The sequence below is a fragment of the Leptosomus discolor genome, chromosome Z (assembly GCF_034619465.1).
Source record: "Leptosomus discolor isolate bLepDis1 chromosome Z, bLepDis1.hap2, whole genome shotgun sequence".
In the NCBI taxonomy this organism is placed as follows: Eukaryota; Metazoa; Chordata; class Aves; order Leptosomiformes; family Leptosomidae; genus Leptosomus; species Leptosomus discolor.
Window position 1 is genome coordinate 17,346,038 of NC_141419.1, and position 144,179 is coordinate 17,490,216.

General features: G+C 41.8%; 4 protein-coding genes across 4 annotated transcripts; 3 read left to right on the forward strand and 1 right to left on the reverse strand.

Moving 5' to 3' along the window:
• Nucleotides 1–15,625: 15,625 nt before the first annotated feature.
• On the forward strand, nucleotides 15,626–17,060 carry PGAP4 (post-GPI attachment to proteins GalNAc transferase 4). The gene has a single exon (XM_009951533.2). The coding sequence runs from the start codon at nucleotides 15,710–15,712 to the stop codon at nucleotides 16,895–16,897; it is 1,188 nt and encodes a 395-aa protein (XP_009949835.1). The 5' UTR covers nucleotides 15,626–15,709; the 3' UTR covers nucleotides 16,898–17,060.
• Nucleotides 17,061–32,869: 15,809 nt separating this feature from the next.
• ALDOB (aldolase, fructose-bisphosphate B) lies at nucleotides 32,870–35,986 on the forward strand. Its single transcript, XM_009951534.2, has 8 exons — nucleotides 32,870–32,981; nucleotides 33,250–33,461; nucleotides 33,997–34,051; nucleotides 34,207–34,367; nucleotides 34,592–34,675; nucleotides 35,149–35,323; nucleotides 35,469–35,668; nucleotides 35,891–35,986. The coding sequence occupies exons 1-8, from the start codon at nucleotides 32,870–32,872 to the stop codon at nucleotides 35,984–35,986; spliced, it is 1,095 nt and encodes a 364-aa protein (XP_009949836.2).
• A 2,236-nt stretch (nucleotides 35,987–38,222) lies between these two features.
• Nucleotides 38,223–39,786, forward strand: MRPL50 (mitochondrial ribosomal protein L50). The gene is made up of 2 exons (XM_086479912.1): nucleotides 38,223–38,314; nucleotides 39,266–39,786. The coding sequence occupies exons 1-2, from the start codon at nucleotides 38,223–38,225 to the stop codon at nucleotides 39,654–39,656; spliced, it is 483 nt and encodes a 160-aa protein (XP_086336038.1). The 3' UTR covers nucleotides 39,657–39,786.
• Nucleotides 39,787–44,349: 4,563 nt separating this feature from the next.
• On the reverse strand, nucleotides 44,350–117,985 carry PLPPR1 (phospholipid phosphatase related 1). The gene is made up of 7 exons (XM_086479690.1): nucleotides 117,923–117,985; nucleotides 79,735–79,923; nucleotides 67,094–67,226; nucleotides 55,892–56,142; nucleotides 48,597–48,773; nucleotides 46,453–46,584; nucleotides 44,350–44,382 (listed from the first exon to the last, which is right to left on the reverse strand). Exons 1-7 carry the CDS (start codon nucleotides 117,983–117,985, stop codon nucleotides 44,350–44,352), a joined length of 978 nt encoding a protein of 325 aa, XP_086335816.1.
• Nucleotides 117,986–144,179: the final 26,194 nt, after the last annotated feature.

A 144,179-nucleotide genomic window follows, 5' to 3' on the forward strand; every position in this document is an offset into this window, starting at 1 on the left:
CTGAATGAATTAAAAATATGAACTAAAAGTGAACTATTTTAGTCTCTGTACATCCTGTACAGACTCTATCATGTAGCATGAAACAAGGTTAACATTTATTTTGCTTCTTTCATTTCCAAAGACCATTCAGGTAAACTGAATTAAAACCTCTTAAATTTCAAATAATGCTGTCCCTTAGAGATTTGAAGCAGTTTTGAAATAGCCATAATTTGATACAATTCTCCTGAGAGTTTTTGTATAGTTAAAACTATATATAAAACTGTAAAAATACCCAAACTTTCCAGCCAGACAGACCTTTTCTCTCATGCCAGTAGCAGACCTTCAGTTCCAGAAGTGTACACCTAAAATTTGCAGTGAAGGGCAGCAGAGAAATGCTTTGTGCTTCTCACACAGGCACAGAATTTGTTAGTGAACAACCCCAGCAGCCATATAAAATAACTGCAAGGGAAATTTAAAAGCTTTCCAGCAGTCCCTGGGGGATAATTCCTGTCTGACCCTCAGTTTGGAAATCCTGTTTTGCCTCTTTACCCCATTCTCTTTTGCATCTGCAAAAAGTACACTGTTCCAGACTATTCTTCTGTGTTGCAACACAGAGAAAGTAACTGAGAGACAATGTATTTTAACAGTTTGAAGAGCCACTTGACTCTGTTTCTAAATTAAAACATTCATCCTTACCTTTGAAATACTCAGTTTGTGGTCTCCAAGAGCTTTGCATGTGTGTCCGTGTGCAATACTCTCTAAAAACAACTAGACTATAACAAGTGTGTTTCCGTCACATTCAGATGTGTGCAGCTTAGGTAGGAGAGATTACAGGAACAGTATTTAATAATGTACCTGCAAGATGAATTAGTTATTGGTATAAGCCTGAAAAGTCTGGAATGTGGTTGTATATAAGAGGCTGTATAGAGTGAAGGCATGGGAAATATATTAAGAGTGCTTAGTCCTGACTAGATAACCAAATGCACAGACCAGGATGAAAAGGAGATAAAAATATTTCAGCCTTTTCTGAGAACATTAATGTACCCTAGACAGCTAAGCTGGCATGAATTCATCCCCCTTGGAGCTGTATTTCATCTCACTACTGTTGTCTAAAGTCAAACACAGTAGCCCTGACATCTGAACTCACTGTGTCTCCAGTAGACAACAAAGGACTCTGAACACGTTTTGTCCCCAGTAATCAATACCGAGTCTAAAAGAAAAAAAGAGAATGACACTTCATGTAATTTGATTATCATCAATACTGTATTCCTATTCAAAACAGTCATCAGGAATGTCTGCTGCTTCTTAAAAAACAGAATGTAAGCAGGAAATATTTATTGGTTTACTCTGTGGATTTTCTTCCTATAAATATATAGCAAGGGAAGAAAAATATTTTAAAAGTTACCTTGTGATGTGAACAGCAGATACCTGCGAGGAGAAGGTACCTATTGTGCAGCTCACAGTACAGGAATAACTGGATAATTACTATCATCTGGTAGCTGAATATAAAGTATTAATACTGTCACTGCACTGGAAAACTTCTTGTTTGTAGAATAGCCCTTACAACTGACCAGGTTGTACACATACTGGTACCACATGTCATGTAAACATACTATTCATTCCTGCTGCTAGAATGCAATCACTTTGGATTTTTTCCTAAAGACACCAAGCTTACAAAATCTTTTTTTTTTTTCCCTTCTTATTTTTAATCTTTTTTTTCTTCTTTTTTATATTTTTCCCCCTGGATTTTCACAACTTCCTTCCTGTCCCTAACAAATTTTGAACACACTTGTCACATTTCATTGCAACTGGCTGAAGGAGGTAAGTCTCAGATATGTTTGCTGCTATGTACTTCATGTAATCTCTTGTAGAACAGAGACACCCATGTCTCCATCCCACTGAGCAAAAGCCTTCAACATACACTGAACAGGAATCTGTACATTTGATTTGTTGTTGGCTGGGTAATCAGCACATGTAGCTCAATATCAACCAGAGTGTGCACACCCTCACGCCCTTGTCTTCTGGTAAAAACATGAAGCAGTAGGACTACTGTGTGGGAGGAAAGCTAAGGAATCAGGAGGGGGCAAGGAACATCAGACAGGAGCTAAGGCTATTTTGACAGTGATGCATAGAGCACAAATGTCACAACTCCATAAGAAACCAGGCTTCTCAGTTCAGCAGCCCCCAAGACCATGAATTTCTGCTCTGCTGCTTTCCATGTTATGCAAGCATCTAAACATCACCGGTGTAGCTTGTCCTGCTTCTAACACTCATGTTTATGAAAAGCAGGAGCTGTACCTGGTGTCAAGCAAAGCAAAAGAAAATATTAGCTCCATTCCTTTGCACAAATGCTCGGTGCCTGAGAGCTGTTACAGTGGATGGCAGAGCGGAAGGCTGCTTTGGCAACAGAAAATAGTCAGATCTGAATGGCTGGGATGAACCTCTCCTACTTGTATACAATTTTCGCCAGAGGATTTTCCTGATTATAATTTTAAAGTATTGTCCTTCTTTTGTACAGGCTGAATAATTTCAGAAATAACTATTTATTCAGAGCATTTCAGGTTGCAGTTAGGTTATTGCATGAGCAGTCGTGTCCCCAAATGTTCATCTCTGCTCTCCAGACATCTCCCTGCTGTGCTGACATAGTAATTTGATGTGGGAAACTGAAGAGATGAAGTGATCCAGAGAAGAAATAATCCATCATAAGAGAAGGTTTATTTTCCAGCCAGACCAGTCTCCCTTACACTAGCGCACAGCAGGAGACAGCACTATGGTTAAGAATGAGTTTCAGGCTGTTTAAACTGTGCCACTGCCCCAAAATCACTTGTGACTTTTCTCCCTCAGTCTTTCAGGTCTAACAGAAGCTGTTTGAAGTAAGTGTTTAAGGACAAAAGTCAAGTGTTCCCTGACAAGGGCAAGTGAGTGAAGTGGGAGCAGAGAAGACTCTACAGAAAGGCTCCTCACAAAATTACAATTACCTAAATATTTCTTTTTGAAGAAAAGGCCTTCTGTCCCACTCCCTTTAATTCATTACCACCAAATTGTTCTGCTGGCTGAAACGCCAACTGAAATGTAATACTAGGTGCAATGTGACATGTGTTTCTGCTGATGTCACTCAATAGTCACTCTCCCACACACATACTGACACAGAAATGGAGAAAAAAAATTTGTTAAATTCTGCAAATTTAATCCTGGAAGGATCCTAATGTACCTCCAAGGAATGTATAATCTCTTTCCCACCTCCAGTACTCTCCTACACCCTTTTGCCTCTGTTCTGTTCCAGGATCTATTGTGTTTCCAGTGCACCAATACTGGCAGGTGTGAGAACAGTTAAGTGGAAGGTAGAGGATGAATCACTGTCATTAAAAACGGGTAGAAAAAGAGGCAGAGGTGGTCAGCCAAGAAGGATTTTGGAAAGCAAACTGCCTAAGAAATTACTTCTTCTGCTGTTTTTCCTCACTATTTTCAGAATGTAACATGCATCTAGGTAAACTTTTGGCCCTTCCAGCATGCTTCACCTTTTCCTAGGAGAGCAGGTCACTGTAAGAACCCAAATGTGATGCTTGATTGTATTATTATTGAGCATTACTGGCTTTTTCCTCCTTCACCCACATTGGCTCCACAATTAAGAAGCCTTAGCTGAGGGACAGCTCTTGCCAAGTGTAAGAGGCAAGGATAACAGGCATGCATAACTGAGTTCCTTTGTTCATAATGCTTGTTAGAGGGAATAATATAAATTGGTATGTTAACATTAAAAAACAAAAACATGCATCATGCTAGATGCTTCTGATCACAGGACTGGGCTCTAACAAAATTCTAGCTGTGCTTAACAGAATACAGTGTTTTACTGAAACAAAAGGGATTTCTTTTTTCTTTTTGTTGGGTTTTTTTCATATTTTTCCTAGAAGGGATGATGACAAATGGCCAAAGGAGGACAGAGAAAGAATGTCAGAAAATGATAAGGGCAGGGTAAAAGCTAACACAACCACCCTGAAGAAATAACACTATAGATAAGAGAAACATGTGCTGACATACAAGTTGCCCCAAAGGTAACATATCCTCGTTATAAAACAATTAGCATAGTAAAAGAAAAAAAAACACCCACAGGCAGGGAAAGCCCCCTACCCCACTCAAGTCCCTTCCCCACAGAACATGCATAGAAAAAGAGTACCACGAATTTAAGTAAAGATGAGACCTCGGAAGAACGAGTAAGAACAAAGATGTGTAAACTAGTTGTGAAAGTAATTGCAAAATTACTGGTAACTGTTGCTCAAAATGTATAAATGCTTACTGTGTGATAACTGAGGTGTGCTAGTTCTATGGAGTTACCACCTAGCACCCATCTCTGCACACACATGAATTAAACACATACCTCAATTGTGTGTTTTTCAGCTTGTTGCACAGTGGGTAGAAGAACGATTTTTGGGACAGCAGTAAGAGAGGTCAGAGCCTGAAAATAATTTAGCCAAAACTTATGCCTTCATTTTTTCTGAAGCTGCAGGCACAAAACTAAGGCATTCTTACAATGAAAGACAGAAAACTTTCTCTGAGGCGTATTTCAGACAACCATAGTTAGAAACAATTTGTATAATTATTTATTATGTTCACAGGCCTGAAAGGTATGGGTGTAGAAGAACATGGAAATGGAACATTGAGAAAAGGGGGAGGGAAAATGAACAAGTCAGAGGCATTCTTGAGTCAGTTTGATATGATTTTTGGATCTTGAACAGCCTGATACAAATTTTGGTGTGGCTGATGAGCCTCCCCACTTCAATGAATATATGAATTCATTACAGATTATTACAGTGAAAGCTAAGCATTTCTACATGTGATGGTTGACATGCACATCAAGCAATCTGCTGGTAACTCTGAAGCACTGACTTTCCACTTGAGCATGCGGGGAGTGATCTTTCTCTCCATGAAGTCAGGCATCGTGACTGGGGCAGCTGGCAAAGGGCTCGGCATGGGTGCAGAACTTGGGTCTAGAAAAAAAAAACAGCTACCACCTAGGGAGGGATGGGAGCATGAAGAAGGAGCAAGACCAGGCAGTGCCACAAAGGCGTGGCCCCAATTTCACCAAAACTGGGAATAAAACTTCTTAAACCAATGTAGTATTAAGAAGCAGGCACTCTTTATTGACGTCTGGGTACACAGGGGAGTTCTCTCACCAACAATGCATACCTAACCTGTAACAGTTACTGATTATATTGGATAAATAATACATAATAAACAGGTTCTCATACATAAACATATTAATTCCCTTAACTCATTATCATCTCTCCACCTTCACCCAGTTATGCACAGTAAATCCTCGAATTGAGTCGAAGGGCTGCTCTGCGACCACCTGCAGACCCTAGACTCAAAAGGTGCCACCCTCCAATGTCCTTGAGTCAAGGACTTTGGCTCAAACTATACTTTGGGCACAATTCCAATACTGTTAACAAAAAGTCAGAATAATAAATCCTATCTAGCAGACAACCTTAAACAATAATATATTATCTTTGCTCTTAACCATGAACAGACCATCAGTTCATGAACGCCTCTGGTCTACATAGCTCGGGACTGTACAGGGTATCTCAACAGAATATGTAAAATTGATTTTTATACACACAATTTGGTTTTGTACATGTTTGCTATCACAAGGAGCCGATAAACACACCCCACACATGCCTCTCCTGACATTTACGTTTGAAAGCCTGGCTAAGGATGGGCGGTGGGGAGCTTTGTGCAGCCGTAGAGGACCGCAGGGTTCCGCAGCACTGCCCGGGCTGGCGTTTCGCTGCTCCCGATGGAGCATTCGGGGACCACAGAGCAGGAATCGGGGACTCGGGCTGCTCTGCGGTCTCTGCCCCGGGAGTCCTTCTGAGGCTCAGGCAACTCGTCTTTTGCTTCTTAACCTGCCTCCATAGACTTCCCCCTCTCTGGTTTTCCGTTTCTCACTTTTGTCAGCTCCCCTTCCCCTCCTTCCGAGCATCTCTGTACTGGCGTGGTCACATGTTAGGCTTTGATGCCTTTAATCCCACCCTCACCGCCCGAGAGGGAGGAGAAAAATTTGCGGGAGAGAAGTGAGCAACAAGCAGAGCGGCAAGATAAAACAGAAAGCGGAGCCGCATGGGCCCCCCGCCCCGCCCCGGCAGGGGCGGAGAGCCCGCAGGGAGCAGGGGAGCGGCGGCGCGGGCTCTGCGGAGAGCCCGGCTCTGCCGCAGGCTACGGGACGAGGCTGCCGGGCAGGAAAGGGTAAATCTCTCCGTGTGCCTCGGGCTGTCCCGGGGGGGGCTGGTTCTCGCTTCTCCCGCGGGCGCTGCCGAGAGAGGGGGCCGTCCTCACCCGGCGGGGCTGCGGGGACCGCCCGCGGGAGGCGCTCCCCCGGCGGCGCGGAGCGGGGGGCGACGGCGGGCGTTCGCCGTCCTGCCGGCGACACCGGGCGCTGGGGTAGCGGGGCGAGGGGAGGCAGGGGGTACCTGGCTCGTTCGTAGCGGAGGGCCTGCTCTCCGGGAGCCGGCTGGCTTAGCTGCACTGCACGGCTGAGGTACCTGAGCGAAGGGGGAAGTGGGAAGCCTCTGGGGAACGAGGAAATGTTTTGCGCTTGCTCCGAGGATGTGACTATACATGGTGACAAGCAGAAGGGAGGGTGGCCGGAGCCTGGTTGGGACTAAGGGAACAGCCCTTCCGTTAGGGAAGGTGAATGGAACTCTTCCAAGGAAACAGGAAAAAACAAACCAAAATAGAGCCAGCTTATGCCCTGTGCTTGGCGCCACCCAGATGAGCCCTCGGCCGAGGTAAAAGCATTGGCCAGAGTTTCTCTTTCCAAAAGTCCGGGCAAGGGGGTTGAGGACTGGGCACACTGAAATACCATCCGTGTCCTGCTGTTTTACAAGGAGGGCAGAGAGTGGAGGGGGGATCAGCTTTTCTTATCTAACGCCCTCTCCTCTTTGGCCATCATCACTAAGGTAACTGCTATTAATCCCAGTGCTTTAAGGGTCACCTTGTGCTACCTGGCAGCTCTCCCAAAGGGAAAGAGGAGCACCTAAGAAACCTATGGGCTGAAGGCACCGACATTTAAAATCATAGGCTGCGGAGGAAATTTGCAGCTGTGCTGACGGTGCAGCAAAACATGAAACTGTACCACTGTGTGCTGCAGGTCTGTGGGCTGGCTTGCTCTCATTATAGACACTGAAAAAATAATTTTATGTATAACCAATGGGCTGCCATAAAGGCGCACTAGGTTCAGCAAGCACAAAACCCAGGAGATAAACCCTCCTGCACATGTGAAATCTGCCGCTTTCTTATCTGTCCAACAGGGGCAATACTAGTTACATAACAGACTGTTTCAGCTACTGTATTTACCCCATTTTCTTCACCTGGGGCTCAAACAGATCACCAGAACCCCCTAGAACCAGGGTATTCCATTTACCATGCATTTCTATGCAGGACAAATAGTCTGTTTCATACACTGGGGGGGTCAGGGAGGGGAGGAAGGCTGTCCACTCCTCAGAGACAAGCGGTGAATACAGAGAAAAAGTCAGAGGTACTGTTTAACATTAGTAGACACTGCCTCTTAAAAGACAAATGCTGTCTATCAGTATGACTAAACATTTTTTCTTTCGAACAGAGGTTATTATCACGATATTCTGGTTGTTGCCTGGTACAGTTTTGCATTTTTATTGTTACATAGACCTATCCCAACTGGAAACTTACAGCCTTAGCATCAAAAGCCTTTGCTTACAAAAATAATATCCTATTTCCTTATTACAGTGTTTCATTCTTTACAGTCATAAAGAATGTGAACAACAGTAAAGCTGCAACATGTGAAAGTGAACAACAGTAAAGCTGCAACATTTTCTGCATTAGCAGCCATCACCCCATCTATTTCTTTCCCTCTCCCCCCATTCTTATACACACACCCCCAGCCCTACTGTTGCAGCTGAATTATTAAGAGACGTAATCATTGTGGGGTTAACAAAAAGGTTTTATTAATGATTAAACGATGATCAAATGATAATTAATCAGTGATTGAGAATTAAATTATAATTGATGATGAATTACAATTAAACAGTGATTTAACAATAATCAGTTAAACTGGAATGAAATCATAATTGAACCATGATCTAATTGATGATTTCAACAATGATTTAAACAATGGTTAGACAGCAGTCACTCTTCTACTTACTATGCTTCTAATACTTACGCTATAGCTGGATATATAAATGTCACTAGCATACAATATACTTTTAGGCCTAATATAAGATGTCTCTTATCTTGTTATCGATACCAGATGCCGGGTAAGGGGGTCTCTCGACCTCACGGAGTAACCTTGAGAGGTGTCCCTGCTCAAAGGAGATAGGCACCATGCAGCCCGCAGCTGTATGGGAGAGCTCAGTGGACTTGCAGGGGGCTACAGATGTCTGTAGCCTAAAGTGACTGGCTCGTAGTCAACCCCTCTTTGGTGTATGTGCAGGAGTGCAGCTGTAGCAGTCGTAGTTTTGTCTAGTTCCAGCTCAGGCTGGTACTGTTAGCTCCTGGTCAGATGTGGCCCAAACTCCTTGATTCCTGAGAAGATAAGGACTAGCACAGTTCTCAAGGTTTGCACAGCAGGGCTGGTTTCTCAGTGATGCCTGAACCAAAGTGCTGCTCCCTCAGTCAGAGTGAGTGCACCCGTCACACCTACCCAAATCATAGATACTTGGCGAGCTAATTTAATCTGCACATTGCTCTTTCATGGCTGGTTTCCTAGCAAGTCCCGGGGGCACCACTGAGTGTAGAAATTGAAGAGCTACGGCAGAAGTAGCTATTCAGCGATAGCTGTGCTGGGATACCTCATTACCGGTATGGTTAAATTATAAAATGCCAGTTGTTCATGACAACAAAACCAGGCTGATAGGTAACGTATCTGGGAAAAACGGATTCCGTCCTATCTTTTATATTAAGCTGAAGATTCACCATGGTAGAAATTGTCTCTTGCTGTATTTGTGTACAGTATCTTGCATGCAGGGGCCATGGTCTTACTGTAGCAAAAGACTGTGGCACAAAGAGTTAAATACAAATTATTCATAGCATCTCTGAGTCAATGCACGTTGAGCTCTAAGATTCCAAGAGCAGACAGCAAAAGGTAATAGGTGGCACCATTATTAGCAGCAGCTTTGTCTAACATAATTTTTTTTTTTTTAACAAATAGGAATGTAAATTTTGTACTAAAGCAGAAGTGGGCTCAAGCCAAAAGCCATATTTGCAATTTTTGAGGGCTCTAGACAGATCTCTGTGAAAATATGCAGCAGTTTTTATACAGATTGTTATCAAATTCTCTAACAACATATCATTTTTTTTTTCACCTCTGGCACTAAAGAAAGGCACATAAAGCCTTTGCTGTCATCTTCTAAAAGGCAGCTCCTCCCAAAACTCCTTGACTTAATTATCTGTGTTAAGGTGCTATCCTGAGAACTCTCTTCTCCAGCCTGCTATCCACTCCCACTTAATCTGAATACTAACCTTACTGCTTGATAGCAGCAGGGAAGAGCATTGCTTTACCATGACATTGCATAGCAGGGAGGGAGCCAGGTCAAAGTCAGCAGGTGTTAAGAATGGGGTCCCTTCAGATTGTATCCCATTCAGATGGCAGAGGAAAACTAATATGCATAAGAAGCAAGACAGAAGTTGGGGAAATAGCTATAATTAATACATATATTCAGCTCATAGCCTGTTTCACTGATGGCATAGTTTTACCTTCTTAGTTCAAGGGAAATGGAGAAAATACCTTCCAGCTGTGATGCCTCTTAGTTCAGTAGCTTTCAAACTGTGCTGCCTGGATTTCTAGGGATTTGTGAAAAACCTGTACAAGTTAACTACAGTCAAATTAGAAAAACAGGTCAGCTTATCAGTAAATTTACATTCATGGTGCAATTCGGCAGTTTCTGGGGTTTCCAGCATTAGTCCCTGTGTATCTGTGCATTTTCACTTTTCTAGTAGTGATTAAATTCCATCTCCTTGGACAGAAAAGGTTTACGTGTTTATTGACAGGCTCTGGAAGAATGGCAGATCAAAACAGATGGCTGTGCCATTGATTCCTACCTTTCACACCACGTAGGTCCTGCAAAGGGCCAAGTCCAAACCTTCTTCACCTCCAGCTATCATTAACCTGTTAGACCATAGCAGTGTTATGCCTTTAGTACATAGACCATAAGAAACAAAGAGTAAAGTTCTAAGGGGCTTGAGAGATCAAGTGCATCACCAGCAGCCCTGATCTTTGCCATAGCAGGAAGCACTTTAGGGGAAAGTTAAATGAAACAGCCTGACTTATTTGACATTCATTATCTAGCAATGACATAATGACAGCTGCTTCAAGCAGTGCTTGAAATAGAAGAGGTAAGAGAGATATTTGCCACCGGCTAGTAAAACACAGTAAACAACGGCTGAGCTCTTACCAGTGAGATTCTGCTGAATGTTTTTAGAAGCACAGCCCTTGCCAGGATAGTTTGTATTTTCTAGGGAGCCCAACTCCCAGTTTGGCAGTGAAGTGTAATGATCAGATCTGTGAATGCTTGTCTTCTACTGGACACTGCTGTATTCAAGGCGAGCCTGAACACATTGCAGAAATATCATCTGGCACCTGACCTACTAAAAGCTGTCAGAAAACTAGAGGAATTGCAGATGAGAAAAGCTGGCCATCTGGTCCAGTAACAGGGATCAGCTTGTGGTAGGCACCTCAGGTTTCAGAAGCTGAGAATATCTGTACACAACAGTCAGCTGTCAGCATTCATATATGAAACGGAAGGAGATCTATATGGCTCTTTATGACTTTGTGAAGCTCGCATCAGTTTCCTTAGATTCAAGGACTGTTTGCTGGTGCACTAACAATATCTCAGCCAAGACAAAGCTCTTGTCTTTGCCAGAGAGGGTTAATTAGTAGAGGAGCTTCGTTCTGAGGTTGCAGCTTGTCTGCACAATGTTAGGTTGGGGCATAGAAGTGTTTTTTGCACAAAGGTTTCAGCTTGGGGTGCCACTGTATGATCAACACACAAGTCAAAACTACAGCCTGTGTGAACACTGTTACAACTACCACCATTATGGCTGAGGTGGGGACTGTAACAGCTGGCCTTTCCGTGATGTTTTCCAAGAGCCTACCTTTGTTTCCTACAGAGATGACTCTGGCTTCTGACCAAGTGACTTCATCCAGCTGTTTTCATGTTAGTAAAGGAATGGCTTTTCCTATTGACACTGAAAAGAAGTGTAGTTAGGCAAAAGGGAATCATTTAATATTGTAATCATAAAGGAATAATTACGACCTTGTCTCACAGAGCAGGCAGTAGAAGACAGATGCCCCCTCTTACATTAGCTATCCAGGAGCCTCCTAGAATTTCACATCTTTGAAACACATAGGAAGCTTTGTTCCAGGAATGTCTGCCTGCAGGAATACCTCTATGGAGAGGAGTTTGGAGCAGACAGAAGATCAACTTTCTCTTTTAAAGCTCTAGCACAGCAGACAGTATTCTGCACCCCAAAGAGGACGCTACTTATTTTTCTACTCTTCCTCAGTGTATGCAGAGGTAAGTTTTTCCTGAACAGTATAATTCAGCCAACTAATTAGAGGACTAATGAAGATGGGAACACAGATTTGGAAGCATGTGTTTCTGGAAGGGCTTCTCATCATGAGGATCTAAGAAAAGAAACAAGCTGAATATATAGTTTTATATCGCCACAGCTTCTAAATGTGTTTAATCAATGGCTTGATTCTACACAGAACATACATAAAAGCGACCTCTACTGCAAGTATTTACATGGTTGCAAAGTAGTTGCTGTTCAGGATTCGTACAGGTTTTTTTAAAGTGCTATAAAATCCAATTCCAATTCTTGATTTTCTCCTCAAACTTCATTTTTCTGTCAGAAATGCCACTTAAAGAACAATTTTGTTTTTTCCCTAAAAAGGGAAAAAAGTGAAAGTGATAGTACCAACAGCTTCTGAAAACAGAATAGCTTCTGTGAAGTCAGAACCATCCTCATGGCTAGAAAACAGCCTGACCAGAAAATGCAGATTCAAGTCCTGCAGATAGGATAAAAGTTCATCTTTGTAAAAGACATTTCTATCTAGATTTGGAAATCCCAGATTCCCCCTGTTACAGTGTCCTGGTTTTGTCTGGGATAGAGTTATGGCTGATGTTTTAGTTGTTACTAAGTAGTGCTTATCCTAAAATACGGATTTTTTTTCCCCATGTTTTGCTAGTGTGCAGGTGTATAAGAAGCTGGGAGGGAGCATGGCCAGGACAGCTGACCTGAACTAGCCAAAGGGATATTCCATACCATGGAACATCGTCGTCGGTATATAAACTGGGGGCAGTTGGGGCAGGGGGGGGCAAATCACTGCTTGGGGACTGGCTGGGCATCGGTCAGTGGGTGATGAGCAACTGCATTGTGCATTGCTTTTCTTTTCTTGTGTTTTAGTTCTCTCTATCTTCATTACTTTTTTTTTTTTTTTGTTCAGTTATTAGAGTGTTCTTATGTCAGCCCACAAGGTTTACTTTTTTTTCTTTCTGATCCTCCTCTCTGTCCCACCGGGGGGCGCTGGGACGAGCGAGTGAGCGGCTGCTTAGTTGCCAGTTGGGGTTAAACCACGACATACAGCCAAAAAGTGGGGAGAGGTCAGTGTCTCCCCTTTTTCTAGACCCTTCAGCTTGTTTTTGGCATGAACTGAAGTATTTGACCCACTTTAATATCCTTCTGATAATTTTTAGCCTCCCTGGTTATTTCACTACCCATTGCACACAGCCTTTTCCTCTGCAAATAAACTGATATAGAGCATGTCAATGTGAGCGTTAACAGCCCAGGCAGCAGAGGAAAATTTGGAGAGAAGCAAAAGTGCCTGTTTGATGGTTGTTTTCCTTGAGGCATTCTGAGTTGCAAAACCAGAGTAAGAGCTCTAAGATCTTGAGTTTTGTTACTGATGAGGTGAAGCCAGGGTACGTCAGAAACGCTTGTGAATATGACGCTGCGACCTGCATGGCTGGCTCCCAGTCTTACGTGCTTTTGCAGAGTTAGCTACTTCCTTGCGTGAAGGGAGGAGATGCTTCCTGAGAGGGTGTTGCTTGCCTGCACCACCTTACCTACCCTACCTTGTGCCAAGAGCTGGGACACCAGCAGGTGGAGTCCCAGCACAACTTTCCCAGCAGGCAGGGCCGGCGGAGAACTGCCGGGCAGGCTGCAGACTCAAAAGGAGTCCACCTGCAGGGACCTGGGAAGTACCTTCTCGTGAGGCAGGTGAGCCTGACCTTTGAACAACACGGGCTGCAGAAGAGCAAGACCTCAGGCAGGCTTCCCTTTGATTCATCTCATGAGGCCACAGCCCCCACAGCTCAGCTGGCCACCAGCCAGCTGTTCCTTCTGCTGCCAGGAAGGCACGATGACCATTTGTCCCTTTTCAGTAGAAGACGGTATGAGGGAGGAGGCTTCTTGCTTGGGTGGGTATTACCAATGCTTCAATGTATATCCCGAGAGCTACAGAGCTCACTGCAGGCTCACTGTTTTTGTAGCTCAGATCTGCAGCATAGCTGGCAGATGAAAACTTAAGTTTCTTTACTTCCTGAGAACCAAACTACCTTCTAGATTTTCTTCATCTCCTTTTCCCACTGTGGTCCTCACTTTCAAGTTTGGAGGCTGGCTCAGTGAGAGTCCCAACAGTGCTGCTTGCATCAAGAGGAGGCTTAAAAGTATGCCAGTGTGAGTTGTAGAACATGGTTCTGCATTTGTGTGTTCCCTTAATGTTTGTGACTGGTTAGTAGAAAATGAGAATAACAAAAGCCTTGGATTTTAGATTAATAAATGCATTTAAATGCCAGGTCTTTGCATCTAATGGATTTCAGGTATTCATGACCTGAATCATCATGGCTTGGATCTGGCAGCTGAAATGCAGTCATCACCTTTAAGGCCGTTACAAGGTGAACTGATGTGAAATGGGATTGTGTAATCAGAAAGGAAAAAAAAAAAAGAGCTATATGGGAAGACCCTGCAGATTCTCATGCATCACTGTTTACATTTGTTATCTCCATTTAATTACACTAAATCTTTGAAGTCTTCTGTTTTTGTGAAACAAGTTAGCACAACACTGATGCCACAGTCTATCCAAGGGTGGTTTGAGATCTCACAGCATGAAGTGCCTGGTCTCTAACAACTATTTGATTCTTGTATATTTTCCATGAATCTTAGTAAAAGGCCTTTCATATACGATTGTCAAACTCTTATATGGCAACAGGAAGTAGTTCTCTTAATAGTAAATACAGCGCATCTGTGACTACAGTAATGAAGGCAGTTTTGAAGTAGTCCCAGAATTAGACCCTGCTCAGTGTCCTCTCAGCCATTTCTTCTGCATGGTCTGTTCTTCTGAGGTGGAGGAGAAAAGCCACAGCCTTGTTTTCTTTCCATCCACACACCATTGCTTAGGCTGCTTCAGACAACAGTGCAAAGAAGGAAAAAGAAGGTAACATTTTTGGTCTGGGAGCACCATTTGATGATCAGAACTTGGTGAAGGGAGAAGGTTAAAAGTGGGAGAAACTCTTCACTGAGTGATGCACAGTCAGCTGGGAGGGGCACGAGTAACTCAGTTCATAAGGAGAGGGAATAGAAAGTAGAAGGGAGAGTCAAACAGCAGATTGAAAAGGGAAATTATTGGGACAAGAGAACTCATCTGAACAGCCTAATTGCCCTGATTTTGTGTAAGCTTCTGACAGCCAGGCTGTTAGGTATTCATGGCAGACCAAAGAAGCAGAACAGAACAGCTGAATATGGCAAAATCTAATTTTTGTGAAGGTGGCTGTTTGCTTAAAGTGTGTGTATACAAAAAAAAGTATAGATTTATATAAACGTTTCAGTTTTAAATTAAAGGCATATAATTTTAAATTACAAACTTTTAAATAACAAATATGAGTCAATGGCTCAAGTGCAACTTGTTAATCTCTCTGTGACTGTATTTCACACCATCTAGAGAGAAGGAGACATCTGAGAGGGAGACACACACACATTATGCTTAGCGTACGCATGCTGTTAGTGAAGCTGATTGGTATCTTTGTTATCTTGTGTCACACTCTGGGGATTAAAGTGAAAAAGCTGGTTTTGGAACTGTGTGAGCAACAGAAGGGAAGCATGTGTCATTCCACAGATGAAAAAGTTTGTCTCTCAAATATGTTCTAGGCTAAGATACAAAAGATCTGGCTTTGGTACTTGGCTGTGACCCAAGTCTTACTATGTCACTGTGGCCAGACAGTGGTATCCAAGTTCTTTGCCTTTAACAGAAAGGGATTTCCACACATCCTGTAGCCATGTTGCTTGTTTGTTATGTGTTTGAAGCATAGTAACAAACACAACAAAGTCCTATCTAGCTAAGTCAGATCAGAGCTCCAACATGCTGAAAAGGCCTTAGGGGCACTTTTCTGGAAACTTAAGTTAGGCTCATCTTTCCTTAACCTCCCACAACAATTCTGTGATGCCCCCACAACAAGGGGCTCCTCAGGAGCCTTCTATTTTGGCTTAGTGACTAGCCCTCAGCTTTCCATTTTCTCAAATCACAGTCTTCCCAATCTGACAGTTCATGTTTCATTAACCATCTTTTTTCTTCCTCTCTCGGCTTAGACAGGTTGTGCAGGTTTGGCAGCCACTGCCCCAGTGATACCTTGCAATCCAGGAAAGATGCATGGGAAGTGAATGAATGAGGGCATGAATAGAGCAGGGGTGTCCTCCTTCTGCAGCAGCCATGTTACACCAAGCCTGGCAGCTCTATGGGAGGTGGTGTCGTTGGTCCAGTCCTTTTATCCATCTCCTCACACTGACTGTGGTGACATTTGGTGTGCTTGCACCTTTGATTTGCCACCGGCTCCTCCACTCTTACTTCTATTTGCGGCACTGGCACCTGAACCCCATGAGCCAGGAGTTCCTGGAGCAGAACCAGCAGGAGGGACAGGCTGCTCTCCATTACTTTGAGAAGCTGCAGATACCAAATGCCTCTGAGCCCTCTGGCCGTGATGCCTTTCAGCCCTTACTGCTGGTCACCATAATCACTGTGCAGAGACGGAATGATTTCCACTATGTCTTGCAAGTGGCCTCCCGCTTCCACCACCTCCTCCAGAAATGTGGTGCACGTTGCCGGAGGCACCATATCCTCCTCTGTAATGTGGAGTCAGACCCCAGTAGCCATCAGGATGTCAGGCTGCTGAGCAGCTTCTTTCCTATGGTCAGTCGTGATAGAACTGGTGAGAATCCTGACCCCAGACTGAACCAGTTTGAGAAGGAGAAGCAGGACTATGTCTTCTGCCTTGAGCAGTCGCTGTTGGTGTACAACCCAGAATACATCCTCATAGTGGAAGATGATGCTGTGCCAGAGGAGGAGATATTCACTGTCTTGCAGCACCTCTTGTTGGCCCGGTTCTCCAAACCGTACCTCAGAGATGCACTCTACTTCAAGCTTTACCATCCTGAGAGGCTTCAGCGCTACTTCAACCCTGAACCCATGAGAATCCTCGAATGGCTAGGTCTGGGCATGTTTCTGGGCCCCATGCTGAACTGTGTGTACTCCTGGGCAACTGGGCGCTCCAGGCTCAGTTGGCCCATTGTCTTGTTCTTTGCTTTGTACAGTATGGCTTTGTCGGAGCTGGTGGGACGGCATTACATGCTGGAGCTGCGCCGGCTGGCCCCCCCGCTGTATAATATTGTGCCGGTGACTGAGTGCTGCACGCCTGCCATGCTCTTTTCTGCTGCATCTGCCCGCCGTGCCTTAAGTTACCTGAAGGAGCTGCACTGTCGCCAGGGTTTTGCTAAGGATATTGCCCTCTACTCGCTGCTGCATAGGAAGGGGGAGAATGCCTACGTGGTGGAACCCAACCTGGTCCGCCATGTGGGAATGTATTCCAGCCTTCGGGCAAACGACAACCCGAAACTACTGTGATCTGTTCATGCCTGTCTGGACACAAAGCCCAGAGAAGTTGCTACTGGGCAGAGACAGTGTGCAAACCCAGATATTGTGCTGCTTGCACTGGGCATCCTGTGCCTCCAAGTGGACAAAGAATAACTTTCTTTAAAAAAAAAAAAATTCTTAAAAAATGAACTTATGTACATGCAGACGCTATTTCATACATACTTGGAGCTAATCACCGTGCACTATGTGGGAGGGAAGTGGAGGATTTCAACTGAGGGTGTGGATTGTCTGCTATCCTTTACCCTTCTTAGGGAAAAGCTCTTACACCAATAAACAGCTACACTGCCTATTGTCCTTTAAATTTGTTACAGAAATCCTCACCTTAGAGCAACAGAAATGTTGGACAAAATAGCTAGTGAGGAGGAAAAGCCTTTATTTCCCCGTTCTTACTAAGGTCTCATCTCTGACATCGACCTGTTTCAAAACTGTGGTTTTGAGGAGACCTTTTGAAAGCAGCAGTGGTTTATGTGAACTTTCCCACAAATTTTGCCTATATTCCTCAAGTTTTATGAAGCTTCTATTTGTTAGTGTCACCCCCTACAGATCCTACCTGCACCTCCACCCTTCCTTTTTCTTGGAACAGAGGCTCTTAAAAACTCAGCCTCCAGTGCTTCGTTAAACGTCACCTCTGAAGGTAGGAATGGGAAAACAGAGTAACAGCCCTTGATGTTACTCAACCAGGTTGCAAATACACCTTTTCATTGATACATTACAGACATTATAAACAACATAGATGACTACTGTGTTGGTTGGTATCATCACTAGTGGTAGTGGATCTAGGTCATTAAAAGAGGCCTTATCAGTTGCTGATTGGACTTAGACATTCAACATGGATTTACCTTGACTTCCTATCAGCACAAAGGCAAAGAAAGGATTAGATCATGTGCCCCAGTTGTGCAGGATCCTTGTTTCATTTTGGAGCTGTAATTCACAGCTCAGCCTAAGTGGTTCATTCACTGCTCTTGGCAGCAAGCAAAATACCCATAGGAAACAAAGCTAGCTGCTCATAAAAACAAGCAACAATAGCACAACTCATAGAGGGGCCACTCTGATACTCACGCATTAACTTAATGTGCTCTGATTGTTAGGCATTTGGGATAGGTACTTTGTACCACAGCTGTGGGCACAGTTAAACATAAAACCGTGCAGATGACAGATCTCATACAGAATCAAAACTGGCACTAAAATGGGCTTGTGAAAAGCCCACCTTGACTTTAGTGAAGTGAATCAAATTGGTTGAACTATTTTTGAAACCACATTCTTAGCTTTGGAATGAACTAAGTACGTATTTTTGACAAGTTTTGCTCAGTGGAGGTTGGGGTTTTTTTGTTTGTTTTCGGTGAAGGAAGAGCTCTACTTTGAATTTTCTTTCCCCTAGTCCCTCCCAGGTGATTTATGCCCTAAGCTCTTAACAAGTCTGGTTGTAGATGTGAAAGTCACAGAACTCCTGAGAGATGAAACCAAAGAAAATTGCAAACCTACAGCTGTCAGCACACGATGGGTATCAATTACACAACACAAATATATAATTGCAAGTTAACCAAGAAATGGCTTCACAACATAGAGCAGTGCTTTGCTTTCTTAGTAATCAGCTGGGATACTTTTATAACACTTTTGGAAATCAGGTATGAATAAAAACTGCTTGTGGATTCCATGTCATTCCAAAGGCAAAGGACCTCTCCTGTCAGATGACACAGGAAAAATTGCACAGGCAAAACCACGATTTATTCCCAGCTGCTGAAAACTCCAAAGATACCAGAGTGGTCGCACAGTGGCAGATGGGCAAACCTGTTCTCAGGATTTACTATAATATGGTTAAGATAGCAGGATTTCAGTGTCATTGTATATTTATTTCACTAAGTGCCTGCGCGTGCGAGGAAATACTTGTTTGTATATGCATCTTTGGCTGTGAATGCTTCAGTGCAGTGTGCTTTCTCTTCACTATTTTTCTACCTTTGTACTATACAAATCCAGGACAATGCCTTGTTCTTGTCATGAGTGTCCATTCATACTCTTTCAAAGGAAGTATCACAGCAAGGTACAATAAATGGGACAGGAAAAGGAAAAAGGAGGAAGGAAAAGAAAGAAACCTTAGAAAAGAAATCAACTAACTATATGCAGTTAATAAATGTTTTGATGTGGGAAATGATTTATCTGTTTCTCTTGAAGTTATTTTCCTTGTTTGCCCAGTTGTCCCAGAAGTCCAGGGGCGGTCAATAATGTCACTGAGCTTCATAGCTGAAAATTAAGAACATAAATTTGAGGCATCCCTTCTAACCTAGAAGACAATTTTCAGGGCATAAGAGATAAGATAAGTTGACTGGGAGACCAAACAATATGCAGAGGGCCTACAACTTGAACCTGACAGTGAGAGAGTTTCAGATAAACCCATTGAGAACTAACTCCTTTGTGCAAGGAGCAGGTAAATAAATTCTTCAGGTCCTTCTGGAATAATTTCCTTAAGTGCCCAATTCACTTTTACAAGACAGGTGCTTCTTTTACTGAGCCTACTGGAGCCTACATCTAAGTTACTCGGGTACTAGCTCAGTGCCCAATATGGCATCTCGGGCAAGTGTTCCTTCTTCTGCTGCCTCTGAACTTTCACATGTAGATTGATTTTTGTTTCTGTTTTCTGTGCCACATATTTTAAATGACAAGTCAGAGAAATGTACTTTGCCCTTGGAACAGAAAGTGGGAGGTTACTACGAATTCTCAATTCCTGTTGGATTTTGTTCCACCATTCAGGCTAAAAATGCAGTTTCAAACACACAAGCCTTTTCTACCAGGGGAGTGGAGCTGAGTTGCCGTTATCTCAGGCTATGTAAGTTCAAGGCCTAGCATTAACTCCTTGCAACACAGCCTTAAGACTTTGGTTTCATTCACATTAAAACAAACTTAGTGACTATTTTTGAAAAAAACAATGTGGATTTTCTTGGGTGTTGCATTCATTCCCAGTAGTTTGGAGACTGTTCTTCAGTGCAGCAACTACTGCTTGCACAAGAGGATTCTTTCTTGATGGGCCAGACAGCAGGACTCAATGCATTATTGTCCAAGCCGATTTAGGGGAAGTTAATTCCATTAAACAAAAACTACCTTTGTTTCCAAGGCATGTCCAACATAAACGTGATTCCAGCAGAACACAAAGCATAAACTGAGAGGTCTCTATTAGATTAAAAGCCCAAGAGGATTTTCTAACTCCAGTAGGTATCGGTGTCTCAGTGAGAAGGCACTGCATTTGAAGAGAGAAGGAAAAAACCATTACCCTCAGTTGTGAGGAGCTGTGACTCACCAGACTGGATATTTCAACAGCAATTTGTCTAGATGCAGGGTAAATTACTTTTTTTCTAAAGATATTTACAAGCAAACTTTCTACTAAATAAACAACTTTTCTATTAAAACTCTATTGTCTCTTCTTTCTGTATGCCACTGTTCATTTTCCTGACTGGCAGATCCATCTCTTTCCTTACTAGATTTGACTAAGAAAGAGAATTCTGTGTTCATGCATCTGTATGCATCTGCATGGATGTAATAATTTGGATCCTACTGCAATTCAGGTTGAAGAGGACCTCTGAAGGTCCCTGGTCCAATTCCCCTCTCAAAGCAGATCTTATGAGACGAGACTGCTCATCTCCTTCTCCAGTCAAGTATTAAGGCATTTTGATAGGGACCTGAGATAAAATTAAGCTCTAAGTGCTGGAATTTAACCTTAGCATACTTTTGTATAGAAAGGCTGTATCACAAAACAAAAAAGGTAATTTTCTGTGGGAGACAGCCGTAGTTACAAAGGCACTGGCAGTTTCTCTCCTGAAGTTAAAGTTTCTTTTTGTTTTTTTCCACATCAGCTTTATAGACACTGTATCCAAATTCAGCAGATGGCAGGGCCCAACATATGGTTCTGAATAATCTTCAGTAAAACATACATCTGCCAAAAATGCATATAGAATTAGGTACTCCATCGTCTGTGCTTCTACACTGCATGTGTCTCTGTTGCTAGAGTAACTTCATTTCCACAAACTATCCATCCTGACTGGTCATGCTTTGAGCAAATCTACCCCAACAGCCAGTTTATTTGTGCACCTATAGGCTAAAAGTCAGCAATATCAACATCCATTTCCAAGACTTTGTTCTGCATGGCAAGCTACGAATGCCACGTTCCCAGATATGTAACCAATGGTGTCTTTTAAATATTGACAAAAAAAAATAGTGTTGTATTTTCCTGCCCTGTTAGTAAGCCTCTGGCCAGCCAGGTATTCTCCAGTGTCTACTTTCTCTTTGAATTTCTGCCATGGTGCCTGGTGTTCCTCCAGCAGTGCAGAAACCACATCTACAATGTTTTTCTCAGCAAACTAGTCCACTTCAGACATGTGTTGTAGTTTGGATTCTGCAAATTGTATGCCAACGTTAACATGCAACACCTAAGTGTGCTTTTTGGGGGGACTACATGCTGCTTAGATAAACGAGTAATAAACAGTTAAGTGTCTCCCATTAAAGCAGCCAGTTGTTTGCCTACTTGCTTTTTTAAAACAAAAAGTCAACAGAAAAGCACAGAGAGCAGTGTCATTTCTGCATTTATCTTCATGTCCTGTTACAGCTATTTTGCACGGCCCAGAAAGGTTGCCACTGGCAGCCTGATTTAAAGTTGTATCTTGTTTGCTATCCCCACTATTGAAATTATTACAAAGATTTGGGTTTTGATAATGGTGTTATGTGCTCGCCTGTTTTTCATTCCAAGCCAAGGTGTTCGTTGCAGCCCCGCTTTAAAACGCAAAGAGCGAAGAACAAGCAAACCCTCCCTGTGCAATCCCCTCTCTACTCCTTGTGGGCCTGAGTCTGTTCTGCCTGACACCGTCCGTACCCTGCCTGATGTACGTGTCTGCAGACGCTGCTGTGGAGCCAGAAATATGGGTGATTTCTTTCAGTGGGGTTAAAGGCCAGGCTGTCTGCATTGGAGGTGAGGGCTGTAGGTGAATGGGGAAAACAAACCACTTAATAAACAATACCTCTGATTAGATAGGGATGAACAAGCTGGACTTTGAGACGGTTAAGCAACACGTCAGAGTACAGAAAACAGGAAACATCCAGCATGGTGCAGAGAGGTGAGGAGGAGGCAGACTCCACTCACATCAAGCCTGCTCTGATTAGACTTTAACCCCATCACTATTGGGGCACACAGAGCCAGGTGTTTTTCATATGGACGCGTATTATGCTCATTCTTCCAACTTCCAGTGGTTTTTTCCATTCCATTTCAAACCCCTTTACAGGCCTCATCACGTACAAAGCGTTGATACGATTAATAGTACTTCATTTGCTGAAGTGCAGAGGGAAGCTTCAACTTTCCCATTTTTCTCTCGGTGACCATGTAATCTGAAATTGCTTCATCCATTTCTTTCTTTTTCATCTTTCTTTCTCAGATGTACTACAGTTTGTCTCTCTTCACATTTACTTATTATTTTCATTTAAAATCCTAGTTAATATGAGTAATTAAAGGCAAAATCAGTATCGGAATGATACTGCTAGAAATACACAGAAAAAACACAATCATCAACCTGAAGAAACAAGCAATTTAAAATTTTTACCAGTTGCCTTTAAACCAGGCTTTTCATTGATTTTAACTTACTTCATCCAGCAACAGTTTTCACTCAAAACTTCAGTGTGGAACTGACAGATCTTTTGACAGCAAGGTTGGATATAACAAGGACACCAAATAAATTAACTTCTACTATGAAAATCCAGTACTTGCATTGTTAAACTCAAGACAGAAAAAACACAAATCAAGACCTAAATAATAAACCAAGCCACCTGTAAAGACAGTTTTTAGTGGTCTTTAAAATTTTCAAGTGTATACTTGTCAACTTCTGTATGGTAATTTCAGATGGAAAAGTCAACATCAGCAAAATCCCCAAGCCATTCAAATAAAAAATACGCTGTGCCACATTTGTGAGAAGAAATGCTATACACTTATGTTTTGACATTATCCGTCTCTTTTGTAGCTGACCAACATTTTGTTTCCATGCCATAAGAGACACAACAATGAACATTTATGCTCTCTTACTAGTTATGCCTCTTGTTTGCAGTGATGTTTCAAACACAGACTTGAGTGAGCTATTAAGATTTTTATATTGCAAGACTGTTTATATCAGCTTTTCATTAACAGATAAAAAAGCCATAATCCATGCAGAAAAAAATCAATCACCATATTTAGTCAGATATGTACTTAAGTAATCAATTCTCACACATCCAAAACTCTCAAAAAAATAGTTAGTAATCCTTTCTCTATTAAAATATTTTTCTCTTCAATAGAAAAGTGGATCAGCAATCACTGCAATAGTCTCTAAAATTATTTTCAATAATACCAGTAACTGAGAGTACTTGAGTTTTAGTTCAACTGCCCTCCCTTCCCATTCTCCCTGTCCTTGTCCTCAGCCTGGGATCTTTGCAGTACTTTCCTTCTGCCTCCTTCCCATGCCAGAGGCAGAGGGGATGAAAAACTCCAGGGAGGCAGAGAAGAGCTGGCTGGTCCTTCCTCAGGAATTGAACTCCCACAGGAAACCCTGCCTGCATGGCCAGCCCTACAAACTGCAGAAGACAAACCCCACTAAGATGTATGGCAATATAAACAGCAGTGGATGCTACAAAAGGGCATCTGTTCATGCCATTACAGAGCCACTTTGGCACAAAGTTGTTACCTGTACCCCTTAACATCCATCTGCATGGTCTCTGCCTCTCTTTGCCTCCTGTTTTCCTGAAGCCCACAAATCAGATTCCTGACCTGCATCCTCACTCCTCTGAACACACCTTCCACCAGGGCTTCGGTGTTCCTCCCACTCCATAACCACCAAAGGTGCCCCAGTCTTCCTGTATTGCGGTGCCTGTATCACAGGGATGCTGTCCATGGCCACAAATTCAACCTCTGTCAAAGTAATGTCTAGATGTAGCCACTTCTACCAAGGGTGCTCACACCAGCAGACAACCTCTTGCTAGCTACAGCCCTACAGCCGCATCATGTTACCCTGAAAAAGGCTTGAACAAAAAAAGAATCAATTCCAAAGTCAGTTGGGTCACTGGAAAGCTGAGAGAGTTGGCAATAGCATGAGTTCAAACACTAACTCATAGACACATATTTACAACTTGGATAATACGCCAATTTTGCTATAGAATAATTAGTGCAGGCAACAATTTGATTTTTATGGGGCAGGTTAGTTGCTTGGTTAAATGCAAGTACACTGCAGTCCTCTTACGATGCAAGCTTATTCCTCTTATCATTTAAGGATATGCAATACCACTACAACCTAATTTTTAGAGGTACAAGTATCCCCAAACGATGATTATGTAGCTGTGATGATGAAAGTATGTGCTCTTTCCCAGTGTCATTTTGATATCACTCTACTACTAATTTCTGCCCAGCATGGTCAGCGTCATGGGTCTGCCTGTTAATAGTACTGAATCTTATAGTGACATTATCTAGCATGATTGCTCATTCCATATTCTTGCCTGAAAAGGCTCCCATTCCTAAACTAAGTGAAAAAATTAATGATCACATCCATTCACTTTTTTTTTTTTTTCTCCTCAGTCCTCAGAATCTCTGCTAGGACCTGTAATTTAGTGCTTGAAGTGCTGGATGTTGGCTCAGAAGGACTAGAAAGGCACATACTAGCCATTACCTGCCTGGAAATACATATATATACTTCTGAAAGAGTTAAGAACACAAGGTGGGCTGCAGGGGATTATCTAAATTGGTTTCTAAATGTCAGACACTTTTTTTTCAAAGAAGACTTCCCCCCAGCTTTTCTCTAATAGCCTGTCAGACTATATCACAGATAACACTGGGAAAGAAACACTTCCAAGTACTTTCCTACCTGTGACAGCTTCTAAGCAAACCAGGAATGACAAAACTCAAACTCTGATTTTCTCTGTCATTGTGAAGAAGACCATCAGTATGACACCTTCTTGGTCTCAAGAGGGTCTTAGATCATGTATTCCATTAAAATATTTTATTCGCTATTATATGCCTCTGCTTGTGGTGGAGAAACTTTAATACACCATGGGGTTCATCTTTCTGCTAGGATGGGAGAAACAGAACATAAAGCAAATACTGTAAAGCAGGGAAGGCTTTATGTCCATGTTATGTGACACAGCATTCTTGAGCAAAAAGGTATGGATCACAAAGGAGAACGTTAAAGAAAACAAAACAACACAAGCACAAGGTCTTCAATTGGACTATATCCTCAGCTTTTTCAGAGGTTTCTCTGCTGACTGTCGCTGAGTGCTACCACTGGCAGCATTTAAGCTGTTACGATTTCCTACAGGCACTGACCTTGGCATGCGGCTCTGGAAGAGCAGTGTTGCTCAGTGAGAGGAGAAATCAGATGTCTCACCATGGCTATGTAAAGGTTAAAGGTGTCACTTCATGAGCTAAACAAATGGAGAAACTACGTCATTCTTCAGGCAAACACTGGGTCTTTGTGGTAAAGACATGCTAATGTCCAAGGTCACAGAGGGTGTGTTGTTGCTGAAGGTATGATGTTTGCCTAACAGTCCCTGTGCTGTACTTTCCTCCAGGAGTACTTGGGGGGGGGGGGAAATATTAAAAAATAATGAAGTCTATCTATCTGGATCTGGTGAATAGTTGTAGTGTGATTTCATATAAACTGGAACGCTGACAAACCGTTTATAGAGCATTAGCATTTTTCACAGAAAAATTTTGCTAAGCAACTGAAAAATTTTTATGTCATTGCAATATGTGTAGGTGTTTCAATGGGATTTTCGTGGAAAATTTGGCTTGCAGTTGTGCACCTCAGCATGGGCATATTTCCCCTGATAACCATCATTCTCACACATACACTGCATTAAAGGAAAACAGAACTTGCAGTTTCATTAACACTGATACTGTAGCATTATATTTTGCCTTTCCATATACAAATTGCAAAAGGAAAATATGTTTCGGTGCTAAATTTTCAAGTGAGGAAAATCATTGTAAGCTACTGAGATTACAGTACCTCACGTCAATTAAGGATCTGTTGCATTGTTTCTGCATTTTGTTTTCAATTCTTCCTTCCTGCACTGTGTAGTTTCCCAAGTATAAGCTTCCAGAAGATCTAACCCTAAATGGAAAGTTATGCCCAAGATCCCTGTAAACAATTTACACGGTTCCTTTTGTAGTTCTTTTCAGTCTGTTTTAGAAAGAGGAGGAATAATTTGAAATAACTGGAAAACATCTCCGTTTCACTGCATCATGAATGGCCTTATATATACAGGGAGGGGAAAGGGGAGGAATACCAGGAGTGAGACCAGATCCCATTGGTTGTGTGTGGTTGTGATCTGACAGCCAATGATCGGCAATGACATCTCCCCAGCCAGCCTGGGGAGGAGGGAGAATGAAGGCGTGGAGGGGAAAAAAAAAAAAATCTGTCAAGAATTTTATAAAAGTTAGTGATCAGAAGGACCAGGTCTCTTCTCCTGCAACCACCTCACTAGAAGATTGTAGTAGCAGAGGCACTGTCTATAAACAAGTAAGTATAATAATTTCATTTCTAAACTGTAAAGGTGGTATGTATATCAGCAGCTGAGACATGATAAGTGGGCTCGGGGAGTTGTTTTTTCTTTTGTTTTTATTTTTTATGTTCCAGGAACAGCTTGCAAGAAATAAGCACTCAGCCATTCTACAGGGATCTTCCAATGTGACCCATTTGCTGCTAACACTGGCTTTCTAACTTAGCTTAGTCACTCAGATCCTGGAGTAAGTGAATCCTTAGTCTAAGGGGATTAGAGCAATAACATACCTGCATTGCTTTCTACTGCTTTCTTTTGTATGTGTTTGTTTATGCTTGTGGAGTAATTTGCAAGAAGACAGAATGACTGGAGAACGCAGCTGGTCCTGACAAACACCAATGCTGTCAGAAGTGTAATTATGTGTGTTCGTTGTGCAGCTTTTTCTGAAGTATTAGTGCAGTAGTGTGGATAACATTCTTTGTCAGGGGGATGTAAGGTAGTCTGCAGCACAAGAAACTAAAAACTGCTCTTGCATCAGACTATAACCTTTCAAATTGTGAACAGCCAGCTTCAAGAAACTGTTCAACAAACTCAAATCCTCACTGAGTCTGTGATCCTCCATCACTTTCTCAACTATCCCATGTGCCTGGCACCCAAAACTGTTTAGCCCACCTGAAACCCTCACCACCACTTCCCCCAGCCTCCCCTGCTGGCATTGAAAGACGAATTCTTGTGTAGGTCTGACAGCATTTTTTTACCTTCTCTGAAAAGAGCCCAGCCCTGAGAGAAGAAGCTTCACTCTAATGACCACACTTACTTCCAAGAAACCAGTTTCTTGCCACCTCAGCCATCTCTAGCCATCACGAGTGCTCCAGGTGTGTGCTGCACTGACTGCAGAGGCCAGGTCCCTGAGTGCATAACCTCCTTTCATAATTGCTAGACAGATGAAATGGGGGTACATTTGCTCCGGGCTTCAGTATAGCTCTGAGGCTAATGGGGGAATCAGGATAGGGAACTGCAGGTCTCACATACTCCCATCCACTTAAGACAGGATTTTGAAGCAAGGTCCCTAGACAGAGCATAAAGATGGAAAAAATCCTTGTTCCCACCCTCACAAGAGAGCAAAAACCAGCCAGGCAATTTACCATCACATATGCCCAAAAGGACCTATCAAGGTGGTGAAATTAGTATGTCAACCAAAAACATTGACCACTTTTTCTAGGTGGTAGAAGTCTGAATATCTTTTTGTCCCATAACCTTGACACTTTTTAGAACCCAGAAATTAATCATTTTGCTATACTAAACCCTCCACTCCCACTGCAAAGATGAAAGGAGAAACACCCTCTTCTTCCCCCAGAGCTCCTTCATACATACAGGAGGCACTGCTTCCACTTCAACTGCCTAAAACAAGTACTTACACAGAGTCATGGGGTAATTCAGGCTGAAAGGGACATTAGGAGGTCTGTAGTCCAACCTCCTGCTCAAAGCAGGGTTAGACCCAAGGTCAGACCAGGTTCCTCATGGCTTTATTCAGGTGGGTCTTGACAATCTCCAAGGATGGAGACACCACAGCCTCTCTGTCAACCTGCTCCACTGCTTGGCTGTCCAAACAGTGAAAAAAAAAAAATCACCTCCAGTCCAAAGTTCTCTAGTTAACAGCTTATGCCTGTTGTCTCTCACTCTGCTGTCACATGCCGCTGTGAAGAGCCTGGCTCTGCCTCTTTGATCACCACTCCGTAGGTACTGGGGGTTGCTGAGAGGTGCACCCGAAGCCACCTCTGCTCAAGGCTGAACTAGACCCAGCTCTGCAGCCTTCTCCTTGCAGAGCAAGTACTTCAGCCCCTGACCTTCTCAGTGGCATCTGCTGAACTCACTCCAGTTTGTCAATGTCTGCAGGGACCCAACACTGGATGCAGTACCCAGATGTGATCTAAAGAGTGCTGAGCAGAGGGAGATAATCCCTGTCCTCCCCTGGCTCTCTGGGCTGGACACCCACTCACACAGGATGCTGGGGGCCCTCATTGATGGCCCCTGTTCAGTTCACCACTCGCCCTGGTGGGATCACTGCCAGGGCTCTGCCCCCCAGGCAGTGGCTGGGCATTTGTCCTGGCTGAACTTCATGGTGTTCCTGTGGTCTCTTCCCACCCCCTGTCCAGGGTCCTCTGGATGGCTGCCCAGCAACCAAGCGTATCAACTAGTCTTGCCAGCTTGGTGTCATCGGCAGGGTAGATAAGAATGTGCTCGGTCAGCAGGATGGGGCTAGGCTTGCCCAGCCATTCATACCTCTCAGTTTGCCCAATGCCCGAGTAACCAGACTTGACTAGAAATAGTTTTTAAACAGAGCTTTGTAGAGAAGTGAGGCAAATAACTAGATTTATCCAGTGTAATGAGAATATAAGGTGCATGACTCATTATGTGTCTGTCTCTCCTAAGCATCCAAGTGTAAATGAGAAGTAAATCCAGTCAGGTCAACACTGTGCCTACATGTCATAGGCTAAATTTTTGAATACTCTTCATTCTATCAACACTATTTATCTATTTATATAGGCAACTTTTGCTTCTTCAAACCCTGCTCTTTGGAAGCAAAATCTGTTGTGCGCACAGTGCAACGACATGCAGATGTGGTTTGTATTGCTAACTGTCAGAGATGATGTTGAAGTGCTGTGTTTATGAGTAATTGAACAGGAAAAGCTACATGCATGGGATACAAACTCTTATTTTGAGAGTTTGGTCCTACACTTTTGGAACCAATTTTGTAAAAGAAGGCAATGACTACATCCAAGAGAAAAACTTACAGATTCTAATCCAATCTTTTTCCACCTGCAAACCCAGACTCAGGTGAGATCTTCTGTGAGATTAGAAGAGGTGGTTGGAAAGAAAAGATGTCAACGAAGTATTAATGTTTCTAGGATGACCTGAAGTTGAATGTCACAGTTTGTTCCTTCTGCTGTTTGTCTTGCCTCTGCCCTTTGATTCTCACTATTAATATTAACAGGATGCAGTGCTTGTGCTGATATCCATGAAGATATTTCCTCTGCAGTCCTCCATTACGGTAGCTGAGAAAACTCGAGAGCTCAGCAGTACAATATTTACTTTTACAACTGTGCTGTCCCCTTTCCCCCCACCCCTACATCCTGCAGGTCACAGACTGGAGGCTGAACAAAGTATTTTGTTTGTTTAAGGAGCTGCTGAAGCCTGACAAACACTTAAGGTAGCCATAAAGCTGGGGGAGTTGTGCATTCTGTGCAGTTTTACTCTTTTTTCTTCCACTTCAAAAAAAAGGCTATGTAAGCAGTTACCACAAAGAGAACGCATTGTATTCAAACAACGTCAATTCAATGTGCAATCACTTGAGCTTGTGACACTATGATACTAGCCCACAGCCTAAAATGGGTAAATAAAAATAAAATTTATTGAAAAACTTTAGTGGCGGGACAATGCCTAGATACTGTTATGGAGAATGCAGTTCCTTCAAGATTTTCCTGTCTGGAAAAGTTGTCAAATTAAACAAATAAAGCAGAATAATAAGGCAAATAGGCTTTGTTCTTCGAAGAATTAAATGAGCTGCCCAGCTTTGGCAGTCTGGGCACAATCGTTTTCCCACAGGACCTGTAAGGTGACATATCCAGCTCTTTAAGTGGGGACATTAATGTTTCTGTGGAAGTGCTGGGAGCTTCCTCTTTACAAGGCAGCTATATGAAGTGTCATTGAAATGTGAGATTTCTCTGCTCCCCTTTAAATGCTCAGAGCAGTACCTTATGGCAGAGACACCCTTTCTGAATCCAATAGGGAAGATCCTCAGAGATTAAGCTCCTCATGAAAGAATCACAGAAAAATAAAGTCCTAAATCAAGGGTACTTGAATGTTCTGGACCTTAGAGCTATTACTAGCTTTACAACTGCTCTTTTGCACTCATTTCTTTACTATTTCAGTTAGAAACACTGCGCATTTTATTCATCCTTGTAGCTCAGCAGCACAGCTGGGAACCACTCACCATGGCCTTCCAGATCATTTTGGGCAGTGTTTTGGCAAATCTCCACCTACTCCTTCACACTCAATGAGACACTTGCACAGAAACTGGAACTAATCTGCTGTCTTCCAATTCATCATTGTGGAACTATTGTTTCAGTGTCTCAGAGTACTTACTTGGACCAGCACTATCCACTGAAAACTCGTATTTCTGTATTATGGCAATTTGCTTTGCAGGCTGGGTTTGAGTGATAACTGTCTCTTTGTTATCTTTATGCAAACACTGGAACAAAGGAAGACACAACAGACATTAGTCTAATTGCTTATTGCATCACTGGAGAGAAAGTATACCCAAAATAACATAACTGGAATGACTGATGATCTTGTAATTCAGCTAGTTGGATTAAAGCGTATCGGGATACACCCACTCATGCTGTAGCATACCTCCAAACTGCAACTCTGAAATCCTGTTACTGATTTAGCAGTTCATTAGCTTTGAACTTGGACAAGATTATATTCTTGCCAGATCACAAATTTCCAATCTTTTCCACAGAGACTGTGAACTACTGGAGTGATTCCTCATTATTTTGGATAGCAATTTATTTAATAGTGCTATGGTTTTGACTGAAGTGCTTGCAACACACACGATTATTACAGTAATCATAATAACAAGCCGGTTTCCTGTTTCTAAGAGACATATCAGACACAGAAAGCAGGTGAGGGATAGGGAGGGTTACAGGTGAACTTAATTAGCTATGCAGCATAAACCATAGCTCTTGAAATTCTTTTAGGTAAGCCAAACAGTGTAAGAGCTGGGAGTGATGGAGTTGTGGTCACCACAGTAGAAGGATGCTTCCTAGAGCTCTCGCCACAGCCTGGCATACAGAGAGAGGGGTTCAGCAAAGCTTGCTTTTGCAGGACCACAGCAAGGGATTTCAGCGCTTGGAAAAGGAGGGAACCTTCCCTCAATTGATACAGTCATCATCACACACTCCTTCAGATTCCCTCTAAACCTAGAATGACTCATTGTTGAAAAGTTGCATAGGACGAATTCTAGTCTCAAACAACTTCACAAAAAGGTAAAGCAGACATCTGGACACTGCATCTGACCAGTCTGTACTGATAAACACCACCATTTGAACTTTGTACAATAACATTACCAATATCAAAGTACCTTCAACCGTAAGTCAGAGACATAGATTAATAGCTATCACAGTACTGTGATACTACTGTTGCCAGAAAATTTTGACACCATTTGACATAGTGCACAAAACTCTGTTACCCTATCACGAGTAGCAGCCAGACCCCTCAGCATTTCTCCCCACTACGTCCTTCAGCAGGGAGGGCAAGACAAGGATTTCCTGGCAACATAATATCTGTGTGCTAGGAAAGAGGGTGGAGGACTTGGCTGCGTACATGCATCTATGAGGAGACATATTTGCTGGCCATCTCTGGCACATGGTGAAATGGGAAACGGCATGTTCTCACTTTCTCTAAGGCCGAGTTTGGGAATAGAAAATGCAGATGCTGCCCAGAGGCCTGCCCGTCTGAGGAAAACTTATTTATTGGAAGACCTTTTTATTGGAACTCTTTTCTGTTGTTTCTAATGATTCACCTTGTGGATTTACCACCCACTGATTAAAATATGGGTGCTGCTTCAGCTATAGCACATGATAAACAGAGGGAAGAGAGTCTTTACGTCTCAGACTCACAGACTTACATACATACGGAAGTAACTTGGACCATTCAGATGATCTGAGAAACTGTAATTTAATGCCATATAATCAAAACTTTAATAAGACCAAGCATTTTATAATAACAAGACAGAACCTGGATTTCAGATGCTGCTATCTGCAGCTGATAAGCTTCTGCCACAGCTAGAAAGATGTGTCTTGTACAGAGTAAGCAGTGCACTACAGTTCTGAAAGCAGTCATGGGGAGAAGAGAATTACAGAGTAAGGCAGCAGGATGGGGACAGAAAGTCAACTACACAAAGTAGCAAAGACTGCCAGCACAGACCAGGAAATGGGAGAGGAGCATTGTTAAGAAAAGCATAAATGTAAGCAGTATGATAATTGGCATTCTTCTGATTGGGACCAAAAAGTTGTAAGTGCTTTTCAAATAAGTTTCCTGTCTGCAATTAGCACACGTTTTAGCTTGGTGCACACTTTTATGACAGACTGACCTTCCTTTAGTCTCTGAGCAAATCCATGTAAAATGCAGTCTTTCCCACTTTTGTTGTGGAAGGATGTGTAAGGATATGTGTTAGGATGTGTTTCCTGCATTTCTCTCTTCTGGTTTTGGCAGCACACCAAGCCAAGAAGAACTCAAATGGTTTTCTGGGCATATGCCTATGATAACATGGACTAGATAAGCACCAAGCGCCCTCCAACAGAAATACCCAAGTGGTGCCTCTGGTTCACAGTTTGTATATACAGTCTCCCCCAGCTTGTAACAGCAATTCCCTTCCACAGATAAGTCAACATGACTCACCAATTCCCAGCCCTGTCTCCAGAGCAGAAGAAAGCTCTTTCAGACATTGCTCAGCGGATTGTGGCTTCAGGAAAGGGGATCTTAGCTGCAGATGAATCAGTGGGTAAGTTCTGGATATTGATCAATTAGCAGTACCCAAGACTTTCTCTCTTAATTTTGCTTCACCTTTGAAATCAGCGCACTAAATGAACAACACTTAAAAACTGTTGCCTGAGCAGGCAACTCAGCCAGGCAGGGCTGCATCTATAGCAACAAAAGCTCACAAACTATGAGTTGAGCGTGAAAGCTCTGAACTGAAGCCCCTACGTACTGGGACCAGGAGGCCAGCCAAGCCTAACATCTCTCTGTCTGGCCTTTGTCTATCTTGCTAGGTACGATGGGGAACAGGCTGCAGAGGATCAACGTGGAGAACACAGAGGAGAATCGCCGCGCTTTTCGAGAGATCCTCTTCTCTTCAGATGCTTCCATCAACCAGAGCATTGGGGGAGTGATCCTCTTCCACGAGACTCTCTATCAGAAAGATAGCAGTGGAAAGCCATTTCCAGCTCTCATCAAAGAAAAAGGCATTGTGGTAGGAATAAAGGTGAGTAATTGTACACGTCTGGCTGGCAGCATATTCCAAATCCCATTATTATGGGGCGTTTGAAATGGGCATATGGGTCTGCACTCTTTCCTGACAAATGCTTTTTTTTCCTTTTTGTGCTTGGTTTTAAAATCACTAGAGAATCTCTGCCACCACTCTCTACATTGCTTTTGTACAACAAACCAGGGCACATATGCATTTGATGCAAGAACTTTTCATCGACCAGCTCCCATGTACTCATCATTCACTGCAACTAAATCCCTCCATGCATAACCTAAATCTAGTCCTTTCTGCATCTGACAGAGCTCTTGAGCCATTCCCTGCAGTCATCTACACATTGCCCCTTCCTCTTACCCAATTCACTCCTTTTCTTGCCCTTTGCTCCAACATTTCCCTCCTTTGCACCTTTAGCATGTTCAGCCCCATACTTTAGCCACAGTCAGCCTGCAAAGACAGACTAGCCATAGGTAAGAAGATAAGGATGAGACTGGTCTCCACCTCTCTGTAACACTTCCTGCTTTCCTGGTCTCCACAGCTGGATAAAGGCACAGCACCCCTAGCAGGAACAAATGGAGAAACCACCATCCAAGGTAAGGAGAGGTATAAAGAGCCTAAGCTAAGACTGGTGCAGCAAAAGCTGTGGGGTGACTCACCTGAGCCAAAAGCCTTGGGTGGTGTCATAGTACTTTTCAGAACCATGTCCTGAAGAATTGCTCTCAGTGAAGCACTGTTCTTTCATCTGCAGGGCTGGATGGACTGGCTGAGCGCTGTGCCCAGTACAAGAAAGACGGTGCTGACTTTGGCAAGTGGCGTGCAGTGCTGAAGATCACCAGCACAACGCCCTCTCAACTCGCCATCGAAGAGAATGCCAACACATTGGCACGCTATGCTAGCATCTGCCAGCAGGTATCTACTCTCAAGCAGCCTTTCCTGAGATGCTGTTGCCCCTTCTCACTGTTCCCTGTGACTACATGCTAAGTATCTCGAAAAGCAGATCTCTGAGAGGGTTTTGGGAAAGATGAGGAAAGAAGGTCAGCACAGCAAGAAGGAATACCATCAAAGTTGGTGTAGACAACAGGGACAGTTTTACTTCCACACCCTCAAAGACTTCCCTGTTTTTCTTTTCTTAGCATGGCTTGGTGCCCATTGTGGAGCCAGAAATCTTGCCTGATGGAGACCATGATCTCCAGCGCTGTCAGTATGTCACAGAAAAGGTAAAAGATTCCTGCCTTACTCCTCCCCTTCACAAATCAGTAGCTAATCTTATGCTCACAGATCTCTAGTTTTGACCAAAAAGGTACTTTGTAACTGCAGCACAAAAATAAGTTGCTCACAGTCAAGTAATGAGTTAATAGCGAACGTGAGAGTAGAACCCATGCTTTTGGATTTCCACTCAAACCACCAATATGAGCATTCTTGATCTCAAAAATATGCATTTGGGAGCAAAACCACTCACCCCTCTTTCAGTACGTCACTTTGCAAGGAGAAATCCAGTGAATATGAAGAGTGGTATCCTGGTCATCTCAAAAGCAGTGGTGTCTCCTGGGTTGCCACCCCTGTCATAAATTTAATGAGAAAGCAAAATTCAATTTGACCTTCTCATACTCCCAAGGAATATGCGAACTTTCCACAGCAGGTTGAGGTGAAAATTTGAGCAGAGGTCTGTATTCAATCCTCCTGTTTTCAGGTTCTGGCTGCTGTCTACAAGGCCTTGAATGATCATCATGTATACCTGGAAGGGACACTGCTGAAACCCAACATGGTGACGGCTGGGCATTCCTGCCCCAAGAAGTACACCCCTCAGGATGTAGCTGTAGCAACTGTCACTACTCTTCTCCGTACTGTTCCTGCTGCTGTTCCCGGTGATTCCCAATTCATTCCTATGTATCCATTCGCACTGTGACTTTGCTCCTACATCTAACATTCTCACTCCTCTGGCATGTAAAGGTCATGGATTGTGGTAGCTCGAGCACTCGGTTTCTAAGCCTCAAAACCTCTTTCTTGCAGGAATCTGCTTCCTGTCTGGAGGTCAGAGTGAAGAGGAGGCTTCTGTCAACCTGAATGCCATGAATCAGTCCCCTCTGCCTAAGCCTTGGAAACTGACCTTTTCATATGGGAGAGCCCTGCAAGCCTCTGCCCTGGCAGCATGGGTGGGCAAAAGCGAGAACAGGAAGGCTGCACAGGAGGCCTTCCGCAAGCGGGCACAGGTACGAGGCTTCCCCCCAGGGCAAAGAGAAGCTGCTCACCATGAAGGGAGCTGTGTTTTCACATACCTAAGGCTTCTCTTGTCCTCGCCTCTCCTGGTGCTTACTATTCACCATGGAATGTTATTCTGCTATTTTTGCCTTGCTTGGTTACTCTTGTCTTTCTAAATCTGTCTTTCTTACTCTAAGCTAACTGTTTTCCCCTCCTTTTTCTTTCTTTTTCAGATTAACAGTTTGGCTTGCAGAGGACAGTATGCTGTGTCTGGGAAGACTGACACAGCTGCCACGCAGTCACTTTTCACTGCCAGCTACACCTACTGAAAGCACAGGAACTTAACTTTGTCCTGTTCCTCTTCACAAGGTGGAAGATGTTCAGGAATGAAAGAAAACCAAAGAAATCTAATTTCCTTTACCCTAAACAAAACTGGAGACAAAATGGATTAGCTTCCTCTCCACTCTTCACTTCCAAAATTTACCGAGGGGATATTCTTTTTCATCTGCACTTTCTAAGGAAAGGGAATTCTTTCCACACAACAAACACAGCTGCCAATGAATTATGAACTTGCTCTTCCTCTGGCTTAAATTTAGCACCCAGAATAGTAGGCAGATTAAGTAGTTCCCTAGCAATTCAAATACATACCCTTCCCCATTATGACATTTTGCAGACAAAATTCTGAATTACAAACCTGACTGTGTCTTTGATCATGGGAATAAAACAGTAATTGAAAACTATCTCACAATTCATCATTCTGTATAAACTTTACAGTTGCTTTCACTATGCAAAGATTAAGTTACAAAGTCTTACTGATGGTGAGCTTGGGAAACCCTGAGGAGAAGAAAGGGAAATAACCCAACAGTGATGCAGTGTAGAGGTTAATCCTGCTGACTGAAGTCTGACACACACTAAGAAAACTTGACAGATGTCGATGGCAAGCAGTGCACAGGACTCAGGCCACAGATACATAACACTACCTTTAGAAGCTTCTCGTGTCTCTGGAGAATCGTGGTTGGCGTCAGGAGGCTGCAATACACAGAGTTATGGTTGCACAGGTTGAGTTAGTGCTGTGCAGAGACTGTTTTTCCAAAGCACTTTTACAGTGGCATTTTCCACAATAATTAACATAAAATATGCAGGGAGGCATCTTGGCCCACCCTATTGGCATAGCTGATGTTGAAGGCCCACGGTTTGACCTTTGGTATGTTGCTCTGTACCTCTTAGAGATGCAAGCTTTGTTAGCTAGAGCACAATTAGGCAGTTATGAAAAAAAGGCATGACTGGCAGAAATAGCAGACCTAAGGTTATACAAGAATATTTGCCCGGCAACACGTTACACCAATCAACTAGCAACACCTTGGAGCAGTCCACCAACCAGCAAAGACCATGTAACACAGAAGACATCCCCCCTCTCCCTTCAGGGCCACCTGGGACCAAGCCTGCACAGCCAGAGCCACCTCGTTCTGCAGGCTGCTCCTCCCAGCGGCAGGCACGCCCTGCTCGTGCCAGTAAGGAGAGGAGAAATAGGGAAAATCACTGCCCTGTAACCTGCCTGTGTTCTTTGTGTTAGTAACCACTCTTTCACAGCAGCAATACACGGCCAAACTCCTTCATATGGATCCAATAACTGTGTAATGAATGCATGCATTTCATCTGTCCTGACCTCAACCATGAATGAGGAGCAAGTGACTTGCCAAATAACACCAAGAGTCAGGAACATCACCTCTTTTCTGGTTCGGCTGTGGTCCTGTAGGTCTCCACACACCTGAGTTCAAATAAAGCTCTGATGAGAAGGAACCTACTGATCTGTGTAGATCGCTTTTCTTAAAATTGAGAGTGGAAAAAACGTTCCCCCAAAGCAGCAAAAGAAACCGTCTCACACTATAAAACTAAAGCTGCAGCTTTGCCAAATAATTCCCGCCCCTTTGCCGGACATCTGTCACACATGCTGTGCCTGATGCAGGCGGCAGCTGTGCCCAGGCTCCTCATGGTTCTCTTTGGCAGAGGCGTTTGTGACTGCAGCAAATGGAGGTCTCCTGATGGTACCACCATGAATCAAAGCAAGGCTACGTACAGATGAAGCATTAGTTCTTGCTTTTCAAAATGAACATCCTTTTAAAAAACAGGAAAAGTGATATCCTCATATAATCAGAATGTGGCCCTCAGAACAAAACCCCTGTGAAAAAGGGCTGTCTGACAGCACCAGCAACCATCGCACCCCAACGATGGGATGAGAACCTGCAGAGGCAGCTGCCAAGAGTCTTCGACTGGCAACAGCCATCGCTAAAGTCGCCGTGGGTGACGACAGATGGCCCTACCCTATGTTGTTTTAGTCCCTCACACTCTGCTGCCAAACCTCCTTCCCACGCCTGCTGGCACGGCCTCTGCGTGAAGGGGAGGAGGCGGAAGTGGCCGGTGCGAGGCGGCCGTCACCGCCTGCGCCCCTCCGCGCCGTGCGCGGCGGGACTACAGTTCCCGTGAGGCAGCGCCGATGCGTTTCCCCGCAATGGGAAATACGTCACCCCCGCTGGCTGCCGGGAGGAGGTTTGGCGTTCCCTCACGATGTCGGTGGTTGCAGCGCTGCGGGTGGCGGGCCGGCGGCTGGGCCTCGGCCTCGGCGCTCCGGCGCCCAGGGCGTTTTGGGGCGGCCTGAGGTAACGGCGGCGGGGAGAGGGGGGCGCCTCCTGGCTACCGCAGTGTGTTTTGGGAGGTGGTTCCCGGAGGCGGGCAGGCGCTGGCGGCTCTCGACCCCTCTCCGCGCTGGGCCAGCGGCCGGCCGCGGGGTGCTGGGCAGGCCGGCGCCGTGTCGCCGTGGCCACCGCTGGGGCCGGTGCTGTGCCGCAGTCGGGAGGCTGGCTGGTCATTCAGACCTGCCGCCCTCAGTGCGCGGTTTTCGTGCGCCGGAGCGCTTGGGTTGCCGGCCTCGAACGCCCTCACCGCGTCACTGCCGCGGGCGCGCTGCTGGCAGGCGGGCGTGGCGGCGCAGAGTTCGATTTGTTAGTGCTCTTGCCGGCTTTGGTGAGGGAACGTGGTAGGTGAGGAAAAAAGGTGTTGCAGGGCAGTACTACAGTGGGAATGAAAAACAGTCGTTTGTGTAGAACTTTTTAGGGGAAACCATGCTTGTGTTGCTGACTAGATTGTGGCATATGAGCCAGTCAAATAACTTGGGATAGGCTTCAGTTTTCTAGTTAAAACTGGTGATTTTTTTTTCAATCTATGGGCACCAATTTTTTTTTATAGTAGTGGTTATTTTTTGTTACACTTTTTTTCACAGCAGATTAGAAAAGGGAGCTGTAACTAGAAAACCAGTCATTGATCTCGTTAAAATTCTGTTTACACTCAGACCAATAGAATAAGCTAGGCAGGTGATTGATATGTAGAGATAACCTATACAGCGAGTAGCATTTGGGGGAGACACAGATTATCTAGCCGATGTGTTCTTGTTCCTGTATGAATAACGAACCTGCTGTGTCCATGGGATGTGTGAACTGTCTACAGGCTGGATTGAGTCCAGTATACTGGACACAAGACTATGAGTAGAAGTGTGCTCTGTCTCAGTCTTAAGTAGCCCAGAGACTGAAAATACTTCTGTCTGGTGTCAACAGGAAGGAGGAAAAAGAAGTAGAAGCAGACAAAATAATTCAGCAAGAGAAAAGTGAACCAAGCCTGATCTGTCCCCCACCACGCAGCAGAAACTATTTTCCTCCGGAGAATATACAGAGCTGCCTTGAGTCTCATGTCAAGGAGATTTTTGGACCCTCATTTTCTGATAATTGGCAGCAGACACCACTCAAAGAAAACAGGTTAAAGTATCGCCTCCTGGCTCAGCTGGCAGCAGAACTTGGTCATGCTGTCCCCAATTCACAGCTCCACTTGATGCGCAGTGCTGAGGACGTCTTGAATTTCTATAGCACGCCTGTGAAGGATACGTCCAAGTTTGATGAACTGTGCGCTGCAGAGCTACCCCCAAACCTGAAGATTACCTGGGAGCAGTGAGTCACACCACAAAGCAGGGCTTTGCTTTGCTTGTGCTCTTAAGGCAGGACTGCAGAGCAGAAGCAGAGCCCTTTCATTGGGGTAGCAACCAAATATATTAATATCACTAATAAAAGTTCATTTCGTTGTCTTCAGGTTTCATTGTTTCTGTTTATTATATATGGAAAAAAAAGCGGAAAGCTTTTGTGAAACAGTGATGCAGCGTGGTCAGTAATGGTGCTAATGTACACTTTCTGGCCTTTACATGCTGTCCGACAGTTACAGGGTCCACTGGGGAGAAACAGTGGGGACCAACTCCCCAGTTTCTTCCCCGCACCTCCTAAACTTGTCTTCGGTTCTGAACTGTGTAATGGGCTTTTTGTAGTTTGACTACATCAGGACCCCTGTTCAACTTGGCCATCAAGACTAACGGGGCCAGCAAACTCTTGGGGCAGGAGGGAGGAAGTAAGCCAGCATCTTTTTTTTCTTTTTTTTTCTTTTTTTCCTTGAGATTGAAAAGAAGACCCTGTCAGCAATAAAGTTTTTAAAAGCCATAACAGGTGCTATCTTAAATAAAACTGCTTGTTCTACGCAAAATTGCTACCTGAAGATAGTGCCAAGTGGAATTCTGAAATCTCTTAACTCAGCAATGGTGAACTCTCCAACAGCCCCAGAAAAACAGCTGCCATCCTGTGAAAGGACCCTGTTTTTATAAGATCTGTTGCACCTTCTAATAGGTATTATTTAGTTTTCTTTTATATTAGCTATATGTTAGTTTTTCTGTAGCTATGGAAAAGCATGTAATAGCTATATGTTTTTCTTCCTGCATAACTGATGATGATTTTAATCAGAGGAGGCAAGCAGTGAAGTCAGGAGGACCAGAAAATAAATGCAACAGTCTGAGAAATGCAGAGTACATTGTGAATGTTTTCTACAAATGAAATTGTATGTGTGTGATATTTCTGGGAATGACCCAGCAATACCCTGGTTATACCATTCCCTCTCCTGAACCCTGGCTCCCCTGGTTTCTTTTAGTGCACAAATACCTGAGGCACACTTAGGAACTGATGCTTTTGCGCATTACTGAGCTCAGTTCCTTTATTCAGCAAACTTTTCAGGTGATGCTTTCTTGTTGTCATAGCTGAAGAAATTTGAGAAACCCATTCTTTTCTCCTTTTGAGCCCTGGGGAATTGCAGACTAGCGTAAGTTTACTACTGTATGTTCCATTGCGGTGTGAACGTGAGGGAACTAGGGATGTTTCACTGGTCACTGTGGAAGGCTGGCTGTTCACAAATTCATTCCCTTCCATCAGCATGCCTGTGCAAGAAACTGCAGGGGCTAACATACAAGGGAAGAAGATCACACATGGGCGTTTGAGATGCAAAGCTTGTAACAAGCTGAACAAGTAAAAGTCTGAAATGAGATCAAAGTCTTGCATGTAACACCTGTGCCATGGAAGGGACTTTTAGGTGCTTAAACTTTTCTTTTTTTAAATCCTTGGGCTTTCAAAAATACCTAATTTCTATTGAATTAAATTATAAATAAATAGATGCACCACTCATGCATTTGCAGGAGGGCTAATCTTCATTTGTTTTAGACAGAACCAGTAGAGAAGATCAAAAGAAAGTGTAAAGCAGCTAGGTTAGGAGGTTATTTCTTAACAGAGCTGCTAGGTGTCTGACTGGGTGGACAGGTGTGTATGCATGAGGGAAAGCTGCGGTGCACTACAGAGAGGCTTTCCTGCATGTACAACCAGCTGAGGGAGGCTATCCTACACCACCACACCTGCCGGGCTTTGGGGGCATCAGCACAGGCTGCCCATTTGAGTTTGAGGGAGGATGAATATGTTATTTCTAATGCTGACCTCTGGTTCCATGAGATGTGACAATTTTCCTTCCGTACGGCTACTTGATGAAAGACAGGGGCAGGTGGTTTTCCTGATCCCAAGTCACGTTCCAGAGCCTTCGCACAGCCAAGTGGCACAGTCCACACGCTGGAAGGAGTAAGAACAACGGCTCTGCAGGGGTATGTGCTTCCCTGTCAGATGGGGGTTGGCTGCAGGGCAGAGAGAGGCCTCACAGGAACTACAAAAGAGAAAATAAATCCAGAGGCTAACTAAAGACTGATTTCACTGAGTCACAGACTCCAGGAGGTGGACACACACGCTCCTGAAGGGAAAGGTACCTGGGGAAAGCAAATGTGCTGTTAGGATTAGGCTTCCTGTGCAGAGTCTTATCTTGTCAGCTGGAAGAGGCTGAGGGTACTATACATCTAAAATGGTAGCAAACACATAGAGCTAGCTGAGATGAAATGCAATGAATGTGTGTGATAGGTCTAGCTTCATCTCAGCAGTCATCCAGAACTTAGGCACTTGCAAATAAGCATGCGCACCCCTGCGGATCTGCGTCTACCTGCAGACCTCTCCTGGGTTTAGGCATCCTTACATACTGTGTCAGAGAAGAAAGCAGGGCTCGCTGGCTTATTTCCAAGTGGAGAGATGTGCCTCTCACCATGCTGCACTATAACTGGAAGGATAAACTAGTCCTCTGGGAAGGACATTCAAGTCCTTCTTCAACCTGAAGGATGGGAAAGAAACTCAAAACCACATCTTCCACCTTCAGAAGGGCTGCAGGCACCATCATCCGAGATGATAAGCAGAGGGGAAAAGACATTACTACCAATTCTGTGGAAGCTGTTGACCAAGAATGCAAGATTCATACTGTGATAGCAGCGTGCTTGCGATGAACACAATCCCAGGAACCACAGCTGCAAAAACTGGGCTACAGGATAAAGTTTTTATCTTAAAATTCAACCCCCTGCTAACCCTTTGCAGTATGAGTGGACTTACGTGGTTCTCACTGGGTGTACTGAGTGGAGTATTCATTGCTGATAAGCATTCCTAATGTGTCATTATTCTCGTAACACAGCAGAACAGGCACTGGTTCCACAGACAAATATATTCATCAGAAATTTTCCCTGTGAAATTTGGATCAAAGTTGTAGTGAGAGATCCAGATTACTATCAATGGTTCCTCATGGTCACAGAAAGCCTGCGTGGCCCAAGTCTGATCCTTATATTCCTAAGACTGAAGCAGGTATCAGTGGAGTCAGAAGAAAATCCCAACCTGGAAGGAAACACTGCATGACCAGACACAAACAGACATCCCACATTTTCTTTGTGTCACAGGCAAAGACCAGAGAGACCAGGCTACAGGTTTTGGTTTTTTGATAATTTTTTTTTGCATCTGTTTTGGAAAAAATATACAAAAAAAAAAGCCAAGAAGAACCAACATGGAAATGTGAGGTAAACATTCCAGTAAAAGTACAGAGGCTCCATTTTTTAAAGGAGACACACAGCAGTTATCACCATGCTAGAAGAATGAGATGCAGGAAAATCCTAGAAACAGTGAAAAGTCATGTAATGAAGCCTTTGCCCCAGTTCTAGCCATTGTAAACAGGCTCCTTTTTGTTGTTCCCCCCACCTCCCACCCCCACGTAATTGTCTTTTTATTCCTTAAACAAAGTTGTTAAATTGTAAAATAGCAGTTTTGATATAAATTCTGTATGGCAGAATTTACAAAAATGCAGACTGCTACTACAGACTGTGTCAGGTTTTTTATATTTTTTTTTTTCACTTGCCAAAGCCCCCCAGTAAAAACTACACTGTTGGAGCAAAATTGGCTTCTTGGTTATGCCAATCTGAATGCCAGGTAATGCCACTCCACTGAAGAAGTGGTGTCACTTTTCCTTTGCACCAGCGTTACTAGATACCCCACAAATCTATGGTGAAGTTATGAAACACTTAAAAGCGCAGCCTCAGCTCCACAGTGGTGGCTGTATATCCCCATAGTCAATTCCTGAAGCCAGGTTTCACTGGGAGCTTTAGCTGGGCCTCAGGGAGGAATGGAGATCTAGGGAGATGATATAGTCAGCTCACATGCTATCAGCTACTACTATAAATTTTCATGTCCAGTCTGTCTATATTGCAGACTGAGTACATTGTTTTAGTTATTCTTCAATAACTAGCACAATCACCCACACCAGAACATCGGGCATTGATTCGGTAAGATGCTTAAGGACATACTTCAAGCCTGACATACTTCAAGTCTGCCAAGTAGTCTGGAAACTGGATGGCTAACTGAAGACCATAATGCTAAGGAATGCTTAAGCAGCTTACCGAATCAAGGATAGATATTTATTATTTGTTGATAGTGTCATTCAGGTTAGATTCCTGATCACCATTATTTTAATCTGAATTAAATATATGTAATTACTTTAGACCTATGCTGAGCTTACTCTGATCAGAATCTGACCCACTGGTAGAAGCACTTCTTACGGTAAGAAAAGGTAAAAGTGAATTATTTTTTTTTTGAAGATATATAAATTCAAAATGAAAAAAAAAATTGTGTACAAATATCACATAACAACATCAACAATTCCATAGATGTAGTTCCTCAGTGCACACTTTAAACAAGAAAAGGTTTTTTTTGTTCTTTTTCTGTTTTGATTTTAAATTCTGGCATAATAATATTAAAGCTGACAAAAAATTAGGGCAAGCTACATCACTTCCTCATACAAAAAAAGTACAAAACATTAGCCTCTAACTAGACGTAACATAATACTGGTCATCACAGTTAGACATTTAGTAACTGTGTGTCTTGGAGTATTGTACTGGAGGATAATAAAAAATAGCTTCGGTTGCCAATCTTCCATCTCAGGTTACTTCAGTCATAGAGGCAGAGTGGTTCTGCAAAGAGGAAAAGGCAAACGCGTGAACATTTGTATACATTTTGGCATTTACCTATCCTAGTGCGTAAAATGAATGAGGAAAACCTCCACTAATAGAATATGTTGCCCATCTAATGTAGGGCTTTAAAATGAAGAAATCACTGCAAATGTGACTGCCGTCTATCCTGAGTTCATGCTGGAAAATCCTAAAGTCAAGCCCAGCTTTTGGGCTATGAACACTCACTAAAAGGCTTGAAAAACAAGGTGCAACTTTTTCAGTAGAGGCTTTCAAACTGGACTGGTTCTTGGCCAGAGGATCAGTCAGTACAGGCTGAAGCACTTCATACAGTCATGTAACTAATACAGTGGGTGTGTCCTCAGTCATGAAGAGCCTAAAAGTCCATGGTTTGGCTTCATGGGATGTGTACATGTAGATCCTATGCAGTTTGATACTAGGGAACATACAGAGCCTAAAACCATACAGGGGTGGGGTCATTATAACAAAACACATGCAGCCACAAATATATAGCAACACAAAAATCCTCTTTAGGTGGAAACAGTGTTGATTTAACCTTCTTGAAAGCCAATGTCCAGGACTTCAGTGGCAGTACTGAGTCATCCTTGGATCATGCTGCAGGGTTTGTACGGGTGCAAGGCAAAACAAGAGTGGGAATGGATGCAGAAATCTGCACAGACAAGGAGGATGCACCTCCAATATTTGAAGAATCAGTAATGAGCAGCCACTCCCAAGGCCTTGTTTACAATAGCTTCAAAGTAGGATCACTTTTTTGACCAGTCTACTCCTGCATGGTAGATGTATGGTCATTTAGAGACTGATACACTGATTCAGAGAAAATTATCTTGTTGATTATAGCAGACATCAACAGTTAAGGCCTAGTCCCTACCTGCACTTCACAGTCCAGAAGCTTTAAATAGCTGACTAGACAAAATTTTTCTCACTGTCTAAGAATATTTTCACCTGTCCAGCCCTTTTGTCATACACAATACAATGTGGATATATAAGTAGCACTTAGTTTCTGGACTGCAACTCCACCAAGAGTTCCGCCAATGCTTGCGTGCTCCACCAGTGCACACAGTTCTGAAGATTTAGCTGAAAGTCTTCCAGCAAATCTTTGCCTAATCAAAGTTGACTTTTCAATTAAGAAAAACATTTCCAGGAGTTAGAAACTGTGTCTTTTCCATTTTTTAAATTCCTATTTTCAGTTTATATGTCAAAGGGTTTAACAAAAGTCACTGTTGATCTTGCCACACACCATGTACACAGGAATGACAGGCCATCTAAAAAAGGAAGTACAATTTAATGAACAAATAAATTACACCAGGGCATTTCAGATAACTGATAAACTACAGTTGCTCCTTGCCCCCGGAAATTCTTGGCAGGTGGTATTTGCTTGTCTGTTTTGAAAGCACTGGGTATGATTCAGTTATGCCAAAACAAGCCTTTTGAAGTTGGTAGTTTAACAGAAATACCATCAATAATCATGCTCCTGTTAGCCTATTTTTTTGCAAACTTGAAAGAATGCTATTAACTTCTCTTTTGCAAACTTGAAAGAAGGCAATTAACTTTTCTCCTGATAACATAGAGATAGAAAACAGTATATGATTTTTTTTCTTCTTATAGAAGATACTGAACAGTAATAAGGATAAAAAACTATTCTCTAATATTTTTCTAGACAGCATAGTTTATCCTCAGGATTACAAATGTTAGAGTAAATCCTTAAGACATCCCAAAAGCATTCCAAAGTGTAATTAGAATTATCTTTATTTTTCTCTCAGTTTTCTATTCTTCTAAGGAGAAGTTTGTTACCACAAATGACACACAGAGGCATGTGAAATCCTACTGCGATACCTTTGGATGTGCACAGGGGCAGAGCATCTACAGTATTTGGTAGTTTAAGGGATAAAAGCCTTAAAACAAGCTCTCCCCTGATGCAAATTCACTCTGTTCAATGGGCTTAATGTTAGGAATAAAACCAGCTCCCTGTGTAGTTATGTATACAACTAGTTTTTACTCTGCCATAACAGAAAATGGGTTTGGTGATGGTCTGGGTGAGGGGATTGACAGTACCTGTGCACTCAATGTCTCCAGAGGACTTTCCACTCTTGGAAAAGCCATTAGTGGCATTCCTCGTGGGTCTTCAGGCTTCGGTTTAGAAGGAGCTCCGTGAGTGCCTTTAAAGTTATGGACAACACATATCCCCTGTGTAACACAGGAAAAAAAAAAAAAAAGAAGTGAGGTCAGCATGTTCTGAATCCCCAGGAAAAACTCACAGGAATTGTCATCAGGGGTCTCACAACTGCCAGTGTTTGCAAAGAACTTCACCTGGGTTTTGGTTCAAGGCATCACCTATCTCAGCCTTGGGCTTCAATGTGTTTACTGACAGAGTTGGGCGTGGTGGACTACCTTGGTAAAATGGGTTCATCTGGCCTGTAATCTGAGGTGATGAACCATTCTCAGCCATTTTTGTGTTTTATACAGCAGCGGCTCCCATGTCTGCTTTATCATCACAGAAAAGTGGACTACCCTTATGATGCATTTTATTGACTAAATACTCCCTTCAGACTCTTATTTCCAAACAGTAAAAACAGCTCACTGGATGGCTGAAATCTACCTCACAGCTGGATGACATCAAGCTCATTTAGCACCATTCCTGCATACTTCCAGCACAACTGCTGTGGTGTTTATTCCACAAGCCCTTCACTTGTACAGGACCAGCCTTACTGCACCCACGCAGTAACGCTAACAAGAGAAAACACACATGGCCATTTGGGGCTTGGGAACACAGTGGAAAAAAAACCATACAGGAGCTGACACATCTACTGTCAGAGTGATTCCTGAAGCCAGCTCCTTGCTGGCTTTTCCTCTTTGTTGCTCTTTAGAGCTGAACAAGGAGCAGGCTGCAGCCTGGGTAAGTTTTGTGCCCGCAGCAGGAATCTCACAGCACCCCTCCCCTGTGAGCTTCAGGGAGACCCCTTCCACCGCTCTGCAATTGGGCTTGTGACACTTGCAGAGTGGCAGAAGGTTTGCAGGGCCAAAATGTGGCTGGGAGCAGGCTGTCACTGCTAGAAACAGGTTCTGGGAGCACCTAGATTGTCCTGACTATGGACATATATGGAGTGACTGCCTCTTATATTGCATGGGCTAGATTTAAACTGCATTGCCCAGTGGGAATCAGACAAAGATTTACATTTCAGCCAAGAAGATTCAGGTCAGAGGTTGCAGCATCTTTTTATTTAAAGGGAACATGGGAATAAATATGTGAAGGTTTGGGTTTTTTAAAAAAGTACAGAATAGAAAAAAAAAAAATCAATGACAGGACAATCTAGATTTAAGAGATGTTTAGAACCTAATCCCTCCTGATGAAAGGGACAAAGCATCTCTTGCTATGCAGTGAATAGTTTTGAAGTGTATTTTGATCAAATGGAACCAGGCACATTTCTTCGTGAGGATCCCCTTGACTGTTTGCTGTGTGGGTAAATCATCAGCAAGAGGCCTCTCGCCAAACAAAGCACTTAAACCACACAGCCAACAGGACAGCAAGTAACTTTCAAAGTCCCAAGTGATGGTGTTCCTAGATTCTGTGGAAAGGCCTTTGGTTCATTTTAATACATTTGGTTACCCTATGAGACGGTGAACAATTTCAGCTCAACCCCAAATGCTGCAAAGGGACATCAGGTTTTTCTCACAGGAAGTTTGTCCTGACCTTCCCTTCTATTGCACTTCTTTTATGGTCTAAAACAAAATGGGGAACCAGGACCACTGATTAGAGCCCCAGACAACACCCTGTAGCCCACATTTTTGCCAGATACCAGGTAGACAGTGGGGTTATATAACACAAGGGTGTCAGAGAAGAAGCTCAAGAATGCCCCCCTTCTGACATTAGCTGAAATCTACACCATCTTTAGAGCATTTTCCAGGACAGGTTGAGTAAGAACATGTACAGTAATTAAAATAATCTTGAAAGATATATAATGCACAAATGTCATCATATTAGTCGTATTAATTAGTATCAACCTGATTTTATATTAGGGTTTTCTCTGATAATACCTTTAATTAGATGGGGCTAGATTAATTAGATGGGGCTAGAATTAGTTCTTAGCAACTGGATTAATCAGCTGCAATAGGCCACAAGAGAACAGTAGTTTTTAAGTTTGTTTTTTTTTTTAACTGAGGTATTCTTAAAAGGAATGCAGAAAGACTGGTGGGCTTACCAGAAACAAAGCTACAGCACTCCCCAAGATGAAGCCTGCGATCACGTCCGAACAGTGGTTTCGATACTCAGAAACTCGATTTAGCCCAGTAAGGAATGCAGCACACAAGGTACCCAGACACAGCACAGGTTTGGCTAGCCTGCTACTCTTTGTTTTAATTGTGCTTGTGATGTACATCTGAAACAAAGGGCAAGCCAAAAATGAAAAGGGGCTCTGCCAGAAATGCATCTTTTTCCACCCAGACAAATCGTAAATCAGCAAGAATGTGACAAAACCCATGATTCATTGAAAAAAAAAAAAAGGGAAATCGAAGAAGAGGTTTAAGGTAGTTCAGAGAACACTGTTAAGAGAACAAAACAGATACTGTTAAATGATGTTTCAGGATGTCAAATACCCTGTCAACTGCCTTTACATACTGGACATTTTCTGAGCTGGTATGTACACGCCCAGTTCCTAACTTGTGCAAGTACTTGTCCATATGCTAGGAAACAGGCACTCTGAATGTACATAACTAAATGTTTGCAAAGGGAGTCAATTTATGTTTATACTGCTGTAGAAACTGTAAAGTGCACATGATGGAGTGCCTAGAATCCATATGAACTAGCTGTTCCAATTTCCTAAGTGGTGTTAAGTTTAAGAAACAGAGAACATTAAGAGAAACCATTCCAGACTTTCTCTGCAAAATGAAATGAAACACAGAATATAAGAAATTTCTTTCAAAACAAAGTTGATTCTGAAAAGTTGATTCCAGAGCATGAAATTTCACTGTGCTCTGAATATTTTTTAATGAACCCCACATATTTTTGGCAGTTTGTATTTTATTTTAAATGCATTTTGACAGAGAGAGTAAAACCACATGAGTTACAATTCGCAGCCAGTCATTAATTCTAGAACCACAAAATGACAAAGATCAAGCAAACCAAGCCTGATGGTAAAACAATTCAATAAAATAATTTTCAGCAAGAAAGTATGGATGCCTGCATGATTTCCAAAGCTTTGATAAGTAAAGCAAATATGTCAAACACATTTGCCAGAAATGTCTCCAGAATCAGGAAGATACATTTGAAAAATACATTTGATTCTTATTACAAATCAGCTGGTAAATTAACCTAATTCACATAGGATCACATGGATCCAATCCAATGAAAGTACAAACACCTGTTATACTGGGACAAACCATGGAAGTGTCTCTTATAGTGTTTAACATTAAAAGATGTCATTTTATTTGTAAAGAAAAAAATATGTTCTCCTATTGTAAAAATTGTATAATAATCAAAGCTGAATATATTTCCATTCTTCACCCTTTTTCAGTTGTCAGAAACAGAAATACAGTTCTGTTTGTTAGTCTTCTGGACAAAAGACTCTATAGAAGATACTTACTGTTTTAATCGCTTCTGCAATAACACCACAACCAGGATCTTTGTGCTGTCTGCAGGACTCAAATCTCATCTGTTTCTAGGATGACTTTGTTTCTGGAGAATGACACTGCTGCGTGCTTTGCCATGGGCAGCACTGAATTCAGAGTGTGACTCTGCAGGACTGTGGAAACCCAAGAGTTGTTCTCCTTTGTTGCTGCTGCAGCAGCTGACACCATGCTGGCTCACACTATCAGCCTCTGGCCAAGACTACAGTGGCTTGGCTGGGGCAAAGCTGCCTTGGGATTTTCCTGTGCCTATGCTGAAAGGAAACTTGTGGAGGCTTGGCTTGGTGATTCCAACTGCAACTACCAGCATATCTTGCTTTGCACTCCATGGTCTATTTGGCAACCATGGGCAATTACTTTACTGTATTTTAATGCCTGTCCCTTTCTTCATAAGCCAGGTATACAGAGGTCATTATGGTCTGGCACATAGTTTTGGGATCAGAACAGAAATCATACCTGTTCTCAAGGTCACTCTGTTAATTGCCTTTCATATATTCTCTTATTCTGTTGTATTGTGCGTATTTTTTTACTCTAACTTTCTACCTGTCCATATTTCTTTTCCCTTCTCCCTGGCTGGGCCATCAAATATCCCTACAGTTGGTCTCCCCTCACTGGCTGGTGTTAAAAATGTTAGTCCTAAACCAATTACAATACATAACTCTAGAAGATGGGAAGGATGTAGCAACCACCTCTTAGAAGAGAAGGGGATAAGCCAGAGAAACCGATGAGAGGAAGGCAAATCTGTCTGCCTCTGGACCTGTACCTGTGCAAAATGATACTTTCAGCTGCCAAGAATCTGCAGTACCTGACTTCTTACAGCTGAATTTGCCAGATCTCTGCCTGGGGAAGTGAAGTCTTCTGCCTTAAATATGTTGCTGAGCACACCATTTGAAGGTGAATTCGATTTATGAATTGGACATTATGGTGTGTAATAGCACTGGGAAAGGGACTAAGCTACTTGAGAAGTTCTTGCTTGCTTTGTTTTTCAAACCCAATACCTGACTGCAGCACATGCCTTGAAACGACAGCTAGCAAGCGAGCACTAGGTGGCAATCTTGCCCCAGTCTTTGCTGGTAGGTTGAGCTGACTATCACAGAAACTCACGTTAAGCTGCTTCTTTGGAAACAATAGAAAGAAACATCATTGCCGCTGTGTGAATAATTACCACCCACCCTTTCACCCTATGCATTTCTTTTAGCAGAAGCCAATTCAAACGAGCAATAGGGTGCTGGATTGCTTTCCTGTTCCCCACCAAAGCACTACTGCAGTTTACAGCATCCAAAGGAAAAACATAACCTCCTGAAAATAAGAATGCAGTCCTGCTGCAACAGCTGCAAAGCTACAGAGAACAACTCACACATGCATGTTTTCTTACAGGTATGACACGAAGCTAGATCTTTGTGTTACCCACAAGGGAGAGTTCTTATTACAAACGGGAAGTATCAAATTATTAAAAAAAGATTAAAGCTTCACATGTCTCAGCAGGAAAACGTAAACTTGGAGTAAAGAGAACGTTTTTAGCAATGTAGGTAATTAACCATGTGAACAGATTGCCAAGGGAAATCTGTTAAAGTCTCATGAGGAGAGTTTAAAAGAAGACAAACTGTTTTCCCAGAAGGTATGCTCCAGTTCATCCATAAATCATACACTGAGTCCAGAAATAACTGGGAGAGCTTCTCCATTCTGGTCAGACTTCTCGATCACTGCAATTTGATCTTTATTGTCCTGGTCCCTAAAGTCAAGGTATTTGGTTAAGATTCTCACAATATGTTTACCTTTTCACTTAGAACATATTTTCAAAGCTTTGTGTAAAAGCATAAAATCTCAGTGAATGTCACTTACGTATGATTTCCTTCACACAGCAGGTGTTTCTGAAAATATCCCACAATGCTATTTATAGGGTACATTTATTTACAAAATAATGTCAAAACCACTTATTTGATGGGTGGGAGAAGGAGGAAGGAAGCAAATATGAAAAGATGTGAAGAAAATAGAATAAATAATATCAAAAATAAACCACATGTAATTTAACTATATAAATTATCTATTCAGCTTCTTTGCTGTGTTCTTATCAGCACACTCAAGCAGTGTATTTAGCAATGTGTAATGTGTGATAGTAGCATTCATGCTGTGTATAATTTCTCTCCCATATTTTTCAGACAGACAAAAGCACAGTCAAGGAGGCTTTTTTTGTTTGCAGGTTCAAAATAGAGATACATATATATGTACATATTTTTATATACCTACAAATATGCATATATTTAGAATGTTGTCTGTTGAGAAAGGCAGAGTGGAAGAAGACTGTCTTGCCCTTTCAGCAGAAAGTGGGGAGATTTGTGATAGTTTATTTTCTTTGTATAGTTCACAATTTCATGCCAATACTGGAAAATTCTGTGTCCTACAAGCTTTACAGACAATCTCTTCCTTTACCATAGCAATTTCTACAATAAAAGAGAAGCAGAGCCTTTGACAATGATGTATATGTTTGAACATGATGCAGCTGCTCAAAGTGCCAAGGCCTTGAATTTCATTGATTGGTCTGGTAGGTGTCAATGCAGAAATGGAAGAAATTATTGGTGGGGCCACAGTGACATGGACTGCAGAAGGGATGTGCTGTTCAGCTATTCAGAATTTCCCAAATGCCAAGTTTCATGTCCAGGTATATCATATCATTCTAATCTAGTCAAGAAGCAACCAGGCGTAAACGACAGTTGCCAGGTCATGATTCAGTGTGATCAGGTACAGTCTTCTAGCCAGATGGAGGTGACAGAAAGCATTACTTGTGGATGCTGCTAGGCAAAGGCTTAGCTGAAGAATCCTAAAACCACTACTAAACTGTCAATGTAAGTGATTAGTTATATCTTTCAACCATAGAGACTGTTGTGACTCAAAATTCTCCTTGCTTTCACTGCAGAAGCGAATAGGAGGATCAGCAAGGATATCTTACCTTCTCTCTACAATAACAGGTCCTCTCAGTTGTGCTGGTGAAATACTTTAATTTTCCATGTTCTGGTTGAACACTGCCATTTGGTACATGTCCTTGTCATTGACTCTTCCATGACCTTTCTCAGAAGACCATGAAGTAACAGTTGTTTAAAGGTGATGTAACTGGGATACCCATATGCAACATGTGATTTTATTGTTGATTTTTTAGGAGTTAGTTAAGGAGTATTTCTAGCCTATCATTTTCTCTTGAGAAAGGTACTTAGAAGCATGTTTCTAACGGTATAGCAGCATGTACTGTGTATAGTGACTGCCATCTCTTCCTGCAGTACTTGTGGAAGACTAATAAAACTTCATTAGATGCCATTCTAATTTTTGTGTAAGTGTGGAAGCCAGGGCTGCCAGCTGTTTTCTCCTTCCCCTACTTTAGGCATGCAAGATGCATCTCTGCCTGCAGAGATCACAAAAGTGATGCTTTGGGTTCTCCTTAGCTTCTTTGGCAGGTGACAGGAAAAGTTGATTAAATATAGAATCATAGAATCATAGACTCTATTAGGTTGGAATTGACCTCTGAGATCATCAAGTCCAACTGTTGACCTAATACCACCATGCCCACTAAACCATGTCCCGAAGTGCCACATTAACACGGTTTTTGAACACCTCCAGGGATGGTGACTCCACCACCTCCTTGGGCAGCTTGTTCCAATGTCTAACCACTCTTCTGGTAAAGAAATTTTTCCTAATGTCCAATCTAAACCTCCCCTGGTGCAACTTGAGGCCATTTCCTCTTGTGCTATCCCTTGTTACTTGGAAGAAGAGACTGACCCCCACCTCACTACAACTTCCTTTCAGGTAGTTGTAGAGAGGGATAAGGTCTCCCCTCATCTTCTTCTTCTCCAGACTAAACAACCCCAGTTCCCTCAGCCGCTCCTCGTAAGACCTGTTCTCCAGACCCTTCACCCGTTTGTAACCCAGATTATCAAAAAATAAAACACAAAGCCAAACCAATCACAGTGGCAGTACTGTCACTAGCAGACGAATGAACAAATCAGTAGAGAGCCATCTGCAGCAGACACTTGAGGTTCAGTGATGAGGGCGAGACTTCCAGATCTCAACAGGTATTTATACAATGAAAGACAATATCTGTGCTGATTCCATTCTCCTGCCTCCTCATCTTCAACCTGTTTTATTTTTCTTGCTCCATGGCTCAAATCTTCAGCTTTATGCAAAATATAGCTACTACTAACCAAATACCCTGTGTTTTATGTTCAGCAGCCCACATTATCACACATACTGGAATCAGCAAGATACTTCTAAATATTGCGCACAGCACAATTACTAAGCAAAACTAGATCTGAACACTGCATTTCTTGTGTAATGCTCATGTTATTCCCAGCTGAATGGCAGGGAAAAGACAAGTGACAACACCTTTAGTGCTAGAGGGCATCTTCAGACAGAACTGAGCTGAAACTGGATGGTAGGCTGAAATGCCTTAAGGGCAGACTTTCATGACCTCGTGGTTTAGAAATAATATAATCTCCTGGCTCCATCTGTCATCTTCCTATGTGGTGTGGGCCCATCACAGGTACTCTTGAAAGACTAGACTACAGGAGACCTAAGCTCAGGAAGGAAAAGCATTATTCCCATTCTGCTGTAGAAATCAGCCTGTTTGTAGAAGACTTGCCTTCCTAGGAAACAAGGGAAGTTGGGCAGGGAAAGCTCATGAAAGGGTGTAACTAGCTTAGGGCAGAATCAGGACCAAGCTTGATCCTGGAGCTTCCACCTAAGTGTTTATCGTGATGAAAACAGCTGCTACAACAATGTTGAGTTTATTTGGAACTGTATTTCACACACAGTTGCTCATTGTTCAGAAGTAATGCGCACAAAATGTTAAGGGCTTTCCAAACACTTCCCAACAAATCCTGATCAAAGGAGTTACCAATTTATTTCTCTGTCATTATTCACACAGCATTCAATGCAAACAGATGGATATTGAAACAGCAGTGGGTGGCCTCTTCATTTTATACTAATGTGGTGTTTTATTCATCTGCTACCAAGATCAGGGTAAAATACTCAGTAAATACCCTGTCATTAATACGTTTAAGGCTTTTCTCAAATCCTGATGACCTACAGACAGACTCTGCCACTCATTTGAGTCAAGCTATTGGGGGAAAATAGACCTAGTTAAGTCATTTTGAGATCAGGACCGGATTAAGTCCCTGGATCTTAATGGCAAAACCACCAAGTTTTTCTACTTTGTGAGTAAGCTTTTTTGATCAATTTTCAAACATTACAGAAACTTTAGACACAGAACACAAAGGAGCAGCCAATCTGCTTCATCACTTTTAAAGACAGACAGTTTCCATCCTGACAGTACAGCAGTTTCACCTTGTCAAGATGTCAACCAGGGTCCATTTCTCTGTGGTAACAGCAAAATTTTGGCACTGACTTTTATTACAACCTTCTTTGCAAGGGGAATTCAGATCCTAAAGAAGGGGAGCAAAATCCAGCCTAGTTCAGCCTCCCATTAAAATGGCACAACTTACATTTTAAATGTTCAACAACCCATGGCGCGTGAACAAAGAAATAGTAGTGATCCAGGAGCCATTGAAGCATCAACTTCCTTTTAATGTTCATGAGACAGGGGCAGGGAGAAGGAGAGGTTGAATGCATACTCAAAGGCCTCTGAGAAAATCAGCAGCAAAGACAAGGTTAGGACATCGTGCCTCCACATCATACAGTGCCTCAAAAGCAGTGAGGATTTGATTTGCTTATACTAGGATTGGTAAAACAAGGAGAGAAGGGGATTTTCCCCTACAGACAAAGAAGAACACCCTCCCCGAAACAACCCATTGTAAGAAAGATGGCCCCATTCAGATGCACATACAGAAACCTCTCATACAAGTCAGCAATCATCACTAGCACTCACCGTGGCATATAAAGCTGAGTAGATGCTCAAAGCAGCATGTTTGGATGGAAAGGATCTCCTTGCCTTTTCAATCACCTCCACATCCCCAGTGCAGATATTGCCGTTGTTTATGAACTGGTGGTGGGCCCGACAGTCGTTTCCAGTGTAGTTGGGTTTACATACAGTCAGGAAGTAGGGAGCTAAGTTTCCAGTCACAACCTGGCCAGCGTTTACAAATATGTCAGTGGCAAAAAGTCCAAATGCAAACACTCCTGTGAGGAAAGGTTAAAAATAACAATTATTCCAACAAGTTTAAAAAAAGTCCTGGCACCTGAAAGGAAGAGACATAATGAGAGGCAAGGGACCAAACCCTGCAGTCATTACCCGGAAAAAGCCCCTGCTAACTCCAGCAGAGTCCTGCATCAAAGACATGACACCAAAGACCACATGCTTATCTCTGACAGGTGCTTAACTCAGCCACTCCAGAAGGACATAGAAACGGGCCAAAAATGATAAGCAAGTGCCTAAGTACTTTTGTGATTCAAGCTCTCAACAGAACTATGAGCTACAGTTTTCACTGAAAACTCTGCAGCTATACTATGCCTGTAAAGTTTCCACTATGACAATGTTGCCGAAATATTGGATCAATAACTCTCTAAGACCAATTTGTAGGTTTCAGAAAACAAGGCATTCTTTATTGCAGTGCTGGGTGCACACGCAAATCATTTCACAAAGGTAAGCACGCTTTTTGGTCATATGGTTACAGCCTTTATAGACCTTTCTCATTATACATTCATTATCTTCCCCAAAAAGGTGGTATTATTCTAATGATTTCCCAGAAATGTTTTACATATGTTCCTTCGCCCTTGCAGATGCTCCATCAAGCAGAACTAAATGGGTCGGTGGTCCTTCGAGGGTCTCTAGTGGTTGCCCGTAGTCTTCCTCACGATGTCCTCTAGTTGAATCCTCCTTCTCGAGCACAAGCCAGGGCCCCTTTTCTGACGCAACCTTTTGTAACAATCAGTCGTGTACATGTTTGCTAGGTGTCTCCTTTATGTCTCATTAATGTCTCCTTAATGTCTGGTATGTATAGATAGCTTTGAGAGAGCTGCTGCTGTTCCTGGGTTCCTGTAGTTTCTGTACATTCCTCCTTCATCAGCAAACAGGCTATGCAGAGTTTCACGACCCGAAGTTTCACATAGTTTCATAACCCCTAATTCAAATGTTAGCAAAACCGTACTTCATACTAAAGGAGAAAACTTCACTTTATCGTTTCCTAACCTTGGGGAAGCATGGTGAGGACAAACCTCTCGGCGCTCCCACAGCTGCTCCAGGCTGCTACCCAAGGAGAGGGCTCTTCCCATCAGTACCCCAGTAAGGAATTTGTGTTACAGCACAGCTGTATCAGTCATACTACATCCTATCTCTGAGTGACAGTGGCAAGCCCCACTTCACACTTGTGCAATGAATCCATTTTATTCGATATTTCAGTATCCATTCGATATTTCTGTAACAGAAGGAGTGTTACCACAGCGAAGACAATTTTGGGGGCTGAGTTTATTACTATTCTTTATACGAGTTCATTTTTATTCATAATTAATGAACCGATGTGTGATCATGGATGTAAAAAGCCAGTGGTGGTCAAAGAAGGAGGTAGCCTTCCTCTGGTGCTAGACTGCTGGACTGGTCCCTGTCTTTTTACTGATGTAAGACAGTCTTCCTCCCATTTATCCTGCTAAGTGTCTGTGTTTAAAAGTGAAATGGAGAGAGCACTGACACGGCACCTTTATTTCCTTTATCCCTCTGCTAATATTTTAAATCCATGTTTTTCCACAGCTGCCAGGAATTCCTCATCTTCATTAGCCAGCGCACAAGCAAGTTCAAAGGAAAAAAGGCAGCAGATACCTCTGCAGCCTGGTAAAACAGCAAGTTATTCCAGAGATGAATCTTGTTTTATATACAGCTCTTTGGCCACATTCTTACAATTTTTTGGCACAGCTTGCTTTAAATGGCGTCTTTCTGAATGCACTGTGCAAATCACGGGGAATGCAGTGAGGATTATTACCTAGCCCTTTATAATACTTAGAGAAATCTAAGAGCCAGGCAGTCTGTTCCATAATCTTTATTGTGTAAGTAAGTACAAGCCAACAACTGGGGTTTTTCAGAAAAAGGTCATCGGCTTCACAAAGTTATTTCAATGTCTAGACAGTGCATAGGTACAAAAGTAGTCCAGTATTTTTCTCAAAAAAAAAGCCGTTTCCACACCTGTATTTTCTCAATATTTGGTAAGAGTAAAAAAGCGCTGGCCCAGACTCAACTGCTGAGGGCTGCATTACTCTGCAGAACAGCAGAACAAGCCATGGTGGAAACCTTTATCATGCTCTGACTGTGATGCATATTGATCACTGTAATTCCCCTCTTGCAATTCTGCCAGACTGCGCCTTATGAAAATCATAGCTATGTGGAGCAATGAATTCAGCTAGCAGGAATTTAACCCTTCCAGACTGATTACACACCGTGTAGTCTCTGGAGACTTTGAGATAGGGTTGGCTTTAATTGATGTAAACACCGTTACACCAGTGAGCCTAGGTAGCGGTGGAGAGTCCCCTAATGGCTTTTATACCTCAGGAATCCATCTGTTCAATGACCTACAACAGCTAAGATAACTGACCAGAGCATGACAACGCAGCGACGTGATTGCCAGGTTTTTAGAGGCAGACAAATCAGTGCTGAAAGGCTTCATGGCAAGGGCAACTAGCCCTAGCTCTTCAGGGTCATACAGCCATGATATAATGCCAGAGAGAGAGAGAATGGGAAAACATGTATCTCTTCCAGACTTCGATGCTCAGGTGTAATGGGAAGTCATGTCATCCTGCTAAGGAGCAAGTGCTTTATCTCACTGTGCTTACTCTGGCCTAGAAAACCTGGGAGTGAACTTTAGTCCAGAACTTAGCATATGCTGAGGAAAGACGTAAACAGTGCAAGCCACATGGGAAGAAGACCTACAGTCTCTACAGCTGGTTACGAGCAGAAAGGATGGACAGAGGTTCATTTAATTTACATAAAGCCACTCTTTCCCCTCATCCACACTTGTCACAGTCTGGCTGCACAAGGAGGCCTTAAAGAAGGAGCAGAAGCTATTTCTGGAAAGGCTTCCTGACTTTTTGTCACTGTCTTGGCTCTCAGCTCTGTTTGTGTGTGTCAGGAGCAACTAGAAAGAAGAGGCTAGAAGGCAAATCAGTAAGCAAAATGTAACTGGGATAGAGACTAATTTAGGCCAGGCTATATTGCCTGCTACTCTCTTTAGCTTCCCCAGAGTCCAAGAAGAAGGAACTAAGGATCAGATTTGAACAGATCTTACATGTCCAGTAAGAAAGACCTTAGACAAAAAAAATGTGCAAACCAAAAAAAAGAACAAACAAGGAAAGACCTGATCAAAAATGCTGAGGACAGACAACATGAACCTCGAATCTTTCCAGCTCCATCCACCTGAACTAACACTTGCCTTGGCAGAAGAATCTAAATCTTCAGCAGCTTCTATTTTGAATGCTTCAGTTCTAGTTTCTCCACTTACACATGCCCCTAAACTACTGCCAAAAAGTCCTCCAAGCACAAATCTGTAATTTCTGGGCTCTCACTCACATGCTACTCTAACAGTCTTTCTCCTACCAAGCTCCTTGTGTGGCTGTTCATCAGTGTTGCCACCTGCAGCTCTCTATTGCTTTCACTAAGCGACATCTGCCCTGAAGAAGAATCCAGCTCTCCTCGCTCACTGTAACCTCAGTACAACCCTGTCTTCTACCTGCAACTCATGTTCAAGCTGCCTCTTCTTCCACTCTGAATCTGTCCAACATGAGTGACTGCAGCTGCTTGTTGACTCCACGGAAACTCTCACTATTACAGACATTTCAAATGCCACTAATTTGAAACAAAACAGCAACAATAACAAAAAAAAAAGCAAAAAAAAATCAACAAAAAGACCCGGGGAGTTGTGGGAGAGCAGCTGAAGAGACATCAGGAAGACAGAAGTGAGAAGCCAGTGGGTGGAAATGAGAATGAGGTAGAAGGCTTTATTAGAGAAAAACCATGAAACCCTTAAATGACAAAAGAAACAATGCATTGAAGGGCTTATGAGACATCAGAAGCTGTGCTCTTCGGCAACTTATCACCATGTCTTCCATCAAGTGCATTTATTTAGGCACTCCTCTCTCTCCCAGTGCCCAGTGAATTATCTGAATTTGTCACACTCAATGTGCTTAGAAAATGTTCATATCACATATGCACACTTAAGCACCCCTATGTTTTTTAAAGAAGATTAGAGTTTCAGTGGAGGGAGTCCCTGGAAGGACTCATGACTCTATGGAAATGCTGATCCTCAGCTCATCTCTGAAGGTTTTGCTCTAATGGTCCTGTGCATCCAATAAAGCTGTACGTTTATAGTCCTGTGACTCAGACTCTGCTAAACCACCCTTCATCATTATATCTTAAAGGGTGTTGTAAAAGAAGATCTGTATCATTAATCCATTTTACAACTGGAGAGATGGGGGTTGCAGGGAAATTTATTGTCTGTTGCCACGGCATCAGGAACTGGCTCAACAGCAAGCTGCTTCCAAGCACTCATAATCTGATCCCAGGATTGGACTGGCTTTGATCTCCTAGAGAAGACCCCACAAAGCTCCAGGCATCTACTGCCTCTTGTGTCTGCCTGCTACACCTGTGAGTGTCTTGCCTGGATACTGTTCCCTCAAGACATAAGAAGAAAGACATGTGGTCTGAGCATGCAAGAAGAAATTCAGTTCCCAGTGCAAAAGTACTCTGGAGCCTCAGGACTCCTCCCCACAGACACACAGGATTTCTTTCTTCCTTGCTGCTTCACAACTCTTAAGTTTTCATCTAGACAAAAGCCAGCTCAGAGCCTGGCATAAAAGGGAACAGTAAGGTTTGATTTGTCCCCAACACAGTGACCTGTTTTTCATTGTGGAGGTTCTTCAGTAATAAGAAGGGAGACCTACAGCAGTATAAGCTGCTGCAGCAGTTTATGTTAGAGACAGCACAGCCAAATTCAGATTGAGCTCTGCTAAAAGGCAGCCAGTTAATAACGTGCATTTTTTCACAGTGAACTTCAGATCCAAGGCAGAGAGAAGGATAAGGTCAAGCAAACTATGTCCTGCAGCTGCCTAGGGAATTGACATCAGAGCTCTGGGGTATATCTATCCTATTACAATAAACTCAACGTGTGTATAAATCTTGTAAACCTTTATTTGCTGAACTAAAGCCTTAATTTGCTGAAATAAACCCCTAATTTCATTATTTAGCTGACCACTGTGAGGTGTCACCATGCTTTAAATTAAGCTGTCAGCAGAAGCTGATCTGCACCATTTGTTAACTGCAAATTATACAGGTCCAAAGTAAAAGCCACTGGCAACAAATTCATGAAGCACATTGCATTTCTAAATATCTGAACTGGAGAGAGGCTACTTCCATGTTATCAGGGCTTTGCAGGTATACAACTTAATTACATGGATTAGAAACCTAATATAATGAAATACAACACACTGTAGTCACCCTGCCAACCCGAGTCAGGGAGGTCTGAATCCAGGATCCTGGTGGTATGATAGCAGCTGTATATAAACAGCCTAAATCCTTAACTGAAACTATTTACTAAATAATGCTAAAATAATTTATAACCTCTATTTGCAGTACAAATGATGAAGTAGAACATGGAAGCAAATTCAGGATGGCAAGATGTTAACAAAGTACCGAATGGGAAATTACTACAAGAAAGGGTGAATAAAAATACAAAAGACTGTGTGTACTCAAGTTGGGAGACAAGGAGAAGAGGCAGAGGCCCAAGAAATAACCACTCTTACCTCCTACTTTCTCAAAGGTGCAGCATGTAAACGGCAAATTTTGGCAGCAGAAATGTTTAATAAAACTGCTGGGAGGGGTGGGGAGAGAAGGGAGGAGAGATGATGTGACTGAAGAATACCAATGCAGCACGAATATTTTCAACAGAAAAAACTGCTTCAAAACAATTGCACACCACTTGTTTGACCTGAAAATCTTCAAATAAATGTCCGTGGAAGCAGCTATAAAAGACAAAGAGAAAGACGGAACAAATTGCAACATATATAAAAGTCTGATGTTTCCAAGCTAAGCCAGCTTTTTTCACTGATAAAAGAACTGATTTTCTAAATACAGGGAACATAGCAGGTTTCACCAAGCTAGGCTGCAGTAAAGGATCTGATGTAAACTGAACAAGTTGAGAGGAAGCTGTTTGCCACAAAAGTAAATGTCTACCGATGTGTACAATTCATGCCTGGGCTAGGAAGCATAGAAGAAATTTTGGTCCTGCTTCCTGTGAACAAAGAACCAGGGAGGGATTTAAGACAAAGCTCAACATTCAAGAACCCCACTAAAGTCAGGATGGGGGAATCTTAGAAACAGACAGCTGCTGAAGGCTTGAGGAAAGCAAGGAGAGAATAAGAAGACAACGTAGTAGGCAAAATAAGAAAAATCAAGGAAAAGAAACACAGGGCTTTGCCATCATCCCAGAAGAGCTGCATAGTTTTAGTTTCGCTTAATTATTTGATCCACTATGAAAGTGCAAAAAAAGTGCTTCATTCTGTATATATGAAGAAAAAGCAAGAGGGGAAAAGGCTCAAGTCTAGCAACCAATCCAAAAGATACCATGGAGATAGTATGACAAAGATGCTTATCTTTCACATCACCAAAAGATAGTCTGAATTTACCCTTTTTGCGTCTCTTCCCTTACAAAATCTAAGTGACTGTTCAGTGAAGTATCTGTAATTTTCTGTTTTGTGGAAAGGACATTTAGGCTATGTTGTGGTTTGGTGTCTGGCGGGGTTTTGGCAGCGGGCGAGGGGGCTACAGAGGTGACTCTTGTAAGAGGCTTTGAGAGGCTCCCCCGGCTCCACTTTCGGACCCACCTGTGGGCAAGGCCAGGCCAACGGCGCCTCTTTGAATAACTATTTAAGAGTGAAAAGCCGTTGATTGTCTTCGCTTTGTCTGTTTGTTTTGGTGAGCGGGTGAGAGCAGGGGGATGGGAGAGAGTCAGCCCTGCGGACACCCCGGTCAGTGGGGAAGGAGAGGGGGAGCTGTGCCGGAGCAGAGGCTCCCCTGCGGCCCGCGGTGGGGTGGCGGCTGAGCCCCTGCAGCCCCTGGAGCCCAGCGGTGGCCCAGAGGTCGCCCTGCAGCCCGCGGAGGGCCCCGGGCCGGAGGAGCAGGGGCCGGGCCCGGAGCAGCCGTGGCTCCGAGGCAGCCCGCGCTGGAGCCGCCCGTCGGTGGGAGGGCGGCAGCCCCGGGAGGGACCCGCCCCGGGGGGTTCTGGGGAGCTGCGGCCCCGCGGGAAGGACTCGCGTTGGGGCAGTGGGCGGAGGGCTGTCTGCCGGGAGAGGGACCCCGCGGTGGGGCAGGGGAGGGCTGCGAGGGCCCCTCTCCCTGAGGGGGAAGGAGCAGCGGGGACACCTTGTGCCGGACGGACTGTGACCCCCATTCTCTGCCCCTGCGCTGCTGGGGGGGAAGGGGGAGCAGAGCTGAGCCCGGGAAGACTGGAGGGCTGAGGGTCGGAAGGTCTGTTGTATTTAAGACTTGGTTGTATCTCTCATTGTCCTTGATGGTGGTGGTTGGTCGTATTAAACTGATGTTGTTATCCCAAAGTTGAGTCTGCCTTTTGCTCGTGCCCATAACTGGTGAGTGAGCCCTCCCTGTCCTTTGACTCGACCCTTGAGCCTTTTGGTTGTATTTTCTCTTCCCCATCCCTCAGGGGACAGGGTAGGGGTGAGCGAGTGGCTGCGTGGTACTTTGTTGCCAGCTGGGTAGGCTCAAACCACAGCAGGCTCCTATTCTTAAAATCCCAGCAACTCTAGTTACAGAATCAGGGAGGGAGAAAAGCTCTCTTTGCCTTTCTAAAATTTGGGAGTAGCAACTCTCAAAAGCTCTCCATGATGTGCCTTGCAGGGTCAGGAATTAGTGTTCATTTTTCCTGACACAGGAGCACCAAGACACATTGAAGGATTTTTCTCGTCCTTTTGAGTAACACCAACTGCAATGACTTATGAAGCAATATTTCAAGGAGTTCAATTACTACTGTTTGTGGGTACTCAGTTAAGACTTTTGCTCACACATCAGGGCTAAAAAAAAAATCATATGTGGATATTCCAATGAATTTGTGCCAAGATTAAATTGACAGCAAACTTCTTTGCCACAAACCAGACTGCTGGCTAGGGTACCTTGGAAGATAACCTACTTAGGTCAGCTCTAGAACTTATGGCCCTGTAAGAGTTGGTCCAGAAAACAGCATTGTCTCAACCTTGTCACCAGGGATATGGACAATAAGGTACCCCAAAATTTAGGCTAGCATCTTGACATGAGTCTGCAGTGGCCTGCCTGAGATGCAGTTGCTGATCCCGAGATTGGAATGGGGTACGAACACCCTGGGAAGGAGAGCTGCATGGCACGAAGAGTGCCACGTATGAACACCCTGGGAGGGAGAGCTGCATGGTTCAAAGAGTGCCATGCCGTTCTCCAGTACCAGGGACAAGCCTGAGCTGACCAGGTGGACCGCATAACTGCTGTCAGGAAAGGCTGATCAGCGTTGATGGAGCCAAGAAGAGGCAGAGATACAGAGGAGGAGCAGGGTGTGTTACTTGGCATTAAAGATGGCTCCTCAGCACCTGAACTTTGGAAGCTTTTCCCAGGAAGGATCATGACAATCGTTAGGACCAGTGGGACGCTGCCTGGACCTGGGACCATAGGGATGCCTTGGACCCACAGTGGTAACTATCAATCTCTGTCCTCTTTTCACTTTACTTTTCACTTTCCTTTCACCCTCTTTACCTATTGCAAGCCGCTGTAAAGGTAAACAATAAAGTTTCACTGTTTGATTGAAGCAAACCCCTTTGGCATGGTTGCCTTAATTTTGCACTCTGAGATCAGAGCAAACAAACCATCATGAGTCCACCGAGTGGACCGTGACAGGCCCTCACATTGAGCAGGAGAAGATATATGCAAGGAAATCCACACATGAGCAATCTGGTAGTCTCTCCAGAGCCAAGCATCCAGGTAGTCTGTTTTTGGAGTAAGCAGCTATATGAAGCTAACTTCCCTGATCTTCCACCACAGGCTACAGCTGCTTAGTCCATGTCATGTTTTCAAAACGCAAGATTCAGAAAATTTCAATGAAAAACGTGGTTATTTTTAGTTCCTTTCATAAACTATTTCAGAAACTTTCCAACAAGCTCTACTTCTCTCATTTTACTGCAGAGACAGGGAGAAGGTTTCAGAAGAAAACAAGCAATCACAGTAGTTGAAGATGAGATGAACACTTTAAGCCCTTTCTAATTACGTTAACTTCATTTTTCTCAGGAAAACAAATATAGCTGCAGAGCCAAGATTGATTTCTCTATCAGGGTTTATATCCTACTACTCTCTGAGAGTGCACCGTATCATTGCTACCCCTTCTCTTCCACTAGAAGAGAAGCAATAGCATGAATGTTTAAGAATAAAGCTAACTATAAGAAAACATATAGAGCAAGTGCTTAGCCTCCATGGTCTAAGCTCTTTTAGTGCTGACCCCGCAGGCAAGAGTATTTGATTAGGACTTTGCAATGTGCCGAATGTGCTGGAACAAACAGCCTCGAGTGGCCCAGTGGACTCTGGTATCCCACTTCTCTCTTAATGGCAGTTTGCTATCCATCAATATATCCTAGAGGTTATGTGAAGTTCAAGGGTAATTTACTTTTAACTGCATTCCCATGTCTTTTGTTTTCAGCAGTAGCACACAGGCCAGGCCTGAGTAACGAACCACAGGTGGTTTGTCTCCACCCTTGGTGGCAGAAGGTAAAAAACCATTTCACTTCCTAACTTCTATGCATAAAGCAGGAAAAAAACCCATAGTTCTTCCTCCTTTGCAGCACATACTTGCTGCTGCTAAAAACCTTAACATGGGATAAGACTTTCAACTCCACTCTCTGAGCAATATCCCTACCTGCAGCCAGGGCTGTGCTCCATGGAAGCAATACAACCCTTGCTGCAGTCACAGCAGACGTTTTCCTTCCAGGTAAAGCCCAAAAATTCAGCAGTGACATGGAGGAAGCAATCCAGGTATTTTCAGGTTTTTTTTTCCCATTGCTTCTTTTAACTTAGACTGTGAATTCAGACCCAGCTTTCAGTAAGATGCATTGCGTAAGGACGCTTTACCTCTAAGAGCACACAGGGATGGAGGTGCTGTGATGCTCTGTGGGCAAAGCCCCTCTTGGTCACCAGGGAGCCATATTTACCACTAGCCTATGCCAGCAGTGAGACAGGCCATCCCATCCCATGCATGAACTTGGGACTTCTCATGAACAAGTAAGAAGGAGGGAAAGTAGAGCCCTTTGCACATGCAGTCAGAGCTGCTCTCTTCTTACTTTGCTGCTACAAGGAAGTAGTAAGTGAACAACCAGCCCTCCTTATCTCTAAACACTGAAGGGTATGGTTGGCAGCCTTAAATGGCTGTGAACTGGGAAGGCTTCAGAGGGTAACCAGATTCTGTGTCAGTGCCACAACAGTAATACATGCTGCAATGCTGCTCCTCTTCCTGCTCAAAAAGAACCATGAGATGGTCCACTCAGTAAGGTCTCATAAGTATTTTTTCCACTAATCAACCATGTGAAAAAGGCACAGTGGTTTGCAAGCACCATATAAATCAACCTCCAAATGGTTTAGTGACAGAACTTCATTAATTCCTCAGCAATTAACAAAAACCAAATTCAATAAACATAAGAATGTTATCTTGAAGTAGGCTCTGGATGTGCTCAGCTGAACATTATATGGCAGAGCTGTGGATGCTAAAATTAGAGCTGAAAAGAAAAATGCCAAAGAGATGGGCTGATGAGGACCAATTTGTAAGTAAAATGGATAGCTTACACAGACTAGCAATGATGGAAATATTCATATAAGGATTTGATAGGCATAACCTTTCTCCAAGAGTCCAGAAGAAGCATTAAGCTCAGCAGAATAGGATACAAACCAGCTCCAGATGGCATGATATGGCACATTTTGAATGTTACCTTGCAAATCCCGAGGGGGACTATCCTTCTAAGGTCGAAAATGCCTGCAAAGATTTCACAGCTTAATTAATTTTGTAGTGTAAATTATTAAGATGTTTCGTTCTGTTTTGGTGCAAACAGGGACAAAGCTAGCAGTGCTCAGGATGCTTACCTATAAAACGTATTATTCTTCGAAGCAGTGGGTTCAGGTAACAGCACTCTCCAGTCAATATAGTTTTCTCTTGAATAATTAGGGTTTCTCGGGTTGACCTTATGAAATACATGGATATCTCACCAATAAAAATCTGCCAGGAAAGGGAAAGAAACAGAAGGTTAAAAATTACATGAGTTAACACTAAACCATGGGTGACTGGTTCCAGCTCACAGAAACTACTACATAGCAGCGTATCTTTGGGACATTGCACTTCCACAGTAAGGTTACGCTTACTCGGTTGAGATAAACTGACACAGAGTCAGCTCCCAGCCAAGAAAAGGATCTGTCATTCTTGCACTCAGTGGCAAGATATGGCAAATATTAAGCCTTCTTATACTAACTCCTGGGATACAGGGAGCAAAGAGAGCTTTAATGAATATCGTGGATCACAGAAGCTCCCATTTTTACTGCAATTGGCATGGAATTTGTCATGTCATGCTATTAGGTTTTAAAATTTACTGACAGTATAGACTTCATGGGTGGAAGGCTTCTGGACATCCAGGAAAGTGGAAGGTAATGCTGCAGACTTCCACCCCAATGTTTCATCAGCCAGCCCCAGCAGTACTGGATGCTTCCTGCAGCCTCCACAGCTTCTCGAATTTATATTCGCCTAGGTCTGCCAGATAGGTTACAGAGCTCCTGCCAACTTTGAAAAGAAATTTAGATGAAGGACATCCCTGCAATGGAAATGGATCTGAAGTCACAAAACTTTTGGGGAGATCAGTGAAAATTCTGGACAAATACATCATATTTGTACTAATGAAATAAAAAGTGACAGGGTATGGGCGCAGCACAGCCAGTCACCCATACTGCTACATTGCTAGCATGGTCCCTGCCATGGCCTGGCCTGGTGACAGCAGTCTCTCAGAAAATGCCTGGAACAAGTCCCCTGAGGAAAGCTGCATGCAGCCACTGCTATTTACGCAGAAGGAATTTAGCCATTTGGCCACAGATTGTACATGCCAGCTAGTCTGAGGGCCAGAAGATGATTTCTGGCCTGTTTTATTTACTATATGTTCTGTTTTATTTATTAAAATATCAAAAATGAAGTCTCCAGGGATTCACCGATCTTGATGTTAGCTGTGCTTACGTACTACATATTTTTTTGTGATCATAACATTCATGCCTTCTATAAAAATGGTAACTACTTCCCATATAAGTAGGATCAGTATTTCCTAAACACTGAGAATTAATTTAAATCTGTTGCACAGAGGTACATCTGCCTTAGCTAAAGCTGGACAGAATCTGATCACAGGCTTTAGAGGCAGCGATGGTCCACTCACAGTGGGCACTTCTGAAAATCCCACCTATCATGTTTTGTCAGCAAGCTTAGAAGGGGAAACTGTGATCTTTTTAGAAAGACGAAGTTTGTAATGAGAGTCTTTAGAAAAAAAAAAGTCAGTCTGAAGTGAAAGAAATGACCTTTTAAAAGGGGAGCACTCAAAAGAGTTAATTTAATATATTGTTATAAAACACATAAGAGGAATCCTTAGTGCCAGGGAACAGTCAGAGAAACACATAACAAAAGTGTTTACACACATACACATGCACACAGACATCCACAGTTAGTATAAATATCAAGGAACTAGTCTTAGTTCACTTCGACTGCTGAAATGTTATGTTGTTTCCAGGGCAACAATTTATCCTTATTAAGCCAGACGAGCATTCTCATTGATTATTGACATTCAAGCCAAGTATGCTGAAACTCTTTATAATTCTACCCGCTGATGGTGAGAGATGTGGAGTTGTAAAATGTATGTCAATAACGGCATCTGGGGGTGGGAGCCAATGCATGGGAGCCACACTGAAATATTGCTGTTGTCCCATTTCACTCCATCTGCTCTTAACAGAATTGGCAAGCAGTTCAATACTCTCAGCTCACTAACTATAGGGCTGGGAATTAAGAAAAAGACCATCTGCACTAAAGCAGTTTAAAAGTGACACTCTGTTTCAAACTGTTTATTATTTGAATTATGATAATGTTCAGAAGAATTAATGCTTTGGCTTTCTGTCTGCCTGGGGCTATATGTACACATTGAGAGACTATTCACACCCTGAGGAAATTCTACTCTGTGAAAACATGGGTTAGTGGACTTTTCAAATAAGAGAGACTTAGGTATAAAATACTGAAAGTTCCTTTGCATCAGAAGTTAACTGAATATTCTCCCACTTCAATTCCCATCTTTATTTCTATAAATTTAGCTGTCTGGAATACTCCTAGAACTCCCATGTGGACAAATTAGCTCCACTTAGACTTAGGAGTAAATTTTGCCAGCCTATAAATCTGTTAAATTCCATTCCATTGATTTAAGCAGAGTTATCCCAGATTTCCTATAGCATAAGAGATCAAAATGTGATTTTTTTTTTTTAAAAAAGTGAACAGTGCCTTGTTTTAATACAGAATTTATGTGTATAGCAATAATGCTGTATTTGTCAGGTGATACAAGACAATTCAACATAACTGCACTATTCATGTGGTGCCATCTCTGGCACTCAATTTAGTTGCCTGAATTTCAGGATTTTGTTTCCTCATATGCTTAATCTGGGCTCTAGAAAGTGAGCTTTGCTGTTCTCTAAAACTTCAATGGGGGCCTGGGCACCTAGTTCTGATAGCTAATCTAGCTGTGCAAAATTGACTGGTCTGAATAGCTCTTCAGAGAAGTGCTTTGTTTTTTCTTCAGGCATTTCTGAGGTTAAGTAACTCTGCTGATTCTCGTGATTTAAAACCTGATGATTCTGCATGAACAGGGTCCACATCCAGATAAGTTGTCCAGCTGGCTTCCCAAAATCAACCACTATTAAGTCCCTCAGCTTCTGCCAAAACAGAATCAGCACCCTAGGAATTGGTACAATTCAGTTCTAAATCTGAAATCTAAATATAGATATGCAGATACGGGTGGCAAAAGAAAACAGCAAGTTCTTCTGAACTACTTATTTTATTACCGTTTGGGAAAACAACGCAAGGTTAATGAACTGCTGTATCATAGTGGCTTAATTAGGTAGTAGAAATGGCAAGAAAATTGCACTGGAGGTCGGGGACTGAAAACACAGGTGATCTGCAGTCTAAGCTGCTAGGCAATGAAGAAGCAAAGGTAGTGCCACTGGATGTGACTTTGTTCTTGGTTTCCTGAATGCAATAGTAGCTCAACTAGACTGAGGTTATGTTGCTTGGACACTCTTGCTCACATTTCTTTTCATATTACTATTAGGTAAAAATACTACGATGATGCCCCAAAGCCCCAGTATGAATTACAAATACCTACCCAGCAGTCATTTTTCCTCTGCTGATTTCAACCTGTACATTGAGAAAACGTCTTCAATTTGCCCTGCCTTCCCATTACTGTCACCAAATACTTGCTCCTCAACCTTCAGCTCTCAAACACCTCTGCTGCACATGCTTTACTTATTTCCTGGCTCCTCCTGAGCAAAGAGATTATCTGTCCCATTTTTCACTTCAACAGCCTTTTGTCCATGATAGATTTGGAAATTATAGTCCTTTGACTTGTGAACTGACATTTTCAGACAGTGAAATATCAGATCTTCCCCTTTCAAGTTCTCAGCACAACATGAGCACCCAATACTCCCTGCACTCCTGTACCAGTTACCAACAGGCTGTTAATTTAATTATCAATTAACAAAACATTGTAACTATTGCTTTTAAAGGGACATGGAATCTTTACCTTTTCTTTTAATTTTTTTTTCCTAAAACACTTTCTGTTAAACATACAATCTCCTTGCCAAGTGATTCTTTGCACAATGGCATTCCAAAAATAGATTGGAATAAACATCAAAAAGAGCTGTTTCCATAAGGATAAACTAAGATAAGTTACCCAGGAATGACTCTGGGTTACAACCAAGAGGTGGTTGCAGAAGGGTGACATCCTGGACCAGCACTCCTGCAGGAACTGTGCAGTTGGGTGAGAGTGGGGGACAGCCTTGAAGAGTTATATTCCATTTAGAAAAGTAATTATTGATAGTGCTGGCAGCCAAGGATGGGTCCAGCTTTAAGACTTGTGTTGCTTTTACTAGCTTCTTCCATGCAGGACATTAGCCTTGTACCTCAATTCAAAATTCTAGCAAGGCTGAGGACTGCAGCCCTGCTTCACTCCCCTGCCACGCTTTGACTTACCTCCCCTCCAGTAGCCAAAATCTTCCTCCTTAGGCATGTTTCTCGAAACTCCTGTGCATGTAGAGTGCCACAATCCGTTTCCTCCTATGCATGAACTGGCTCACCACCAGTCACACTGCCGCAGTTTTGCCTCCTTTTTTCCCCAACTCCCTTTGAAAACTCACTACAGATTGACTGCAACTTAGTCAAACTGCTCAACCTTCTTCTCCAACAGGATCTTGCCTGACTGCCTCCATGCAGTCGCACATCACTGCTGGCAGAGGCTGCATTTCAACAGCCCCCCTGACTCTCATTCACTTACTCATTCGCTAACTCACTCAGGGGAAAAAAATGGGAAACCACTATTTTTCTATTTTTTCACACTTTCAGTGAACACTGGGGTTGTGTGAAAGTTGCCACAGAGAGTTTTCATTTCAGGTGCAATTCCACACAGATAAAGAAGGAGGAGCGTCAGCCAGGGTGCACAGAAGAGATACAGGAAGCACAGTTGTGCCCACAGCCTGGGACTGCCTGAAGTCATAGAATCACAGAATCATAGAACAGTTTCATTTGGAAGAGACATTCAAGATCTCCCTGTGAAATAATATCCTTCTGCTGCTTTCCACCAAAAAGTACAACTGATGGCATTTCCGATCACGGCAAGACGATGGAGATCCCGTATTAGGAAGAATTATGTGAAGTACAGACAGTATCTGTCTGTCTTTTATAAGCATTAAGTTTGCATTATTCTGATTTCTGTGAGTTTTTAAATCTTTCAACTTGTTTACTCTTTAACAGCATCCTTGTGGCACAGTCAATCCTTGTTAACACCCCTTTCTATATAGAAAACACATCCAGAAGCATGCTATTACACACAAAAATTTCTGGCAGCAAACAAAACTGAACTTGGGTCTTGGGACATCATCACTCTCAGTTCTGGGCAGGTTTCAGCAAGTCGTATGACATTTCCCGAATCCTCTATAAGGATGTTAGTGGCTGCATTTTTAATGTCACAAATAGAAAGAAGTAAATTAATCAAGTCTGCAGCACTCAAATAGCAGCCAAGGGGAGGAGCAGATACAAGGAAGGCACTGGCTGTGAGACAAGCTATGTGCAGAACACTGAAAAATGGAATATAAGGAGATGAGGGGATGACCCCAGTCAGCCAGTTTCAAAATGACTCCACACAACTCTCCCTGGGAAAAGCAGGCCTGTTCACCAAGAGGTGACCTTTGCAAAGTCCTCCAGCAGTTGTTTCATCAGCACTGGCTTGCATTGGGCCAAGAGCAATTCTGTCCTTTTGCATTACGATGTATGTGACTGCATTAGCATGGCTGCCTGTTGGTAGACAAACGTTCTTCAGGCTCTACATGACAGCTCATGACTCCATTCATCTATTGTTAGTTAAACAGCAAAAAAATTTCACTAGCAGTACAGAATGCAGAGGCATGGAATCACACAGTGATTTAGCTGGGAAGGGACCCAGAGACCCCCAGTCCAACCCCTACTCAGAGCAGGGCCAGCACTAACCGCAGCCATGAGCAGTAGTGTTATGCATGTCTTCAGGACTGGAGATACCACGGCCTCTTAGGGGAGCACTGTTTCAGTATTGGACTACAGTCATTGTAAAAAGATTTTTCCTAATATATTTATTCAGTTTCTTTTTTTGCAGCTTGTGTGCACTACAGGGTTGCCTCTTGTGCTTTGAACCGTCTGTCTCCATCTTCTCTACAGTCTCCACTAAGAACATGGCTCATATTGACTTTCGCTTAGTGTTGTTAGTTCCTTAATTCCTTAGATATCTCTTGCAGTTAGCCTTAGGCCCTGAGGGTTATTGATTTGCCATCCTACCTGCTACCTACAGTGCCAAATATTGACACTGCACAGCTGAGACTCCATAGTCAAACCTGGGCAGCAAACACTAAACAACATTCATACTGAGAAAAGACACCTTAGGAAGCAAGCAGTCTCTGAGTTCTGCCTTTGCACCCCCTCCAGGATGCAGTGTTTTTGCTGTGATCTGCAGCCAGGACCCTGACGCCAGGAGTGTGCCAGCATGGCACAGATTTTCCGTGATAACATGAGTACCGATGCTGGTCATGAGGACTAGGGATCAGCTGAGAGTTTTCTCAGATACTCTCTCATCTTTGCCATCACCATTTAGACAGGTCTTCTCTAGCCCACAGAAATCAATGCTGTATTTTGTGTAACTATAAGAGGAAATGAAGCGATGTTCAGCTGAACATTGCAGACCCAGCTCATCCATAATTTTCTGAGGACAAAACCTTAATCTGCATTCAATTACTTATTACTGCATTCTGGTTTGGGGTTTTTTTGTTGTTGTTCAACAGAAACAACAGCAAAGAACAGTTAAAAGTCCTTTTCCAAAAAAAGAAAATTGGTTTCTGTTATTCCAAATCAAAAGGGCCGAAATCCACAATTTGGATTCTAGCCTGCCAAAAAACCACAATTGTCTTTATCATTGTGCTCAAAACAATTTACTGTTGTAAAACTGTCTAAAAGAATTATACTGAAGTTCTAATCAAGAGAAGAAATTTCCCACAGCTCTGCATTGTTCCTGAGATACTGGCATGTGGCCAGGACCATTACGAAGTCCTGGAGACACTGGCAGTAGAAGCACCTGAAAGTGTTAAAACAAACAAACAAGATGTATTTATTATTTTCCAGAATGGTGTGCAAATACTAGAATATAAACATTTACACAGGGTAACGGGCACACGTTTGCCTCACTCCTATGTATCCCACCTTGTCATTCACCGCTTCACAACCTGGGTCCTGGCAAGCCTCAAAAAGAGGGAGGCAAGCCACCATTCACAGAGGACACCTGACAAGCAGCAGGGCTCTTCCTCCAGCCTTGTCCTGTGGGCAATGCCAGCTCCATTTCCCAACAGTAAAAGGAAGGTGCAGCCAAATGCCTTTGAGTGCAGAAACCCCTCTCTGGGATGAAGCTGAGCTGGTGGCCAGCCCTGAAAGCCAGGACCACATGAGTGCCATGTGTGGTAACTCTCCTTGGAAAAGGGACGTATCCTTTCTTAACAAGGAGTAAGGGAGACTCCAAGCATTGACACTGACCTCTGCTCCCCACTGCTGCCCAGACTGCCATGCTGGCACAGGGGTGAAGTATGTTGGATAGGAAACTCTAGCACAGGAATCTGTGCTTTCTGGCAGCACCATCACCAGCAAAGCCTACGGATTTCTTCCTGAAAAAGCTGGGAAGAAGCCACTATAACAGAGCTCTGTGCTGCATTAGATGCTCTTGGTTTTCCTGTCATCTGCTGCTGGGCTGCCACAGGGGAATCAGCCAATACAGGCAGAAATTCCCTGGCTTCCCTTCTAAAAATAAATCACTGTAATAACATGGCTGTACTAAGCCAGAGCCAAGGAAGCAAGGTGGCAGAGAGAACAGAAAAACCATCTAAAAGAATGATGATTCTGAAGCTTGGGAGGTAAGTCTGGATTACAGAGAGAAGTTTGAACCATTTCCTCCTGCTTCAGATAAATTTGACCAGCACTGTAATTAATCTCCTAATTAATAATCAGACCAGTTTGGTTTGACTGTTTCCAACCGTATCTGAAAACAAACACTCCTTTGCACAAACTAATAGCGCTGGCCAGTTAACAACTACATGTAGGATGCTACTTCTAACCTGGAAGTGGAAGGAAAGAAACGGAACTTTCCATGAAAACAGTAGTGGCACTTTCTATCCTACTCTAAAGAAAGAAAGAATGGTGCCCTTGAAGCTTTCTGCTGCTGTTCAGTATTCCTTTCAGTGAGCTGGCTCTGTTCCTAAGCCTCTCTGCTTCTCTTGGGCAGGCAGACAAATCACAATGGATGGTACTAAACAGTCCTCTGGAAGGTTTGTTTAGTACCAGCTGGGGAATTGACTGATTTGCAGTAAACTCATAATGGGAAAAGCTAGTCTTGAGAGACACTAATGAATGTGCTGGAGTCATCTCAGAATATTTTTAAGGAAATGGCTTGAAAATTTTATGTTTGTGCAAAGGAACTTGTTCTACTTTAAACATTGTTTTCATAAAGTTCTCATACTGGTAGAAATTTTTAAAGCTATTATTTCTTAGCCTTCCCCACCCCAATATTTTGGAATTGACAGTGCATTGAAATATTACGCTTTCTCCCGGGCTCTGCATAGCATGCTGCTGTGGGACAGGTCATTTTTAAATTCACCGAACCTGTGACCATGGAACTCAAGCTCCAGTGAAACTTCCAGCTGCTCTTAATTTTTACATTCCCTATCACGGGAAAACCAGATAGGTAAATAGGCTATATTTGCCTCCAAAAAATTTTTTTGCACTCTAAGACCTCCAACTCTGAAAAACCCCACAATTACTTTCTGGCTAATTTCACCCTTCCTGCAGTACCCATAATCACCAAAATGAGCGGCTGTGTGTCTACAGCTCTGTAATGCAGAGGTCAGCTATTCAAATGTGCAGATATGTTGCTGTAGGCCACCTGAAGACCAAGACAAAAGCAGTTTTTGGAAAGTTGGGAACCTTTGATCCTTTGAAATGTGGTGAAGGCAAAGACTGAAGTTCTGAAATCATACATATCCTATAAAGCTCTTTGTGGCACCAGAACCTACAGTTTACTTCTAGTTCAATCCAAAACAGAGAGGATTCCAGGAATCACCCTTTACAATCAGTGCTGACAGCAAAATTTACTACTTGAGTCTGAAGATGTATGTTTCACGGGATAAATGACTAAATCTGACATAAAATGGACAGTTGTTTCTTTACCAAGAAGAACAAATTCTTCCTTATGTAGGTGCAATTTATTACTAAATTCACCATAATCTACTACTTTGCTGCAAAGATGCTACACTCAGAAAACTAAAAATGAATAAAGCAGATGAAAGTCTTTGACCTATCCTCAGTGGAACATTTGGGAGAAAAATCATTTCACAGAACCAAGTCGGGCATACATGATTTTCATTTATTTAACAGTGGTGTCATGAGATTCAGGCATCGCCTCTTGCAAGAAACTCTCACTATCAGAGACTGAGAGGTTATCAGTAGGAGCATTAAAAGACTTTTGTAATTCTGATGCATGATTATTAACTACCCAGGGTAGCAGAAAAAAAATGGTTAAGCAGAGTCAGCAGCATGACGTGTTTCAAGAACAACAAATAAAACTGCAGAAAACCAGGCTGGTCTTGTTTATTTTGCCACTAAAAGTGCAGAGAAACGCACATACAGTGACACCAACGCACAACAGCACTTCTGAGAAGTGTTGTCAGGGAAGAAATAGAATACATGCATTTATTTTCCCCATGGCCACTGTCATAGCCAAATGTCTGAGGCACAAAGATATTCCATTAAATTCACAACGATGCTCCCTTTTGGCTTGCAAGCATTACAACACCTCACAGCTGTGCTGAAATCAGGGTTTTGACTCTGCTCCAGATCTGTGCACACAGGACTGCACTTAAGCACTGCTTGTGGGATGTGCACACAGGACTGTACTTAAACCCTGCCTGTGGGATGAAGAAGACTATTTTCCATAGCTCCAGAAACACTGTTAACTAGTACCATGTGTGCTCCCGCATTGCTACTAGGTTCCACCCGTTCTAACAGTAATCACTCCTCTCATGCCATGAGCTGCCAGGACAGCATCAATATGCAAGCAGCACAGAGAGATCAGATTTGCTACTGTAAATCCTCTTAGTCAAATCAACCAATTTGCTGTCAGAAAGTGAAGCAACAAGTGTCTTGCAGAGGAGAAACAAGTAATTGCAAGGAGGGACTGGCATTACCTTTGACCTAAGACATTTCTTCACAGTGGAGCTGCAGGATGTCAGTGATTATTCCTGAGAGCAAAGTGTAGAGAGTGCGGCTACAACTCAACCCGCAGTGAATGCACATGAAGCTCCCTCTCATGAAGCACAAGCTATGTGGGTTCTTTCGTTTGTGGGGGTTTTTTTGGGTTTTGGTTGTTGGGGTTTTTTTTTGAAAGAGAAAGTATAATCATCACACTATAAATAGAAATGGCTGCACTTGCTCATTTCACTGAAATCCCTGGGAGAGTCAACTGGATGAAGCATCTTTTCCCAGACTGACAGTCTGAATGACAAGCAGCACCCATTTGGGTACTCGATGACAGCTGAAGACGCTCACACTCTGTGTGGTCTGACCAGCAGTGCAATGCAAGGACAGAGTTTAGGGAAAATCTGAACTCAGTTTCTGTCTCATTTAATATCTTTCTATTAATGATCACTGCCAAAACTCAGTCTGCAGAGTCCTGAAGCAGAAGTCTGAAATTAGCCTGCAAGGAGAGGAATGTCTCTCAGAAAGATACAGGAATGAGAAATAAAGTTAAATTACTCATATAAAAATATTGTGCTGAGCACCAATCATGAGAACAGAAAAAGATCCCTCTGACACATGCTCCAGTTGAAGATTAGCCTAATACTAAGTAATAATACGTTGAATAATTAAATAATGTATTAATAATACAATACAATAATACAAATAATGCAAATAATGCATTAAATAATGTATTAATATGTACTACATTAAAAATGGAAAGAAAAATGTTTTCCCAGGAAAGTTTGGTCTGTTATCTCCTTGAGGTTGTGTGTAGAGATCACAATGAAGCATGGTGCAAAGAGCCCTGTGCTGTCCCTGACGACATCTTTTCTAGCAGAAGCAGTGTTGCCAGTGTGATGGCATACCATAACCCAAGAAGCAGAGCTTACTAGCTTATATCCAGCACTGGATCAAATCATCTAGGGTGATTACTATACTCCTGGACCCAGGCTAGCATCTCTGCACAGCTTGCATTGTATGAGACAGTCACACCAGCTCCACACAGCACTAAGCTGAAAGTCTCTTCAGCACCCAAAAACTTTACTTGACATTCACTACTTTCATTCCTTGTGTTTAACATGGGCTATGGAACCTACAAAACCAGCATTGTTTATCTCCCGAAGAAGACTCCAATTCAGCTTTACATAAGTAAGAGTAACTAGGAAAAAATTCTTGGGCCACTGAAAAGTAGTAAAATGCTGATGCAGTGGAGCAAAACCCGAAAGGTTTGCAGCAAACTTTGCCAGAGCAAGGATTTAAACACAAGATACAAATAAAGAGCAACATTCTTATTACCACTTGCCCACCCAATGCTGTATCACTGAATCAAGGGACAAACCTCCCACTAACTTCATTATTACAGCATCAAGGCATGGTAGTGACACTCAGACTCCCATTACAAATGCTGCCTGTGAAAGTTACTTCCCTAAACAATGCCACTATATTTATGTGGGGAAGTTGGAGAAATGTAGGTTTTATTTTTTTCATTTGTAAATTATCTATCACTGCAGCACGAAATGAAATTAAAGTCTTAACATTCAACTGGGCTTCAATACAGAAAAGAATACCGTTACTGCAGAGAATTTTAATAAATTCATGATGTAATCCAATTCAAAACCCGTACTTGTTTTCAGAAAAAGTCTTGTACCAAAAACTATCCTCTTTTGCAGATCCCTTTCACCTTTCTTACCACGTTCTGTGTTACACTGTTTCATGCATTAAAATTACTGCAGACCAAAACTTAAAATGGACTATGGTGCAGGATTCACCTTTCACAAGTGAATACATCACATACAGCTTTAATCAACTTTTGAAGGGGATGCAAAGCAAAGTTAATATAAGAAAGAAATACTAAAGAGAAAGAAATAAAGAGAATAAAATAAAACAAAATGAAGTACATAAAGACACAGTTTGATAGCAATTTATTAATGTAATTACAAACGCAGAAAAGCTGGCTATTTGTGAAATTTGCAGCTTCCTGCACAGAAAATGGAAAAGGGCCAACATTTTGTTAATCAGTAACTGCAATAATCTGTTTGGAATTGCATGTACTCAGCTAATTGAATACTTTCATCTGCTCAGAACAGCTACGTTGTAGCTTATTTGTTGGATAGCAAAGAAAATCAGGTAAAAATGTTAAGAGGATGTGACTGCCGAAAATAAAGAGATTACATATAAAAAGCACATAGCATATTTTTCTTTGTATTGAGAATCTTTCTGCTCATCTAAGCCTTTTAAAGGCCTTCATCAGTCTTTTTAATGTAGCAGCAAATAATCCTGGATATACTGCATGTCCGACCCAGGTTTTACTTCAGCTTTATCCTGTTTCCTTATTTCCAGTAATACATCACCTTTGCATTAGAGCCTCTCTGGAGCCCAAGCAATTCTCAACTAATCACCAAAGAGAGAAAGCTATTGTAAAAGGCTTATCAAGCTCTACCCCTAAATCTTGCATTGTGATTACCTCAGAATAATTACTTCTGGAGATAACTGATGAAGATCATATTAGGCTAAGGCAAAACAGAGACCCAGCTAAGTGTAAATCAATTACAGCTGAAAGGAGAGGAGAAGGGACAAAGATACTACAAGACTGTTGCTATTATTTATAGAGCAGTCATGGAGAATTCAAATAATTTCTTATACTTACAATAGCTGTTGGAGTTGAAGCCAGCACACAGTACAGCACAAGAGGTGAAATGAAGCTCTCATCCTCTGTTCCAGGGTATGGTTTCATCAAATTGCCGTCCTGACAGAAGAAACCTTGGATATGCACCTGAAAAGTATCGGTGCACTCGAAGTAGTAGGCGAGCAGAACAGTCCCAGCCATGATGACAAGCTGAAAATACAGCATGGTCACACAGAGACATTAGTTGCTTTTTTAATAGATGCAGCTATGCCTTCGAGCTACTCTAGTCCTGCAGACCATCCTCCCTTTATCGTCACCCTGACAGCCCTTGCAATAATTGTGTGTGAGTGTGTCTGTGTTTCTGTGCCTCTGCTTTGCAACATCTGTTACATAAACCTTTTGGCAAACGACACTAACGAACATCTCAGATAGGAGTGGGTCCATAATGTGGCTTGTAGAGGGACAGGAGCTTTGATAACTACTTTATCAAAGGGCATGTGAGTGTCAACAGCAGCAACAATCAATGAAAGCTAGCAGGAGCAAACAGTAGTGACAAGCTAAAACCTGTGCACAGCGGTAGGGAGCCGGAAAGGATTATTACAAAGGATAAAGGAAGCTAAAGCCAAAATGCTTCCCCGCTGCAGCTGTAAACCCATGCTGGGCAACATGCACCCCATGCTAATCCAGAAGAGCCCTCTGTGTCGCAGATGAAGACTCATCCAGAGGGAAATCTGCCTCCTGCCACTCACCTTTCCTTGGAGCTTCCTTTAGAAGTCTGCTTAGAAATCCTGACTCCCTGGACAACCATTTGGGGCTACTGTGCACTGCCTGACTTCCCCACTCCATCACAACTGCTTTTCAGAATGACTGTAGCTTGAGTCTGCATCTTCATCGTTATGCATATAAACTGCAAGGTGCCTTTCTCGTCTCTTTTTTTGGTAGCTTATTGCTGGCTAAATGCACTAGTTGGAAAACCTGAGCCATCAACTTTTTTTGTTTATATCTACAGTTACTGCACATGAGCTATTGTCAGTGTCTGTGACCTGATTCAGAATCCTCCTTACAGAGACTAGTGCCTCCTGCCACTATTAAAAGAGTTGTCACGTACACAAGTTATCTTGTCACACCATAGCAAATAATAGTAATAAAGAAAGTGAAACAACAAACTCCAAAGTGGCTTGTTTTTAGTATTCTGCCTCCAAGATTTCTGCTTTAAAACTGTGTTGCTGTGAGATTATTTAAGAATAGATCTTTGAAAAATAATTTTGGCAACTCTGTATCAAAGATACACTTAGAAGCTATGCATGCATTCCTCTGTCCTAGCCTTGCACATATGCTGACACACAAAACAGACATTAAAGTAATTCTATATTTGAGTGGGCGTTGGACTAAGAGAAAACATGAAATCAGAGAAATCACTGATGAAAGTAGAATATCACAGAATCACAGAGTGGTTGAGCTTGGAAAGGACCTCTGGAGGTCACCTCATCCACACCCCCTGCTCAAGCAGGGACACCTATAGCCCGTTGACCAGGATCACATCCAGATGGTTTTTGAGTATCTCCAAGGATGGAGACCCCACTGCCTCCCTGAGCAACCTGTAAGATAGACTTGAGCAGGGCAAAGTGAGGCCAAGTGAGAGATTCTGCACTCTCCTCCATTTTTTAACCTTCAAAATTAACAATATCATTTTGTAGTCAGATTCTAAAAAACACAGATTAATTCCACCCCTGGAAAATACAGCCTGGATTGTTTAATGTTTTTAGCTCAACCAATTAGCTCTATGGATTTGAACACCAACTTCTGCTGATTACAGAATTATGGTATAAAGTTAATCTATATAGATAATGCACATAGGCCCTTTTTAGAAGCTTAAGCAAGTAGGAATCTACACAGTTATTTCCCCCAAAGATGCTTATTCTGTCTTTCTCCCATCCTGATTTACTGCATGACTCTAATATATTAAAAAAAAAAAAAGTTAATTAAGCATTGATTTTCTGAAGATTTTGGCTTCTTTCTGATGATTCAGTAACTTTAAGATCCAGAACTTTGAAATCTACCACCCCACAATGAATTGCAGATAAGCTAACCATGCATGGTCAGTACAGGGCAGTTGCTCTCTGCTGCTCCTTCCTGCTCACACTTCTCCTGTGTCCTGTGGTGTCCACTGGAGACAGCTCTAAACTCAAAAGATTTAGTCTGCGTATTTTTTGCTATGCAATAACTACCTCTAAAGGTGTGTGAACAAAGGTATTCTCTCATGTAATTTTATCTGGATCATATAATTACAGCTTCAGAAGGAACTGCTAGAGTATTCAATTTCTTAAATGTGTAGCTGAAAAACTACTAACTTTTTTCAACTTTCATTGTTTATCCCAACATTTTTCAAGACCCCATACCTGCCCAAAAGTATTTTTTTTTTCAACAAATGTAAAGTAAGACGCTGTTATTTGTGTATTCGCCAGAGACCTTTACAGCACCCTGGATGAGTCAGTGGGATTCCCTATAAACAAACACAGTCCTATAATTAGGGACTTAGAAGACGTGAATTTAACTCCTTGAGCAGCTATAGATTTCCTGATCAATCTTGGGCAACTCAGTTTTATAAATTAATATCAGAGGAAGGCAATGACACTATTACTACTCTACCTGACATGCCCAGATAAATATGTTTGATATTACAGAATGCCTGTATACAGAGGTACTTAAGCTTAGTTCCAGCACCTCATACTCCCAGGGCTGTCAGAAGCAATATGACCCACCCTTTCCATCCCAAACATGGGGTCCCAGACATACTTTAGGTTGCCAGCCCCAGCCAGTATACACAGGAAAGGGAACAGGAGATGGTACATTAGAGACAGCTGGTTTTTCCCCCATTACTGGGAAAGAGAGAAAGTAGGTACTGAACTTACAATCTTCTTTGGGTGTCATATGGAAAAAAAAGCTTTTCAAAAAATGGGGTTTTTTGATACTGGAGGAAAATTTCCCTTATCCCAAATGTGGTCTCTAGTCAGTGGTTGCACAACTAACTTTGACCTTCCCAGTGTCAAATGCTGCCTCAGTGCTGCATGAAAACCCCTTGTGTATATAAAATACAGCTCTAGTCTGACTTCTGCCAATACTGACCTACAACAGCACAGACACCTCAATAATAAAGCCAGTTTTATTCAGAAAATAAAACTTCAGTTTCTGGGTTTTATTCTTTTAAGAAATAAACCTCACATTATCTGCAAAAAAGATTTGAATTGTGAAAATAACAGATCCCATAGGTGAGGCTCACAATCTCAGGGAAACAGCAACAGCAGACATCAGAAATTAGACCTCCCACTCAACAAAACCTACCACAGTCCCATAATGACAAGGGATAACATGAGGTACAGAAAGGACAGTCCAGGTATTACCATGAACATGAGCAAAATTTTTGCTGCTCATACAGTCAATGAAGACCTGACCACATCTGTGTGGCATGTCCCTATGACTCATGTTGAGTAATTGCTGCTCTAAGCAGCTTCTCAGTAAAAGGCAAAGACATGGAGAACTTTTTCACTTCCCCTACCCCTTCCTCTTCCCCTTCCCCTTCTTCCCCTTCCCGACTATTTCATATGTATTTATTGTGGCATGAGTGAGATTTTTGGTCATTTGTGCAGGGGAAATTTTAATTGTAACGGCTCTGCAGTGGTAATCTGTGACCAACGAATGATTGGCACAGAGGGCAAGAAAGCTCAACTGCAAGAAGGGGTCAAACGGCCTGGCAGCAGGGATGCCAGAGGCAGAAGAACTCCCTGCAAGGGAGTGAAGTTTCCCTTGGTGATAGGAAACAGATGCAGTCTTGCAGCCGTCCTGGAATGGGAGCTCTCACAGGCCCAAGTTCAGGGGCCACCTCTGTGCAGCAGAGCTGGGTGGACTCATGGCTGGGCTGAGGTGACCCATGCAACTGTTCTAAGGATAAATGCTGCTGCATGTGTGCATAAGGAACCAGCTCCTGATACATCTTTGCAGACTCCTTGTAGAACTGCTTACAGCAGTAGGACTCTGCCCCATACATTGTTCATTAATTTTTTCTTCATATTTAAGAACAAATGTGTGTTTAATTTCCTTTGATGGGTACCATAAAAATTTCCTGATAGTTGTTTTGATTTACTGGTCACAGATGCCTTAATCAACTTCAGTCCCCTAACCTTTTTTGATTTCTAAAGCTAGGACCTAAAATGACAAATGCAAAAATCCCTAATTTTTTGTAGCCACAGTCAGTTTGTAGCAAACAAAGACCAGACTTAAGATAAAGATACGAAAGATCCAGCCACATAATTCAGGAAACACAATGACGTTTAACACTGATGTTTTGCAGGGTTTATTTATTAATTCTTATCAACTCATTTCCTTGAGTTTACTTGGGAAAAATTTAAAAAGCTCAATAATTCAGTTTAGAAAAGCAGTCAATGAATAGAAGTGTCTAAGGTGCTTAATGGCCTCCATTACCACAGTATTTAACCGTGTCATAATCCTTAATATTTATCATCACTACTCCATTGTAAGATAAGAAAATTCTCTTATCACCATTTTACAGAGAGGGGACAAAAGCAGAGGAGATAAAATGACTGCCCTTAGGTCACAGTAGAGCCTGTGGCACAGCCAAGATTTACCTTTCTTCTGGACCAGATTTTTATGGATTAGTCAATAATCTGCACATGAAAAAGCTCAATGATATACGCTTAGGTCCTGACTCTGCACAAGCTCATTCATGGTAGCGTTCATGTGTCTGATTCAGCTCCATTTAAAAAACTGCTGCTTGATTTTAGATCAAGCTTGACAAGCTGGACTCAAACAACTGGTATGTGTTTTTTCCTCAAAGCCAGCTATTTCAATGGATTAATTCTGCAGCACTTAACACCTGTGCCTCCCCACACCATTAAATTCTGCACTGTTTTACAAGCCCACACTGATGCTGTCTTTGCAGTGCTTCCTATCACTGAACACTTTTGGTCCTTTTTAAGTTGTGGGAGTTCTCTGCAATCAAAAAGTCACTTTCTTAAATGTCTAAGAAATGTGAAGCAAGTCTTGCAGTCTTCCTTGGGCAATTGGTAATTGCTTAGTGTAGGTGCTAATCAGGTATTAGTGTAAGATTGTGTCCTGACTATAAGGAAAGAGAATCGTCAAAGTAAGCAGTACAACTCACACTAATCCCAGATCTACTGAAATACATCCAGAAATACTTCCCTTCACCTTAATACTTTGACAGGGTAACTCAGAGACCACTGCACATCTAAATCTGAATTATTACAATACCAGATAGTGGGACTGAAGTCCCAGACTGTACACTTCTTTCATTCACTGCAAAGCACTTCCCTTAACAACAATCAGAAGATCCTTTTTTTTTTGTTTATTTTTCTTTTACTGTTACCCTCAGAAAAAAGGCCCCTGTTTTTCAAACAAGAAAGCAAGAGGTCAGTTCCATTTGGGAAAGGGACATAAAGCTGTAAAAGACATATTAATGTTAAAAGACAGTAGACACAGTGGGAGGCAGAGCTTTTTGATCAGCCTATACTGAAGACTCTGCAGAGTTCTGAACAGAGGAGCAAGAAATTGAGGGAGAAAAGGAAGAGGCTTAAAAATTTCTCATGTACTCTCTAGCCATATAATCTCTACGTCCTATAAGACAGGCATACAGCCACTGCAAAAATCTCCTTTTGCTGTGTGTGTTTTGTCACTTATATAAATCATAATGCAAATCCCTACGAATGAACTTGAAACCCCCTTAAGTACTGCTGGCATTTATACATAAATAGTAAATTCTTCCAGCTTATCAGCCTTCCCACACGCTACTGATAATATATCTTACAATGCCTTTAATGTGCATGACTGATAATTGGAAAATTGTTCTTGCACACAAATGAAAAGATAAAAGACTACATTTTTATTCCTTTGAAAGAAACCAAACCAGTACTTTGCATGAGGTGTCCCTTAGTGGATAGTGAATGAGATACCTATTGATACCCTTGCTCAGTGTTTTTGTTTCCAGCAAGCTTCAGTGGCTTTCAGTTCATGAACTGAAACTGTCACAATTCCATGAGCAGAGCACCACAAACCTGCACAAGTGTTTTCAGTTCTCAACACACATTCTGGGGCTCACAGTTCCACCTATTTTAATCAGATTTCCACCTTCCAGTCTGAATAAACTTTAGTGGCCGATTGTTATGCAAAGCCTGTAAAATTTTGATGTGCTTTTTTGAGGTAAGTGATGAGAGCATGACTTGGAATAGACAGACTGGAGCATCCAACAGTCATAGCATATGCCTGTCATGAAGACGGACAAGTTAGCTATGTATAGGACTCTTAAGTTACTGCTGGAAGGAATTGTGAAGAGTATGTCTTTGCTCTCTACTGGATAATATCAGAAATATTTAACTATGCATTCCAGACTGTTTTGCCCAGGAAGGGGTCTGAGTCTTTCTCTATAAAGGAAGCCAGGCTATTTTTCCTTGAAGATGGGAACTCTAGTCTTCCTGCTGCAGTGAAAGGATGTTAGAGCACACCAAATTGGAAGAAATCACATCGATTGTTAAATTTCATGGCCTGCTTTTACCCTTCTAAAAGCAGATCAAGCCTTTATCCAAAAATTACTGAGACTGCTTCCTGAAGTATGCTGATTAGGGTGAGGCCTCAGAAACTCATGCTGGTTCAGAGGTCAAGAATTTTTTTGTAAGTGTTGTATGTATGTATTTGTGGTCAGCTGATATCCACTTACTAAATCATCCTTTACCTGATATAGAATTCTTACCTCTATTGTTTGTACCTGACATAAATAAAGAAAAAATCTCGTTAGTTATATTTTGTTTTCTTAAATAATAAAACTTTGTTCAAATACTGGCAGAAGAATCACAGCCTCCTGGAAAACACTGGATTTGTATTATCACATGATAATTTTACTTAAAACAATTACTTTGACAAGCTTTTTCACAGTATGTCTCGGAATTTTTTCATGAGTCCTGGAATTGCCTATGCCAAAACAGCGACTGTAACTTCTTAAGAAGGGTCTACATTTTCACATTGTAGAGTGATCACATGGTAAGGAAACACTAAACACTCCCTCAGACAAGCCTATTCTTACAAATAACAAAGAAGATGGAGACAATAATTAATTAGAAGTCCATCTGATCCAGATGTGCTAGCAGCTAAGAGGCCTGTTTTCGCACTGAGGTGTGAGGGTATTAGGCACATATCTCCCATTAGCATTAATGGGAGTTAGCAGTATGGACTCTTCAGGGATCAACAAGAGCCTCAGTCTCTACAGCAGTTTGTTAAGCATCTGTTCTGTACCATTTTATCAAAAATGACATTCCTTAAAAGGTTTCACCTTCACACTTCTGTAGCATATCCAGGTCTATAGAAAGAGGAAGAGCATATCAGACAGTGAAGGCTCTGACATCCTCTGACTGTAGTGAATTAGTGTTTTTCATGAATGATAAGAATGTGGCTGACTGCATAATCTTTCAGGTTGCTAAGGGATTGGATGTAGCAAATAATTTTCTTTTAATGAAAATATTACAAAAAAAAAGGACAAAAGCAGAAGCAGCTATAGGAATGTGTAATGAACAAATACTCTACCTGGAGACAGTGAGAAAAATAACCTATATTGGACTTCCACTTGATGGTAAACTAATTCCAAGTGAATGGTTTCATTATGCTGAATAACCATATATTTTACACTGTTGTAATAAATACGAAAGCAAATGACCTTTCTAAGCTGCCACTCTTCAAAGTATTTTCTCTCCCTCACCTCATATAACTGATTTTGCAATCTGATGCTGAAGTCAGTTTTTCTTATGCACACAAAAGTTGTGGTCTGTTCTGAGAGCAGCCAGTTGCAGGACATAGCTTTGTAACAGGAGTTTTTAAGTGCAGTCAGCATGGTGGCACAACTGGAAAGCAGCTCAAAGGCAGAGAGGGGTTATTAGCACACACAGGCTTTCGAAGCTGGAGATGGGTAAAAATCACAGTGATCTCTGCAGAGCTTCTTAGAAGTTCATTTCAAGAACTAATTGTATTCTTCTACCATTTTAGTAATTAAGTAAATTGGGACTAGGCATAAGGCTGAAGAAGATGCTCTTAGACAAGAGGGCTTTATGTCTTCCTAAGGCATTTGTTTCAGGAAGAGAAGTTTTGTGAGAGTAGCATGGCCTCTAAAAATACTGACAACTGGTTAAAAACTGTTTTGGCTTCTTTTTTATGTAATGGTCCTTGAAGAATTTCTATGTGCTACACCACAGAAACTTAATGTAATCTAAGAGCCTATCCATACGAAGAAGCCAGACTTCTCCAGCTCTAGCTGTGTTCTTAAAGAAATACAGTTCTCCTAATGGCAACAGAGACATAAAGGTGTAAAAATGCTGTAACCAGTACAACTTTTTCATATGTAGGAGATCAAATAGTTGTGGATGTTCCATCCCTGGAAGCATTCAAGACAAGGTTGGATGGAGCCTTGAGCAACCTGGTCTAGTGGAAGGTGTCCCTGCCATGGCAGGGGGGTTGGAACTAGATGATCTTTGAGGTCCCTTCCAACCCAAACCTTTCCATGATTCTGCGATTCTATGGTAAATAAATAACAGTATGATGCACTTTGATTATCAAGTGTAACTCAATCCACTCTACACATTGCTCCAACTCTCTTAGTTCAAAGCAATGGTATTCAACCTTTTAATTTGTAGACCCTTATATTTTACCAATGATTCTTATGTAATAAATTTAAGCCTGCTTTCTTTGACAGGTAACTGTGACCCATGGATTGATCACGGGCTGAAACTGTCAACCTGAAGGAAGGAGGGACTCCTACCCACACGTTGTGCTGTGTATTATAACAGTGTAATAGTTTTTATGTAGCCAGGGTCTGAGCATAAAAATTAACCAAGGCCAAAGCATCAGAGACAACTATCTTTGCATTTGCTCCGGTATCGAGGTAGGATAGGAATAATTGGAGATACTGGGCCGAGTTTCTTGGGAGACGTGTTTGCTGGAAGACTGATGCAGAGCTGGCAGATTTCTGAACTTCAGCTGCAGGGGTCCATTACAAGCTATAAACCTCTGGCACTCCTGTTCATTAAAAAGACATTTTTCTCCTGGCATCCGCCTTTTCAAAGTTAATAATTCTCCATATTGACAAAAAAATCTAAGCTGCATGTGACCTCTGTTATTTTGGGTTTCCACTAGAGATGGATTTGCTTGTAATGGATTTTGTTTCTATTTCCTCCACTGATTATTTTGGGACCTCTAGGAAGATGGGAGGAAGACCACTTTTGTATTCATGGTATTCCTAGGCAGGTGACTGGCAAGGACAACTCCTACAGGTATTGCAACAGTAGATGGAAACACGTGCTAATCCAGGAGGACTGAGAAGAGCTTGGAAAACATCCCTCACTCTTCCAAGGGAACAATGACATGCCATGAACAAACTCAGTAACTCCTTGGCTACCTTCCTTCTCAGACTACTGACAAGGATGCTAGAGCATGTTCTAACCTTTAGGATGATTCCTCTGACATCAACACTGAAAGCTGTATAAGCTTGAGAGGAGACAAGGTACCATATCAGGTCAATGCATCCCATGATACTGCCCTGTCAAAAAAATCTCAGCGAGTTGACAAATTTTCCTAGATCCACTGAAATCTGACACTGACTTTATAAACTGAGAAAGATAACTTATATCAACAGCAGTTTGCCCTCCTTTTTCTATCCTACATTCCCTACTTGCTCAGCACATGTCTCCTTTATGGTAGAGAAAATTCAAGAGATGGAGATATCTTGTTTCAAATCCTAGTCTGCTGGCTGTCTACTACAGCAGAAACATGTGTGCAAGCATTTGCCATCTCATGCTTTGGTTGGCCAAGAACCACATACCTGCTTCTGATCTAATAGTGGATGAACAACTCTGTCCTATTGTTGTGGGTTTTTTTTTTGCTTTTCTCACTTGGAATGTGTGACCACTGCCTTAGTAAAGAAAGGGCCCATTAACTCAAAGACTATTAAAAATGCTTTTACAAACAACAAAGGAAAATTCTTTACAGATCTACCATGCTGGTTGCTGAGGATTCTGGTAATGCTGATGCTAACTTGCCTGTTTAAGAGTCACTGAAGTAAAGCATGTGTGTCGGAGGCCTAATCAACTGCCCTCTTTGCTCATATGTCAAGCGAAGTATAACATGGGCACTTCCCAACCGGCCCTGCCTCCCTATTAATTCTTGGTGTCAGTGACCTCAGTACAAGAAGCTGTAGGCATCTATGCAACCCAAGGGCTGCATTTCCAGATATTTTGTAGCTGTTTACACCACACGCTGATGCATTGGATCCTGTACCAGATGCACAGAAGTTAGGGGTCAGATAGTGTCCCTAGCTCTGTTTTCATGGTAGGTCTGCAACACCATCGAACAATGCTCCACGGTCTCCTCTCACCAATATAAATCAGTGCTTTAATGCTACAAAATTTGCTGCTCTTTCCTCACACACTCTTCTCTATTAACTTTCCAAAACTATGACACATGCAGAAGTGTCCCATATGCATGACACGGCTGTATGAAATGTCCACATGGCTATGAGTGGCTTTCTTCCTTCACAATCTCTCTGAATTCGTGCTGAAAGGGAAAAATGCAGAATTCTCTGCATTCATAAGGCAGTATCTGTGCAAGCTATTGATAACTGGGAGCAGAGCTGGCTGGTGAAGGTATCAGTTTCCCTGCAGAACGCCTGATCTTTGCCTGGGAGGACAGGAGGGCACATAGGGAGGACAGAAGGGCACCAAGAGTGTCTCTGTCCCACTCCTCCCCAGCTTTCAGGGGTTTGTGGGCCCAATACTCTGCCTTGTAACAGCCTGACCCTGCTCTCACTGCGTTCATTGTGCTCCTGACAAGCTGGGCTACCTTGGGACAGCCTCTTTACATGAGCTCTGTGAAAGGCTAAACTCACTCTGTGGTGCTTGAAAGGGACAACACAGGTATCCCCACTCTCTTCAGAGGTAATGACACACAGGGGTGGAAGTCTCAACAAGCTTTAGGTGGTCAGCCAATGCTACGGATACTTGCAAGATTTTGTGTACCTCAGTGAAGCAGGGAGATGAATGGACAAAACAGGAAAGATTCAGCAGCACAGGTGTTGGAAACTGGAAAAAACACAGTAGTGTCTTTTAATCACTAACACCAGAGGAAAAGCATTTCCCCCCTGGCTCGAAGACGGAGGAAATGAATCCCCAGCTCTCTTATGGAATCAGGTAATACCTGTGTTGTCATATGCAAGACAGCCTCTATAAAAATCAATACTAATGATTTCTTTAGCTAGAAAATAGATAATAAATGCCGTGAAAAGGCCTATCATTTAGCTCCCCCGAGTATAACCCTGAATAGCAACACATCTGTTCAACCTCTTTCAATTTCTCTATTTTGGAAAGCTGCATTTCATTATAATAATCTGCTTTCTTTATGAAAATTTAAAGATTCCTTCTCTCCTTTAAGATTTAGTTTCTTCAGTCAGGCTACATCACTTTGTCCCTTGTACTAAACAAACAGTAGAAAAGATCCATATGTGACAATTATAAGGAAGTTTTTGTTACTGCTTTAGTGACAGCACAGGCCATGATATGGAGGAGTCTTAAAAGAAATATGATTTATTTAAGATGAATCCAGTTATGATGAGATATATGCTGTTTTGTTTTGTTTTTAAGGATTGATGAACAGTACCATTAAATACTGAGCTTGATCCAAAGTAGATCTTTGAAGGCTTATCAGCAGGGGGCATTAATGAGCCATTAAATTCCAAATGCCAAACTACCAAACAACCATGCAGAGTCTGTAGTGTTTTATGTTTTTAATACGTTTGGCTTCTCCCTTGCATTTTCACAAGATCATCTAATTTTTTTAAGTAGAGGTGGAATTCCAGGCCATGTACTCATAGTAGAGATTTGTTTAATAACCTATTGTGGGCTTCATCCTGATTTCAAAAAGAAGTCTTTGTCCCTGTTTTATGTAGTTTAAAGGAGAAGCAGCTGATTTTATGACCAGTAAATTTCCAGCCAGCAATTTCAAAGGGGATCATCTCCAGCAGAAAGAATACGCGGGTTCAGCAGTCGTGGAGGACATTTGATCATGAGCATCAGTTGCTCCCTGACATCAGATAGTGCACATTTGAGGAAATGACTGGCAACACCCAACTTTTCTACACTTGCACTCTGACAGTAGCTACTTACCTGGAGAGGAGAGGTATTTCCAAGAAGCAATTTTTAAATAGCACCATTTTCCCCTCAGAGTGCCCATTTCAGTCTTCACTGACTGAGGGAAAAGTAACCGCACTGATAGTTTAAATTATCAGTTACAAAGAATGAATTGAGGTGTTCATGTCAGTAGGATTTTATCTTGTGTTAGTTTTCCTACACTAACAAACAACAGAAAGAATACACTTTTCCCCCTAAGTCTTATTGAAGGCAAATCACAAAGCTTCTCTGTCAGAAAGTCAATCTAGCAGTGAGCTGGTGACTGAAGGGGTGACTGAGGAAGAGATAACGGGTGCATTGGCTCTACTCCCTGGTCTTTTACTCAGTGTTCATCCTTACTCCTGGCACACCATGATCTCGTTCTCACTTTGCTCACTGTTAACATAAAACTTACTGAATCTGGTCTGATCTTGCTGTAATTACAACCTATGTTGTATGTCATTTACAGTAATCCACAGTATGTCCATATGTTTAGCACAAAGAGACATTAATTTAAAATTTTTACCGGAAGTACGTTCCTTGGGCTACCACTGTAAATTTTTTTCTCTACAAAAAAAAAAGCTGAAAATTTAGCTAATGTTTTCAAACTGAAGTTGAAATTGCCACAGCATCAGCTGCTTCCAGGAGTGGAATTTTTAAGAAAAATGAAGAATAGTTTTAAATACACAGTAACATTGGGACTTAAGCAACATTCAGATGACACCCACATTAAGGATGTGGATCATTAAGCTGTTTGTCTGCCACAGTAGCAAACTACTCTCTAAAATGATTCAGGTCTTGCTTTCAGGTCCAGACCTTGTAGCTTTGGCTCCATCGTCTGGAATATTATGGTATGTCCCACACTTCTGTCTCTCATAGACACATCCTGTAATTCACTTAACATATTTTCCTCAGGTACATGCAGCCTGCTGCCTTTGTAATGGCAAAACCCAGTTACGCAATAGTAAACCAAAACGTGTTCTTCAAGCAGCTGTAGTAATACAAGCCTTCCTAACTTCCTGTGAAATTGGTGGCTATCTTCTGTGCGTCAAAATTAAGACTCTTCTCTTAGCAAAACCTGATGCTTGTACTATAATTTTCCTTTAAGACCTCAGAAACATGCAGTAATGTTGGGTGTGATAGCCTTCCTGACAAATGTTTGGGTGAGATTTATACAAGCAAGGGGAGGAGAGAATTAAACTTCCACCTATCAAGAGGAAGAATGTATTAGATTTTTTTTTTTTTATTTTGTACATGAAGAATGTTATCACTATTACCAAGTATTACTAAAACCTCCAAGTCCTAAGTATAGCATATACCTTCCAGTGAGCAGGTCCCATGAGGCTTCTCAGCAGGTGGCATTAATGCTCTATCCAGTTCCAAATGGGTCACAGCCAGGAAACTGCTGCTTCCAGCACTTAACACCTTAAAATGATCACAAACTATGGCAGAGAGTAAGTATTTTTCTTAGGAGAAAAAGGCTGAGTCAAAATGGCATCTGTTCTGAACCATTTCTTTTAGCAACAGAAGCAGAACATAGATATATTTTGACTACTCTGATACTAAATTAAAAGAAGCCAAGGGTATCCTCTTCTCTTCTCTTCTCTTCTCTTCTCTTCTCTTCTCTTCTCTTCTCTTCTCTTCTCTTCTCTTCTCTTCTCTTCTCTTCTCTTCTCTTCTCTTCTCTTCTCTTCTCTTCTCTTCTCTTCTCTTCTCTTCTCTTCTCTTCTCTTCTCTTCTCTTCTCTTCTCTTCTCTTCTCTTCTCTTCTCTTCTCTTCTCTTCTCTTCTCTTCTCTTCTCTCTCTCCTCTCCTCTCCTCTCCTCTCCTCTCCTCTCCTCTCCTCTCCTCTCCTCTCCTCTCCTCTCCTCTCCTCTCCTCTCCTCTCCTCTCCTCTCCTCTCCTCTCCTCTCCTCTCCTCTCCTCTCCTCTCCTCTCCTCTCCTCTCCTCTCCTCTCCTCTCCTCTCCTCTCCTCTCCTCTCCTCTCCTCTCCTCTCCTCTCCTCTCCTCTCCTCTCCTCTCCTCTCCTCTCCTCTCCTCTCCTCTCTTCTCTTCTCTTCTCTTTTCTCTTCTCTTTTCTCTTCCTCTCCTCTCCTCTCTCCTCTCCTCTCCTCATTTGCCCATCAAGGCATCTGCACAATCAGCATTTTCAAATGAAGAGAACATCACTGAACTTTTTAGTGTTCAGGCACGTACCAGCACCAACAATAGCTATACAGCACCTCCAATGACAAGAACAGGCACTTTTTCTCAAAGACGCCCTACACAGGTTTCCCCAAGTTTAAAGACTTGCTGTTGCAAATAAGGGGGAGAGAGAAGGGAAAGGGAGAGAAATTGACGTGGCAGATACATATGACCACTTGGGGCTCAGTGAAAATGAGTTCACTCCAGGACCAGTTGGGCTTGCCCAAAATAAACAGCACAAAATCCTGGGATCATCTTCAGGACTTGTTAAGGGAGTTCTTACCAACTCCATGAAATCCAGCATCTAACACATTAGAAAAACTTCATACAAAGCATCATACAACCACCCACTGCTAGAAACATGTGCTTTGGAAGAGCCTGTTTGGTTGGAAGGCTTGGAACATTTGTTGCTGATTCTTCTAAATTCAAGCTGAATTCTTTGCATCTCATGAACCTGCCCTCAGGAGGGTTAGAAAATAGAAAACGGTCTGCCAGGATGTCCTCAAAGAACTCCTCTCCAAATCGTGCTTCAAATGATTCAGGACTTGTTGCTCTAAAAAATGAGATTCTGTTCTAAAATACAGTAGGTCAATCTCCGGCACTGAGCCAACCAAGGCTTTTACCTCCTAATCTATGTCCTATCCCAGCTTCCCAATGGAGGCCATGTTTTATGAGGCTTCAGTAGGTCCAGTATCTCAGCACTCACTACACTAAACTGCTCCCCGGGGAGTGAGTCCAGGCACTGGGTATGTATCTGGAAAGCAGATCTTCCCCCAGTTAACTGCCTCATAATGGATTTCAGTTGGTCTCTGAGCTTGGGGCAGATTTGACAACGACTGCGATGCAAAGAGCATTCTGCCGTGCAATAAAGCCTAACACTCCTATGACTAACGGGATCAGCTACAGCAGCATAGGGACTCAGGTAACGCACAAGCACTGAAATGAGGTATACACTGCAGGATAAAAGTGACACGACAGACAGTTATCCTCTCATGACATCTTCACACCTGTGAGACGTTTTCATGAAAGAGGTGATTTAGTCATTGTATTCAAGAAAAGCTTGTCTGGATAAAGTTCTGCATCTTGCTTTTCACTGGACATCACTCTGGATCTACCTAATAGTCTGTTCCAACCTCAGAAATATCTGAATCCATGAAACTTGTTGGAATACCTAAATACTGCAATATAGCAAAATAATAAAAGTCTTCTACAACTCAGAGCAACCCCAAAAATTTTAATGAGAACTTGGTGTTGAATTTGTCCTCCTAAAGTGAAAAAGATGTGTTCTTCAGTGAAAGGACTGGTCTGAGTTTGATTCTTTTTGACAGGAGTTCTTAACCTGGACTATACTGACATGAGTCATCCAGTGCACTAGAAATACTGCAAAATCTTGTCATAATTCATTATTGGCCTAATTTCAGTAACCAAAACACAAAATTGCAGCTTATTTAGTTTTGAAGTACCACAGTCATTCCACGCAAAATACGGATTTGATTGGCACACAAACATTTCATTTGCATAAGGCTGTGTGTTCCAGAAATGGAACACAAGGACTGCCCTGGAAAGCTGAAATGCTGCCCTTGGCTAAAACAACTTACAAGTTGCTGAGAATGGTTCACTGACTGATGGTATTTCACTGTACAAATGGCTGATAAAAGCTGTTAAATCCATCATGCGCTCTAAAGGCATTTTAATCTAACTACTATTTTCACTTATATAGAAGCTGTCACGAAAATCTATTCCTCAAATGACAAGAAGCAACAGATCCTGACAAGACACAGGATTCTGGCACAACAGACTAATATATCTTTTCAATATGCTTTTCATGATTGCTTTGTGGTATCTTCTTGTGGTATCTTTAAGCATGGCTGTTCACTGAGAGATGAAGAGGTAGACTTTGATTTCTGATATATCCTTGTAGGTAGAAAAGCAAGCATCTTCCTGAGGGTCGAAGGGACTGACGGTGGGAGAATTAAATGAAAAGGAGGCAGTATAAGGCAAAACACAAAAGGAACAAATATCTGAAGAAAGTGAAACCAAACAACGCCAAATCACAATCCTTACTTTCCCTGTGCTTGTTTTCAGACTGTATACTTAAATGTTAATGATGGATTGGGTGATATTTCTAGCAACATATTCGAGGAAAGTTCAAGGGAAAACATAGTCAGGAGGGGACTTTTGCCCATCCTGACTTCTAGACAAAGGCCAAGGTTTGCAACAGCTTAATAGCCTTCTACACAGTAGTACATACTCTCCTCCCAATGAATAGTTGTTTATTCTTGTACCACATGCATCTTTCTTCACCTGAAGAACATTCCCAGCCTGTTACTTGGAAAAAAGGAGTTACCTTCTTGCAGATAGCTGCCATGAGGCCCATAGGCCATTGTCTTATCCACACCTTACTCTTCCAGGAAGACAAAAGAAGCTATAAAAAAGCTCCCTGTCAAGCTGACAGATCTAAAAGCTGCTGGGATCATAGCTGGCTAAAGGAGGGGGAAGCAGTTTTCCACTCCCCAGCATCCCTGCCGTGCTCAGGGCAGCACCTCTCTAGGTGGGAAACCTTACAATCAAGTCATAGAGTAATTGTGCATGGCTAGGAAGAGCAGCTTGTCAGACAGCCCATCCTCTCACATTCCTTACACTGATAATACTTTCCAAATCTGCTCTCTCCTCAGAAATTTTTGCCTGTACTTTCACCTCTTTTGTTCTAGTCATCAATCGGCTCGTTAGGAGACAATCTCAACCAGAAACCAATCCTTTCAGGTTCTTGAAAGTAGTTGCTTTAGGCAATGTAAATATGAGTAGAAAGGAAGCCTAACTCCAAAGCAAATCAGTACATATACCTACATTTATATTTTAGTCAGCATTGCAGGTAGACTGGCAAGTTGGAGAGCTGTGAGGTTCTGAAGAACAACGGTAACTTCTATTTTGTTCTTAGAGAGAATGGAACAATTGTTCCACAATAATTCTCAACCCAGAAAATCTGACGGTAAAGGTAAATCCTCAGAGAAGCCAAACACCTATACACTGTACATTCTTGGGCCCCTTTCTGCTGCCTTTGAAACAAATGGTCATGTTGCCATTGATTTTGAAAGGTGTTAACAGCTGGCCCTTTCTCTGAAACATTCATTAATCATGATTTAGGTAGGTGTTTGGGGTCAGAAATGGGCAAACAATTTCCCAGCAGTAAATGTGTGTGAAGAGACAAGAGGCTGCAGTCAGACCTTTTGCCACTGCTGTCTTTCCACAGCAGGGGCTCTCCCTCCGCCAGACTGGTGATAACTCCACAAGACACCCAGGGACATACCAAAATCGAGCACAATTTATTGCTCTTTTGCTGTGCTCAAACTAGTGTTCTGTTAGGAAGATGTTGATAGGTGTTCAGATGCCTGCTCTCCTTGCAGTCAGAGTGCTTACTCATGTGTGTCTGGACTGCTCCCTTCCTTCATAAATGATGCTCTGATAGTTCCATCAATTACAACAAATGACAATTTTAAATTCGTTGCCCTTCTGCCAAGTTTTTCTTTTATTATTATCAACTACTTCTTCCAGCAGTTGCTCTAATATTCTCTCTCTCTTCCCTATAGTGGCATGGCACTCTGACACACTTTAAGCATCTCTTTGATCCCCCTCCTTTTCCCATATGCGTGAAAACACTTTATCACATTTTTGAATGACTAATGCTTCAAAATTCCTATTCTGCTACCTGCTGAGGAAAAGAAGAAAGGGAAAGGCTGAGTAATTGTGTTTCAGAGACAGCAGCTTTACAGATGACTGCATTTATTTATTACTAAAATATATTTTAAAATGTTGTGCTGGTGCAATGGAGCCATAAGCTGATAAATGTTTCGTTGTAAGAGAAAACTATTTTCTTTAGCTATGAAAAATTCTATTGATAGTTCAAAGCCATTAAAGAAAGAAAAGACTTACAAAGAAGAGATGAGGTGAGTATTCAACTAGCAGCTATTGAAATGCACCCAGGTTTTCTCAGACAAATCTAAGACAGTCACATCTCAGACAAGCAAAAGTCAGGATAAAAGATTTCATATACAGCTGTTGAGAACCTGACCCTAGCCAGAGGAATAACTGTAGATAAGTCACTCTGTGCCTCAGCTTCCTCATCTGTAAAACTGAAATACAGCTCCCTTTATAACCCACGTGTTACAGTAGTTATCTCAGCATCAAGAAGACCTGGCGAATGAGAGAACATTTACATGGAGCCACCAGATACAAACTTGCCTGAACAAGGTGCCAGGCTGTCATCTGTAGTTCACAGAATTGCTGGGGTTGGCATGCACCTCTGGAGATGACCTAGTCCAATCCTCTGGCTCAAAGCAGGGTCAGCTAGAGCAGATTGTCCAAGTCCATGTCCAGTTGGGTTTTAAATATCTTCAAGGACAGAGACTTCACAACCTCTCTGCACCACCTGTCCTCGTGTTCAATCACCCTTAAAGGAAGAAAGCTTTTTATTCTGTTAAATGCCATTTCCCATTTCAGTTTGTGCCCACTGCCTCTCATCTCTTCACTAGGTACCACAGAGAAGAGTCTCTCTCGTACTGGGGAGCCCAGCACAGATCTCACCAGTACTGAGCAGAAAGGATGAATGATCTCTGGCCTGCTGGCAATGCTCCTCCCAGTGCAACCCAGGAGGTTGTCGGTCTTCTTTGCCAAAATGGCACATTGCTGCATCATGTTCAACTTGTTCACCAGCATCCCCAGGGATCAGCAGTCATTCTGAATACTCCAAATTACTTTCTTGTCCTTCATCCATTTAGAAATGGTTTCCAGGATTAGTTGTTCCATTGTCTTACCAAGGATTGAGGAGAGGTTGACCAGCATGTAGTTCCCTGGATAATTCTTCTTTCCCTTCTTGAAGACAAGAGTGACATTTATTTTCTTACAGTCCTCAAGAACACCTCCCTAACACCATGACCTCTTAAAGATATTCAGGAGTAGCTTGCAGTGACACTAGCCTTCTGTGCATCCTGTTGGGGTCCATGGACTTGTGCCTGTCTAGTTTGTTTAAATGTTTCCTAACCTGATGCTCTCCACTAAAGGTGGCTTCCTTGATCCAGACTTTCTCACCCTAAAAGTCTAAAGGGCCTAGGATTCCTGCAGGCCAGTCTTACCGAGGTGTGGAAGGCACTAAGTACCTTTCAAACTTATCTGTGTCTTTTGTCATCAGATTCCCCAACCCATTTATGAGGGGGCCAAAATTTTCCCTAATCTTTATTTTGCTGCTGATGTACCTGTAGAAACCTTCTTGTTGCCCTTCACATCCCTCACCTGATTCAACTCCACAGGGGCTTTGGCTTACCTTACCCCATTCCTGCATGCTCAGACAGTGCCTCAGCATTCCTCTTGAGTAACCTGTCCCTCCTGCTGTCTCTTCTGTACTTCCTTTCTGCGTCTGAGGTCAGCCAGGAGCTTCTTGTTTATCCATGCAGACCTCCTGCTGCCTTTGCTTGACTTCCTGCTCACCAGAATGGACTAATCTTGAGCTTAGAGGCAGTAATCCTTGAAAATCAACCAGCTCTGGTGGATGCCTTTTCTCTGCAGGGCTACATCTCACAGGATTTTTCCCAGTAGTTCCTTGAACAGGCCGAAGTCTGCTCTCCTAAACTCCAGGTCTGTGATCCTGCTTTTTGGCTTGCTCCTTCTTTTCACAATCCTAAAGTCCACCATTTCATGGACACTGCTGCCGAGGAGGTCCCTGACCTTTGCATCCCCAACCTTCACAAATTCTACCTAACATTATGTCTAGTAGAGCATCTTACATCAGCAACTTGATCACCTGTGCTATAAAGTTGTCCTCAATGCACTCCAGAAACCTCATGGATTGCCTGGGCTCTGCTGTGTTGTCCCTCCAGCAAGTATCAAGGTCGCTGAAGTCTTGCATGAGGACCAGGTCCAAAAGTGAAGCTTCTTCCAGTTGTCTGAACACCTCATTTGCTGCTTTCTGATCAGATGGTCTATAGCAGCCATCCACAACAATGTCACCTATTTTGGTCTATCAGCTAATTCTGACTCACAATCTCTCTGTTGGCTCATCACCCATCCCAAGGCAGAACTCCATGTGTTCCAGCTGCTCCCTTATATGAAGGGCAACCCTTCCTTTTTGCTGTCCCAGCCTGTTCTTCCTCAAAAAGCCTATCTATCTATGGCAGCACTCCAGCCATGTGAGCTATCCCACCACGTCACCGTGACACCAATAAAAGCATACTCTTGCAAATGCACACAGACTTCTAATTCCTCTCATTTTCCTCCCACAGTGTGTGCATCAGTGTACAGGCACTTCAGAGAATGTGGCTATGCATTCATCCCTGGCCTTGAAATTTGTCAAAGCTAGAGTGTGCAACCCTGGTCTTGAAGGTTGCCCAAACCAAAAGCTGGTCTCAAGCTGAAACATTGAATCCAATAATAAACTGCCGCTTGATGGATAAAGAATATCTGCCAATAAGCTAGACAAAGAAAACCTATTAATGGTATGACCTGCAGTGCCTCCCAAGAAACGAGCTATAAATATGAGCTTGCTTTGTTAACCCTTTGTGCTGGGAACAGGCTGCTGATGAGTGGACTGGAGGGGGTCCCATTACCATCAACAGGCAGGGATGCTTCCCGCTGCTTGAAAAACCTTTTTTCTGCAGAATTGAGAGAATGGTGATTGTGTTCAGGAATCAGTTGGTATGTAATGGTTCTTACTTGCTGAAGCTTAGAATTAATCCTAAGTGAGTGTGTGTGTGTGTGTATAATCTGGTTCTCCGGCAGGGGAATCCATGAACCCAGGTCATGAGGTATTAAATGTGATGCGACAGAGAAGCATCCAGTTGTGCCCATTTCCAAAAAATGGCTTGAGAGCTTTCTGTCACTTTGTTACTTATGTGCTTATGTTTGGTGGGATCCCACTTCATTGCTCTTTTATTGATTAGTGTCCCTCCTATTCACCTCACGCTGGGCCCTTTGCTCAGTCCTAGTCCTTCACTGGTCCTTCCAACATGCTTCTTCGCTTCCTCACATGATTGTTGGTCATTATCTCCCCTCATCCCCATCACTATTAGTTTACTCTCTCCTCTCTAGGTTGGCCAGCCTGTTGGCAAAGGTGCTTTTATTCCATTTGGTCAGGCTGATCCTTTTTCAAGCAGTATTGATCCTCAGAGATGGTCCCATGGTCACAAAAGCCAAACCCTGCTGCTGACATCAGCTGTGCAACCAATTGTTGACCCACAGGATCCACTCAGTCTTCTTCAGGTCCTTCTCCTCCTCACTGGCAGTATCAAGGAGACCACTGACTGGCCTCCCATGCACTTGACCATTGCAACCAAAGCCATATAGTCACACTTGGTATTTCCCAGGACACTCCCAACAGCATCACTGGAGGCCAGGTGGAAGAGAAGCAGGGAGTAATAGCCTGAGGATTGAACAGTCTTTCCACAACATCCCAGCCCTGAGCCCCTAAGCAAACAGCAAACTTCTCCAGACAGCAGGTCAGATTGGCAGATGGGGGCCTTCATTCCCCACAAGTAGGGAGTCTCCCAGAACTGTCATTCACCATTTCCTCTTGCCACACAGTTCACATTCAGCTGGCTCAAGTGCTTCACTGGACAGAGGTCTCAGCCAGGGAGCTGTCACAGCTATTTCATAGTTGCAAATCCACATAGGGAGTAGGGGCCTTTCCCCCAGGGCCAGAAGTCACCAGCTTCCAGCCTTCACCATCACCGGAGCTTCCATTTTCCAACGTGAAATGCAGAGACTCTGCCTGTGCCCCTGCTGCAATTGAAGGTTTGGCCTTTGGAAGCTACAGGGCCTCAGAGAGGACCTCGCTGACCTCTTTCTCGTCATCTCTGACGCTGCGCAGTCTGCTGACCTGTTCCCACAGCTTATGTATGGATCCTCAATGAGAACAACCCTCCTTCTGGCCAAAAGGCCATCTCCCATTGCCCCAGTGACAGCAAGAGGCCCCAGGTGCCTTTGCAGTTTAAGACCTCCTTCTGCAGCAATATGTGCCAGCCAAGGCCTCCATTGTTACAGGGGAAGTTGCTCCAGTGGCTTATGGGGACCAGACTCTGTGACACATCACTGTCATAACCCAGGACACGGATGCTGGTGTGAGCAGTTACCAGTTCCCTTCTATGCAAACTGCTGTACAAATAGCTGCCTCTGAGAGCTGTGTTCTGGGCCAGGACTTACAGAGGCCTCTGCCTGGTATCTGCTGGAACAGTGTTTGACCCTCCTTGATCAGGACTCAAGATTTGAAAGCTCAGAGCCCCCTTTGATCAGCAGCAGCCAGCAGAGCTTGCTAAAAGCTGCTGGAGCTTGCTGGAAGCCATGGGCTCATCTAGCTGTCCTCACTGGCACCCTGACTTTCCTCCAAGGGTTCCCAGGACAGCCCTGACCATCCCAGAAGTTCCCAGAATATCAAGAAAGTCTCAAAGCAGAACCCAGAAATTGCTGTGCAAGTGGCTGTGTTTGGCATAGAGGCACAGGTAAACAGGGAAAGATTGCAGTCTTTTCAAGCATTAAATGTAGGAGACTTTAAATGAGGCTAGCAGGTGACATAAACAAAAACATAGATGGCACAGGTAAGCTGTAAAACTCCCTGACATAGGAATTATGGGTGCTAGCAATTTACAAGGGCTCAAAAAACAACTGTAAAAAAAAACTGGAAGAAAAATCTATCACAAAGTATTAAATACAGCGATACTTCCTCTGACCAGGGGAAGTACTAACACCATCTCAGAGAAAGTCATCATACAACAGTTCTATTTTATAGCCTTTCCTAGCTATCTCCAGCTTATCACAGATATTCAGAGCCCTGCCACCAAACTGGCTTTTGGTTTGGCTCACAACTGCCTTATATTCTGTGAGTGAAAGATGTCATCCTCCTGGGTCCAAGGGTGACTCGGGTTGGGGACAATGCAGCTCTTTTCCTCTTAATAGCTGTGAAGCACTTTGATCTCTTTAGACAGAAAGACCTCTAGTGGCACTACACAAACAAATCACAGTGTAATTAGCATTAACAGAGAAGTGCAGAGAATGTTACAAGACAATGGTCAGCATAGGTGTGTATCAGCCTTGCTGTCTATTTCCCTTTCATATAAGGACAGCAGACAAGTGAAAATACAGCAGGGAAAAGAATGCAGGACCCCTGTGTTGCAGGTCTTTCGTACCTCATGCCCTCAATGCCTGTACGGAGACACAGTGTCTCCCTGTTGTCCTGCCTTTGCTTTACAGTGCCTGAGTGTAGAAATGCAACACATGATTTTGTGCTGCTAGTGTCTCAAAGCTTCACACGAATCTGCTTGCTAATGCTACTCTGCATCCTAACCTAAAGCCTATTGGAGCAGAGCATGCTGAAAAGCAAAATCTGCAAACTTAATTTCAAAACAACAAAATATTTCACTAGGAGCTACCTTTCAACTTCAACTGTTAGTCTTCAGCACCTTGGAGAAGTCTTAAAGGTGACAATGCCTTGTCAGGCACAGATGGGTAAATTTATGGGGTTTGTATCAAGCTGTGCCACAACAGTGAAACTTAAAAAGCCAGGATTTTTACTTGCCTCCTAAGGGAGCTAGTGTGACAACATGGTATCTACTACCAGAGTTTCAGTGAATACACCAAACTAAAAATTACATTAAAAAATTCGGTTCCAAACAATGTTTTCTGATGGAAATTTTCTGATGGAAATTTCCTGACGTGTTCTGTATTTAGGCATTTTGTGTTCCAATACCCTTGTGCTGGACTGCTGTGTCCAGTAAAAGCCACCAAGTCCCTCGGTATCAAGGCAGTCCAGAATTCATCATTCCAAAACCATTTGTAGAAAATGGAATACCAAATTTAGTCTTACCCTAACAAGACTGACCTTACCACGTTCTTAGATGCTTGTTCTGTTGCCTATTTCTTCCAGGTATAAAGGCTTTCCCTCTAAGTTGACAACCCTGGAGGCAGTTGGAGCTCTGAATCTTTTACATTAATGGAACAGTATTCATTAAAATTCATAAAACTTGCCTGTGCTTTCAGACCGATGTTATTTAATAGAGTACTGCAGGTTTACAGTTGTTACACATTGATGAATGCTGCAGTTACTGCCAAAAGAAACTGTTGATATCAAGACTGCAGGACTCTTAGAACAGTTGTAAGGATCAAATAGAGACCATGTTGTAAATTAAGTAGAAAACTACCAAAGACATTTTACTTCACCTAAATGGACACAGTCTTACTAATATGTATAATGCATTATAAAATCCATTTTATTTGCCTCCAACATTTTCCCAACTGAACAGTAAGCTTTTAAAAAAACAATTAGCTTATCACTTTGAATCTCATCTGCCGCTTGCAAGTCATGTTGTGTCTGAGCCAATCCTGTACAACTCTTTATCACTGCTAGGCAGTCACATTAAAAAATTAATAATGACCATTTCATTTTTGAGAATCTGTAATCGTCTTGCTACATGATTGTGAAAGCAGGGTAAGGAAGAAGGGAAAACTTGGGGTTTGAAAACTTTCATAAAATCCCTAGGTTCTGGTGATTGCTTTTGTCCTTTTCACTTAAAGATAGCATTCTCTTTCCAACGTCAACTCTGTCAAAACAAGTAGACATACTTGCTGCTATTTGCTATGGCTATCTATCATGACAAGATTTGGTTTTAATTCAAGAATAGTCTGCCTGAACCTGGATTTACATCACTATTTTCCTCAAGATTCTCTTTTAACAAGTCTCCACATACAGAAAGGACAGTTTTACCTTCTTCAGAGTCTTACTATAACAAGGTACCGTAGGAGGAGGCATTAAGATGTACACGTGCTTTTTGTAGAAGCTAAATAGTGGATAATATGGAGAAGAGCCCAGTGGAAGTGACTTCGGGGTGCAGATGTTAGGGAAAAGAAGCATAGTGGTATTGCTTGTTGATTTACAGAGGTGGCAAGGCTTGAAATAGGAAACTCTGTCTAACATGTTGCGTCCTACAACAAGGAATGTGGACAAGGAAATCAACACATTAACTATTGGTAATCGACAGACATTTTCACAGTGGGCATGCAAATACCTAGGTGAAATTATTGCAAGAAAAGAGGCTGTGCAGGCAAAACTGGTCTTAAGGTTCAAACTGCACATAGATCTAAAATTCAGGAGTATTTTTTATGTGATTCATTCCTTTACTGCTTTCCATCACCCACCTTCTTTTTTATTGCATCCTACCTCCTGTTTTCACTGCCATTGGGCCTAGAGTCTTCCTCCTTCACATCAGGTTACATCACTTTATTAGAAAGAATATTAGGACAAGTGTTACAAGTGTTTTTCCAATGAGGATACTCAAAAACTAAGCAGGTTGCCTAGTAAGGTAATAGGAAAACTCAAATGGACAAGGCCCAGATGAACTCAATCCAGCTGCTGCTGCGCTGAGCCTTGTTGTGCCTAAAGACCTCCATAGATCCTTTCCCACCTAAATTATTCCATGAGTCTATGACCTTTCTTTTAACTCAAAGAAGTACAGACTCAGGTTTCTTACTCACAAGGTTGACCCTGTCTGCCTTTCTTGTTCAAATCACATCTACTCCAAGATTTTTCCAAGTCCCAAACTGTTTTAGTCTTTTCTCTCTACAGTAAGAATGAAAAGCCTGAAACTCATCATGATAAATCAATGATGGCTTGTATTCATATGAAACCAATGCTGTATGAAGAACTCTGTTTCCACGATTTTGTCAGCTTGAGAGTTTCAGTATGTTTTCTACCATTATAACAGAGCTGCACTGATTTTTGCTTTGGCTGGTTTAAATAAGATCATAAAGATCCCGGATGACTACTCGTTTAACTAGCTCCAAGTCACAGATTAGAATAACTGTAAAACTAATAAAAAGTGTAATCTGCTATCCAATCTCTTTGGAAGGTTAATTCACTCCATTATAACTGGAATCTTATATTGGTCAGGCACTAATAAGAAACTAGATCACACGTATGAGGTACACTTACACATTTTTTGGTATTATTTTAATGAAGTATTGATTACAGACTACAATAAATCAAATGGAAATGTGATCAATAGTTCCACTATGAAAAACAAAGTATAACAAAATATGTTGAGAGGATATTTAAAGGCCAAACTTCATTCTCTCCATGAAGCATGCATAATTCACAATGAATCTTGAAAAATCAAGTAGATGGTTATACATGGTTTAAACTAAATAAAAGCAGTATTAATTCAATAATGTTGTACATCTGCACAAAATAACCACACACTAAATTTCTGTGTTTTAATAAAGTATATATAACAGGTATCGATGTATTATTATTAGAGCTCTTTTCAGGCACGCAAAGTCTACACTCCAGAAATAAGCCATTAAGTCATGATAAACAAGTTTATTGATTTTTAGGAGAGACATGCAACATTTAATAGCCAGGAGAAGGAAAGACAGGGATAATTCAGCCATTACTTGACCAAATGTAGCTGTCCTTTAAATTATAGAATTAGCTCTGCTGAAGACGTGACAAAACTGCATCATTATTTCCAAGTCGCTTTAATCTTATTGCCGCAGATTTTTGGTAGACCCCATGAATAATTACTGTAGAATCATAATAAGTTAATAATGCTGTAGAATTATGAAAAGTTAATAAATGATTCAAACTTATTTTAAACTCATAAAAGCCTATCCCCCATGTATCCTATTACATGGGTTCTCTCATCTGCTCATGTGATAAGGTCGTAAGGAAATTACATGAGAATCATAGAATCATAGAATCATTTTGGTTGGAAAAGAACCTTTAAGATCATCAAGTCCAGCCATTAACCTAACAGTACCAAGCCCACCACTAAACCATGCCCCTAAGCACCACATCTATAATCCTTTTGAACACCTCCAGGGATGGCGAGTCCACCACCTCTCTGGGCAGCCTGTTCTAAAGTATAACAAATCTTTCAGTAACGAAATTTTTCCTAATATCCAATCTAAATCTCCCCTGGTGCAACTTGAGGCCATTACTTCTTGTCCTGTCATTAGTTACTTGGAAGAAGAGACCAGCACCGGCCTCACTACTACTTGCTTTTAGGCAGTTGTAGAGAACAATAAGGTCTCCTCTCAGCTTCCTCTTCTCTAGGCTAAACAATCCCAGTTTCCTCAGCTTCTCCTCATAAGACCTGGTCTTCAGACCCCTCACCAGCTTTCTTGCCCAGAGAGACGTATATAGCGGGGTTTTGGGGTATGTTTAAAACTTCCAGACAAAACAGGCTCGCTTTTTGCACTGACCCTCTGCAAACATGCAGAGTCTTTGTTGCAAGGCCACTAGAGACCACAGCCAGCCATGGGACTCTAGGTATGTCTAGTCTGATGCAGATCTTAATACCAGTGGGTACTATAAACACATCACCCAAAAGTAAGAGTTACAGACCATTATGAACAACCGTGTGGTTTCTTGAACCGTATAACAACTCTTTAAAAATTGACTATGTGCTTAGTAAAATATTGATTAATCATTCATCTAACAACCATTTCTAAAAATCTATCTGCAATAGAAATCTTGATCATTAAATCACTCTGTTTCAAGATGAAGATGCATCTTTATTCCTGACTCTTTAACTTAAAACTGGAGTGTTCCAGGAAGAGCTAATACAATTTATCATTATTTATTTAACAATCCTAAATCTTACGGACCCCAAACTTCTGAATAAGAAGTATTAATTTAGGCATGGCATCAAGCTGAAAGATAATCCATGAAGACCCATGAACTTTAAAACTGAGGGTCACTCTCTAATCATTGTTGTATGCAATCATCATCACAAGTAATGATTTCATGTGTGTTAAGACTTGAGTGCTCATTTAGCATCATGTGCAGAAGATGTAACAACTTTCAAAGCATCAAATTCCCAGCAATATCACTCTCACATATTTTCTGCAAACACATTTGCATATGATCAATTTTCATAGTCTCTTCAACAGCACCACTGAGTTCACAGCTGTGAATAAATATACAACACATGCAAAATTATCTGTGTGAGAGAGTATATGATCTGACTATAGGAATGTGATCTGAGAACTACTTGTACTATATCCGACACCTCACAGAAATTCCTGGTGAAATAAACCACTGAAGTGCAGTATGACTATAAGGAAATATATCAAAGAAAAAATGTTTACTGCTATAATGCTGGGATGTGGGGATGGACTGAGGGGAAGCAGCAGGCTTCCCTTCAGACTGCCTCAGAAGTCACAAAATAAATTATGAAACCCAAGGTGCATCAGCCAAGTGAGTTAGAAATATCGAAATACATAGTATAATTTCCCCAGAAAGCTGTATTTTATTTTATTTGTTGCCACATTCTGCTTCATTCATAATAGCTTTATTTATTTTGTGTCACTCAGGTGCTGGTAATTCGATTATCCAATTGCATTTTGGAGGAAGAAGATATCACAATTCAGAAGCTATTTGCTTCCCACACAAATGCACCAAAATGTTCTGTCAGCAGCTTGGGGAAGTTCCAGGTTGGTGCAATACCTCAGGTTTGTAAAGGAAGCACAGGACTTGGCAGACTAATTTCTAAAGCTGGTCTTTAAACTCTATTGGAATTTCTAGGGAGCACAAAATGCCAATATTCTTTCAAAGCTAAATCGCTTGTAGAAATCTGTTTGCTCTAAGAATGATCCTGATAACTTCACCCTTGCAACACTGCTAAAATAAACCCCTCCTTTTTAATGTCTGGAGTGGCTGGTCAGGAGCCAGAAATTAAGTCCTTTGCAAGTGTGACTAAATTTCACATGATGCTTAAAGAGACCTATTTCACTTCTGAAAATTCTCCTAATGATAAAAAGTTTGAATGAGTTTGATGTTGCAAAAAGTGCTTTAAGCATCTTGCTTTGCTCTGACGTTTTTCAGATCTTTCCTACTGATCAATTCTGGGAAGGCTTGATTGTCGTATTTAGAGTTGCTTAGTATGGATTTGTGAGTCCCTATTAATTTTTTTCCACCCTTTTTAAAGTTTCATGTAACTTATGCAAATTAAGTATCATGCTAAATAAATGCAGAGATGTTCCTACAAGCCAAAGAAAAAATGTATGTGCACAAATGCAGACCAGAGGAAATGGTGTAATTGTGTCAGAGGAGTCAATAATATGATAATGCACTGCACTTGCAGTGACCTCCAAATCTTCATATATCTGAGCAAATAAATGTCTCAACATTGTGTGCTTGGGAGAGAAAATATGAAAAACTCTCAGATCTTTGAAGTATGCAAACAAGCAAACAAACAAACAAAAAAGTAACATATCAACTGCTCTACCACAATCTGCAAGAAACACAAAAATCTACGTACACTTCCGACAACAAAGAAGGGAAAAATTCAGCAGCAATTTTCACTAATAATATCACTCTGTTCCCATAGGGAGATAGCTGTCCATGTTACATATTGTGTCATATGTATTTTCACGTTGCTATCTATTTTAAGTCTAATTAAAGTTGCCCAGTCATTGCTGGAAATACCTTCGTACTTAGAAAGCTTCAAATATGGATTGCAGAGTTCTGCACATATAACACAGAAAACTTGCACGAATGATGCCTGGTTGTATAACCAATTTCTTAAACTCTCTATACAACCAATTCTGATTACTAGTTTTTCTAGCAGTAATCTACTGAAGTTACGGGCTTTTTTAACTTACAAATTGGCAAAATGCATTTCTACTCAAAAAACAAAGCAAATTCAATCTCCCTAACTGCTGTGTAATTAAAAAAACACAATTCCTTCTCTTACAAACCTGGTTATATAGACCAACATATTATAAATTGCAGTAGCTCTCAAAATCGTTGGCTAGTTTCAGGGCACAGTGAAACAGATAAACCAGAATGTTCACATTTTCCACTACTACCAAATGCAAAGACAGACAAAGAATTTCTGGTACCTTTAACCTCTTCCTTGAAAACTGCACCAAATTCATTAGTGCGAACACTAAGATGTTATTCAGGCTGTCAAAGGGATTATTTGCAATGGGAAACTTTCACAATAAAGAGGGATGATACAAAATAAGCTTCCTGTGTCTGCAAGCAACAATACAATCCTTTCATTTCTGTTTTAAAGAAAAATGTAGTAAAGCAGCTAATCCCTCTTGGGCAGTCCCTTAATGTTAATTTTAATATGTCCTCAAGAAGCTAAGGATAATAATCTACTTTTTACCAGAGTGCCAAATTTAGCCATGTGCTCTTTGCCTAATTGTGAACCTAAAAGGATTATAATTTCAAAAATTAAGTTTTAGTTTATAGTCTGGTAACATGAAAGCTGCCTAGCAATTCAACAAAACGAATCCAACATTCAAGAGACACCCATTCACTAAGATTAAGCCAATTTTACAACATGGAGTTATCCAGTCATCTGGAACAAAGGAGGAACGTGGTGGAGAGACAAAGAAAGCAAACAATAAGGAATGACTGGCAAATGGGGAACATAAAGAGACATTTAGAAAGAGCAACAAAGAGAAACAGATACATATGCTGAGTGAATAAAATAAGAAATAATGAATCCCAAGAAACAGAAGTGACTGAAGCATGGGGATTATGCAGAAACATCACCCTGCTACAAGACGAGCTCCTCCAAATCTGCACAGCATCTGTCACCATCAATTCGCACAGTCAGTCTAACTAGAGGATCTAATGACAGGCAGTTTATACAACACCAGCACATGACATGCCCCTCAGGGCATTTTGTCCTCACAGCATCCCAGTGGAGCAGCATAGCACTACTGCTTGCATGGCACAGACAGAGAAACAAGGCACGGGGCTTTAAATAGCTATGTGAAAGACACTTATATCAATGGAAAGGATTGAGCCAGCACATATGAACTGCCGGAAAATCCTTCTTTGCTGCCTCAGCAGGAAACAAAATCAAAAAGCCCTACATGATGGATACTGGATACTGCTCCAGAACAGAGTCACTGATCAGTGCAACTATTTGGAAGTTAGTTCAACTTGCGATGCCTTTTTAGTCAATGATTATATTAAAATCTGCCTGGAATTTTTTGGCATCTTTTAGAACTGGACATTACCTTGCCAAAAGTAAAACCTGTATTTTGAATATCCGAAACTGCGATCCTATGTTCACATATCCTTTATGCAATTTTAACCATGTCATGAAAGCTCTAATGCAATCAGCAAGCTTTTCTTAAGTGACTTGTTTTAAAGAAACATGAACAAAAAGACACTCCCAATACATTCAATGTCTCTTACAAATGCTGCTTTGAGGACCACAGCACACAGAAAAAGACATTTCATACTCGGCAAACACTGCTCAGAATTAGAGTACCAGCCAGTACACCCAAACGTGCAAAATCTTTCAAGTTTTCAGAACACCTAAGCAAAATTTAGAATAAAAATCTGCTACATATGTCACAACTGTTCTAAATTCTAAATTATTCTAAATTATTTTTCATAGCTCCCTAAACCCTGCTGTGATGCTGATGACAAACAGGACTTCAAGAGGCACTTGTCTCACACAAATTATTTCAGTAGTGCAGAAATTCTCCTGCTAAAGAGTAGTTCAGCTGTTGGCTTGACTACATGAAATACTGACAGGAAAATGTAGGGAGGCAGAGAAAGAAGAATGCTTTCCTTCTGTGCTTCTGTAAGTTGAAACTCTTTTTTTTAATTATGTTTGAAATTATATTTGAAGATGATTAAATGTGTCCAAAACTAAAATAGCAAAAGGTAAAGGAAAATTTACCCCACTGATTGTAGAAACACAGATCCTATCAGGCTGTAGCACACCTACAGTTCAAATAAAAGTTTGTATTTTGAAGCATTTTTCATTTTATTCATGAGAAAGGAGGGTAGAAGAGATTTTTCTTACAAAATCTTCAGTTCTTTGCAATGTGCTATGTATCCAGTTGTCAAGATGAAACAGTTTACACTCTGCCTGCAAAAGCTTTCCTGAGGGCAGAATGATGGATTTAGCACGAAAAAGTCAGATCTTCAGGTTACAGAATTTGAAAGGTGTCCAATGTTTTAAGTTTTAAGGGTGTTGCTTATTTGAGTCCACCCCTACTACCTTGTCAATGTCAGGATTATAATAATCCACAATAAAGCACAGCGCGGCACAAACATCAGTCGTGTTAAAGTCACCTGGTATTCAGTAATTCTTTGATCAGTTTACAACAATTTAATCTGGTGCCAGAAAATTGCAGTGTTTTCATGTGCAAAGACACACCTCGGATGTGCCTGACTTCTTTCAAAGTAACTGTACTTGAAAATGAATCCTCAGATAATTTATACCCTGAAACAACTGAAGCCCTCAAGCCAGGACTTGCAGTGTGAGAAGGAACAGGAGGAAAAAGGAAGTAGAAAGTGCCACATCAGCAGAAATTCCAGAATAAATTTCTCCTTTTATTATCTAGAGAGCCATTTTAGTCATAACTGCTGTTGACTCAGAACAAATTAGAGGGTTTTCTTTGCAGGAAAACGAGGAAGTGTTGCTTGGTTATTGCTTCATTAAAAACCACCATTCAAACAGACACAATGGCTCAAAAGTTGTTCACATGCCTTCCCCCTGAAGTCACATATAGTTGTGGGGATGCCGTTTCCTCATAGTATGCAACTATCCTTCCAACATCTATTAGAAAATGCAATTATCACATCGCATTACGCTTCCCGTCACTAACGATAAGCATCAAATACACGGCAAAAGCAAGTATAATCAGTTTGATCCATCAAATTCAAAGCCAGATTGTACTTGGCTCTCCTACACTGCCCTAGCATGAGTTTTGTCCTAGAAAGCCAACACCGAAAATGGGATGAAGAAAGACAAAGAAGACCACAGCGCATGGAAAGCAGTGCTAGATCAAGACCTCAGGGCAGCTCACCACTCCCCTAGGGAGAGAACTGGGATTCGCCAGGCATTGCACTTCTCCCACTTCTACACCAGATGTTGCCTAGGTCTGGGGGAGCTTAAGTGTTCTGACAATTTATTCCTGCCTGTAGAAAACTGGGCCACTGTGTACAAAACACACCTCTGCCAGCTGTGATTTTACTTTTCCTCACCTTCAACCAGTACACATGTGGATGTTATATGGAGGGATGTAACACAGCACTCCTTGGATCAAACCTTGCAAAGCAGGGTTGCAAAGTAGTGAGGCAGCTGTGCTGAAGCATCATTAAAGATGTTTCTGACAGCACGTTGTCACACATGTCCCAGCAGGTGAAGGAGGGAGGAGATGCTCCACAAAGAGTTTTGGCAACAAATGTCACTGTAAGTCAAAAGTATGTGAAAAAGGAAGAATATGTGAGAATTTTTTTCCTGTCATCCCTGATGCTACTTCTCTTACTTTCTCTCATGCTTGCCTACGATCCATAAGGCCACTTTAGTGATCAGTCCTGGCCATCAACAAATCCTCAAACAGGGTGCTGTGCACTATTTGCGTACCAACAGCTAGGAGCTCTATAGCCTTTGCTGCATGCTCTGGGTCCATCACTGACTCCAAAGGGCTCTGGAAGCTACTGGACTAGGGCATCCCACTCTTTGCACTTCTATTTAACAATTACCAGCAGCTAACAGCACTGGATCTCACAGACCAGGTACTCAACAGTCCGTACACTGCTCAAAGCAGTGGCACATTTCAGGTGAATGAGGAACAAAATTGGTCTAATCTTGTTGCAACCTCTTACATGTAAACCAAGGCTGGGCAAGAGCCTCCTGAAGGCTCCTTTCCCTGATGCTCGCTCCAAGCAGGGGAGCAGGGAAAAGGAGAATATTAGTCTCCTGTACATCTTAATTAATTGCTTCTGTGCTTAACAAAATGTAGTATACCAAACCTTCATAGACGTTTGGTGACAAATGTCAGACTGTAATGATACCTCTTATAACACAATAAAGAACCATCTAGAAAGCTGCCTGCATTATTTGGAAGAGGGGCTCAGATTTTATAAGTGGCTAAAAATTAGTTTAATGATTCCCTATTTAGCCTTCAAATTTAATCATAATGTGACACTGTGTTTCTAATTAGGAACTGAAAATGTTGATTTAACATTTCTGTTGTTACAGATTAGACACCATGTGCTCTCTGTATTATTAAAAAGTTCATATTTTGAACATAAAAAAGAATTTGCAGAGTCAGGCACAGGGTTTAAGTTTTTATAATGAGCCATTCATCTTCAGGTCAGGTTTCATAATAACTAACTGCTATAAGTTAGTTCAGTGTGAGGAAAACTAAACAGAAAAAAATGGAAATGTGAAATTGAAAGTGTCACATTTGCACAGACTGAAGCATAATAGTATTTAAAATGTTCAAACTGTTTGTGACATCTCATTTCTACCACTGCCATCACAATTTCTTTGAACGTACACTGCATACTGGGCAGTCAGCAAGTATCTACTAGCAAGGCATCTGACATGACAATCAAGGCTCAGCATTTTTTTCTTAAGAGCAAGTATCTCAAAACTTTTAATCACAGGACCACATTCCATGGAAGACAGCAGGGCATGCAGCACATTCTGGGATGTGATAATATTTACTGACCATCTCTTTTCCTACTCATGATCACTAACATGTGTGCTGGTAGATTGTTTTCACATGGAAAAATGTTATCAGGAAAGCTGGAAACATTTTTAGCTGTCCTGCATAAACCTTTAGCAACTGCAGCAAGGTGTCACACAGCTAATCAATGCTTAAAAGCTGTGAAAATAGGGCCCATTCTAACCCAGGCAACCCAGCACAGGACTTGGTGTCTGGGGTAGCTCTTCTAAAAAGCACTTCCTTTAGTCTGAGAAGCATGGCAGAAGGAAAAGAAAAACACCTTCGGTGTGCCTTAAGATTCACAGGGGCTTTTCAGACTGAATGGCTACAATCAATCATCTCTGCATTCCCAGCAGGAAATTAGATTTCCTGTTGTTTAACACTACAATGTTTGACATAAGTCTATGCATTTGTAGTTCCAGTAGTGCTACATTAAAAATCTATGCTGTGGACAAAGAGGGGAAGAAATACATGTTTTCATCAAATGTGGCAAAGACAACATCTTTTCAGACACACCTCTCTGCTTTTGACTGATTTTTAATTTAAAATTGTGTTTTAATCAGCAAAGCAAGTATATGAAAGGACAAGGAAAGCACACTTACAGGGCAAAAAATTATTTTCTCTTCCTCCTGTAAAAAGATTTATTCTTATATTCATGCCAGTCTTGTCTGCAGGAAGGACAGTTTCTATCTCTGTCACAGGTTGCCAACCTGTGCCTGACAGGACTGAAAATCTTCAGAGCTGCTTGTTTAAGCAATAAATTTGAGACATCTCGTTCCTGATGGTGTTTATTTGGTTTCTTCTGAGCTTATTGCTTGTTTTTCCCCATTTTTAGCCTTTCTTTCTCTAGCTGATAGGATAAAGTAGTGACCCATTGTCTCGGTCAGAACAGCCCCTCAGTTTCCCCATAGAGCAGAGACAGAGACTCCACAGGAAGCTGGACATTATGTCAGTGACAGATCCCCGCGAAGCACTGCAAGGCTCAGCCACCTTCCCACACAGGTGTCTGCCATAGCTGCAGCTGGGAAGGCCCTGTACCAAGCTTTACTAGTGGTTTTATTATGGATTTCCTCTGTCCTCATCTTTCAACCAGTCAGATTCCTCCTGCAAGAAAGGCCCATTTAAGTCAAAAGGAAAACTACTACTTACATTAGATTAAGCACCCAGGGATCATCTGACTGTATTTTGGGGGCTAAGCTGGTAGTGCAGAAAGTAGTGAGTGCATATAAGGGAACTGTATGTCCTGTCTGGAGAAGAAACTGTGAGCAGGGGCTACAGGTAAGCAAGGGTTATAGAGGTCCTGGATACCACTGCATGCTTTTCCCATGTCCCTGGTGGAAAGGCCAGTGCTCAGGAGCTCTGGAAAACAACAACTCACAGTGTGGCACACTCAAACCTTCCCAAGATTTCCATGGAAATGGGATAAGTCTTACACAACACCCAGCATTACAATTAGACTTCTGACCGTTTGTAGAGAGAGCACAAAGTTAATCCCAAAGTCTGAGTCACATACACCATGTAGCTGCATGGCTGGGAGCATGAAATTCAGCACTGGGCGAAGTGGCAAGCACTGAGCAGGGGGCAACCATCACTAGACAGGTATCTGGTGATATGTGGGTTGCCCGGAGGAGTGTGAGACGGGCAGAGGCCTCGTGGTCCCAGTCCCCCATTCTCTTTGCCCTGAACAAAAGGAGCCACTACCTCCCCCCATGCAGGTGTAAATTGACAGACTTTGTGGCATTAACATAAGCGATTAAGATTGTCTATAGTCATCCTCACCCGCAGGTATGCCAGGGTGATTAATGTAAAAATTCGAGTATGAATATCATCCCAATTTCGGCCCAAAAATCAGGACAGGATCAACTCAGAACCATACCGATGACCAGACGGATTGACGAATTCGCTCCTTCTCCATCCCCCCTACTTGGGACACCATGTGGGTAATACTATTTACCTCAGCTGACGCTGAGAGATATACTTTTCTTCACTGGGTGTATTTCACATTTTCTCCTCAGGTGCATTTCTGTGCTTCCCTGAGTGTATCCTTGATTCTTGTTTGTCACGACTTCACTGTCTCTTGTTCCACTGTATCCCTGTTACACAGGCTTGTCTATTTGCCAAGTGGCCAGGCCTACAGCAGGCAAGCTGTTATTGTTGTTGATGTGTACGTGTGCGTATAGTGTGTGTTGTTGTTATTATATTAGTGATAAACCTTGCATTATACCTGTAGCTTTTAATTTATCACCGGCAATCCAAAAGAACCTGTAAATGTCACTGTAAATAAATGATTACTGTTTGTCTCCCGATTTGCGTCTCTCGCATATTCTGTGCCCGCCGATTGAAGACCGGATTGACTTCCCCGTTTTCACAACACCGTTTTTAGTGCTTGTCTTGTGGAAGAGCATAAATTGCCTCATAGTCTGGGCCAAAGAGTGAGTACTGCATCCAAGATACATCAGACAGGTGTCTCTGATGATGGTCGGTCACAGGCAGTTATCTCCTTTTCACCATCTAAATTTGATGGAAACTTTCATCTTCCTTGGAAAGCCAGAGCTGACCCCCTTGCCAGGAAAATCATCCCAGCCTTATAAGCACCAGTTGAACATTCATTGATTTGGATAATGATTTTGGTCAGTCTAGCAGTGTTAGGGTAGGTAAGCACCACGAAAAAGCAATTTGTACAGAGTAAAATAATAAGCTAATTAAAAAACCCCAAAACTATCCACAACAAAGATGTGGAGTCATACTCCATTGTGGAAACAACTACTCCTGTAACTTCACTGCTAGTCAATTCACAGCCTTTGTGCTGGCCAAGCTCCTTCATCACACATAAAGTATAGGCATGCCTCATCTAAATTTTATGTTTCACTTGAACTGAAATCAGAGCTGAGTGTTTCTTCCTAAGCCTATGAACCTTTAGACCGTCATTAGACTGAACTGGTCCAGACATTTCCTTAAACAAGGTCTAGTGCTTGTGCAGCAGCAAGATGCATACAGGTCTGAGGAAAAATGGGAAGATGAACAATCACCTGCTGCTGACCTACACCTGCAGGTACACCAAATACCACAGGACTAGCTGGCAAATCAGCATCTACAGTATCTACTGGCAACACAGCATCTACTTGTTCTTGGGTGCTTGTACCTAAGATCTGGCTAACTCATGCAGGACTGTTTTCAGGGGGACTTGATGGCACTAAGGATGAAGATAGATATTCAAGTAAGAAAGCATTCTTCTTTACAAACAAAATGGACAACAAATTATCTAATTCCTGCAGGGCACAGCTGCCTTCTGTGTAGGCTTGACAACTGAATTCTGCACTCACCTCAACAAAGATGAAGCAGGGGATGATGGAATAACTTCTCTGGGTATTGTTTCCTAAAGCCATTTCTCTTCACACTTCTTCGGGAGGCACTGCTCAAAACTTTTTTATCCTGAAAAGAAGAGACAAAGGTATTTCAATATGTTTCACTTTTTTGCGAACTCCACATATAACACAACGAAGTTTGTAACATGGAGCACTGACATATTGGATCAGAGATACAGACCAAAAAGAACATTAAGGTCTAACTTGTGATGGTACAAAATAATTGAGAAGGCACTCCATTTGCAGCACAAAAGCAAGAGACAGACACAAGTTACAAGATACATCATCTACAGAGCAAAGAGCGATGAGGAATACAACTGTTTTCCTTAATTCCAATCCACTCCCAAGCAAAAGTTTCTTCCTCGTGACTGTAAAATCACATTTTCAGCCCACTGTCCTGACTGCAGTGTGTTTTAAATCAAGAGGTTTTGGTAATTGACTTGTGAACTTGTACTTTAAAAGGCACACTTATAGTACATTAATTGAACACATGATCACAATGTTTATCTGCAGAAGTGTGACCTGCTTAAGGTGACAGCATGTTTCATGCACAAGAAGATCCCTAACAAGCAAATACAACAAAAACGTAACAAAGGACTGGACCCTTGTTGCAGAGCCTTTGTAGCCTGATATAAATTTGTACATTAACCCATGAAACCCTACTACTTTTGGCATTGCTTCAGGCTACTGGCTATTCTAATTAACATAACCTTATAATGCTCAGTGCGAAAACACTTAATCTCTTTACAGCACAAAAAAAGTAGGAAAGGAGAGAACAAAAGACCGAGAATTTTTACTGAGAGTGTTTGTGCTTTTCTGCATGCATGAGGCAACATATCAAGAAGCTAAGTCTGTCTTAAATGAATTTAGAGAGAGGAACAGGGAAGGGGGGGGCTGGAAAAGCAGCATGTAGCTCAGAAGTGCCAGGTGCATGCTTCAACAGAGCATGAGACACGGAAGAATACAGAAATCCTTTGCTATCAATTTTAACATGTGCACATCAAGCAAAAGCACAGATCTAGGTGGGCCCAACCTCACTTTCAACACTCACACAGAAACCCTGCCCTGATCATAAGTGTCTCCACAGGCGAGGGGCAGGGGGAGGAAGAAGGTGAAAGGTGGTGTATTTTCCAGATGATCCTTCCACAACGTCTTCCCCCAGCTCTTTGACCTCTCTGGCAACTGAGTTGCAATTCAAGCCTTGGCATATGGAGCCTGTGAGGTTCATGAAGGGGTCAGTGCCTTCTCACCAGCTCTCACCAAGGTTACTGGAAGAAATACTATTATCAGAGCATTGAGTTCAGCAGAGGTTATGAAGCCTGATTGAGCAGCTGGATCAGCTGCCAGTGCTTGTCACCTGCACCATACAGCAGGCTCTTGTCTTGCCCTCTATGAACCACTCGATGTACTTCTTAACTCAGCTCTTCACAGTTTGACCCAGAGCTGTAAAATGTATATGACAGTTTTGATAACAGGTTCTAGGCACAGCACAGCTATAGTGACTCCAGTGAAGCTACATCCTGTGTCAGAACGGCTTCTGAACCATTAAGCATTGAAAAACAGAGTCCCAGGTCAGACAAAATACTCAGGAAATGTTACCCGTGACACACCTCAGTTACTCCTATCCTACATTGTATCCCAGTTCTGAAACACAGATATTCTGGAATTTCAAAATGTCTGTTTTTCCAAATATATTTCAAGATAAAATGGGTTTTATCTCAGGGGTTAGTGTCATTGTTTAAAAAAAAGGACAAGGTAATTCGACCCCATTTGGGCTGTGGAAAAAAATTCCCACTATTGATTTTTTAATAACACTTTTCATACCACCAGCTCTTGTGCTGTGTGGTTCTTCCTGTAACTTGGCAAACACATGGTGCCCTGTAGAACAGTAGGTTAAAGAGTCAGAGAAGCTTATAGAGCATTATTCCACAAAACTCTTTTCGTATCCTGGAGATACACTGTCAACACCTTTTTTGCAAATCCTATTTTTCAAATGGCTTAGTGCAAAGATGTTAATACCTCAGCACCTTCATGAATGCTTTGCCAGATCAAACTAACTTAGAAATAACCAAGATCTTCCACAACACTGTCTGATAACTTCAAGCCATGCCTTCAGTTCCAGCTGCTGTGACTGCTGTTTATAACCAAAGCAGAGGGCTGCAAGGCAACCCAAGAATTTAAGAAACATTCTCAACACATGACTGAAAGCAACTGCATAGAGTAGCAAAGAAGCTGAGGGTTCTTAGTAGTCACATAAAACAGCCTAGTTTTTATAAATTTTTTTATTTATAAAACTGCTAAGGGATTCCTGATGTCATAAATATGTATCACTATGTCTGTTCTTTTAAGCTTATTGTGCACCACTGGTCTAAAACACTGCATTGCCTATGGGAAAGCATTTTACATGTCAGCTCCTCTCCTATGTGACACATTTGTGTCAGACATAAGTACTATGAGACCGCATAGTTGCCTGATTAGGCCAGCTAATTCCCAGATTGTGGGAAAACTCTCAGCTAGCCTGTGCTTGTCATAGCGGGTCTTTTCATCAGCTCACTCACAGAAAAGGAAAGGGGAGGAACAGTGCCATCTTGGTGGGAGCACTATCTTTTGTCTTTCTCCAGGTGGCAACGAGTCCTCTAGGGACACAGACAGCAAAACACAGATTACAGCACTCCCTAGATGCTTCAGTCTGCAGAGCAATCAGAGATAAACCACTTTTGCCCAAGAATCAAGGAATCACAGTAAGATGTAAAACAAGTGCTTAGTGACAGTTCTGTTTTACAATCCATGAAGATCTCTTCGCATTGAACAAATTTTTATGGTGCAAAACCTCTGACCAAAGCAACAGAAAATAACAGCTATAATATCAGCATCTGGTATTGCCTTCTTCATTTTTTATTTTTATTTTCATCAATTTGACTCAATTGTTAAGGAATTCATGTTAGCAAAGCTATAAAAGGCTTTTTAGATCCCACTAGCTGTGACCTTTTAAGGCCTGCACTGTATGAGAATAGAATTGGCCAAACCTATTCTAACTAATTAGGGACCATTGTGGAGGGAATATTAATAATTTGGAGCTCTGGTATGATGAGGTGCTTCTACTCTTTAAACAATATATATAATTGTATAATACAATATTTGTGAATTAGTTAGCGTTAGTTAGTTCTCATCTTGCTCAATTTACCCCACGTGCATTTTCAGAAAGCCCCTGATCTACAACATACGAGGTTATTGTCTGACATCTCCTGGGAGAACAAGTGGAGACATAGAATATACATAAGTGAATTGAAAATTAACTGAAAAGGACAGCAACGGAAAAAAGAATTCAAGCTGAAGAGATTTTCTTGCCGCAGGGATCCATCCAGGGGAAAAAAGAAGAATGAAAGTCAAAGAGTGGAAGAAAGAACAATGTTCTAAAAAAAGGTATTTTCTGGTTACTAACCAGCAGAAGAATTTCTAAAAGGCCCATTCAGGTATGTTCTAAAGCTTTTTATGTGATCACGCAGCAGACGGCAAAAACGACATATCTAGGACAAACTAGCATTTGCTGAGCCTTTATAGTATAAACTCCCGCAGCAGACACAATACAACTGATCATTGTTCTGTGTCGTTAGTGCTCAAACCAATTAATTGTTGGTCTGTTCCTCAGGAGACAGTGGTCACCCTTATGTTTTTTAAGTGTCCTGCATAGGTGAGAAGAGAAGATGAACATTATGGCTGTATATATTGCTACAGTGGATATATGGGCACCTGTGGAAAATACCGAAATCAACAATCCAGAAAAGCTAACATGCATCTTTTACCATGTTTTTCAACCTATGTTTCATTGTTTATTTTGCCATTAGCTCAGAGACTGCCAGCCTGAAATGCAGTAACTGCTGCACAGACCATGACAGCAATGTAGCCACTGGCACACATGAGATATCACTGCAGAATCCCATATCTGGTCAGACCAGAGGTGAGGGGGGCAACCACTGATCATCTGGTACCAGGACATGATGCGAACACAAGAAAATTGATTTGATTTCCTGTCCCTCTTCATCTAGACAGTTTAATGATATTTTCAGCAGCAGCTAACATTTTGTTTCAAAATAGAATGTAAATGTTATATTAGGAGGAACACAATTCTGGTATTTCTGTAACAATGTAAAAGATACTTAAAATGCAAGCATTTCCCCATTTGTAAATTAGTTTAACCTTGCATTAATATTTGCAACTGTCTGTTGACAATTGGCTTCAAATTACAAAGATGTTTATCCTGATTAAAATAAGAATTCTGTTTACAAGAAAAAAAATCACTGAAACGTCTGCACCAGTCCATCAAGGATCAATTTGTGCAACTGAAACATGAAATCACGTATGTCAAATGTCCATTCAATTAAGAAAACAAATTCAAACTAATGCCACTGCTGAAGATGATTATCCAAGCTTTTGGAGAGAATTGTATTATTATAACCATTATTTAGTACACTAGCTCTTACAGGTATCATTCTAAAATGGAGTCCTCTATTTCCTGTGGGGGAAACAGAGCCAGAAAGAGTTGAAGCAATTTGCCAGACACCACACAATGACTTGATGTATAGGCTGAAGAAAGACATTATTCTGACTCCTGTCAAGTGCTCCATCCACTTGACTACACAATCTCTACACTTGAAATATACTTGCTAATTCCTGAACAAGAACTACACAGTTCTCACTGTACATTTAAGTAATACATGTTTCCCTTAGCTTGCTATGGAAACCAAAGAGTTGTCCTACTGAAACCATGACAGAATGCACATCACGACTCTGCACAAGCACCAATCAAACATACATCAAGAAGTAACAGCCTTGCATCCTCTCTGTGCAGCTTCACCCCCAGCATGTCCAAAGGCCTCTCATTATCCCAGCGTAACCCTGGCATGAACATGCATGTAATTCTGAACAGATTGAAACAGGATAATAGAGGGTTAAATTGTCTTTCCTAAAGCCGTTTTCCACATAAACCTAACCAATGCATACAAAAGGGCCTAAGGAATCAAAGGTAAGATTTTTCCCGCAAAAGGCAGTCATGTCTATTTAATGTTTTCCTGACTGAAGTATAGACATTTTTAGTGTTTTCAAAGCAATCAGAAACACTGACTGGTGACATGAATCACTGCAAAAGCCAAACTGTGAGAGGAAAAGTACAAATGACATTATAGCATAAAGACCTGTTTGTGATTTGGTTTGTCTGCCTTGCATCCAAACATGATACAGACTGCTTGGTGCTACTGCATAAAGATAATAAAGAAAATAGCACCATGTGTGCCACAATTAGAAGGTAACAGAAAACTGGCACTGAGTTTGCTGTCTCAATGAGCCAGAACACACTGGTTTTGACCTACAAATGAGAAAGTTATCCTTTGGATCAGGTTGCCTTTCATCCATGGAAAAGTGCATACACACAATGGAGCTCGGGCAAGAGGGAAGACACCCACTTACCCCTGGCTTCGCATCATCAAAGAACCCTTTAGCATACCCACCATGAACCGAGGGGCAAAGAGCCACCAACACCACAGCCACCAGACCAGTAACACGGTGTCAGACTGATGACATTGTAAGCCCAAACCCTGACTAACATATTTGAGTCATACTTGATTTTCAGTTGTTAACTGACAAATCGCCTAGTAGCTGATCATAAAAAAATGCATGTTCTAACTTTCAAGACTTGGCTGGTGACTGTCTCCCACAGCACTCCTGTACCAGCAGCACACTTCCTGCTTTGCAAACACTGAAAAGAGGAGCTGAACCGATGAAGCAGGAGCTCAGTTTACTGGATCTAGATATCACCACAGAATAAAATTTATTATAAACTTTCCTAACAGCATAAATGCCTGGTTTCTATTTAAGCTATGGCCATTCAAAGAAATTGTCCTGTCAGTGAAAGTGCTTCTCACACGTATCTCCACAGACTCAACAACAAGAAACTAATTACATATCACTAATGATAGAAAATAAAAGAACAAAAATCTGCCACCAATACACAAAATAAACCCACACATGTTCACCATTGCAATAAACAATTTTGCAGCATTTGAGCACTAAGCCAGAAAAACAGTTTCTCTGATGAGAGTTCTGACCTTTTTATGCTAGCAGAGGTCACATTTTACATTTCTGCACTCATACTAGCAAAACATCTTATAGCAAATGATACCTAAGTAATACAGTTCACAGCATATCTGAAATTATGATCCTGATACAAAACCCAGCTTGTTGTGAAGAAAGTGACATGAACAGCTACCTGGGTTCCTAAAGTACCAATCTCTTAAAAATGTGTTGCTGAATCCCTGGTGGCAAAGCAAGGTTTGATCCACAGAAGAAAGTGATGCCAGCAATTTTAAGAATTCTGTTAGGGATGTTTTCCCTTCATACTAGCTTCATGTGGAAAATTACCCGGTGTCTGAGTGATAACCAGCAGTGTAAAATCTATAGACAGGCAGACCGATAAGGGATCTGCACCAGTTGTATCTTCAAGAGAGTTCAAGTGTTATGTCATCACAGCAGAGGCCTCGCAACAATATCTCAATGCAGGGAGGCAAGTGAAATGCCAATGTAACAGCGACAAAATTCACATTGATGTCACTTGGCCAGAATTTCACACATGTTGTCGAAGTAGAACCCAAACCAAAACAGTATACATAGCAGATACATACATGCTAACATCCAGAAAGCCAAACAATATGGCCACAAGCCTTATTTTGAATTATCTCACACCTGCAAACCTTTGTTCCACAGGTCTGAACGTGTCAGCATGGGTGATCTGTTTCATTTGGTGATGCACTGAATTCCCTATGAAAATGTTCAGTATATCACTTACTCAGTGTTGCTCTGAATGATACCCACTAGAATGTGGTGTCACATCAGCAAAACCATATGAATAAAAAGTTTAACCTGCTTAGCTGATAAAACTTCTCTCTTCCTGCAAAAGGATTAGCAGTGCATGACAAATGAAGAAGGAATCTGATGATGAGATTCATTAGCAAATTCTCAAAAAAATAGTAACAAGCAGTGTCTGAAAAACAAAATCCAAAGCACTTAATTTATCTATGCAATTGACAAGACTGATCCTGCTCCTAACTTTCATTTAACTCAAAAAAGCTAATTGTTTGATTAGACTTGATTTAGACTAATTAATTTGCCTTGTGACCTTCTTTGAACAAATGCAAAAGGCCACTGGTCATTTTTTTCCCTTCCAACTGGTTAAAACTCTGTGTATCTTTAAGGACATTTATAGCAACAAACTGGCAGGTGTGGTCAGCAATGAAGTAACAGTTCAAAGACATAAAGAACTCTGAATTCCAGAGATTAGTAAAATGATTAGTCTAATGAAAACATAGCAGTCTAAAGTTCCAAAAGTAACATATTCCAGATCCAGAAGTGCAACTGATTGAATTGGTTAATCATGGGCTTGAGACACAGGTACTCTGTTTAGCTCTATGCTAAATCACCAGTCTTAAAATATTGTATATAGTTCTAATTTCACTATCTCATTTCCACAACCTACAAAGAAAATAGGAAAGACCCCTTTTTATTTACGGCTGAGAGTTTTGTAAGGCTCAGGCTGGAAAACAAATGTTAAAGTATGACCTCCCTGACACTTGGATACTATCATGAAGAATTTGTGACTGAATTTCACCCTTTGAAATCAATTGTATTGCATTTGGTGCCTCTCCATGAAAAATACTTACAGGAAACCAGGCAACCTCTGGAAAAAACCAAACAGCCTTCCCCTCAGGCTCTTATCACAGTTAACTGGTAGAAAAGGAGGATGACATTGTAGAGAAAGAAGAAAACAAAAGAAAACCTCAAGTTTTGTAATACCAGCTTGTGGAATACAGAGGTTAACAGTGCAATAGGGCAGAAGAGAAGAAAATTGGATAAGCTACAGAAAAACTGCTATGGGATGGAGGGCAGACGAGGAAAACAGACCACAAGTTTTGCCTGTGATGAGAAACCACAAGACTGAAAATTTTGTCTGTTCTAATAAAGGGCTATCAGTACAGCAGATTCTAGAAAACACTTCTCCTTTCCCTTCCCAAATTTCTCAGGTTTTTGCAGAAGAGATTTTAATAGTTATTAAAATAATTTTATTTTAAAATTATTAAAATACTTAATTTTAATATAAGAAAAAAGTTGTCCAAAGACATTTCCCTCATTCAGATGAAAATTTGTACTTTACTCCAGAAAACTGTTAGTGTTGTTGTGGTTTTTTTCTTTTCAAAACATCCTTAGTCAATGGTCCTACTGAAATATATTGAGCTACTAAAAAAGCAATTAGTTCCTTATGTGTTAGAAAGAATAAAAAGTAATGGTTCTTTATTTGTAACACAGTTTCAGAGCTACACACAGAAAGAATTTTGAGAATCCCAATATTAAAAACGTATTTCACAAATATATATGCATGGTCTTTTTGTGTGCCATCCCTGCTGAGCCTAACTCCAAGCAAGCAGCTGATTCACGTGTTTGAGTGCAATCATTTATGCCCTTTTTACTTGCAGGAGGAACTGAGCGGTTACAGTCTCACTTTAACTGGCCAGCAGGGATTTCCTTGATGCCATGAGTGGCTTGCACTGGAACAGATCAGTTCAACCAGTCCCAGCACCTATCTGCCCCTACTCCCTGATACCTTGCACTGCCATGCATCTGCTCCCTGCCAGTTCCCAAGGGAGTACAACCAATCCAGCTGACAGAGATGAAAGAAAAGTCTACGGGATGCTCTGACTGGTAACTGAACTGACGGAAAATGAACGTCCCCATCACACCTTGTCCTGGTTTGGGCTAAATCAGAACTAATTCTGTTTTAGCGCGTTAATTTTTCAGTTAAGTCTCCTCTAACTAACGGCACTTTCTGAAACAGCAGCACATATTTCCAGACAGTGACTGCTTCTAGCAGTGATAAGGCCTGGTGTTTATAGTTGGTACCAAGGAATGGTGTGCAGAGAGGCCTTTGCTTATACTTGTTCTTACAGCGACCAAGGTCACTGCTAAATCTTGTACTCCATGTTGGGGTGCCGGGAGTGAAAAGGGTCGCAAGCACGTACAAGGTCGTCCCTGCAGGGAGAAGTGAACTGGACAGGTGACCCAAACCTGACCAACAGAGTATTCCATCCCATGCACGTCATGTTCAGTATAAAGCTGAGGGATCATGAGGGTCAAGCTCTCTTCTTCAATGGCCGACATCCGAGGAGGACTCTGTCCGTTCTTCTGTCATCAATCTTGATCTGTACATCCCTGAATCCAGTGCCTGAGTCCAGCTCCTGCCTCTGGTTCCCGTCTGCTGCTGAGTCCAGCCTGGGACTGCCCCAGTGCCAGCCCTGCAGCGTCAGTGGTGAGGTATCATCATCAGGGTGGGGGGAGTTGGGTTCAGTATTGGTTTGGTATCTATTTGTATATATTTGTACATATTGTGTATATTTCATTATTTCCTTATTCTTGTTATTATAATTTATTTTATTGTTACTGTTTCATTAAAGCTGTTCTAGTTTTCTTTTCCAAACCGTAAAGTCTCTCTCCCTTGTTCTCTCTCCTTTTCCCTTTTGGGAGGGGAGAGGTGTTAATAGAGAGCGCCTGTCATTCATTAATAGCCGGCCCAGCCTCAAACCGTGACACATGTCTCCTTGCTGAGGAAGAAATGGCATATCCTTCTCCTTTATTTGAAGCAAGAGGCTTGTGCGAAGTGTCATCTACTCTCAGGCTTCAGATGGAGATCTCCAAGGAAATTTCCAGACCTCTCTACTACTACACCAAATTAGGAAGCCAACACTCTTGGAGTGTTCATACAGGTCATAGTGTAAAGATGAAACAGCAGAAATATTAAGATGAGCACGGGAATGAACAGTGTATAGCTATGTTAGACTGGGTGAGTAGTGTTTCTGTTTATTTCCTTTTTTTTTTTTTTTTCAGGGGATTAATGCTGCATTGAAAATTTCAACTCAAAATCATGGTGAGCCAATAGTAAATACTAGTTATGTAATAGGCACAAGCCAGTGGACTCTACATAGAAAAAAATGCATTCATTTTGTCGCCTCAGGGCCAAGCAAGCAAAACCATGCGAGTATTGATTGCAAGCTGTAATATTACGAAAGTAAACAAGCAACTGCCTCACCACACTGTAGCCTTTGGTGATGAGACCCAGAGGCACAATGTCCTGCTCCTCTGATATTCTGGTATTCATACTGGCTGTGGAGCTGCCAGACATACACAAGGACTGCACAGACTCCCATTCCTGCAAACCTGGCTCAGTCTTATGTGGATTTTTTTATCTGTTCACTTTGTTTGATCCCTCTTTTCATCTCTGTGCCCATTATATGTCCAAGGGAAGCAAGTGAACCCCTAGAGGCTGAACACTGTAATTTGTCAGCTTCTAAGGACAGCATAGTACTACAGCTCACACAATTTATGTGGGCCTCGGAAACACAACCTGGGTGGAAGTCAAGAACTTTGGAATTTGCTGTTAGACCACCTGACATCTTAACAGCCTAATAAAATAACTGTTATTAGTTCAGATCTATTTATTACCATAAAAAAAAATCAGCAAACTATAACAAAAACATTTCAAATAGTTAAAAATCTTTTACAGACTTTGTAGTACCTCTCCCTTCTCTGCGGTATTATGCTTACCACAGACCCCTCCCTGAGCCCTATAGCTGATGGCTTTAGCCTGGGATGTGAGAAAGGGTTATGCCTAGTGTCAACGTCCAAGCTTTTCTCTGAGTGGAAGGCATCAATGCTGATGGTGGCAGCTTAGTCCTTTTTAGTCTATGATCCAATTTGGTTTATTTTTGTACATTTCCTACCATACCCTACACCTTGCTTGTTCTACACTCTTCAATTCTATGTCACAGTCAGATTTGCAATATATGGTACACTTTACATATTTTGCCTTTGCTGTCTTTGTAACACCTAAAACCAGCTTGACCCATGCCACAGCTGCATTCCTTTAGAGACCAGTAACTGACCACGCGTTGGTTGGTTGTTGTAGCTCCATTGGCTCTGGTACCACCTTGTGCCCATAGTCTTTCCTCTGCTGTTACCCCATGTCTGTCCTCCTCAATGCTGCATTTTTATCCTAGGTTCACACAGTTAATTTTATACAGAATAATGACTTGTTAGTTCTACCTATTAGGTAGGGAAATACATGAAAATTATTATAAAAATAGGCACTATATTATACAATCACAAAAAAGAAAGCTAAAGCTAAAACTGATTAGGTAACAGCTACCACTTTGTTAGACAATTGCTGTTACAGTTAAAAAGACCAGAACAAAGCTCCAGGCAGGCCAAGACAAGCCTTGACAATGCAGATCTGACAAAACCCTGTCCTTGCAGAATTAGTTCAGGACTTATGTTCTGTTACTAGAAAAGGCAATACATCGTTTTTCTGGCAACAGGGCCACAACCTCATCCCCCAGCTTTTGACAGACTGTCAAACATAGGCTTTCACCTATGAATCCAGCAAGGCTGTTGCAAACTCTTCTATGAAGTTAAACTCCAGATGATGGCCAAGTACTGGTCTTCTTCGAGGCCTGTGCTCTTCCCTGTGTGATTTTGTCTCACGACACCTATGCAAGCCTCAAAGGAGATCACATGCCCATTGTTTGACCTGTTAAGCATTATATTTTTAAAGCAAATACAGTCCACACAAACAACAAAACTGTTATGATTAAAATGACAATGGCAGCATACAAAGCCAAATTCTGAAATTCCTGTAGCGGAGACCATAATGTTACTTCTAAGAGTGTGATAGGATTAAAATCACATTCTTTAAAAACATTTTTATGAGATATACATCTGTTAGCAGGTAAATTGTATACAGAAAGTTAGCTTATAATATTTTGTGGACACTTAATGTGCTTATGAGTGTCTATATGTGTACAAATTCATATACACTCAAATACAACTGGAGCCTACAAACTGCATGACACATGATGACTGGAAATAAATGGAACAATTTCATAATCACACTTGGTCAAACAGTGAAAGCAAAGCTATGAAATGCCAAGTTAACAATATCCATAATTGCTATCATTGGCATTTGCTCTGCTTGATTCACTTGTTTTAGTCTACTTGCTTTACCTCTGAAAACACACAGATATTCTTTGTAAATGTTTCTGCCTTTTTTTCAAAAACATTCTGGAAGGCATGCTAGAGGAGCTATAGAGCCCATGCTCCTGCGAGCCTTGGTTAGTGCATGTTTCAAACTGAATTGGTTTCAATGTATTGCCCACCACCTGCTTTGTAACCACTTCCAGGCTGCTTCTCACAGCCAGTATGATCTTGCAGCTGTACCTCAGCAATCACAGCACCCTGGCTTCTTCTACTTCTATGTGCAGCTCTTCTGTCTTTGCTCCTGCTATAACCAAGTCCTTAGCTCCTCATTCTCTCTCTTTTTTTTTTTTTTTTTTTTTTCGAATAGAATCACAGAACCATTAGGTTGGAATAGACCTCTAAGATCATCAAGTCTAACCGTTGACCATGCCTTGCTATTTCCTTCCTTAGAATAGCTGACCTAACTGCAGGTATCACAGTCTGCATCTGATATCCAGTATTTTCTATTGTATTAATACACAAAACAGTACACAACAGCTCATAGGCACTTTAATTCCTGATCAAGTCTTAATTCTACCAGAACTGTAGGCTTTCCCCAGTCTCCACATTTTAACTTTGTGCAAGGCTCAGGAACACAAGGGATGGCTGCAGGCTGAGTCTGAGAGGTTGGGGGTGCCAGATTTCTTTCTTTTCTTGTACCGATCTCTACCAAAAGGCTCAGTATGACACTTTCTGAAGCACTGCCCCACTGCTTCAATTTCCTCTCGTGACATTCCTACTAAGCAAAGGTACCTGCCACAACCTTCTTCCCACATACACACTTGACACTGCTTTTCCCGAGAGTAGTGGGAAGTCACAGTTTGCAAAGGTAGCGGTTTGCTGCTTCTTTGTCTTTCCTGGCACCAGGATTTTTCTTTAGCTTGCAATCATTTACTTTCTGCTCGAACACTCCTATTTCTATTACCAGGGTTCTGCAGCAGGACATATAGTTTACATATTTATAGGCCCTAAAATTAGATGCTCTCCTGGGCAAGACCATTGACCACAGCCATTCTATATGTAGCCTGGTTGATAAGCAGATCTTGTCCACAGCTATTGTTGGAATGGTGTTCTCCAAGCTTCTGTGATTGCGAACCTGTATCAGTAAAAAAATTTTGAGCACACCCCACAATGTATGCAATTTATAAATCATATATATGTAGTACTGTAACATATTATGTAAATTATGAAACATACAGAAAAATAGAAATTAAAAAGATGCACTAAAGATTTAATAAACCCTGTCCTAAAAATTCATTAATGGTACAAAAATATTTTCTTCCATACTGCAATGGACTATCTTATGCACCCTTTGCGACGCATGCACCCTGCTTCAGAGACCACTGGTTTCAAAGACCACAGACAGAGCCTGACAGTCTCTTCTGACCCAAATATGCTTTTAATTGGCACATACTCTTTCCTCCAATGTAACTTTTTACCTTTTGATATTCCTTTTAAAGCTTGCAGAAGTCAATGCACCTCCTCAGAACAATGATTTGTGGCTGCAGGGGATACATCCAACCCAGCTTTTACAGCCACCCACTGAGTGGCTGTAGTGGAAGCCTGCACAACATGTTCTCATTCAGCCATGGTAGGGCAAAGGCTTCTTTCTTATTTAAGAAGCCATTCAGTACATGTATTTTTATTTAAAGGGCCTAATTTTGCAGTCAAGCCTGTTTAAAGTTAAGACAAAGAGACAAAGACCATCTTTTCCCTCCTCTGTGTTTTTCCTGTGATCCTAAGTTGCCAAAAAATCAGTTATTAGATTTTAAGTAACATACTTGTCAGGACCGCAGGCACACACATTACCTGGTCCTCAGTGATGTCCTAGCACACTATGAAGGGCCCCAGAATGGCTTGCCCGCTATCTCCACCAACTTGATGAACTCAGGCCAAAGAAATACACCTAACATCAAGAGTCACAAATTTATTGTCAGCATATCCAAAATCTTAAAGCTAATGAAATTAACTCAGTGTGTAGCTTTTCACTAGCTGTGGATACAATGGGGCACATTAGGAGATGCAGTAGTTCCACTTTATTATTTCTTCACAAGTTTAATCCTGTATTTCATAATTAGAAGCTCCTTCTTTTAGCTGTTAATGTCATGTGTCAATTACCCATTCATAACTCCATCATGATTACGATTATTCAATAGATGATGGGATCATAAAAGCTGCAAGTTTCTTCTTGTAGCTTCCAACGGAGCCATGCAATGTTGTACCAACCCATCTATAAAGCTAGGCATCAATCACACAACATAGCCACAGCTTAGCTTAAAAGCCACCATTACGTATTTACTTACCCTTGCATGCGGAAAAAAATAACCAACATCTGTGTGACGGCTGGCATCTTGGCCAACAGACAAGGGACTGACCCTGATTCCTCCAAAACAAGATGTTTTAGCCTGTGTCCACTTCTCCACAGGAAGTATTGCTGAAGACATCCAAGCACTGTAGATCAGGCACACAAGGGGTCTGTGAGATATTTTTTCCCCAGTTGCTCTTAGCTGCTCATCATTTAAAAGTGGCCAAACACAGACCAGATCATCACCCTCCACTGTCAGTGGCAGGTACATCTGCAGGGAGATGCTTCTGCTCCTCCTGCAGTCAGATGCATTAATGATCTCTGCAGAGAGCACAGCTGTCATAAAAATGGCCAGGACTGAATTTTTTGAAGCACTGCTGAACTAACTGTACAGTCACTGAAGGCAGGGATAAAACTTCCATAAATAACAGAGTTTAGCAACAGCTCAGACTGTCTCAGTTTAAGCAAAAATTCAGCTTTCAGTCTCTCAATACTTGGATAAAGGGTACCAGAGTTGTGTGTCTCCATGCTTTGTTCAGGTACTAAGCATAGCTGTAATTGAGACTTATTAACAGAATGATCACTGGCTAACTACATTTGCAGGCTGCTTTCTGAATCAAGTATTGCCTGTCCTCTTACAGCTGCCAAAAAGCCATAGAAAAGCCAGATTGTGCATTCAGTGAATTCAGCAGAATCACAGTCACAGGCCCACTGCTTTACCCAGATGAATTTACCACTGCTTGGCAATCCACAGTCCACTGATCTGGTATTAATGAGTGTGCAACCACTGTCTCAGTGCTGACAAATATGAATTGGATGCAGAGGACCTCTCCTTGTATGCAGTAGCTGAACATTTTTACCTGCTCCTATGGACAAAACTGGAACGTCTCCAAACCCCATCTCCCTGCATATCCTGGCACAAAGGAAAAAAATCAGCAGGAAATTGACAGAAAGATGGATGACAGTGGGGAGGAGGAGATCCACTGTAATGAATTTGGCCCGTGGAGCAAAGCTCACAATAATAATGATTGGCATAAAAGAGTCCCAAGATAAGCAATACGATAATTATTACAACAGGAGGTATTTGCTCATAAGAGCATGACTGTGACAGCTAAACATAGCCCCAAACAACAAGGAACATATGATAGTGCTTTTCAAGTACTTTGGAAGTATAAACTACTTTGCAGCTTTGTTCTCTTAAGCGTCACTTTCGAAAGGATCTTTTAATTTCACGACCTATTTGCAAAGAGATATTTGAGCCCCAAGATGCAAAACAACGTGTCTCCTCTAACAAAGGAATGGAAGTATTTACTGTGCAGCTGGTGATTAACGATAAGTAGCAGGATGGAATCTAAGAAAGAAAAGTTGTGTGAAGTATCAAATTTAATATATCCCATATTTCCAGTACGGAAAACTTTGGAAAGATTTCAGCACACTTGCAACTGCTATGTGTAGCAAATCATACCAAACATACTGCACAAGAGCAATGGCTAATGCTAATGGCTAATACGCATGAGCTAATAGCCCTTTCCCATTTTTTAACCTGAGTGATCAGGCATGTAGTGTGACATCTCTTCAACTCTCAGCGGATATACAAATAAATAAACTACTGAAAAATAACTATGTTCTCTTCTCTCTTAGAAAGCTGAAAGGCCTGCCAAACCTTTCTGCATACTGTTTTCACCACGGTAGTATCCACATAAATCACAATGCAAAATAAGTCCCACAGACATTATAAGCTACCTGTAGATTCACTGTCCATATCTAATACTTGACACTACTTTTTCAAATTATCTCTGTCTCTCTCAGTGCTGATTTGTGGATGTTAGCCAGACTTACAGAAAATCAGAAAACCTTAAGATACGGTAAGAAGGAGTTCAACGGCTTTTGCATCAGTCTGCCTGCTGCCTGTGACGGCCAGTCACTCCAGCTGGGTGAGATTTCACATTTGCTTTTTATCACGATATTGCTTTCACAGGAATAAAATTCATTCCACTGTTAAACTAGCATGTTCTCTATCATCAGGCAAGGTTTTGCAAGAAACAGGAAAAGGCAACTTGTTTATATATCTCTCTGTCCAGGACTCTTCTTGGAGGAAGACCTACCCTGTACAGCCTAGAAAGCGAGACAATAAAACATTTGCTTATAGATCATTGTTTTAGATGGGCTCCTCACAGACCTTAGACACTTTTAGTTCAGCATTCTCATGTGAAAACATCATTAAAAATCAACACAAGTGATACCAGCAGGACGTGTTCCTTTGAACAAAACATCAGCTTCTGAAGTTTGCAGCCTGAATGAGACAGACACCAAAGGTATGCACAACTTCACTCTCAGGCCATGTCTCAATTGTCCTTTCTGGCACCACCTATATGGTCGCAGCAATGAAAGTGAACTCTTACTGATAACAATGTGCCAGAGAGGTCACCCAGGGTACAAAACTAAAGCCTTCTATATTGCCATAGCTGTGTTTCTGCCAGCACAGTTGAATTTGCTTGTGAAGGATAAGTATGAACAAGGGCAACTGGAATAAATTCTAATTGACAGAAGCTTGTGTTTCTCTGAGTACTTTGTTTTTCCTGAAATAATCTAGCAGATTATTGCCAGTCCAGGTGATCGACCAAAATAATTCAAAAACAACCGAGGTTCTAGAAGCTTTTGTCAAACATTCATATGACTGCTTAGAGACAATCAGACCTTTTCACTAACATTACCTCAAATCAAATTAAGGGCACTCAGGGCAGCACAGGAATCAACGGCACATTTTTACTGCAGACAGAAGTGAGTCTTGTGGCTAAGCCACAAGCGAGCTCTGGGCTAACATACAGACTAACAGATTTAACAAAGTTATTTTGAACACTTGGGTCAGTTTGACTCTTCTTCACCCTCATGAGACCCACCTGGAATACTGTGTTCAGCTCTGGAGCACCCAACACAAGAAAGACATGGAGCTGTTGGAGCAAGTCCAGAGGAGGGGCTACCAAGATGGTCAGAGGGCTGGAACACCTTCCTACGAGGACAGGCTGAGAGAGTTGGGGTTGTTCAGCCCGGAAAAGAGAAGGCTCTGGGGAGACCCTATAGTGGCCTCCCAGTACCTGAAGGTGGCCTACAGGAAGGCTGGGGAGGGACTCTTTACAAGGGCCTGCAGTGATAGGACAAGGGGTAATGGTTGGAAGCTGGGAGAGGGCAGGTTTAGACTAGAGACAAGGAAGAAGTTCTTCACTGTGAGGGTGGTGAGACACTGGAACAGGTTGCCCAGAGAAGCTGTGGCTGCCCCCTCCCTGGCAGTGTTCAAGGCCAGACTGGATGGAGTTTTGAGCAACCTGGTCTAGTGGAGGTGTCCCTGTCTCTGGCAGGGGGGTTGGAACTAGATGATCTTTAAGGTCCTTTCCAACCCAAACCATTCTATGATGCTATGATGATTCTATGAAATGGTTATTGGGTTTTTTTAAAGTCCTTCTGGAGTTACTAATCATTAAGTGGTGTGGTAGGGTTTGGTAGTCACCAGGACCTTATATCTTTTCCCATGATATTTTAACTTGTTCTCACCTCAGAAATTTTTGTCTTTGATTTAAATGTCTTCTCTTCTCCAATGCATTTTCCACACCAATTTTTTCTTTAGTTGCTGTTGTTATTGATTTTGTTCCTAAGTCATGAAAACTGATGATTATCCATAAATCAAAATATTTTAGAACAACTTTGAAATGAGACAAAGCAAGCTAGATGTGTTTTCAAGGACCCTTAGGTAAGAAATGACAAACTATATACAGGCATTCTAAAATCATGAGAAAGCTGCTTGTAATTTGCAATATTTACTTGAAAATTATTCTTTTTAATGTAACACTCTTTGATTTGTCTTTTCCTGTTTTTTGAGCTTTTGGAATGAACATATTCCTATCATAAAGCTTTTCATTGAAAGCATTGTGCACAGGACCTAAATAAAAGGCAAGAGAGAGACAAGGATTATGTAACCATTGGACTCTGGGAGCAAAGGCTTTAAAACAAGCATGAAGTGTAATTCTGCAAACCCATTTTGTATAACCTTATCATGAACACAAGATGTTACACGCATGGTCCTTGGAGGCTAGAAGAAGAATGGAAATGCCTGCATTTTCTTCCAGATGGTAATAGATGTCTGCCTGTCTTTCAGTGGATGCAACACAGGAAGGCTTTTTAGTTTTTAGGCATAGTAGTGCAATTAAAAATGTTTTTATTGGAGCTCAGCTGTTTTGACCAGCCTCACACACAAGTTCTGTGCTGGTGCATGCATAGAAAAATGGCTGTTTAACACCACTTTCAGAAATGACATTTTGTTTTGAGACACTGCAGAAGACAGCTCAAGATATGAGCTGCCAAGAACAGGCTGCCTAGCTGATTTAAAACCACTGGCATGAAACATGATTATTATGATGTTTATCTCCATACAAATCAAATGTCTTACTTCTCTCATTCACATTTACCAAAACTGCATCTGGCTAACAAAACCTGCTGTCCTCCAGTTACAATGATAATCACAAAGGTCTAACTGAGAGGAGAGGTGTGGGGAAGGAATGTCAGTCCAGCTTGCTAGTATGATACTGCAGTAGAACAAAAGATGGAAGATAAGTCCTATTACCCAGACAATCTTATAAAATTATCTTTTGTTTGCACACACAGCTTGGATGCTTTACACCCAGTGGACTTTCGTTTACACACAGACCAACAAATGTATGGTGTGAAAGAAAAAACATTTAGTTAAAATCAGTACAAGTTTCAGGGAACAAATGCCTTTGTTTCACCTTCAGTTTGGATACGCTTAATATGGTTTAAAAAGTGCTATTTTCTAAGCCAAAAGAAAAAAAAAGGCACACAGAAATGAGTGTGTCACTATCATAGCCTCCACTGATCTATACCAAAGAGACTTCTCTGGCTGAAGACACTGATCCCTGTTCCTTGAGGTAATGAGCTAAATGGTGATGTTCAAATAGTTGGTTGCCTCCTACATTGGCAGTGAAAAAAAAAAGGTGACAGAAATCAAACGGTTGTCAATCTCAAACTTGCAGCAGCTACATTTTCATTGCACGCTTTCTTTTTTTGTCTTTTTAGGTGCAAGCACAGAATATGTGTAAGTGTAGGCTTGCACACTGTAGACTGCGAAACATCCTCTCAAGGGCCATGAGGAAAACTCACCTAAAATTAGATCAGGTAAAATAGTAGAGAACATATTGCAATTACATAGTGCCATTAAAGTTAGGAAGAATTTAACTCTGCAAAAGCATTCTTTTCAAAACCAGAACTTTTCAAGAGAAAGTATTTGGACTTTTAAAATACTTCTTATTACCCTGAGCTGACAGAAAGCATGTTTTGTGTGTGTCTGTCACAGAAAAGAAGAGAGGAAAGAAGTCAGAGGCAGAAAGAACTCAAAGCCCTGGAAGTATTTGTTTTCAAAACAGACATTTTAATTTTCAGCTTGAACATTTTGTAATTTTACTATGGGTAAAAGCCTTTTTAACTAGAAACAAACAAACAAACAAACAAAACCCTGAAAGACTGAACAAGTCCAACTTTCAAAATACAAAATTAAACATATAAGCATGATTTTTCTCCCTCTCTTCCATTTTCTCCCACTTTCCTCCCGAGGGTTTAAGCATGTTATCTGTGGATCAACAGGGTTTTCTGACTACATCAAATAGCAATTTTTTCACATTTACCTTAATCTCTTTCAGTTTAAATATTTAGGACTTCACAGGTTCTCAATAATAACCACAAACTCAGTCAACATTTGGTTGAGTTGATGAATGAGCCTTCTATCTATATTTAGCATGAATATTTTATGATTCCAGTTGACTGCAGTTCTAGAAAGCAGAGGAGGGCTGTTAAAAAAAAATCAAATAAACCCTAGGACCGCTTTCTAAAAGGATAAGTCGTTCTGCAAAGGTAATTTTGACTAACCTAGAGGTTCTTCCAGCTGGTATTTGTAAACTATTGCCTTGCCTCAAAAGTCAATGAAAAAGACTACTTCTTTCAGCTGTTGTGTATCATGGCAAACACAGAAAACAACTCACTGTTCCCCAGGCATAGTATATTCCCCCTTGCTATTCCCTGACGAATGAAATGAAGGCTATATACCTCTGAGACCAAGTTTTAGTTCTCTGCTTGTTCTACTCCTGTTCCAGTTTTCCTTGGAGAATTTGATTTCTAACTGACAGCAAGTGAAATGCTTTAACAAAAACAAAGACAAAACAAAGAAAAGAACTTCACAAATGCCATACATCCTGGTCTTTCTAAATCCCCTTTGCATTGATATAAAGATCTTGTATTTAGTCCTATTAACACTATTCCTGTCTCACTTGAGAACACACTCGATCCCTTCTAGCTTTTCCTCCCTCCCTGTCTCCCTTCCTCCCATCCCTCCATCCCTTTGTCTTTCCTTATTTCCTTCAGACTCAACAAGCAAGGCACCAGTCTGCCCCACACCAAGGCAGTCCCTTGATTTTACATGTATAGAAAGAAACAATGAAAGCCAAACCCCCTTTGCGCAACCCCCCATCTTTGATAACCTGACCTCAGGTGACTGCCATCCTGCTGTGCAGAAACGGTTATTGACAAGCCAAAACCCAAATCCATCCCCAAGAGCTGAGGATACAGTCGTTTCCCTCATTTTTAAGTCCTGCAGTTAGCAGCATCCTGATTTCAGATTTTCTAATCAAGGAGACTGATGTATCTATTACACTCATGTTTTGGAAAATGCTCTCCAACACTGGAAACTCAGTACCCTTTAAAAGCAGTTGCTGCCCATTTCTGAAGATAAACTGGCAGGAAACATATATTTGATGGCATATCTATCCTAGAATTCTGGTTTTGTTTAGGACTCAAAACTGAACAATATATTAGGCCTAATTCTACCTTAATCACACTCAAAGCCAAATTACTATCAGGTTCAGTAACAGCCAGGCTTTGCATCCTTTTCCAATGTAAGGGTTTGCAGCAAGATAAAAGACATCTAAATACATTTCTCATATGAATAACGATTGTGTTAAACATATTCCTTTTTTTTTTTGCATTATGTAGGTTTCTGTTGCATAAAGTCATCAATCTGTCACCTGGAGGGCACATTCAACAGTGGTGGTGAAGTAACTTATTCCACCCTGCAAGGAACCCAGATTCCAACTGCGCTGCCATGGATAACAACCATTTTAACACCTACTATGATCCTTAGTGTCAGCAACAGGGAACTGAGCACCTTTTTAAAAAGTCAGTCTTGCAGGCTTTGTGCATGCACTGAACCCACACACACCACCCCCCCAAGACAGAAACAAAATGCAGGCTTGCCAGTAAGCAAATACATGCTCAAGCTTAGTATTTTAAAAGCTAAAATGTGCAAACCTTTAAAGCCAATATCTCACGTACGACTCTTGTTTTCTGAAGCTGCACTGTAAATCCCAGGAGTTCATTTAGCCAAGGTAGCGTAAACCAAATGCTGGGCCATGTGGTATGAACAGACGGGCACTGAGGCAATGCCAGGAGAACCTGCAGAAGCTCAGCATAACTTCAGCTCTGATCCTCAGTATGAAATACAGCCTCTTTCAAGCTAAGAAAGAACATTCACAGCCAGACCTTAGGCCAGATCAGACTTGTAATCAAAGCGTAATCTTAAAAAAACAGCTCTGTAATACAGAAAACTGCAAAACTGTCAGGAAAGTGAAACTGGAACCTCCTTCTCTTTCACTTTCTCAGATTTTCCTTATCATTATTGTTAGACACTCCAAGGAGAAGTATTTACACACACAGAAAGGTTGGATTCTTTACACTCAGTGGACTTACAACTTATCTGATTTGGTCTCAGAGAGGCATAGTAACTTTCTTTGACGAATTACCAACAGTGAATACAGTCTTAGCAAGAAGAAAAGGGTTAGACTTCCCAATTTAAGCTAACTGAGACAAAGTCACTTGAGGTTAGCAATATTTGCTCAGTCTCAGGAGTAACTGAAAGGGCAAAAAAGCTATCACAAACAAAGGAATTACAATATTAAGGTGTGTTTTACAGCAAATTTCAGAAAAGTCAGTATACAGGCTCACTTGCTTAATGAACTATATGACATCAGACACTACTGAGCAATGGAAGTGAGATTAAAGAAACTGTTGATAGACCCATAAGGCTTCTGGTTTGCTCTTAAGAACTGCTGCATACAGACAAGCTCCCATTTGCTTCTTTGGATAATTTAAATGGTCTCTACTTCTGCTCTCTTGGTCTCTATGTCCCTATGTGCAACTTCTGAATTGAGAAGTCCTTCAAGCACAACAAAGTCCTGATTGTAAAAAGGCAGGCTGTTTTTTTAAGTGTTTGCTATCACAATGAAGAATTAAAGAATAGTAAACCAGGATTCTGTTGGAGTATCATTTCCAAATGTTGTTCATTTGCCTGTCATCGGCAATGGCGTTTTTTCCCTACTACTTCCTTTTCCTTACCGCATAATCATTTTTCAAACCTTACTCTGTCAGTACTAACAATTTCTGCAGCTAGTGTATCAGACAGATTTGCCTGAAGAAGGTAGAAAGCCTGTGAACTAGTATCGAATGCAGAGACTGCATTCCAGAATTCTCCTCATCTCTACCTGCTTTAAATAGATGCAAAGTCTCACAATCCTGCAAAGTATAAAACTTGCTCTCAATTCATGTTATCATTGTTAGCCATCACATTGTTCACTGAAGCCAACAGAGTAACTTAAATCTTTCTGTGTGAACTTCAGTATCATTGCAGCCTCTGTCCTGTAGACACAATTCAGACCTGCATTATACAACTGTAAAATGAGTGAGCTGACATCTGCTGTTATTCTGTGTTTACACCAATGCACTGCAGAACCAGTATTTCATGTTGCATGGAAAAGCTGCACCTGTAATGCTGCAAATGGTACAAAGAGATTACATATTATCCGGGATAAAGTAGGCCCTTATAGCCCCTGCCGCACATCAATGAAAGCAACATGAGCTTCTCTTTGATCAAAAGCTGCCATCCCACGTTTTACAGCACACTATAGGAGTCTAATAATATCAAGTAGTTTCAGGTGTCACTAGGCAAGTTGTGGCAACTTGTGGCAAGTTCCCTTGCTTTTTCCTGCGAGTGTGCTAAATCCTGCCTGCTGCATTGCTGGTCTCTGACACTCACGAGGACATAGTGATGGCCCTATCTGATTTCAGACTTCAGATCAATCTTTAAACAGCAAAAGACTTCCATATATAAGATACGTTCTTAAACATCCTTAAGGTAATATTAGCCCTGTCATGCAAAATATATCAGCTCATTTAAAACAGAGGCTTCATCACTCTGGAAGTTTTCAGAGTAAAATCAAGCAGGGGAGTTAGATATGTTCATGGAAGTAATGTAAATGTTCAATAAGATCAGCTCTTACCCATATGTTCCAAGCATTTAGCCAACAATAAAACTAAAAAAAGTCAAAACCCAAACCAAAACTTCTTGAAGTCAGCATTAGGACATTATTTTGCAAAAGCATTCAATTTATTAGGGAAATAGGAAAACCAATCCATAAAATCTTGTTTCTAAAATGGGAAAAAAAAACCCTGAAACAAATGAAGACCCAAAGCAGAAATAACATACATCTCCAGGAGGGTCAATTGCAAAAGTGCTCTGCCTCACCATAACTTCAGCTCTGATCCTCAGTATGAAATACAGCCTCTTTCAAGCTAAGAAAGAACATTCACGGCCAGACCTTAGGCTAGATCAGACTTGTAATCAAAGAATAATCTTAAAAAAGGACCATCACAAAGTGGAAACCATTTCACAATTAAAAAGCAAATAAAAAAGTGCCAGAGTAGATGAAGTGTTTCAGGCAAAGTGTTTCTTTCCTAATTTTACAGACTCACAGACTCTTGAGAAACATACTAAGTACAATTCTCAATTTTTGAACAACAGTTTCTAGGAGGAGATGAGCAGCATGAGGAGTAGGAGCCATATCTCCCATATCCCAGTCCAGTCCCCCACCACTAAGCTACCATGAAAACTAGATAAGAAAAAATAAAAGAAGTCTGTTTCTAAATGTATTCACCTCCTTTTGTGTTCTGCTGACATACTTGAAAGTGTAGTATACGCTCTGGTAAATTAAGATGTGGATACTTCAGAAGTCAAGAGCTGCAAAATGCTTTCAGAGCTCCAGGCATAGCACTCTGTTAAATTACCACATTCTGCAAAGGTCGTCCTGGAAAAGGATTATACCACAAGAAAGAAATGGGAAGAAGGGAGGAAACAACCTACTTAATGCTCTGAGCTAGAAAAGTTTGAGAAACAGTGCAGCAATTTCTGTACTGACAGAGCAGTGGGACCGCCAGCTAGACTCAACATATCTGGATGTGCAATAGAAGCATTAAGGTTGGTATAAATGACGTAAGTATAAACATGTGTGTCTGGATGGACAGGAATAAACAAAAGGAGACCCTGTATTGGTAAGAGTAGACATGAATTCCAGGAGCAAAAATGGGGGACAGGTTGCTTCTGCCAAGCTCAGAAAGTTGCACCCTGACACAACCACAGCACCAATGACCACCATCCTGACATCAGGAAGATGGCAACAGGACAAGCAATATTGCTTATGCCATTTCTCCAATAATTGAAGAATTTCCTTCCAACATCCTACCACAAAAACAGATGAATATTCCAAACGAACAACAGAAAACAGACAACGAGCAGCAACTTTGTTTGAAATTAATGAAACCACAAGAAGCAAAATCCTGATGCACAGGACATTTTCATAATAAATGCAGCCTCCTAAAGGTTCCTGTCCTTAAGGATAGGAAAGACCTGGCTCGAACCTACTGTGCTGTCTCAAATCCAGAACGATCCTAGGGACGTAACGCAATGTCAGATAGCAGCTGTCCTTGTCCTGTGTGTTGCATGCAAGTGGCGCTGGACAGATTGCTTGGGAATGCAGGTCTTGGTGCCTGCACATACGTGAGTGTGAAAACATGAGTAAATGAAAACTATGAGAGAACGAATGCAAGTAAAATCAACTTACTCAGAGGTTTTGTAAATAAATACAGCCTTTCTCTTCCGTAAGATCTCCCACAGAGTTTTGTTACAATTACTTCCAACAAACACAGTATTTTGCTCGTCTGTTGAATTGCCAGCCTGGGGATGGCAACTGGATGAACCTAGCACTCCTCTCTCCCTGTGCCTGCTCTGGTACAAAGTTCTAGCTAATCATTACTTTCTGACTAACAGTTTGTATAGCTCAACTATTGTCCAGAAAGTTTTCAAACAAAGAAAAAGGAGGGGAAGAAAGAACTCAGAACACGCTTTCAATGAAATTTTCCTTGATTTTTCATCTGAAGTTTGGAAGTCTGCCGTTTGTCGATTGTGTGGCAAAAAGTATTCACATTTTGGGTCATTTTTATAAAATAATTTTTGCCAAAAATGTCTTTCACTTGCCAACTTTTGTTTAACCTTTTCCACCTTTATTGTGCATTCTTTCCCTAAATCACAGCTGTCCAGTAAAATGAATGATAATAATGGAAAAAATACAATAAATACAGTGACTGAGTGAAAAAAAAAAAACCAAAATCAAAACAGATTGAATGTCATTCCAAGTTTGTGATTATTTCAGGAGAAATTACAAAGGCTTCAAACAAATTCTTGGTATACATTCCTGTAAAAATGTATATGCTAGCTGCCATTCCATCTCATGTGTTCTTATCACTGACTTGCTTCTAACAGTTGCAACCATTAGTAAAAATAAGCATTTTGTATATACCATTAGAACAATGAAGATGTAAGATTTCAGATGTGGTTGTTAGCCAACCAAATGACAACCA

Coding starts and splice junctions, on each gene's coding strand:
- PLPPR1 (XM_086479690.1), bottom strand. CDS start 117,985: ATGGCTTTAGGAAACAATACCCAGAGAAGTTATTCCATCATCCCCTGC. Junction 67,227..79,734: donor CTTCAACTCCAACAGCTATT/GTAAGTATAAGA, acceptor CTTTCCTGGCAG/ATTTTTATTGGTGAGATATC. Junction 48,774..55,891: donor ACTCAGCTTTATATGCCACG/GTGAGTGCTAGT, acceptor CCTTTGTTTCAG/ATGTACATCACAAGCACAAT.
- MRPL50 (XM_086479912.1), top strand. CDS start 38,223: ATGTCGGTGGTTGCAGCGCTGCGGGTGGCGGGCCGGCGGCTGGGCCTC. Junction 38,315..39,265: donor GCGTTTTGGGGCGGCCTGAG/GTAACGGCGGCG, acceptor TGGTGTCAACAG/GAAGGAGGAAAAAGAAGTAG.
- PGAP4 (XM_009951533.2), top strand. CDS start 15,710: ATGTTACACCAAGCCTGGCAGCTCTATGGGAGGTGGTGTCGTTGGTCC.
- ALDOB (XM_009951534.2), top strand. CDS start 32,870: ATGACTCACCAATTCCCAGCCCTGTCTCCAGAGCAGAAGAAAGCTCTT. Junction 32,982..33,249: donor AGCTGCAGATGAATCAGTGG/GTAAGTTCTGGA, acceptor CTATCTTGCTAG/GTACGATGGGGAACAGGCTG. Junction 34,052..34,206: donor TGGAGAAACCACCATCCAAG/GTAAGGAGAGGT, acceptor TTTCATCTGCAG/GGCTGGATGGACTGGCTGAG.